This window comes from Pocillopora damicornis, chromosome 4, assembly GCF_964200805.1.
Source record: "Pocillopora damicornis chromosome 4, jaPocDami1.2, whole genome shotgun sequence".
In the NCBI taxonomy this organism is placed as follows: Eukaryota; Metazoa; Cnidaria; class Anthozoa; order Scleractinia; family Pocilloporidae; genus Pocillopora; species Pocillopora damicornis.
The window spans coordinates 10,051,113-10,183,612 of record NC_142673.1 but is presented as its reverse complement, the minus strand read 5'-3'; the positions used below and the strand labels follow the sequence as shown (position 1 = coordinate 10,183,612).

The 132,500-nt window shown below is 38.1% G+C and overlaps 15 protein-coding genes and 1 pseudogene across 26 annotated transcripts; 4 read left to right on the top strand and 12 right to left on the bottom strand.

Moving 5' to 3' along the window:
• Window positions 1-983: 983 nt before the first annotated feature.
• Window positions 984-6,130, bottom strand: LOC113679952 (uncharacterized). Its single transcript, XM_027196936.2, has 3 exons — window positions 5,761-6,130; window positions 3,333-3,645; window positions 984-2,785 (listed from the first exon to the last, which is right to left on the bottom strand). Exons 1-3 carry the CDS (start codon window positions 5,974-5,976, stop codon window positions 2,013-2,015), a joined length of 1,302 nt encoding a protein of 433 aa, XP_027052737.1. The 5' UTR covers window positions 5,977-6,130; the 3' UTR covers window positions 984-2,012.
• A 44-nt stretch (window positions 6,131-6,174) lies between these two features.
• LOC113679954 (superkiller complex protein 2) lies at window positions 6,175-22,152 on the top strand. Of its 2 annotated transcripts, none has more exons than XM_089202818.1 (29): window positions 6,175-6,295; window positions 7,260-7,390; window positions 7,587-7,696; window positions 8,033-8,150; window positions 8,398-8,512; window positions 8,920-8,988; window positions 9,124-9,189; window positions 9,597-9,727; window positions 10,232-10,280; window positions 10,503-10,546; window positions 11,099-11,236; window positions 11,985-12,130; window positions 12,720-12,866; window positions 13,573-13,657; window positions 13,848-13,954; window positions 14,246-14,486; window positions 14,889-15,101; window positions 15,642-15,716; window positions 16,337-16,372; window positions 16,573-16,803; window positions 17,272-17,547; window positions 17,854-18,073; window positions 18,352-18,580; window positions 18,684-18,894; window positions 19,097-19,207; window positions 19,345-19,521; window positions 19,682-19,723; window positions 20,289-20,469; window positions 20,862-22,152. In XM_089202818.1, the coding sequence occupies exons 1-29, from the start codon at window positions 6,283-6,285 to the stop codon at window positions 21,020-21,022; spliced, it is 3,873 nt and encodes a 1,290-aa protein (XP_089058944.1). In that variant the 5' UTR covers window positions 6,175-6,282; the 3' UTR covers window positions 21,023-22,152. The 2 variants fall into 2 exon arrangements, with proteins under 2 accessions (XP_089058944.1, XP_089058945.1); XM_089202819.1 differs by having other exon boundaries at window positions 6,182-6,295; window positions 6,538-7,390.
• Window positions 22,153-22,313: 161 nt separating this feature from the next.
• On the bottom strand, window positions 22,314-26,935 carry LOC149046764 (UDP-glucuronosyltransferase 2B33-like). Its single transcript, XM_089202822.1, has 5 exons — window positions 26,686-26,935; window positions 24,780-25,389; window positions 24,056-24,265; window positions 22,999-23,287; window positions 22,314-22,902 (listed from the first exon to the last, which is right to left on the bottom strand). Exons 1-5 carry the CDS (start codon window positions 26,827-26,829, stop codon window positions 22,623-22,625), a joined length of 1,533 nt encoding a protein of 510 aa, XP_089058948.1. The 5' UTR covers window positions 26,830-26,935; the 3' UTR covers window positions 22,314-22,622.
• A 2,578-nt stretch (window positions 26,936-29,513) lies between these two features.
• On the bottom strand, window positions 29,514-31,462 carry LOC149046763 (uncharacterized; annotated as a pseudogene).
• A 4,531-nt stretch (window positions 31,463-35,993) lies between these two features.
• LOC113679949 (UDP-glucuronosyltransferase 2B33) lies at window positions 35,994-40,543 on the bottom strand. The gene is made up of 5 exons (XM_027196933.2): window positions 40,346-40,543; window positions 38,688-39,297; window positions 37,909-38,118; window positions 37,055-37,343; window positions 35,994-36,958 (listed from the first exon to the last, which is right to left on the bottom strand). The coding sequence occupies exons 1-5, from the start codon at window positions 40,517-40,519 to the stop codon at window positions 36,679-36,681; spliced, it is 1,563 nt and encodes a 520-aa protein (XP_027052734.2). The 5' UTR covers window positions 40,520-40,543; the 3' UTR covers window positions 35,994-36,678.
• An 897-nt stretch (window positions 40,544-41,440) lies between these two features.
• Window positions 41,441-48,186, bottom strand: LOC149046762 (UDP-glycosyltransferase 3A1-like). The gene is made up of 5 exons (XM_089202821.1): window positions 46,940-48,186; window positions 45,034-45,643; window positions 44,139-44,348; window positions 43,079-43,367; window positions 41,441-42,675 (listed from the first exon to the last, which is right to left on the bottom strand). The coding sequence occupies exons 1-5, from the start codon at window positions 47,081-47,083 to the stop codon at window positions 42,396-42,398; spliced, it is 1,533 nt and encodes a 510-aa protein (XP_089058947.1). The 5' UTR covers window positions 47,084-48,186; the 3' UTR covers window positions 41,441-42,395.
• A 7-nt stretch (window positions 48,187-48,193) lies between these two features.
• LOC113679950 (uncharacterized) lies at window positions 48,194-57,617 on the bottom strand. 2 transcript variants are annotated; one of them, XM_027196935.2, is made up of 13 exons: window positions 57,016-57,617; window positions 55,338-55,554; window positions 53,932-54,044; window positions 53,642-53,675; window positions 53,380-53,466; window positions 52,640-52,719; window positions 52,018-52,167; window positions 51,292-51,427; window positions 50,733-50,786; window positions 50,573-50,650; window positions 50,166-50,241; window positions 49,547-49,638; window positions 48,194-49,175 (listed from the first exon to the last, which is right to left on the bottom strand). In XM_027196935.2, the coding sequence occupies exons 1-13, from the start codon at window positions 57,213-57,215 to the stop codon at window positions 49,101-49,103; spliced, it is 1,392 nt and encodes a 463-aa protein (XP_027052736.2). In that variant the 5' UTR covers window positions 57,216-57,617; the 3' UTR covers window positions 48,194-49,100. The 2 variants fall into 2 exon arrangements, 1 of the variants encoding a protein (XP_027052736.2); XR_016185549.1 differs by lacking the exon at window positions 50,166-50,241.
• Window positions 57,618-59,944: 2,327 nt separating this feature from the next.
• LOC149046761 (TNF receptor-associated factor 5-like) lies at window positions 59,945-64,441 on the bottom strand. The gene is made up of 5 exons (XM_089202657.1): window positions 64,386-64,441; window positions 62,970-63,428; window positions 62,245-62,425; window positions 61,627-61,865; window positions 59,945-61,127 (listed from the first exon to the last, which is right to left on the bottom strand). The coding sequence occupies exons 1-5, from the start codon at window positions 64,439-64,441 to the stop codon at window positions 60,950-60,952; spliced, it is 1,113 nt and encodes a 370-aa protein (XP_089058783.1). The 3' UTR covers window positions 59,945-60,949.
• A 277-nt stretch (window positions 64,442-64,718) lies between these two features.
• On the bottom strand, window positions 64,719-70,098 carry LOC149046760 (uncharacterized). The gene is made up of 4 exons (XM_089202809.1): window positions 68,085-70,098; window positions 67,333-67,617; window positions 66,973-67,018; window positions 64,719-66,683 (listed from the first exon to the last, which is right to left on the bottom strand). The coding sequence occupies exons 1-4, from the start codon at window positions 68,365-68,367 to the stop codon at window positions 65,924-65,926; spliced, it is 1,374 nt and encodes a 457-aa protein (XP_089058935.1). The 5' UTR covers window positions 68,368-70,098; the 3' UTR covers window positions 64,719-65,923.
• A 1,148-nt stretch (window positions 70,099-71,246) lies between these two features.
• On the bottom strand, window positions 71,247-84,497 carry LOC113679969 (protein UXT homolog). 8 transcript variants are annotated; one of them, XM_089202813.1, is made up of 4 exons: window positions 79,885-84,497; window positions 79,324-79,481; window positions 74,723-74,850; window positions 71,247-73,226 (listed from the first exon to the last, which is right to left on the bottom strand). In XM_089202813.1, the coding sequence occupies exon 1, from the start codon at window positions 84,463-84,465 to the stop codon at window positions 83,995-83,997; it is 471 nt and encodes a 156-aa protein (XP_089058939.1). In that variant the 5' UTR covers window positions 84,466-84,497; the 3' UTR covers window positions 71,247-73,226; window positions 74,723-74,850; window positions 79,324-79,481; window positions 79,885-83,994. The 8 variants fall into 8 exon arrangements, with proteins under 8 accessions (XP_089058939.1, XP_089058942.1, XP_089058941.1 ...); XM_089202816.1 differs by lacking the exon at window positions 79,324-79,481 and adding an exon at window positions 73,308-74,296 and having other exon boundaries at window positions 71,247-71,895; XM_089202815.1 differs by lacking the exon at window positions 79,324-79,481 and adding an exon at window positions 73,360-74,296 and having other exon boundaries at window positions 71,247-71,895.
• Window positions 73,907-79,116, top strand: LOC149046759 (uncharacterized). Its single transcript, XM_089202655.1, has 7 exons — window positions 73,907-73,995; window positions 74,764-74,868; window positions 75,189-75,320; window positions 75,585-75,629; window positions 77,700-77,766; window positions 78,242-78,315; window positions 79,105-79,116. Exons 1-7 carry the CDS (start codon window positions 73,930-73,932, stop codon window positions 79,114-79,116), a joined length of 501 nt encoding a protein of 166 aa, XP_089058781.1. The 5' UTR covers window positions 73,907-73,929.
• A 51-nt stretch (window positions 84,498-84,548) lies between the features above and the next one.
• On the top strand, window positions 84,549-92,350 carry LOC113679968 (negative elongation factor B). Its single transcript, XM_027196953.2, has 6 exons — window positions 84,549-85,570; window positions 86,622-86,724; window positions 87,203-87,298; window positions 87,951-88,171; window positions 88,662-88,941; window positions 90,548-92,350. The coding sequence occupies exons 1-6, from the start codon at window positions 84,696-84,698 to the stop codon at window positions 90,710-90,712; spliced, it is 1,740 nt and encodes a 579-aa protein (XP_027052754.2). The 5' UTR covers window positions 84,549-84,695; the 3' UTR covers window positions 90,713-92,350.
• A 1,254-nt stretch (window positions 92,351-93,604) lies between these two features.
• On the bottom strand, window positions 93,605-103,342 carry LOC113679987 (carboxyl-terminal PDZ ligand of neuronal nitric oxide synthase protein). The gene is made up of 9 exons (XM_027196980.2): window positions 102,941-103,342; window positions 102,612-102,683; window positions 101,961-102,074; window positions 101,270-101,322; window positions 101,038-101,140; window positions 100,287-100,401; window positions 97,374-97,438; window positions 96,840-97,049; window positions 93,605-96,262 (listed from the first exon to the last, which is right to left on the bottom strand). Exons 1-9 carry the CDS (start codon window positions 103,052-103,054, stop codon window positions 95,597-95,599), a joined length of 1,512 nt encoding a protein of 503 aa, XP_027052781.2. The 5' UTR covers window positions 103,055-103,342; the 3' UTR covers window positions 93,605-95,596.
• A 1,532-nt stretch (window positions 103,343-104,874) lies between these two features.
• Window positions 104,875-117,259, top strand: LOC113679996 (transmembrane channel-like protein 3). Of its 2 annotated transcripts, XM_089202807.1 has the most exons (23): window positions 104,924-105,071; window positions 106,206-106,281; window positions 106,666-106,861; window positions 107,122-107,253; window positions 107,897-107,972; window positions 108,558-108,639; window positions 109,151-109,257; window positions 109,546-109,629; window positions 110,171-110,316; window positions 110,609-110,756; window positions 111,160-111,203; window positions 111,424-111,571; window positions 112,128-112,237; window positions 112,579-112,645; window positions 113,261-113,354; window positions 113,582-113,745; window positions 113,957-114,024; window positions 114,346-114,546; window positions 114,723-114,755; window positions 115,139-115,261; window positions 115,363-115,441; window positions 115,794-115,836; window positions 116,331-117,259. In XM_089202807.1, the coding sequence occupies exons 2-23, from the start codon at window positions 106,242-106,244 to the stop codon at window positions 116,951-116,953; spliced, it is 2,808 nt and encodes a 935-aa protein (XP_089058933.1). In that variant the 5' UTR covers window positions 104,924-105,071; window positions 106,206-106,241; the 3' UTR covers window positions 116,954-117,259. The 2 variants fall into 2 exon arrangements, with proteins under 2 accessions (XP_027052789.2, XP_089058933.1); XM_027196988.2 differs by having other exon boundaries at window positions 104,875-106,281.
• LOC113679997 (high-affinity choline transporter 1) lies at window positions 117,053-125,166 on the bottom strand. 2 transcript variants are annotated; one of them, XM_027196989.2, is made up of 7 exons: window positions 124,856-125,166; window positions 121,609-121,722; window positions 120,399-120,703; window positions 120,056-120,181; window positions 119,670-119,823; window positions 118,467-118,705; window positions 117,053-118,350 (listed from the first exon to the last, which is right to left on the bottom strand). In XM_027196989.2, the coding sequence occupies exons 1-7, from the start codon at window positions 125,019-125,021 to the stop codon at window positions 117,832-117,834; spliced, it is 1,623 nt and encodes a 540-aa protein (XP_027052790.2). In that variant the 5' UTR covers window positions 125,022-125,166; the 3' UTR covers window positions 117,053-117,831. The 2 variants fall into 2 exon arrangements, with proteins under 2 accessions (XP_027052790.2, XP_089058934.1); XM_089202808.1 differs by lacking the exon at window positions 121,609-121,722 and having other exon boundaries at window positions 124,856-125,149.
• A 938-nt stretch (window positions 125,167-126,104) lies between these two features.
• LOC149046758 (high-affinity choline transporter 1-like) lies at window positions 126,105-131,395 on the bottom strand. Its single transcript, XM_089202656.1, has 7 exons — window positions 131,088-131,395; window positions 130,350-130,463; window positions 129,107-129,411; window positions 128,665-128,790; window positions 128,360-128,513; window positions 127,799-128,040; window positions 126,105-127,441 (listed from the first exon to the last, which is right to left on the bottom strand). The coding sequence occupies exons 1-7, from the start codon at window positions 131,248-131,250 to the stop codon at window positions 126,959-126,961; spliced, it is 1,587 nt and encodes a 528-aa protein (XP_089058782.1). The 5' UTR covers window positions 131,251-131,395; the 3' UTR covers window positions 126,105-126,958.
• Window positions 131,396-132,500: the final 1,105 nt, after the last annotated feature.

Genomic DNA, 132,500 nt, shown 5'->3' with positions numbered 1-132,500 from the left:
ATCAACCCTCATGCAAAGAAAGCCTCAGGTCAACTGATTGCGTAAAACCGTGGTTTGGGTTAGACTTCGAGTAAATAGCCGGCCCTAAGTCCTTCCTTCAGTTGTTTCTCTTGAAAGAAACCCGTGTGCTTGGTGGCGCGCACAATCCTGCGAGCTAAGCGCGCTAATTGTCTAATCATTTCTTTTATTAATCACCAAAGAAAAAAAAAAAAAAAGACTTTTTTTCCTGCTATATTTGTTCACCTGTATATTGACCTATATTTGATATGTTAATCCTTAAATGAAAATTAAATTGCCATATATTCAGTATTGCTTGACCTTGGGAAGTATAAAGCCCAAATTTATCGGAGAGTTGGTGCCCTTCGCTAAGCTGCTGAAATTAGGGCTTTATATTGAAGAGAGGGATTTCATACTCATTCTTTACATTCCCTCCACGTCGGCGTGGGGATCTAGTTCTGCAACTCCCGTCAAAGATAAGGACAATGTCAACGGGGAAAGACGTAAATCGGGCTCCATCATTGCAGTTAATTCACTATGGTAAAACTATGTAGTTACCAGCCCCTTCCGCTGGTTTAACAGGCTAGTAATAAATGATTTCCTTATTTCAAAGAAATACTGGCACTCATTAATAACAAGACTAGACATAATTGAAATAATAGTAATAAATTCACTGTCACAACAGAGTTAACTTTAGACATTTGCAAGGTAGACCAGGAAACTAAGGGACGTATTAAACTGTTTTGTATGCTGTCAAGGACAGTTGATCAAAAATCGTGCAGATTGGGCGAATAACGTTGAAGTGAGGTTGTAAACTTTTTCCTAGGCTTCTCTCTCAAGGGAGGAAAAGAGAGGACTCTGGGAAACAGGTAAGTGAGGTTGTAGAATTGTTCTTCTCAATCAGCATAATTCAGAAACATCAGCAAGTGTAGTCAACCAACAAAAAATAAAAAATAAAAAAAATAAGACAAAACAGACAGAGAATCTTTTACCATTGCTGCTTCATGTTTGATTACCGGTAAGTTACAACAGCTGTTCCTTCAATAACCTACCATGAATACCATACCACTAAGTACCATACCTTGTTCAGTGATACTAGATGTTTAATTGAAACTAAATTAATCCATATGTGATATCTACACGTGACTGCCACGGAAAGCAAATTTCTTGTTACCTCTATACGTTACTATCTATCTTAAGCAACAAAAAAAAGGCAGATTAAGTGTTGAAGTTCATATTGTGGAGTAGATTCTACTTGGATATTTGTAGAAATATTATAATATCCTTGCTTTAATTTAAGGGAGATTTTTTCACAACCTTATCCTACAGAATGCGTACAAAATCTATATAGTCCTCTGAGTGTCTTAACAAAGTCTGTTGTTATTAAAACTTTTTTCATGCCATTGGAGTTTTCACTTTACATTGATTTCAGCTATATTCATCTGTTTTCAGTTTTTGGATTCTGACAGAAGGAACTTTACTAAATAAAAGTTATTAAAAATATCCATTAAATTAAATAAAAACACTCTTTGACTAGAGAAAGAACACTTGATTGCTTTCTGAAAGCTGTATATAAGGATATTCCATAACCACATGCTGTGAACTTCACCCTTTCAACAGTGACTAGCATCTAATTTCTAAAGTAATACAGCTGAATATTCCACGAAGATCATGGGAATAACAAAGGTGATTGTGAGCCTAATTCTGTGTAAGAAGCTTTTATTGATAACAAATTACTGAAGGAAATGTATAGAGAGGAGTATCGAGAACATGGACACTGATATTAGGGTGTAAGGGTTAGTGATTACTTTTTATTTCTTCCAAAAATGAGGTGACATCAAAATTTTCAGGTCAGTTATGTTTGTCCTTATGTAAAGAAAACTGACTAAGCCACACCTTGGAGAAAGTAAAATATACAGTGCACAAAATATGTACACCTTCACAACTGCTACTTAGAGGTACAGATATCACAAGATATACATCTATCAAGCAACCCAAGAAACAACAGTTGCAGTCTATTTTAGTAAACTATAAAGTATAACAGCATTTCCCTCAGGATCTTTTCCTTGCCAATGTCCTTCACCAATGTTCCGAAGTCCACCAGGAATTTCTGAACACATTTCGTTCACATCATTCCCTTTCAACATGAAGCAAAGAGCAGCATTTTTCACAGGATGTGATGTAAGGGCTGGATGACAAACAAGTTGCAGTTCCAGTTTGGGTGATAGAGGGAATGTGCGGGTACTAAGGCCTTCTTCGATCTTGTTTAGGTGTAGTGGTTGCTTACCAGTGATCAGGTGGTAAAAGTGCTCTACTTCGTCTATGTCCTTGTTCACAAAAAGTATAATGCGAACTCCAGAACCAGGTGACAGTTTCTTGACTGCAAACACAGGCCCTTCCCTATTTGCAGCTTTGAAATAAACCTCATCACCAGGTCCTTCTGCAATTCCTTGTGGCACATTGACTTGCTCCCATTCTTTAGAGTTACCTCTTACTACACTCAAACAGCTTTCAGAATTTTTTTCTGCTCGCTGTGTAAACATTAGCATCACACCTACAGCAGGTTTTGTTAGACCACCATTATCCACCCGTCTGGTCTTAGATGCTGGAGAATTTGAGGGGCTTGATCCATTGTTAAATTTGTGTTCTGGTTCTCTAACACTTAAGAATGGGAAAGTAGAATGATGTGATACCAACAGTGAGGAAAGGGTTTCCTTGAGATTTGAGCCTTCATCAGTAGGCATGGCTATCTCTATGAAGCATGGTGGGGGAATTATTAGAGACACAGCTGAAAATGATACAAACACATCAAATCAGTGTTATTTTTCTTTCATTTCTAGGGAGTGAATAGCCCCTTATCATGGCAAAAATATGCAGCACTGCTAATATGAATGCCTAATTCTGTAAAATCCTTTTTTCCCTTTTTTTTTTTTAAGCCTGCTAGGAGTAAAGGATGAGCCCATAGCTGAGGTGGTAAACATACATTTTGAGACAAGCTTATGATGACACTTGCATGTATGAAAACATCGCAAAATAAGATAAGACTATATTTCAATCCTACTTCACAAGATTAACTGTTCTCAGTGTAAATATGAATTTATGTAACAACCTTCATGTAACATGGGAGAGTGGGAGCTGTAGGAAAAATATCCTTCAGGGTCCTGTTTTCGGATAAAATGGACTATGTAAAGCCAATAAATAGTTAGAGACTTACCACTAAGAGTTTTGTGCACAAATAAAATCTAAAGTAACAATGGAGACTTATTCAGCATTAGATGCATAATTGCACTCACAATTTTTTGAGAATAAAATTCACTTCCTATATTGAAACAAACCTTGAATCTCAGTGAGTTTTAAATGAGATATTTCCTCAATTTTTCCCTCTAAAAAACATTGCCCCAGTTTGTCGTAAGTGGCAGTACTGGAAAACTTCATTAAGAGCTGAAGAGCACTATGGCGTAGAGGTTCTAGATTGTCATCTCCACTCTTCTGTGATAAAACTTGTCTTACTTTTCTGATGGTTGTTTCATCAAGGCTGGAATTACGAGAACTAGATGTATTTTCAAAGCTTAATAAGGCTACAAGGTCATCTTGATTGGAATAACTATGCCGACCTTTGATTACTTCAGTACCCCACTTGCTGTGAACCTTTCAAGAGAAATAAAAAGTATTGTATTAATGGTATTCCCTTCACAGATATTGTAATTTAGCATTGAGAATGAATCTATGTTAGCTAGTAGCTGAATAATTCAAATACCTGGTATTTATAAAAATCATAATTAAATGATTTATCATAACATTACAATTTCTTCAAATGTTAGAGATACATTAGCTGCTTTATTTTTCACTAATTATTTGTGATTTGACAAATTTAATTCATTAGTTATTGTTGTGACTAGCAAATCCAACTTGTGCTTATCAGTTGTCTTATTTTGTTAATCACTTGTATGATTACAGACCAAGTTGGACTATACTCAGTGCCATTACAATTATTAATAAATATGCCATGCTATTTGGTATTTTTTCCAGACTGTACTGTTGCTATTTTCTCTTTTCACAATTCTTTAAAAGATCTCTGAACCCTCATACTGGTTACACAATATTTTTGATGGAAATATTCTTTTGAGTCAGTTATTATAAAAAAAAACAACAACAACAAAAAAAACAAAATCCTCCACAATAATCCAATGTCTATACTCTTACATGTAGTTGTCACAGAAATAAAGTCAAAAGTGTTAAAAATCTTAACAGTAACACTACTTCCCTGGAACTCATGGTTTCTTCCTATCCAACATCTATACTCTTAGTAATCACAGAAATAAAGTCAAAAGTGTTAAAATAATGGTGAAACTACTTTCCCTGACCTCAAGGTTCTGTTTTAGCCCCCCCCTACCCCATCCCCCTTTTCTAGATTTATGTCACACTAACATCCAGGATTGAATGCAAGTATTGCCTGGTGCATAATAAATACATGTATATATCTTCATATCTTATTGTGAAAGTCACAGTACTTTGGAAATATTTTCAATGATGAAACTGAAGAATGAAACATACTCCTGATTTTCAAGATAAAATTGTTATATCTGATATACTCAACTACTCTAAACAATTTTTCTGATTACTACTATCAGTTTCACTGCTAATTCTTCAAATGAACCTGCTGCATTCATTCCATCTTGATTAGCATACTTACTTTAATGACAATTTTTAAAAATAGTGACTGCTCCCTAGGTATTGCAGGAAAAAATGCCTTTTATAATTAAATAAACAGTACATGTGTGTGTTTAAATAAAAAAGGAAACTGTCAAACACACAATTTGAACAGACTTGTTAATTTCACAGTGTTCCTATTTACTAGATTTAAAGGTGACATTGTCATCTGCAATAATTTCCATAATATTTAAAAGTATGGACAAAACATTGTTTAAATTTTCAAAATTATCCATTTTCCATAGAACACGACATTCAACACGTTTCCGCTGATACTCAATTTATCGCAACTTGACAAGATGTCAATCACTGATAATGCCATTTTTTACAAATGTCATGTCAAATTAATGCGATAAAACAATGCTAATAACAGCAAGCGCTGAATTTGTCTACTTCAAGCTGGCCTACGCCAATCGCTGTATAAAAGAAATACTACAAAATTGACAGCAAATGGGATCACTTTAGGCTTAACAGGCAAACATGTCAGGTTTCTACAAAGATAAAAGATTTAGAGATGTTTATTTCTTTTGGGAAATGGCAGAAGTTATACTGCCTACACACGACTGAGTTCCCGCTCATAAACGATGTCGAACTTTCGCTTTTCTCCTGTTAGAGAAAAAGCCGGAAATACCCTACTAAATACACACCGAGGGGTTAATATCTTCAGTTAAAACATTTATAACATAAAAGACGATATAACCAGACAACCAGCGACAAAAACTGCACCTAGCGCATTACTTGTGGTCAATCATTTCTCCATTTCGCACAAAAACATCGTTCATTTGCTACATGGTCGGCTGACAATTTTGAGAGGAGCCTCAAAAAAAAAAACGGTGATTAGATAACAAAATACAGGGAATTCACTTTGAACTATTTCATTCCAATTTTCCGAAATCTGTTAAACGTAAGCTAAGCTTATCCTGTGGCGTTGACATCTGTGAAATCAAATCTCTCGGGGCATGCTTTTATAATCAACAGACAACCTTTCGGTTTTTGCACAATGTCGCGCGCTTGGTCATAAAAATATAGACGGTGACACAAAACAACTGTTACCTTTTTCCTTCTTTGGGACTCTTCTGCAGCAGGGTGGTAATGAGCTGGCGGCTCCAAATGCGGTGAAAAAATCTTGCGAATCAAATATCGTTTCGGGATTTCCGTATCTTTGTCGAGGTGAATAAGTCGGGTTGAAGCGGCGTCAGGTACATCTACATCGATACCATCTTCGTCCAAAAAGGTGAGATCAAATTCTTCATCTTTTACATCAGCCATAGATTATACAAATGTTATATAAACGTTAAACTCGACTACGAAGATACCGTAAAAAGAAACGTAGACCAGATAGCGTGCTTTCAAAATTGTAAGCCTCTATCAAAACGCTCCCCCTCGGGCAATGTTTTCTAAACAAATAACGCGAGAAAGTCTGGAGCCAAGATTTGTTCTCGAGAGAGATTGAGGAGAGTCCAACCCAGTACTTGCGGCGCAGTCAACATGGCGGCTAGCCGGAGGGGGAGGATTAACCGGCACTGAAAATGACAGCAATTGAGCACAGAAGTTGTCTTTGTTAAAGCCAGAAACATGGAAGAGAAAGGTAAGAGGTGTTGAGCTTTCAGTTAGTCAATGTTTTAGTTTAGATGACGCATATTCCTTGGGGCCGTCAAGGAAAAACCGAAAGCATTGTAACAATGAACCAAAAGTTTTTTTTATGTGCATTAAAGCTTTTGTTGTTCCACTGGTTAATATTATACAGACTGGATGAGGAGGTAAATTTTAGTGAAATAATTAATATCGCCCAGGTAATATTTTGATAGTTTATCCGTGACTCTCACCTAGTATGATGTGACAGATAGCAGAATTAAAGTTACGGTGAAGAACATTTTTTCTTTGAGGGAGACCAAGTTATTATGTGTTTTTAGACCCAAGAACACCCTGGTAAAGGCTTAAGGAAAGTGTCAGTTTTTTCATTTATCCATTTATTGAATCATTCATGTACTTAATCTTTCATCTCATTTTATTTATCCTGAACCTCTTTACTATCTAACATTTTATACCTGTTTAATATTTATTTGCTGGTTAATACTAACTTCAGGCAAACATGATTATGCAATAGAAAAGGGAACTGTTCTTATGTAACTAGTGTTTAAATTTAGGTGGTATACTACTCTAGCATCTAAGTTGTGGAGCCTGACAAAAAAAAAGAGACTTGGCTACAAAATCAGCATAAATTGGTTGACTCAATGAGAAAATTTAATATAACTGGGTCAAACCTTGTGAACTGGTCATCCCAAGAATGCCCTTTTACTTATTTATATATGGGGTGTAGAAAGAGCATGGTTATTTTGCTTTGGAACCAAGTAGTGAAAATTGTCATTGAGCTCTGTGGGTAGTAGTGAAGATTTAAAGTGGTATTCAGTTTTCAATGCATTTAGTAAGTCTGTCTTTACTAGAAAAGGGAATTACATGATTTCAGGGTTGACAATATTAAAAAGAAAGTTAAAGGAATGGTGTAACAGTAAAAGTGGTAATTTCTTATCTGTGAACTTTTTTTTACCCAGATACAGAGTGTGAATCTCATGCATTGGAATATGTTTTTGATCTTCTGGAAGTTGGGTGTACAGGCACAATTGAAATCATACCAGAATCATTCAATAAGTCATCAAAAAAGGAATTAAAACCACTAACAACAGTAAGATGATAAACATATTCTGCCTTTTTTTTATCTGTTGTTATTCAAGCAGCTTAAATGTCCTGTCTAGCCTATTCATGTGGAATGTGTTCACCATGTAAAGTACGGAGAGTGATGTGAAATGAATTTTTTCTCAAAATTTTAGAGTTAGTCAAGCAAAATTTTGTGAAATTTATCAAGTTTTTCCTCTGCACAGCTTCCATGTGGTTTACCACCTTTGTTTGCACCAGATCTAAAGACTGATTTAGAAAAGTATCTTCTGGATCCTACAGTGCTGCCCATCCATGACTTTCAAAGAACACAGAGGTAATAAAAGGAAGTTTGCATAAAGAAGTCAGGGGAAAAAGAACAGCCTGGAAACCATGTTATTTTGTTTTAATCTCTGCCATTGATCGTTTTAGCTTCCTTGAGTGAACAAGACAGATTTTCTCCTTAGAATATTAATACAAAATCATGGAGAAAAGTGATATGAAATTCAATAGAGAAAATAGACTTAAGGGGTTTATTAGCTGACCCAATACCAAATCCACTGAACTAACATTATAAGAATTGTATGGTGCATGGTAAGGGGGAGTAACCAGTGAGATCTTGGGAGTGTAAGCATGAAAGGGTTGAGATATATTTTTTCTTGTCAAATTTTAGATTTTGGCCACGTGAACGAGACCCAGAAAGTCTGTTGTTTTCAGATGTGTGTCCTGTTCCATCAACATTGAAAGTAGAGAGAAATCCAACAACAGGAGAACTTCAAGGCTGTAACGAGGTAAAGAATCATACCCATTTCTCTTTCCAGTTTCTCCAGTTAGACACCTAGTCTTTCTGTGTTTTGCTATGTTAAATTGTAACTTCAATTAGTAATTAATTTGACTACTGGAGAATATGCTGGACTTTGGTTGAAACATACAAGCATACAACAGATAATTTTACACATCCACAAGATAATTTGACTATAAATTATACTTGTCATTAGTGAATAGATATTTGATACTTGTAATTCTTTTTACTTCCAGGTTATGTTGACAGATACAGGATGTACATCAAAAAATTCCATGTCACTTTTAAGACAACCTGGGCCCCTATCAGCATCGGTGAAGGGAGAGTCTACAAATTACCCGTTTTTACCAGGTAACATGAAGTTAGCTTCCAGCAATGTGTTTATCTGTAGCTAACAGTTAAATAGACAAAAAGAGGGATAAATGTAGTTTCATTATACTGGTTTTCTATGGCTGCAACTTTCACAAATGAATAGTAGTAAATGCCAAGCTCATGCAACACATTCCATTCCATTTATTGCAAGTTCTTCTTTTCCTTCTAGAGCTGTAATTTCTGGATTGTCAAAAGAATGACAGAAAATCATCATAAACATTTAGGAGAGCAAAATTACACCAGTCACTGTGTATAAAAAATGTATTTCTATCAAGTTTAAGTGATAAAAACTGTTTTTTAACTCTGGCTATTTTTTTTTTTTTTGTGAACCTTGATAATGTTGCCTCTTCTATTCTGGATAATCTTTTTTCCATTTAATTTTGAAGGTGGTATGGAGACCTTGGAAACTACAAAACCAGGTCTGGTATTTGATGGTGAGCTGAACTTTGAGAAAGGTACATGATACAATCAACCCTGTCTTTGTTTTTACATCACCAGTGATGTGCTTGACAGTATGTACTGTAATTTGCATTTGTAGCAAAGGCTTGAAAACATCCTTACTGTTGTATTTATTCTTTTTACACCTGTAGATCTTCTGTCTGTGCCACCAGGCTTTAAAAAAGGTGCTAGATTCACTGAAGATAAGGAAGACCAAGGTCAGATCACTCACAAAACAACCATAGTATCATATTGCCTCATGGACTCTCCAGCAGTGTTTAATCTCAGGCAATAATCTTTATTTGTGGGAGAACTGGAGGTTGTAACATTCAGCATGCTGGATTCCAGATTGGGAGGTTCTGGTTTAAGACCTGACCGGGTCATTGTGTTGTGTTCTTGGGCAAGGCACTTTCCTCTTACACTGCCTCTCTCCAGTGCCTTTTTCCCACCCAATTGTATGCTAGCAATACTCCTAGTCACTTCATTTTATGGAAATCAGATAAGCTGCAGCAATGTGGGCCACTGTCCTTGAGTGCTGAATTTACAATTTTATTTTAATATCCCTTGTTCACAGTTATGTTCAACAGTTATTTGATACATTTTTTGTATATTTAATTGTCTTCAGAGAGAGATTCCATGGCACCTGTACCTCAAATTGTGGCTATGTCTGACATCATGGCTGGTACCACACTGGAAGACCTAGAGTACAGTGATGATGGTGATGACCTGGAGACAGATGAGGAAGACATAGATAAGGTGCAATGTGACTCTGTTAGTGAAAGCACTAATCAAATTCAGTTTAGTCACTGCTGAAATCAGAAAACTGTCAACAAAATATGATGGTGATATGACATGGAGGTCAAGGAATACATACAAACCATCAAAAGCACCAGCTTATTACTACCATTGTTGTTATCTCACATCTAATCAGCTTTTTCCCTATGGGCACATTGACACTTCAGAAAGATTTCTGGTGGTCATGGTGTCTGAGTGTCCAAGTTATCACACAACATATCTGGTGCTTTCAAAAATTTTGTCGAATCATTTCTTTCATACATTTTCTGCTTTTTTGTATTACTTGTCTCAAGGACAACTCTTAACAGCTCACGTATGAGCCGTTCCTCATACGTTTTGTCCAAAGCCTCCTGTTGTAAGCAAGTTTTCCCAATCAAAAGTCACTCCTTCTGTAGAATAATATTTTGTCTGTTGTATCTTCAGATTGATAACTCACTTGTATTTCTTTGATGTTCCTGTGTTTAGCTTTCTGATAAAAGCGAATCTGTGAGTGATCCAGAGGATGGCACAGAGGGTGAGAACAGTGAATGTACTTTTAAATTCCCTTTTAACTGTCAACACAAAGATCAATGGATTGATCATGGGGAAATAATATCTGAGAAGGAAAAGGAGATTTGAAACTAACCCTAAGCAATTACTGAAGTGACTTTGGAGCACGAGCAAACAAGCCTTAATATAGAAACGGTAAACAAGATTCTTAAAAGGAAATAAAGTTTTTCCTTTTTTCCTTTTACAGGAAGTCTCCAAAGACAGGATAGTCTTGAGAAAGTATTGGTCGAGGTACATAGAGAATATACTTGTGTCTCCTCTCCCTCCACTCCCTCCCCTGCCTCTTCTGCCTTCCCTGTACTTCAAGGACTGGATCTACCACTAGATATTACAGTGTTGCATCATGAAGAACGCAAATGGGGGCTGGATGCTATATAGTTTTAGTTTTCGTCGGTTAACGACAGAGTGTTTTATTCAAACAATAATGAGCTGAACCAAAAGACGTTTGTTTCAAGTGATCTTTAGGTCGAGTCAAATTTATGTATAATAGGTCAATCTGTGAGTGAAGCCCTGAATTGTATTTTTATTTGTAAAAGGACTTGCTTCAGTCCATCTAGTGTCAGGACAAATGAAAAGTTAGAACTCATGCTAGGTCTGGGCACAGGAGGAATATTCATAAAGCAATCAAGTGGCTCTCTCTTTACTTGTTTTAACTGTGTAACAATATGGTCGTTCATTAGCTTGCCTTCAGCACTCTGACAAAGAGGCTTAAACTAGCATGTTGTTTATAGTTTACCTTTGACGCCAAGACATAAGCTTTTCATGTTATCTTAATTTCTTTAGGGAAGCGATTCAGAAAAGACACGTACTTCTTCATCGTTAGTTACAGACAAACCCATCAAAGAGGAGTGGGCTGTTATGGTGAACGTCACAGAACCTGTCAAAGGTTTCCATAAGCGAGTTCCTGATATGGCGCATGAGGTGCACTATCGGTTTGTTCAAAACACGATTAACGCTTATCTTGGATTATCTTTCACATAGGATTAATTTTTCGTAATGTACTTAGTGTTTTTGGCGTTTTTAGAGATGAAAAGAGGAACAATCGGATCCTTACAAATTGAGAAAACGTATGGCTAACTAGGAATTAAAATCAGGATCTCGGCTAACAGTCGTATTACTGACTTTGAAATGACATGAAAATGTAAACGAAAGATGGAAAAGGAAAGATCGCGTGTTTCTTTTCGTTTTTGGAGCGTGTCAACCTTTTCATGAAAGCAGTAAGAACTGATTTTTTTAAGTATTTCGGTTTGAAGGATTTACTTCAGTTCATTCGATATTACAGTAAACAGAAGTTCATCGTTGGTCTTCGGGGTTTTCATCAATAGGGAGGTTAAGCAAGAACATTTTTGGGACGCGGGCGGCAGCCTGAAGTCAAAATTTCTCATTCCTTTTGCTCACTACACCTTTTTGGTAAGCACAATTTCGTTTAAAATGCCGCTAAAACGATGACCTCACGGTCGATACATGGGTGTCAAAGCGCACCAGGATTAGGTATTTTTTTTCTTCCAGTTGCCGTCTGCGCCTCAAAAAACGTCTCCTCTCTATATAGCCTCAACCCAGTTTTCAGTAATCTAACCGCATTTTTTGCGGCGTAGTGGTGTTCGTGCCCGTTGGGTTTTCGTGTATGTTAGCCAAAAAGAAAACCCTTTACTTTCTTTAATGTTTACAGTGGAAGTTTGAACTGGACACGTTTCAAAAGCAGGCCGTGCTTTGTTTAGAAAATAACGAAAGTGTTTTTGTTGCCGCTCATACCTCAGCTGGAAAGACAGTGGTGGCAGAGTATGCCATTGCTTTGGCTAGTAAACACATGACAAGGTACTCGTCTGCGTGGCAGAAGTTTCAATTAAAGCCGGTTCCCAGTCTACCCCCGCCTGTAAGACTTTTTACCGTCGTCTGTTTGGCCTGCAAGCAGGCTCTTTTGCTCGAGTTTCACCTTAAGGATCCTATTCGCGCATAGCTGCCTATAAAACCATCGGCAGGCGCTCATGGAGAAAAGTCATTGAAACCTTTGTCCTAGTGGTGTTTCTTCTAAGTTTATCATTGGCACTTAAAACTTCTGTTTGCCTCTTTTAATTTTTACTTATTCTTGAAAAGCTTTAGTGAACATTCTACTCCTAGTTTTCGCATTGACCATTTTACTGTTAGAATAAAGGAAATGAAATTGCTATGTAAAATGTATTTCGGCAAGCAGGAAAACACAAATGTTACGGCTGTTTTTATTTAGTGAAATATCAGTACCTAAAGGGAAAGGAACTAAGCGATCAAGAGACTTTTCAGTGAGGGTTTTTCCGTTATTGTTTATTTATTTCCAAGTTGTCAGGTTCTCGTTAAAAAAAAACAACAGAGGCCATAGGTACCTTACGTAAACGTTCAAGCCGAAGGTTTCCCTTGTCTTCTCGCGTAGGACAGTATACACGTCACCAATCAAAGCTTTGTCCAATCAGAAGTTCCGCGAGTTCAAGGACACTTTTGAGGATGTAGGTCTGCTGACAGGTGATGTGCAGATCAGACCTGAGGCGTCCTGTTTGATTATGACTACGGAAATATTGCGGTGAGTATCGCATTTTTTTGTTCTTTTAGAGTGGCTAGGGTTTTCTGGGAAATGAGGACTGAGTCCTCATTTCTCAGTTTGGTCTGTGATTGGTTTTTAAACTCCTACCTTTAATTAAACAAACCAGGTGCGAAGTTAACGGGGTTTTTCTGCGCATGGGGCTTTACAATAACCAAGCTTCTGTGATCTCTTGCCCCTGTGCGACAATTTTAATTTTCGTCTGTCTCCAATTTTCAATTAAACTGATCTGGAACACTGGATTGCACGTATTTTTGATGATTTTGCTCAGCTGATGGCAAAAACCACCTAGAAAATCTGATTATTTAATTGACAAATCAAAAGTTACAGCAAACTAGCGAAAGAAAGGGCGCCCAAATGAAGGCACGATTTTTTTATGTAGCGTTCCCCATGTTGGTCGGTAAAACACCGCATAAATTGTCGTTTGGCAACATGATCAGTGAGATGTTGCGCTGTCGTTTTAGAACCCTTCGTAAGATTGTTTATGTACTGTTCTCCCATGTTGGTCGGGGGAACACTTAAATTATCGTTTTCGAACCCTTCGCGGGGTTATATAAGATTCCACTAAAAACGTTTAGTCTCATTTCTTGCAAAACATGAAGTGCTTTGATTTCTTAAGAACAAAAAATTGTTTGGAAAGAGCCCCACGAGGAACTTTCAACACTAAATACTACTTCTGATTTGACAGTTCCATGTTATACAATGGTTCAGACGCCATCAGAGACGTGGAGTGGGTGATTTTTGATGAAGTACATTACATAAACGATGCAGAGGTAAGCGATCGCCTTAGCTTTCCTAAAACCACACGCTAAGTGACTGGCTAAGTGGTCGCGAGGCAGTGATGTTAAACACGTTCATCTTTTTACCTCATTACTGCATGTTACATCTTTTACGTTTGTTACATGTATGTGGGACATCAGTCAGTATCTATGATGTGTTTTCATTTTCTGTTCTTTTGTACAGAGAGGTGTCGTTTGGGAAGAAGTTCTCATTATGTTACCAGCGCAAGTCAAGATCATTCTGTTATCTGCAACTGTACCTAACACGCTGGAATTTGCCGACTGGATTGGGTGAGTAGTTAAATCACTCTATTACTCTGTCTCGGTCATGAAGTTTGCTATACTTAGATGTTTTATTATCTGCCTAGCCAAAATTTGCATCCTCTAATGATCTCTCAGGATTTACTCGAGAATTTTCGTTAATAATCGCTAGCAGGGCTCTTGAAGAGCCTTCGCAAATCATCGCCATACAGTGGAACTGTGGCGGAAATAATCAGTAGATCAGTTGTTTTTCAAGTCAGCGGCGCCCCATCAAACTTGCTGAAATGAGCTCAAATTTTTCTTTTGTTGCTTCTCTCACAGACGCACCAAGAAGAAGAAAATCTACGTGATAAGCACTCCCAAGCGCCCAGTCCCCTTACAGCATTTCCTATACACAGGCAATAGTAACAAGACAAGCAATGAACTGTTTATGATCGTGGATGCTGACGGTAAGTTTCTGACGCGCGGTTACGAAGCAGCTGTGGCGGCCAAGAAAGCGAGAGAGGGGAAAGGAAAGGATGCATATGGCTCCAAAACTCACCAAACAACAAACATTAAGGAGGTGTGCAGCCAAATACTTGAAAATATTTTAATGATTCCTTTACAAAATTCTATATTACTTTAAACGAAACTCGTGCTCGTATGGATGACAGATTTTAATGCTTTAGGATAACAACAAAGAGGTGATAATAAACTTGAAATAAGAAAGAGAATTTCAGTGTAAGATTGGCGAATGTTGAGACGATCAAAAAGGGGACTAAAACGATGACGTTTGGGGTGTTAGGACGTATACTTCAACAAGCACTAACTTTGCTATTCTTCGAACTTCAGTAGGGAGATACTTAACGGCAGATCCTTCATTGAAAGTCGGCCTGCCCGCTATAACTGTATTAGCTGATGAATGAGGGTGGGGTGGTCGGTGTATTATACCCTCCAAACTTACCAAGAGTCTGCGTGTTCGTAGGAACGTAACATCTGGTTGTCTCTGGTTGAAATGCTTCGCAAGAAGGAGAAGCTTCCTGTGGTCGCTTTTACCTTCTCCAGGAAGAGAGTGGATGATAACGCAGACCAACTCAGTAATCTTGATCTCACCACTTCAACCGAGAAGAGTTTGATCCACGTTTTCATTCAAAAGGCAATAGCAAGACTTAAAGGTCCTGACAGACAACTGCCACAAGTGAGATTTTTGCGCATTTATTTTGCAGTTAAAGTTGCGTTTTGCAGTCGGGTCCTCGGGTAGTCAGGTTTTATTTCCCTCTTGTGGCCTTTCAATTTTTTTTGCCACGTAAACTATGGCGAGATATTTTGTCTGAGATAGTTAAATTTTGTCTGAGATAGTGGCGTAGTGTAACACCCCTACTGTTTTGTGTTTAACTTATCTTCAACATTCGGTCGCGAGAGCTGTCACATGTTTATCTGGGTATTCTTACGAGTCATTGTGAGACAAGTTCTAAGAGGGAGTACACTTAGAACCAGAAATGCTTTTTTTTGTGCCGCTTTCTTCACCGAACGAAAATCTTTCCGGCCAGAGGGTTTACATATTTGAAAATTAATTTTTTCACAATGACAACTCATGTCATTGAAGAAGAGTTGCAAGAAAAATTTGCTTGCTGTAGGTGGGAATTATCGCTGATCTTATTGCAAGTGCAAGATTCTCTTTTTGCGGACACAGCCACTCTACAATTAACAAAAGTTCCGCCCTTTTCCTGTCATGTAGGTTTCCAGGATTCAAGAGCTCCTTAAGCGCGGCCTTGGTGTTCACCACAGTGGAGTACTGCCTATAATTAAAGAGGTCTGTGTGGTAATATTATCCTGGGGTAGATTTATTCTTGCGACAATGATTCTACCTGAATAGGTCGAGTAACCTGTCATCTATTTTCCAGTTAGGTAACGTGATTTTCAGTTGTTATTATAGCCAGAATTATCCACTACAACATCATTGTCTTGTCTCCTTAAAGTTGTCACGCAACCCTCACAATCCGCGAACATTCTTATTGGGTTGATAGTGTTGAGCATAAAACTCCTCAACCCTTTAACTCCCAAGATCTGATTGTTAATTCTCCCCTCTAGCTGTTACATTTTCTAGTAAATTAGTTATAAGAATAATGATTGTAGATATATGAAGATCATATATATGCACTGCGGTGAAGAAACGAATATAAGAGATCCTCGCAGCTATAAACACTACTGAACTAGTAGTTTAAATAAGACCTGAAAAAGATTCAGGCCCGTACGGGATTTATAAGAATTTGGTATTAGATCAGGATAAATCCCACCTGATAAGTTGTAGTATTCTTATAACCTGTTTGCTGGATAATGTAAGTATATTATGAGGAGAAGTTTCTTGTCAATCACTTCAGTGAGTTGAAGGGTTAATGTCAGTTTTGCTGAGAGAATTCCTTTATTACGCAGATGGTGGAAATGCTGTTTGGACGAGGCTTGGTAAAGGTGAGTATTTCATGGGTGTTGTGTTTTCGCGCCTCATATATTCGTGGTTGGAGAACTCTAACAGTACCTTGTTGCTGTATTGACCGCGGTGTTGAGGGGCGGGTAGGGGTTGACATGGCTATGATATTCAGTAGTGGTGTGTTTGTTCTTGTTGCGATTTTGACAGCCTGGTGTTGAATGAATATTGCGCATGTTTTCAGATCCTCTTCGCCACTGAAACGTTTGCCATGGGCGTCAACATGCCAGCTCGTACAGTGGTGTTTGATACAACCAGAAAGCACGATGGGACAAGTTTTAGGGATTTGCTGCCTGGTGAATATATTCAGATGGCTGGCCGCGCTGGCCGGAGAGGTCTGGACCCTACTGGGACTGTAATCATACTCTGCAAAGGGAACGTGCCGCTGATGGCGGACTTACACAAGATGATGCTGGTAGGGTGAACTACATTTCAGTGAACACTAAAATTTGTCATTCAGTTGTATTTAGTGGTAATCTTCGCGATCTTCTTCTCTTCTTTCCATATTTATAATTTGGCTTATAATTTGATGAATGATCGTCCAAAATTCAACGTAGTAGAAATAGATGTACATTTTGAAATGTTTTGTCTCACGATGGACGATCGTTGCCAATTGAAGATGGCGACCTTCCGGCTACTTTACTGCAAGTCTTCGTCAGGTGATATGGTCAAATGATCATGTGTTGTTAATGTAGGGCGATTGTAAGCTGCTGTTGGTTCATTTTAGCGCTGTCTCCGGATGCGTTGGGCCTGTTTTGTAACCCGTCAGTAGCTTTTTTCTATATATTAATCCGTCAAATCTATAAGAGTGACTGAAGACTGACCATAGATAGGTGAAACTTCTAGTGACAATATAGTCTTTTCTTTCTCTTTTGTTTAACAGGGTAAACCAACTCAGCTTATTTCTAGGTTTCGTTTGACGTATTCTATGATACTGAATCTGTTGCGAGTCGAGGAATTACGTGTAGAGGACATGTTGAAAAGAAGTTTCGCTGAGTTCCATATGCAGAAAGACGCTCAGGAAAGAAAACGCCAAATGAAGGAAGTGGAGGAAAAACTCCAGCATATAAACGATGTGGATTGTACGTTTTGTTCTGGAGATCTTAAGTCTTACTTCAAGGCTTGTCAAGAGCTGTCGCCACTAACTAACTCTGTCAAGGTAATGATACGAATGTTAGCCATACCGGGTCGTTTGTGTGACGATCAATTATTAGGCTTCCATTTACACAAGCTAGCCAGACGAGTGCAATGAAATTTTTTTTTCACTTGATCTTATTGTATTTCAATTCATTCATGTGTAAAAATGCGTTTCCGTTTTACTTTGAAATCAAACATTTCAGTTCCTTGTAATAGGTTTACCTTGTATTTTAGTGGCGTCTGATAGTCACACTGTCCTGTTTGCATGCAGATTGTATAAATTCAAAGATGAACGAAGTAAAGCAGCGTGATTATTTTCTCCCATAAGGCGGTAATACATTCGTCTCCACATGGTCAGCGGGCCCTCTCTCCAGGGCGCATTGTCACGATAACTACCGCTGAGCACAAGAACGCTTTAGCCGTCATTTTGCAGTCAGGAAACACTTCTTCCAAAGGCCACTTGACCATGCAGTCTCAAGTAGTGTCCAGTCCAACGGAAAGAAAATTTGAAGTGTTAGTAATATGTGACCCAAAGGAAAACAAAGCAGGTAAGAAAATTAGTAGATAGGTTTTTTAAGTCTTTGAGGTCTTGCAATCAGCGAATGAAATTGTTTGACTCCAGATCGTTTAATAGATAACCATTCGACGAAGAAGACAGATTGCGATTGAATAGATGTGCATTTATGTGTGAAATTGAGGGAAAGATTCCTCAGTATTATTGAAAAATTCAACTGGAAGAGTTCATTTGTAATTACAACGTTTTGTCGAAGAATTTGATTGCCAGGCATAATTCCAGGTGAACTTGTCTTTGTGCATTTCGTTACAGAGGACAACGAATTTAATTCATCAAAAGAAAGTAAAGTAGACGCATCAGATATGGACGAGGACGTGCAGCCTTTTATAAAACAAAACTTATTTTTACCCAAGGGACGATGTTCTCACCAAATTTTACAAGTGAATGGAAATGCTATCACTGCTATTTCTGTTCGTCAAATGAAAGTTGATACTGCAAAGATAATAGACGATCATAAAAAGAGAATGCTGCCAAGATTTAGGTGAGTCACAAACGCTCTGATTATATTTTAGTTTGTTTTTCTAGTGAAGGTTTTCTGTGACTTTTAAGTTGAATTAGAATTAACTTTCACGGTTTCTTTAAAGGAATGACTTACCAGGAAAAACTACCATTAGTGCAGAGCAAGAACTGCTTAGATTATCCGAGGCTAATCCCGAGGGACTGAGCATCATGGATCCTATTAAAGACTTTAACATCCGGGACATTGACATGGTGACGACAATAGCGAGAAAACAAAGTCTTGAAGAACAATTGGCAAACTTCGCATGCTTGAACTGCCCCAAGTTTACAGAGCATGTGAGTTTATTTATTAGAGGATAACGTAAACAAACTATAGGGAAATCCGGTTGTTTTCCAAATTCAATAAAGGAGTCTTAACAACTTGCTTGTTCTCTGTTTTACGAAACGTCTGCGTCTTAATAACTCAGTTTTCGTGGTGTATAGGGCACTAGGAAGTGGGAAGATGAAAGATAAAGAAGTATTCTGTTTTCCATTCCAGTTTGAAACAGTCGCCAAACAGATGAAATTACGAGAGCACGTGACCTTCCTAAGATATTTATTGTCCGACGAGAGTCTCCAACATAGAGAGGAACTTCAGCAAAGAGTAGAGGTAAAACTGTTACTTGACAATCAAATTCGTGTGTCGTCGTGAAAATGCTATTTACCCTCAAAACAAGGTCTAAACTTTTCATACCAGGTAACAAATTACAATCCATTTTCTTAGCGCCGTTGCTTTTTATTCTACAGGTTTTACGTAAATTACGTTACGTGGACGCGAATAACGCTGTGCAGTTGAAGGGAAGAGTGGCGTGCGAAATAAGTAACCATGAACTGATGATCACAGAACTCGTGTTTGAAAATGCTTTCACGAATCTTCATCCCACGGAGATTGTGGCTTTGCTGTCTTGCTTTGTATTCCAGCAGGTAAACGTTGCATTCAGTTTGGGACCCTTTTTCACAGACTATATTTAAACACCTGAGAGCCCGGAAATGACTTTAAGAAGACTTATTAACATTTAATCTTTAACGCGATTTTGGTTTTTCTACCAAAGTAGCACTCTTTCTAATTTTCTCTCTTTTCCAGCGTCGATGCAGCAAGCCAAATTTAACCAAGACGTTAGAAGAGGTAGGGAAATAAAAATACACGTATATCTGTGTAGGATGTGCTGTGTATGAGGTGCTGTGTGGCGTGCAGTCTTATCGTTTACTCTTGAATAGAAATAGACTATGAGCAGTCCCTCTTTTTGGCGAAGTCCGTGGCGCAAGTAGAAAAAAATACATGTATGCACGCCGCGCGGAACTCTTGGAGTGACAAGCATGAAAATCCTCACTCCCAGACTTAAGCGGTGCGCTCCCATCAAAGTTTTTTTACTCGCGCGAAGTACCTCTCCAAACATTATGGACTGCTCATGGTCTAACATGGAAAGAATTATAAGGAAGAGACAATAACCTACTCCTCCGTAACGAGTATATTGCGTCCCTTCTCCATGCACGGTTCGAGGCTGCCTCTAGTACCGTGATATGATGTTTGTTTGCACTCGCTTTGCTAACAAATTGATTTTCTAAAGAAAATACAATTTCTAAGGTTTTTGCGCTTTGTGGAGCCCTGATTGTTTCTAGATAAACAAATCTGGAAAATTCGATGAATCGTTTGTCTCTTGTCATCAGGAATTCGGTTTTCATATTTTCAGGGCAAGCAGTTCATATTACAAATGGCAGAACGAATCGCTGACCTGCAGTCTGAATTTGGTCTGTCTACGTCTGTTGAAGAATTTAAAGAGCAGTACAACTTTGGTCTGGTAGAGGCTGTGTTTGAATGGGCAAGAGGAATGCCTTTCTCTGAAATAACCAACTTGACAGATGTGCAGGAAGGTAGGAGAAACCTGCCAACATAACTCAGGTTACGAAACGGAGGACTAACGATTTTTTAGCCTCCTGTTACTTAACGCTCTGCGGAATTCTTACACCAACTGATTGTTAGGACTTTTTTCTCTTGACATGCAATTCATACGTTGTGGTTTTCAGTAATTCTTTTCCACGACCAAAAAAAGATATTGCAGGTGAAGTGTCAGAGGGGTTCCATACTTTGAATTAAGATGGGTTAGAGAAAGATGTTGAACACTTGTTACGAGCATTAGAGTAACACGTGAGGATTCGAACTGCAAATCTATCGATTTTTTGGACTGAACTACAGTTCTGAACTGAGTTTCACCAAGCTGAGATACTTCACTTAAACATGGACTTCTTTCTTTTTCTTTATTCAGGGATCATTGTTCGCTGCATTCAGCGATTAGATGAGACGTGTCGTGATGTTAGAAATGCCGCTCGCATCATCGGAGATCCAAAGCTTGGAGAGAAGTTGGAGGAAGCGTCCGCTATGATCAAAAGAGACATCGTATTCGCTGCAAGTCTGTACACGCAATGAACTAGTGACCGGAAATGGAAAGCATCAGCATCTTATTATGACTCAGCAGCATCTGAGTCAATGAAATGTTATCCCGTAAAGATTAAGTTCGATTTTCATCCATTAGCGAAGAACGACCGTTTTCGCAGAACTGTAGGATTGAGGTCACCCATGTTGCTGGTCAACCTGGTTTTGACCTAGAAAATTTCGTGACTTAAAAAGAGCTCATATAAACCGCCATCAAACGAGTTGTTAAAACTAATTTACTGAAATTCTTTAGGTGCATATTTCGTAAAATTTAAATTAAAAGCTCGAGGCTGAATAGTCCCATCCTGAATCAGGAACTGCTCTTTCAACGTTTTTAGACTTAGCATAGACTAAACTTACAGGATTTAACTAAGTCAGAGTGCACATCTAAATGCCTTTTTTATGACTAAACTTGCTTAACTCGTAACTCTTGGTTTAGAACATGATCTTTTAAGTATTTTTAGACTTTGCTCAAAATAAACATACAAGTGTAAATTAACTTAGTATAAGATTCATATTTTTCCAAATGTCTTTTTTATCACTTAACTCACGCAACTCGAAATGTGGTGAAATTAGGATTCTGGTTGTGTGTTTACTCACTAAGATTTGAATCCAAATCATTCTAAAACCGGTCAAACCGGATGGAACAACTTAACAACGTTCTCCTCACTGTGGTACGTGATTTATATGGTCTTGAATACCCCAGACAACCCTTCCCCCGAGTTACCCTGGTCGAGCTATCTCTTCATTTATTTCTCTGAAATATTCAACCAATGTCTAAATGAAAATGGTGAACTCGTCTCTGGGGCGAGACAGCTCGGGATGGCAAGTTGTCCCGCCTCGGGTCATCCTTTTCCCATCTAAGCACTTCGGCTCGCCTGCCCGAGACGAGGCGGCTCAAATTTTATTTGATATATAACCTGCCCAGCTGTCACCAGAGAGAATAGCGAGGCTACAACTGTTACCACTCACAACTTCCAAATGAACGCTGCTTAAAGTTGTCTTGAAGGGGAGGGTTGTTTTGGGAACTTGAGACCATGTAAATAACGCTTTGGAGTTAGGAATCAAAAAATGAAATTATGATGAATGAGGTATCCAAATAAAATTGATATAATTCAACGAAAGAAGTATTCTTTTGGATACGCGTGCAGCAGCCTTAGAGGTAGAAGATAATTGCCCGAGATTCTTCTTATAGTAAGTGTTTCATCCACAGTTATCACAAGTTTTGACAATCGACAGCGCGGGCTCACCATAAAATGTAACAAATTAGTGAACGCTTTTTAACTTTGACTCAATGCAGTGACAATACTTATTTCAACACAGTTTACATCAAAATGGCGTGAGCGATGACAAAGAATTCGTCCTGAACTGTTGAATCAGATCTTTTCGAAACCTCGTAAACTTCTTTAAATATGCTCGTAATTGTCAATGGTGGAAAGATAATTAAGAGTTGGATGAAAATCAACGTACCTCAAGTAAGAAACTCGGTCTCAATTATTCAAGAGAAGAGTTCGGAAGAGGCTACAAACTGTCACCATACTTCAGAAGTAGTTTACCAGTAAGGATAACGAACGATTCTTAACTCGATCTTGTTTCAATTAACCTTCTCTTTCCTTGAGGACCCTGATAAACACCGTATTACAGATCTAAACATGATAATGATGACAAATAAAACAACAACTGAAACCAAGAGTACAACGGACAAAACATCAAGAAGGAAGAGCTTATAAAGCGGCAGATCCACGCCACGTGGTCTTAGGTACTGTAAATCACCTTGAGCCTGTGTATATTCCACCCAATCAGCGGCTTCCTTGACGGGTGAACGTGGCAACAGTTGAACAGATTTTGATATTCGCTTTGCTTTTTCTCGGTAGCTAAAGGAATAAGATTGCCACTGTCACTATCGGTAAAAGTTTGAAGGAATGTTTCCAAGAACTGATGAAAAAGTATTTGAGTTCTGTGATACTAACCTTGGATCTGTTAAAACCTTCTGTATCAAATTAACAAACTCCTCTGTTGATGTGGCTTCAAGGTCCACCACCTCAGCAAACCCAGCCCGCTTTGCAGCCTGGGCGTTGTGTGGTTGATCTCCGAAGAAAGGTGAACATATCATAGGAACACCATGGTAGGTTGATTCTAGCATTCCATTGATTCCTGCGTGTGCGATAAATAGGCGTGTCTTAGGGTGGCCAAGAATGTCATTCTGGGGTAGCCATGGCAACAGTTTGATGTTGTCGCTGACGGTGATTTTTGAAATGTCTGCAAATTTGAGAGAGAAGATCATGACTTGCGACGTTATCTAAGAGTTATGCGAAAAATGTACACGCAAATACTGTCATCTTCACTAGGTACCCTGTCATATTATCTTCGTTTGATCGTCATGTTCTTTGTCAGTATTGTTTGTGGGAAGAAACTTCAATTAGAAGCTAATTACGGTTGTAGCACCAATACGATAGTTATAAGCAGAAGATTATTTTCTTGTTATAATTATTTTACATTGTACGTCTGTCTTGTTTTTAATGAATACTTCAAGAAGTCAATCGCCCTTTGAACTGTCAGCACTACAGATATATGATGTTTCTTTCATTCAAATTCTCTATTGACCCTTTTTCTCCCATAGGCGACCAAGACAGAATTTCTCCTTACTAAATAAATATAATATCAAACAGACAAGTGATGAGAATAAAGAAAAATGTTACTTAGGGGAAAATATTTGTTGATTCAATACCAGATTCCAGGAACTAACATCATAAGAAGCGAATGGCAGACAGTAAGGAGAATTACTAATGAGATCTTGGGAGTGAAAACCTTAATTGATATAAAGTTGTGGATTCTTCCTACATGGTACATGTGTAACGCCTTGTTTTCCACGAAACTCTTATATAGCCCAGTATGGTGGAATAATTTCAGTTTTGATTGACGGTGTGCACGATTTTGCCCACAAGAAGTTTAGTCCAAAGAAATTCCTTCCTATCGACATTGCTTTGTTAAATCTCATACATGATTTATTTTTTCAGACAGACATACCATTGGGCTTAAGTTTCCATATAATCTTCTGTGGTAGTTTGGAGAAAGTTTCAGCCATAATTTTCAGTGATGAATCACTCAGCGCTCCAACCACTGTACCAAACGACACCAAGATCACGCCCTCGTCCCCAACCTTCTGAAAGTACTGATCTATCTCGTCTGGAAGAGATTTAGCTGGACTAGCAAGGAATGGACCCACAACACGTGTATCTAGAATGAAATGAAGATCTCACGATATACATTTTACACGATTGGTTATAAATCCTGTTTGTCCCCTCGAAGCCCAGAATCTCATCCTATTTGCTGGATTATTTTCTCCAGTAGGCTCACGTAACATGACTCTAGAAAATCTAGAATTGTTCACACTGTCTTAGTATGCGATCCAAGCAAGGAAATAAATAACGGTAAAACATGTAAATTTATCCAAGCCTCAAAATGGAGCATTAAAGTTCTTAAATGCTCATTCCTTGATCATCTGATAAATGAATTTAAGTAAGTAAGGGCCAGCACCTAAAAGGAAAAAACTCCGTGACGTGAACTTTCATTTTTTTTGTTACTCAAATTCATTGAAACCTTGATTTGCAGGTATAAAAGCATTTAGTAGAAATATTCAAGTAACAGCAGCCTTCTTCGAAAAGCACGTAGCCAAGAGATTTAAAGTGACCGTAGTATAGGAATTTAAAAAAAATCAAAGATGCCCATTTTAAACAGTGTTGGTACCTACTCGGATAAAGAGGCCTTGGATGCTCTATAAAGAAATCCATCTGACCGATTATCAAGTCAACTCTGCCAAGTGTTTCTTGTATGCTCTTGCTGGGTGTAATGGCGTACTTTGCCTTGATCTTCTCATAAGGCGGACACATATCGTAAATGTAAGATCCATACAGAATAATCCATTGTAAAAGACTCCATGCTCTTTCTGTAAATGTTAGCTTGTCTGAAAGAGAAACTCCATACTGTGGTATGTAGGAAGGAGGGGCAGGTAAGCCGAAGGCGAATGCTGTGGGAGTATCTAATGTGGCAGCTGATATTAGAACAAGTGGAAGTGAGAATTTATCCGCGACCAAAGACGAGCAGAGGTAAATAAATTCACCAACAATGATATCAGCGTGAGATATCTCTTCCACGACATCTGTATTGCTGAGAAGGTCATCGCAATAAACAGAATGGAACATTAGGAGCCTTTGCCATGTTTGTCTTGGGCTTAGCGATTTGAAGGTTTGAGAACTCTTTGATGCTGACCGGAACGCTGGAGCAAAATTGTTATCGTTGAAGACTCGTACAAGTGAATCATTTACGGCATACATTTGTGTCGCTCCCACATATATCTTTACCTGTGGAAACGTTTACAAGTATTTTTAGGCCTTATCGGGCAATACTTAACCCCCTTTCCCTGTAAGAATAAGCCCCCCTTCTCTCCCGCACCCCTAAAAAAAACAGAAAGCTGAAATAAAAACAAAGGAGAAAGGAACAATGGACATTAGGGATATGACGTAGAATTCGTAATACATTTGATGGTTTCCAGATTTAGTGTAGGCTGTTTGTTTTGTTTCAAAATATACCTGTATCTGAAAGCCTACCTTTGTTGGTTATAAAATATTGAAGTTTTTTCAACCAAAGAAGTGCGAGAGTTCAGAACAAAAACAATCACTCCTACTGTGCCTCTCTTATAAGTTTGTAATAGTCTTTCTCTCTCCAAAACACACCCGGCTGAGAAGTTATGGGAATTAATGAACCCCCGGTGGACGTAATGGTGTGCTTCGGAAAAAGGTAATTAAGTCTCAGATGAAGTTAAAATGTAATCCTTCCGGATATTGATCGAGAGGGTCTAGGCGATATTCTTTCCGTCTGACTCAGCAGTATATGATTGTTTTCATGATTGACCGAATGAGTTAGCAAAGAAAGGAAATTTAATCATTGAGGTTAGTGCAGAAGATCTGATGCTGAACTTAATAGCAACTTGCAGGCCGTACAAATGTTTTGTGCGCATGTTCCCTTAGCGAGTGAATCTTCCTTCTTTCAGCGCGTTGGACAATCTCTTTACAAAATAAACAATACCTCTACATTAGCATTGCATTTCCAAAATTACCAATAGTCTAGTGAAAAATTAGTCGGCTCAGAGTTCGTCACAGCAGTACTTATTTAGTCTGAGTAAATTCACGGTAGGTACAATATTTGCCTAGGATTAGTTAAAAAATAGAAGGTGTAAAGGTTATTGATGGGACGTTTGGTGTCTAATCAAACCATAGTAAAGTATATAAAACTTAATCAGCCTTGTGGCCCAGACTAGAAGATAGCTACAAACTGAAAAGTTAAAGAATAAATTCATTCCAATAATGCTTTGTAAATGAAATGTTTCTATGCGGGCCTCTTTTTCCCATTTGTGCGAGCGAAAAGCTCACAAGGACTGTAGTTAATCATTTTACATAGCGAGGTTGGTGGGGAGGTCACTGTGTCAGCAAATGATATGAAAGCAGTCCATGAAATCGTTTTATTCATATCATGTTCTGCTTTTCTTTATGAAATATGCTCCTCGCCTGAACACGATAGATATCATTCAGCTGCCTTAACGTTGCTCAGTGCAAGAAGCTGACTTAGAATGTTCGAAGTCTCATTTCAAATTTGCATACCTGATGACCTCTCTCCACCAGTTCCTGTCCAAGACGGGAGACAAACATGTAATGGCTTCTCCCAAACATGGGAATCATGACAATATTTGCAGCCAGACAGCTGGAAAGAGTAGCGAGAAACACCGATATTATAAAAGCCGCCATCTTGTGCAATACGTTCAACACAAAATATGATCATATAAGATTCGTGAGCAGTGCCTTTAAGTTGAGTCAGGTCACGCAAGCAGATGGATTGCGTAAGACTTATCTCACGACGACGGAAATTCGTTTGATTGGCAGACTGGCATTGATACTTTCTTCCACGTTCGACAGCTCTGAAGTAATGATGAAGGTCGCGAAGGGTTTGACGTGAAGCGTGTTAAAACTTCAAATTACTACATGACTTGTAACTTTTATTGAAAAGAAATTTTAAAGGAAGTTTGAATTTTTTCCTATAAAATTCGTGACGCATGAAATACTGTTTTAAGTGCAGACTAGGGGCCGCTAAAGTCCCTGACCGCTTTAAAAACAGATTTATCTTGCTTTAATCTGTATATTACCAAACGACTTACTGGCTCAGCTATTCTATTACTTTCTATTTGGTTCGTAGATGATATCTGCGTCTATATGTTTACTCGCTCTAGAAGTCTACTAATAGAAGTCAGACTGCACCGAGAGGCTGTTTCTCTTCCTTTTTTTTTACATTTTGAGATCACATAAGATCACGTCATTATCATGATCATCAAGTCGCGCTTGCTCGGTATTCCATGACACGCTCCTTCCACCTTTCTCTGTCTTCCATTGCAATTGGCAGTTCTTCAAGTCTGCATCCTGTGTCATCCATCAACTGGTCAATGTAGGTCTTTTTTGGGCGTCCTCTCGGCTGATGTCCATGTGTTGGCTTCCAGAGTAATACATCCCCTGCAAGTTCTTCTTTACTGCGCCAACAATGCCCTGCGAATCTCATCCTTTATTGATTTACACATTGGCAGGATGTGGCCGTAGAGCTCTACGTTTGTGGGGTGATCCTTCCACGATCTGTTTAAGGCAGTGCGTAGCATTCTAGCTAGTGAATGCTCCGTCGATTTTCTTTTCCAGATGTGTTGTTAAGGTCCAGGAGACTGAATCATATAAAAGGACAGTCTCCACTGCTGTTCGAAAGAAGTTTCTTTTCAGGTCGTCAGGAAAGTTTGATTTCCATATCTCCTAGCCCTATCTCCTAGCCCTATCTCCTTTGCTGTTCTTTCAATGCTGTGCAGCAGGAATGTTGCATCTTTTAGGACATCAGCCAAGTCTGCTAAGTCGTCAGCATAGTCTGCATTTGTTATTTTCATAGCTGGGTAGCATTTGCTCTTCCGCTTTGCGAGGGTAAAGCCAAGTTCATTGTTCTTGTCCAGAGCTTTACGCAGTATATAGTTAAGACATATAATGAATATGTATGGGGTTAGTGTATCACCTTGGAGGACTCCAGCACTGATATCGGAGAAGTCTGTGTCTCCATCAGGGGAGCGAACCATAGAGCAGATGTCCTGATACAGAATCATGATGGCATCCACCGTTTCCTTGGGTACTCCATAGGCGGATAAGATCTCTTTCATCTTTCCGCGGTGGATCGAATCAAAGGCTTTTGAAAAGTCGATGAATAGGAGAGTAGCTGGAAGGTTTTTAGATTTTATGCCTTCCAAGATACGTCTGATGGTGAGTATTTGTCCCGAGGTTGATCGGTTTGTGCGGAACCCGTTTTGGTTTTTTCTCAAGACTGAGTCGATTTTGGGTCTTATCCTGTTAAGGAGCATCAGGTTGTAAATCTTTGCTGGAATTGCTGTCAATGTTATTCCGCGATAATTCTTGGTGATCGCGAGGTTGCCTTTTTTGGGGATTGGCAGCAGGCATCCTTTTCTCCATCTATCAGTGTCTGGTGATTGTATCACAATGCGTGGATGAGTGGCTGCAGCGTGTTTGGCATGAAGCAGAAGTCTTTTACCGCCTCTTCATGATCCGAACGTAGATTTGGCTCAACAACTGCGGAACCACTAGTTAGACACACTGCTTTTAATCCATCCTTGAATCCTCCACCAAGGACGACCTTCTGCTGAGGGCCTAAATATGCCGGTAAGTTCTTTGTTAACGACTCACAGAGAAAGGCGGCTAAGTTTTGTTTGTTCTTTGGGTTTGAGATATATTTTGACCACTGCTTCGGTACTGGCGTGGATCCACTGTGGATGTTGATTTCAAACGAGCTTGATTCTCCTCTCTTGCTGCGTTCCCCTGCCTTAATTGAGACAGGCCTATATTAGTCGAAAATTAGGTCTACTCTGGTGTGACTGTTCTGATGGAATTTACTAGTGACAATGTCTTGGTATTTCTGCGATAACTGGCTAAATGTCGCAGACCTTGCTGATTTAACCATCTGAATGAGAGCCATCGCATCAATTAGACATGCTGTAGGGTGCTGTGATGAAGGCAGGCTTGATCTACACGTAACATTGTTTTCAAGGACATGCATTAGGGTGCTTTTTGTCGTCTTCTTGAGGCTGCCATCAGAATGTGCAAGTGCGACTGGTACACTGCAAAGCTCATAAGAAAGAGATCAATATCCCTCTTCCTCGCAGCAACCAGAAGGCGACCAAAAAGCTCACGATCAGCATTAACAGTTACAGTCTTATCTTTCTGTTTGCTCACTGCAACTTTCTTTGCCACAGAACTGAATGTTTTAATCTTCAGCCACCGGATTGGATCCCAGAAATTGATTTCATTTCTCTGGATTCGCGGTGAAAGAAAGGTTTCCATGCTTTTTTCTGCCTAACTCTTCTGCGTTGAGAAGAATGCTTCCATCTGCGCCTAGAAGAACAACACCAGTGGTAAGATTACTTAAGGTTAAGGGTATTTCCTCCTCTGAGATTTCTTCTGGAATCTGAAAAGGGTCACTGAGGAGACCACTCTTGAAGGTTTCAAACAACTTCTGTACGTCTCTCTCATCTCTGCTCACTCTTGTGGCTTCAGCCTCCTTGTGTGTCCCAATGCGGTCGCAGTTTTCTAGACCACACATCTCCTTTAGTGCTTGTGTCATGGCTGCTCGCTCGTGAATGTTTAAGACATCGATCTACAGCAGCTTCGTTCGTACTCATTCCAACTATGCCCCCCTTTGTCTTGGTATCAAGGTTAATTGATTGTTCCAGGGCCATATCCGGCCAAACTTGCGCAAACGGTTGGTTAGGGCGGCTTACACTGTGGTTTCCAGCAATACTTGGTGAACTGCGGGGTGAGTTAACTGCAACATGTGCATGTCAGAGAGATAGACTGGAAGCCATCTGGAATAGTTGACCCTGTCCATAGAGAAAAAATGGGGAACCATTTCTGTTGTGGCGGAGAGGTGGAGTTTCCGGTTTCCGGTTCGTTCAGCTTTAACGAACTGCAGAAGCAGCAGCACCATATTAATGTATCCTTCCCAGAAACTAAAAACTTTGGACTTTTCTCTGCCTTCAGATTTGAACCGCTCAAACAGTGCCATGAGAGGATTTACGCAGCCTTGAAATGCTTTCCAGGCATCGTTAACGAAGCAATTCTGTCTCACTGTATTCCGACACTCCCTGCTTTGGTCAGCAACACTTTGTCTGACTCGGTCATCCATACCAACTGCTTGTCTTGACAGCCAGTCTAGGAAGGCTTTCCACAGCAACCTGAAGAGCGCCTCCATGGTTAACTTGTGGGCACGAATACCTCTGTTACATGACTTGCCAAGCATCAAAACGGAGGTAGTACCAGCTGCATAAACCCCTGACTCAATCAGTAAGTCTTCCAAGCCTGACTGTGCATACTTCTTTCCAAGCAGAGAGAGAAAGTTAAGGGCAATGTGGAACCCCCCCATTCTGATCACAGTGTTTTTAAACTCCTCTGGGTATTTCATTTGTAGCTGCTTAGCTTTTGCGTAGAGGGCAAGATCAAAGGTAATTACAGAATCGTGCTGTCCCATTGTGTCGCATATCTTTTGGGCCAGTTTCAGCAGGGTGTAAAGAGTGCTAAAGTTGCTAGACTCTGCATGGATCATTGGGTGATAGCCGATGTTGGTCTTCACAGGAATGGTGGGGTGTGTGATGGCATTGAACCCACTCCAACCAGGTATAGTCTGTTCCTCTGGAGACTGTTGATTAGATGCCATGAGAGGATCAGAAAGACGAAGTAACATCCAGCAAAGGTCATCCATGCGGACAGATAGAAACTGTTGGTCGCACTGAAACCAGGTAATAACATCGTTCCCAACAAAATTAGTTAAAATAGGACGTCTGCCTCCGAAACTAACTTCCTCCATGGCAACTACATTTTGAGCAGAATCTAGTGATCGCTTCTTCTTGGAGTGGTCAGCAAGCACAATCCGTTCTGGCAGAGGACCGTACTGCTTTGGCTGATATATAGTAAGTGTTGTTGCATGCGTTGTGTTCTTGCCGTCCATGGTTTCTTCATTAATATCGTTGTTATCAGCCGTTAACTGAATGAATGCACCAGGTCTTATGTTAGTAGGGATCACAACACCACTGGCATGTGCTCTCGCTAAGCTTTCATTTGCCAAGCTGGTCTCCACTTGTTCGATCTCTTCATAGGAAGAACAGTAACCCATTCTGTTTAAAAGTGTTATCAGTTGTTTGGAACTAGTTAAGTGCTTGACGGTCATAGCGAGACCTATGTGCTTGGGCAGCTTTACTCTGGCATGTGATGCACAATAAATAAGATCCTGCACAGCCATTACAATCTTCCGCTCATCGGTTGTACTCCTTGCACTAGAAGGTGAGTCGTCGCTGTACTGTTCTCCAATCCACCTGATAAGCCAATAAAGGCTCTTGGGAAGAAGAGATTTTGCAGTATCCAAGTGTAAGTCTCGGATGTCAAGTGGGTTGATGTTAATGCCCTCACATCTCAGCATCTCCCGCCTGATAATGGAAGCTATAGTGTAGATGTCTAGGAAACTGAAAGTTTCTGACTTTGGCTTATCTATGCTGATAGAGTTTGTTTCGTCACGTAATGGACAAGTGCTTGCTGCATTTATGATATCAATTAAGGAGATGGAGCTGCTGAAAACAATTTCCGGTCTGGATTGTTGAGGTGACTGATGGAAAACAAGACGTTCCTTAAAATGAGCCATCAATCGTGCTTTCAGCTTCTGCTTTGTGTAGCTACCTGCATCAATTCCTATCTTTTCCAGCTCCTTTTTGAACATTGCCAGCAAAACATTCATGTCGTAGGCTTTTCCTTCCTCAATTTCGAGGGTTATGACCTTCAGTAACTGATTGAAGGCTTGATCAAAAGTGCTCTCCTCTCTTGTGGATGTAGCGACGTTCTGTTTCCGCTTGATATTAACCTTGCTGATATAGCAGGCATGACCCGCTTTGTGGTATTTTCCCTCCGCTGCAATAAAATCATAGCTAACCGACCGAAGTATGGATAACAGTTCATGGTCTCCTCTTGCCTCTGCAGATTCCTTTATACTGTTGCATGCTTTAAAGGTGGCGATGTTTATTAGTTGTCGGTCCTTTTTTCTTGTTGCATTTTTGCAGAAAAGACACTTTGACCAATCAAACACCATGCGTCACTCTATAGATTCTGCTTGAACATCACTTGAGGATTGTACTCCATAATACCGTAAATTCTGTTTGCTGGTATAAGTTTCGTAACACGATGAATGCCACAAAATATCTTTCCCGGCTACATTACGGAGATCGTCAGCTGACAAACGATGCGAGATTTCATCTTGCCGAACTTCAAGAGCAGATATGACTTCCTGTATTGAAGACAGTTTTCCAGAGCGAAGGAAGTCACTGCTACGCTGGCAAAAAATGCGCTTATCGAAAGAAGTTTTCTTTTCTCTCTTTGCTGGCATGGGAAAAAGCTGCCAACCATCCTTTTCCTCCATGTCGTCTACAGTATTTGTGAGACTTATTACCTGTGCAGATAATTCATTTCCAGGCGTTTTCACTTTTAAATCGGCTTTTACAAAAAATACATCAGAATTACGTATCTGGCAGAGTTTTAAAATAAAAAAGAGCTCTGTCTAAAAATCCTGCTGATAACCTCAACACATTGCTAAAACATGTTTTTTAAAGGAAGGAATATGATCGAGCAGGAAAGGAAATACAAATGATAATATTACTAGCAGGTGCAATAGCGATGTTCTAGAGTCTCAGCGCATGAATTTTGAGAAAAAACGAGAGCAAACAAGTCGCCGTAATACAGTTAAGATATCAAACCTTATCTATCTTGAACTCTTTGATGGCCGTTTACATCCACAGTCGGATACAAAACTCCGTTTACAAATCTGATTCTGAGGATCCAAAATGGCGGTCTGAAAATAAGGCCTGGATACTAATTTGCCATGGCTTGAACCATTCCTTATCTTTCAGAGAAGACAAGGCGTTCATTGTTCCTAAAGCAACCATAACCACTAAAGCTCACTACTTTAAACCACACCAGACAGAGCTCACGGATATTTAAGGCGGTATATAGCCTTTATAGAACGTTTTGTTAAAAAAAAATATTAAATATTTCAAAGAACTTTGAAATAACACTGCAGTCTACTGATATTCATAAAATCTGAATATATATAAGAAAAATGTTCATTAAAATTATATTCTTGTGATATTACTTTTTTACATCTTTTTCATACCACTTTTTCAAAGATTTGACCCGTTTTGAGAGTGCTTTTATTCCAGCCTCGTTTCCATGTAAACAGTGACGGAAGAGAGACCAGCACTAACATTGTCGATTTTCTGGAGTTTTACGCTTCCAAATGTTTTTTTTTAAATGTAATTCGAAAGTACACGACTTCTTTGTAGCCTCATATGATGAAAAGCCTGAATAAGTCCTTTACCCTAGTCTTAGCAGGATTTGAAATATGTCAGGATCGACAAAAGAGGCTGCTTTTTGACGAAAAAATAGACATGTGATAATCACGTGACATGCTGTTGTACCATGTGAACACTCATATTGTAGGCAGGTGCATGCTCATCACTTTTCCAGAAAGGTTTGGGGCACTTTAGCGGAAGATGAAATTTGAGGTCAATTTCTGTTTGAGCCTCGTCTCTATGCTGAGTGCTATGTCATGGTATAAAGCCCCATTTATCTCGTCAGGGGTACCACAATTCGGGACTACATAGTATCATATCTTAAAGAGCAGGTATTGGTCTATCAGAATCAGCTGTCAAACCTTTTCTGTCGGGTGGGTTGAACGAAACCATTTTTTGCTGGGTCTGGCTCCTTGACTAATATATATAGAGAATAATACATGGGTGCGCGTAGATATGGAATTTCTCTTCGAGTTTTTAAATCGATAGCTCACGAGTGAGCGCAGTTAACGAGTGGGATGTCGAGTTGAACACGAGAAGAGAAATTCCATATCTACAAGCAACCATGTGTTATTTTGTTTATCATATAAACACAAGAGCTCTTACTGAGAAGAAAAGCCGATCTCGTTAATGAATGAAAATGAATGAATCGACAATCCCCGAATAACAATCGTAGAGTGCGTTGGCGCCGGCTAACTCTATCCTTACCGATGGAAGAAGTCTTTCAGGTAAACGGCCAAAATCGACCGGTGGCAAATCTTCCAATTGTCGATTTTCATTCTCAGCCGAGAGAAATGCTAACACCAAAGCCACTGAATAAGTAACTTTCGGTTTTTCTTTTAGTATACTGGTTTTCTTTCCCTTCTAGGAAAGTTTGAACCTCACTGTATGTCAGCGATACGGATTTTTTAGTGCTTTAGCCGCCATAATTCGAGAACCCTCCGACAAACAACTTGTATTGAGAATCGTGAAGACTTTGCCGTTAATTCATCAACCTGACCGAAGGGCGCCAAAGGCGAGTGACGTGTCAGCAGCTGATTGGCTATATCAACACACGTGGAAAAAATACGATATCTTTTCACGTGTGTTGTTACGACTTTTCCCAGGGCCGGAAATCTCTGTATAACACCGCAGTTTATGTGATAAATTGTGTTTGGAAACTTGTTTGGTAACTGATATCAATTCCTGGTAAAACTTTTTGACTTCTGTTTCATCGCTTATGTTGGTGGGGCTGTAGCAGGAGATAATAGTGGTCTGAGGATTTCCATTGAAGGTAGCTATCATAATTCTAGATGTTATCATTTCAGCACTGGTAAGAGCATTGTAGGCTTGTGGGCTAAATAGTATTCCGGTTCCTCCAGTGGCCGCATTCACAGTATTCTTCCATGTAGAGCAGGTGATCAGTTTCCAGCTGCTAAAGATCTGTTCTTTTGTTGCAAATTCCTAATGTATAAATCTGTGTTCTTGTATACAGATGATGTCATGTTTTGTAGAATCAGCTGAGGCGATTAGTTCAGGTATCTTTCTTTCTTTCTGGAGTGTTTGGACACAATGAAGCTCACAATGAGCTGAGGCGATTAGTTCAGGTATCTTTCTTTCTTTCTGGAGTGTTTGGTCGCAATGAAAATATCTTTCTTTCCCTTCATCGGTCTGGAATTGACTTTTTTTGTTTTGGTCGCTTTGGTTTCCGTAGTTGATTTCGACTGCAACCTGAAACGTCATTACAGGACGCGCTCCTTAGTTGAGCGCGCGGTCGCTACTCCATACAAGTGTGAGTAGTACTCTGTATCAGAACGTTTGTGCCTAGCCAAAACAATCAACATTGGTTGTTGTGAATCGCCTCGCCTCTAGAAGCTTGAACCAACGTTTCAGTATTTCGATCATTCTGCTATCCAACATCCTACCTGGCTGACATGTGTTTCGCCTTGCCAAAGGGCGACCTGTTATTTTGTCCTGCACTGCTAATTGGTTATTCGCAGCTAACTTCTATATCTAGAGGCCGTTCCCCTATTCGCAACCTGGGGAGCCGGTGGATGGGAGTTCCCATCTCCGCATCACTAAGATCACATAACAATACAAATAATGTCATTATCTGGCGACCATACCGCTGACAAGGAGCAAAAGTGAGAAATTTTTCTCGTTTGAAAGCTCTGAACGTAATTATAACTGACGAAACAAATTATTATGCCCTTTGACAGACCTAACGTCAACTCACCCTTGAAATTTATCAGTAGGCTTTAGACGATATAGAGAGGCTGAAAAGAAACGTTTCATTGTTCATCTTTTAGTTCATTTCTTATATTAATTTTTTTACAGTTCGAAAATAAATGACAATATGATCTGACGTGGACTTCAGTTCATCGACAAGTTCTTGTACGATAACCTTAACCTTGGGCAGGTTATATTACTCGTACCAATTAGTTTGCGTAGGTTATGTTGCTCGCAGCAGTCAGATTGCGCAGGATATGTTAGTCGCACTAATCAGATTGCACAGGGTAGGTTTCTCTCAGTCTATGATTATTATGAATAGGAAAACAGACATTACACATCCTTGATACACTTCTGAGTTCTGCATGCTGCATGTAACAGACGAAATTATTGTGGTATAGATTGGCAGTCCCGTAGTTTCTTACATAACCCAAATATAACTCAATCCAAGACGTGTTTATTAAGATACCCGTTCAGCAGCCTAAAAAGCGGAACATGTTTACCAGAGATTCTTTTCAAGTGCGTCATCCTTAGCTACTAGTATCATGACAAGTTCGACACTCGACACCGCGGGCTCACCGAGTAACAATGTCTGTTACACCACAAAATTTTTACTTTAGATACAAAATGCAACGAGAAAAGACGATAGGCAAGTATGTATTGATGTTTTCTACGACCCTGTGTATGAGCACCGGTGATATTGTAGATTTTACGTAAAGGTCAATTTCAACATTTTTTTGCCTCTTCATATTTATTTCAACACAGTCATCAAAGAGAGTAAAGGATAACGAAGAATTCGTTCTCGACTCTTCGGTATGTCAAGATTATTTGGTATCATAAAGTGAGTTGGTAATGTAAACTGGGCACCGTAAAGAGTTTCTAAAGCTGACGTTCCGAGCGTTAGCCCTGTAACTATATTTCAGAAGTCGCCATGTAAACCAAAATAACAATGAATTCCTAACTCGATCTCGTTTTAGTTTACCTTCTCTTTCCTCGAGGACCCTAATAAACACCGTATTACAGATCTAAACATGATAATGATGACAAATAAAACAACAACTGAAACCAAGAGTACAACGGACAAAACATCAAGAAGGAAGAGCTTATAAAGCGGCAGATCCACGCCACGTGGTCTTAGGTACTGTAAATCACCTTGAGCCTGTGTATATTCCACCCAATCAGCGGCTTCCTTGACGGGTGAACGTGGCAACAGTTGAACAGATTTTGATATTCGCTTTGCTTTCTCTCGGTAGCTAAATGAATCAAATTGCAACTGTTAATATCTGTATCAGTTTGAAGAAATGTTTCCAAGAAGTGATGAAAAAGTATTTAAGTTCTGTGATACTAACCTTGGATCTGTTAAAACCTTCTGTATCAAATTAACAAACTCCTCTGTTGATGTGGCTTCAAGGTCCATCACCTCAGCAAACCCGGCCCGCTTTGCGGTCTGGGCGTTGTGTGGTTGATCTCCGAAGAAAGGTGAACATATCATAGGAACACCATGGTAGGTTGATTCCAGCATTCCATTGATTCCTGCGTGTGCGATAAATAGCCGTGTCTTAGGGTGGCCAAGAATGTCATTCTGGGGAAGCCATGGCAGCAGTTTGATGTTGTCGCTAACGGTTATTTTTGAAATGTCTGCAAATTTGAGAAAGAAGATAATGAATTGCGACGTTGTGTAAGAGTTATGCGAAAAATGTACACGCAAATACTGTCATCTTCACTAGGTACCCTGTCATATTATCTTCGTTTGATCGTCATGTTCTTTTTCAGTATTGTTTGTGGGAAGTAACTTCGATTAGAAGCTAATTACGGTTGTAGCACCAATACGATAGTTATAAGCAGAAGATTATTCTCTTGTTATAATTATTTTACATTGAACGTCTGTCTTGTTTTTTAATGAATACTTCAAGAAGTCAATCGCCCTTTGAACTGTCAGCACTACAGATATATGATGTTTCTTTCATTCAAATTCTCTCTTAACCCTTTAACTTCCATAGGCGACCAAGACAGAATTTCTGCTTACTAAATAAATATAATATCAAACAGACAAGTGATGAGAATAAAAAAAATATTACTTAGGGGAAAATATTAGTTGATTCAATACCAGATTCCAGGAACTAACATCATAAGAAGCGAATGGCAGACAGTAAGGAGAATTACTAATGGTCCGACAACCATACGATTTTTCCGACAACCATACCATTGGGCTTAAGTTTCCATATAATCTTCTGTGGTAGTTTGGAGAAAGTTTCAGCCATAATTTTCAGTGATGAATCACTCAGCGCTCCAACCACTGTACCAAACGACACCAAGATCACGCCCTCGTCCCCAGCCTTCTGGAAGAATTGATCTATCTCGTCTGGTAGAGATTTAGCTGGACTAGCAAGGAATGGACCCACAACCCGTGTATCTAGAATGAAATGAAGATCTCACGATATACATTAAGGAAGATGATTGGTTTTAAATCTTGTTTGTCCCCTCGAAGCCCAGAATCTTATCCTATCCGTTGGATTACTTTCTTCAGTAGGCTCTAGAAAGTCTAGAATTAAAGTTCTTAAATGCTCATTCCTTGATCATCTGATCAATGAAGTTAAGAAAGTCAAAAACCCAGCTGGTGAGGGCCTGCACCTAAAAGGATGACAAATATCTCCATGATGTGAACTTTCCTTTTTTTCACTCAAATTCATTGAATCCTTAATTTGCAGTTATAAAAATATTTAGGAATAATGTTCAACTAGCAGTAGCCTTCTCTCTTGCCGCAAATTTTAAGTACTCGAGTTACATAAGACTACGATCATTCCCTCCTTTTCGGCGAAGTCCATCGCGAAGTTTGTCGTGGAGTTCGTCGCTAAGTTCGTCGTACAGCCAAGTGGGAGCGAGGCTCACGAAAAGCAGGTAGTCTCCAGATTTATAGTGACCGTGGTATAGGAATTTTAAAAAAATAAAAAAATGCCCATTCTAAAGAGCGTTGGTACTTACTCGGATAAAGAGGCCTTGAATGATCTATCAAGAAATTCATCTGTGCGATTATCAAGTCAACTCTGCCAAGTGTTTCTTGTATGCTCTTGCTGGGTGTAATGGCGTACTTTGCCTTGATCTTCTCATAAGGCGGACACGTATCGTAAATGTAAGATCCATATAGAATAATCCATTGTAAAAGACTCCATGCTCTTTCCGAAAATGTTAGCTTGTCTGAAAGAGAAACTCCATACTGTGGTATGTAGGAAGGAGGGGCAGGTAAGCCGAAGGCGAATGCTGAGGGAATATCTAATGTGGCAGCTGATATTAGAACAAGTGGAAGTGAGAATTTGTCCGCAATTAAAGTTGAGCAGAGGTAAATAAATTCACCAACAATGATGTCTGCGTGAGATATCTCTTCCATGACATCTGTATTACTAAAAAGGTCATCACAGTAAACGGATTGGAACATTAGGAGCATTTGCCATTCTTGTCTTGGGCTTAGCGATTTGAAGGTTGGAGAACTTGTTGATGCTGACCGCAACACTGGAGCAAAATTGTCATCATTGAAGACTTGTATAAGTGAATTATTTACAGCATACGTTTGTGTCGCTCCCACATATATCTTTACCTGTGGAAATATTTACAAGTATTTTAGGCTTTATCCGGCAATGCTTGCACAATGGATATACACGAGGGGTATAACGTAGAATTCGTAATACATTTGATGGTTTCTAGATTTAGTGTAGGCTGTTTGTTTTGTTTCAAAATATACCTGTATCTGAAAGCCTACCTTTGTTGGTTATAAAATATTGAAGTTTTTTCAACCAAAGAAGTGCGAGAGTTCGGAACAAAAACAATCACTCCTACTGTGCCTCTCTTATAAGTTTGTAATAGTCTTTCTCTCTCCAAAACACACCCGGCTGAGAAGCCATGGGAATTAATGAACCTCCAGTGGAGATATTGGTGTGCATCGGAAAAGGGTAATTAAATCTCAGATGAAGTTAAAATGTATTCTTCCGAATATTGATCAAGAGTGACGAGGCTATATTCTTTCCGTCTGATTCAGCAGTATATGATCGTTTTCAAGATTGACCGAATGAGAGCAAAAATTCGATGCTGAACTCAGTAATAGCAACTCGCAAGCCGTGCAAATGTTTCGTGCACATGTTCTCTTGGCGAGTGAATCTTCCTTTGGACAATCTCTTTACAAAATAAACAATACTTCAACATTAGCATTACATTTCCTAAATTGCCAATAGTCCGGTGAAAAATTAGTCGGTTTAGAATTCGTCACAGCAGTACTTACTTAGTCTGAGTAAATTTACGGTGGGTACGTTATTTGCCAAGGATTAGTTAAAAATAAAGGGTGTTAAGGTTATTGTAACACTTGCGGCGACGAAAATTCTAATTCAGAAGGTTTTCAAGCTCGCAAGGACTGTAGTTAATTATTTTACACGGCGAGGTTGGTGAGGAGGTCGCTGTGTCAGCAAATGACATGAAAGCAGTCCATGAACTCGTTATATTCTTCTCATATTCTGCTTTTCTTTATGAAATATGCTCCTCGCCTAAACACGATTAGATAAGTTTCGTATCTAGATATCATTCAGCTGCCCTAACGTTGCTTACTGCCAGAGGCTGAGTTAGAATGTTCTAAGTCTCATTTCAAATTTGCATACCTGATGACCTCTCTCCGCCAGTTCCTGTCCAAGACGGGAGACAAACATGTAATGGCTCTTCCCAAACATGGGAATCGTGACAATATTTGCAGCCAGAGAGCTGGAAAGAGTAGCGAAAAACACCGATATAATAATAACCGCCATCTTGTGCAATTCACTCAACACTAAATACATGGTTACAAAGTTCGAGATCAGTGACTTTCAGTCGAGTCAGGTCACGCAAGCAGATGGATTGCGTAAGACTTACCACACGACGACAGAAACTCATCTACTTTCTTCTACGTTCGACAGCTCTGAAGGAATGATGAAGGTCGCAAAGGGTTTGACGTGACGCGTGTTAAAACTTAAAATTACTACATGACATGTAACTTTTATTGAAAAGAAATATTAAAGGAAGTTTGAATTTTTCCCATAAAATTCGTGACGCATGAAATACTGTTAAGTGCAGACCAGGGGCCGTCTAAGTCCCTGACCGCCTTGAAAACAGATTTATCCTGCTTTAATCTGTTTATTATCGAACGACAGGGCTTACTGGCTCAGCTATTTTAAACTTTCTATTTGGTTCGTAGATGATATCTGCGTCTATATGTTTACTCGCTCTAGGGGTCTACTAATAGACGTCAGACTGCACCGAGAGGCTGTTTCTCTTCCCTTTTTTACATTTTGAGATCATATAACAGTACAGACTAACATAGATTGCAGTTCATCTACAAGTTGTAGTACAAATAGTGTCATTATCTGGCGACCATACCGCTGACAAGGAGCCAAAATGAGAAATTTTTCTCGTTTGAGAGCTCTGAACGTAATTATAACTGACGATACGAATTATTATGCCCTTTAACAGACCTAACGTCAACTCGCTCTGGAAATTTATGACTAGAGGCTTCAGACAATACCGGGAAGCTTAATTTTCCGAAAAGCAAGGTTTCGTCGTTTATCTTTTAGTTAATTTCTTACAGTCATATTTTTTTACAGTTCGAAAATAGATGACAATATGATCTGACGTGGATTTCACTGAGTCATCGACAAGTTCTTGTACGATAAGCTTATGGGGATATGAGAGGCTTTGAACAAAAGAATACCAACATGACCATGTTTTTCACTTAGCCCAGCAGTGGCTTTTAATTTAATCTGAATGAGCAGTCAACATCCTGGAGGCCGTTCATTTAACTGAGATATCTTTGGCAAAGAAAATTATAATAATCACACCTAAGTCATCGAGAGCAGTGCTGTTCTCACCAATCAGATTGCGCAGGTTATGTTACTCATACCATCAACTTGCGTTGGTTATGTTGCTCGCAGCAGTCAGATTGCGCAGGATATGTTAGTCGCACTGAGCAGATTGCGCAGGGTAGGTTGCTCTCAGTCTATAATGATTATAAACAGGAAAGCAGAGAAATTACACATCCTTGATACACTTCTGAGTTTACAGCAAAGTTCAGACAAGAGTTCTGCATGCAACAGACGAAGTTATTGTGGAATAGATTAGTAGTCCAGTAGTTTCTTCCACAACTCAAATATAACTCAAACCAAGAAGTGTTTATTGAGATACGCGTTCAGCAGCCTAAAATGCATGTTTACCAGAGATTCTTCTCAAGTGCTTCCTCCCTAACTACTAGTATCATGATGAGTTTGACACTCGGCACCGCGGGCTCACCAAGTAACAATGTCTGTTACACCACAAAATTTTGCTTTTGATACAAAATGCAACGACAAAAGACAATAAGCAAGTATGTATTGATGTTTTCTGCGACCCTGTGTATGAGCATCGGTGATATTGCAGATTTTGCGTAAAGGTCAATTTCAACATTTTTTTGCCTCTTCATATTTATTGCAACGCAGTCATCAAATAGAGTAAGGGATAACGAAGAATTCGTTCTCGACTCTTCGGGATGTCAAGATTATTTGGTATCATAAAGTGAGTTGCTAATTTAAACTGGCCACCGTAAGGATTTTCTGAAGCTGACGTTCCGAGCGTTAGCCCTGTAACTATATTTCAGAAGTCGCCATGTAAACCAAAATAACAATGAATTCCTAACTCGATCTCGTTTTAGTTTACCTTCTCTTTCCTCGAGGACCCTAATAAACACCGTATTACAGATCTAAACATGATAATGATGACAAATAAAACAACAACTGAAACCAAGAGTACAACGGACAAAACATCAAGAAGGAAGAGCTTATAAAGCGGCAGATCCACGCCACGTGGTCTTAGGTACTGTAAATCACCTTGAGCCTGTGTATATTCCACCCAATCAGCGGCTTCCTTGACGGGTGAACGTGGCAACAGTTGAACAGATTTTGATATTCGCTTTGCTTTCTCTCGGTAGCTAAATGAATCAAATTGCAACTGTTAATATCGGTATCAGTTTTGAGGTAAGGAGTTAAACTGAGTAGCAATATCAAGTGATGTATGAAGGGCCTTGATCCCAGGGTCTTTCTATTTTCTCACGGTCATGGACCAAGAGGAAACGTTTCCTTGACGGGTTGAGAATTGATCCGCCTTATTTAATATAGCAACTTGTATGTGCTGACGTACGTGACAGAACAAACTTCGCGGCTTCATAGGTTACCAAAATTTGTCTTTGTAGGTATGGAGCTCCGCTGCGCTGTGAGCTACGCTGTATCAAGGAGCTTTCTCTATGAAGTTCACTTTATAAGGATTTTATTTATGATCGTGAAGGAATGTTTTCAAGAAGCGATGAAAAAGTATTTTAACTCTGTGATACTAACCTTGGATCTGTTAAAACCTTCTGTATCAAATTAACAAACTCCTCTGTTGATGTGGCTTCAAGGTCCACCACCTCAGCAAACCCAGCCCGCTTTGCAGCCTGGGCGTTGTGTGGTTGATCTCCGAAGAAAGGTGAACATATCATAGGAACAGCATGGTAGGTTGATTCCAGCATTCCATTGATTCCTGCGTGAGCGATAAATAGGCGTGTCTTAGGGTGGCCAAGAATGTCATTCTGGGGAAGCCATGGCAGCAGTTTGATGTTGTCGCTAACGGTAATTTTTGAAATTTCTACAAAATTTGAGAAAGAAGATCATGACTTGCTACGAAATCCGAGAAAAATCTATACGCAAATACTGTCTCATCTTTATTAGGTACTCTGTCATATTATTCTCGTTGGATCGTCACGTTCTTTGTCAATATTGTTTGAAGGGGGTAACTCCAATCAGAAGCTTATTACGGTTGTAGCACCAATACGATAGTTATAAGCAGAAGATTATTTTCTTGTTATAATTCTTTTACATTGAATGCCTGTCTTGTTTTTAATGAATACTTCAAGAAGTCAATCGCCCTTTGAACTGTCAGCACTACAGATATATGATGTTTCTTTCATTCAAATTCTCTATTAACCCATTAACTCCCATAGGCGACCAAGATAGAATTTCTCCTTACTAAATAAACATAATATCAAACAGACAAGTGATGAGAATAAAGAAAAATATTACTTAGAGGAAAATAAAATGACTCAATACCAGATTCCAGGTACTAACGTCATAAGAAGCGAATGGCAGACAGTAAGGAGAATTACTAATGAGATCTTGGGAGTGAAAGGGTTAATTGATATAAAGTTGTGGGTTCTTCCTACAGAGTACATAACACTACACCCGGTAAAACGCCTTGTGTTCCACGAAACTCCTATAGCCCAGTTTGGTGGAATAATTTCAGTTTTGGTTAAGGATATGCACGATTTCGCCTACAAGACATTCAGTCCAAAGAAATTTCTTCCTATCGACGTTGCTGTGTTAAATCTAATACATGATTTATATTTTCAGACAGACATACCATTAGGCTTAAGTTTCCATATAATCTTCTGTGGTAGTTTGGAGAAAGTTTCAGCCATAATTTTCAGTAATGAATCACTAATTACTTCAACCACGGTACCAAACGACACCAAGATCACGCCCTCGTCCCCAGCCTTCTGAAAGAACTGATCTATCTCGCTTGGTAGAGATTTAGCTGGACTAGCAAGGAATGGACCCACAACACGTGTATCTAGAATGAAATGAAGATCTCACGATATTCACTATGGAAGATGATCCGCTATAAATCTCGTTTCTCTCTTCGAGGCTCAGAATCTCATCCTATCCGCTGGATTGCTTTCTTCAGTAAGCTCGCGTTACATGACTCTAGAAAATCTAGAATTGTTCACACTATCTTAGAGTGCGATTCAAGCAAGGAAATTAATGGCGGTAAAACATACAGATTTATCCAAGCCTCGATAGCATTAAAGTCTTGAAATGCTCATTCCTTGATCGTTTGATCAATGAGGTTAAGAAAGTAAAACTCTGTTGGTGAGGCCCCGCACCTAGATGGATGACTTAAAAAAAATCCATATCGTGAACTTTAATCTTTTTTGGCTCAAATTCATTGAAACCTTAGTTTGCAGGTATAAAAGCAGTTAGGAGTAATATTCAACTTGCTGTATCCTTTCACGCATACTGCCGATTTTAAGTACCCGAGTTACACTGGACTACGACCACTCCCTCCTTTTCGGCAAAAGTCCGTAGCGAAGTCGAAAAAAAAAATCAGCGAAAAAAATTGCGATGTTACTGCGTCGCACAAGCCAGCGGAAGTGAGGCACACGAGAAGCACGTAGTCTATAGGTTTATAAAAGCCGTAGTAAAGGAATTAAAAAAAAAAAAAAAGGATGCCCATTTAAAACAGTGTTGGCACTTACTCGGATAAAGAGGCCTTGGATGCTCAATAAAGAAATCCATCTGACCGATTATCAAGTCAACTCTGCCAAGTGTTTCTTGTATGCTCTTGCTAGGTGTAATGGCGTACTTTGCCTTGATCTTCTCATAAGGCGGACACATATCGTAAATGTAAGATCCATATAGAATAATCCATTGTAAAAGACTCCATGCTCTTTCTGTAAATGTTAGTTTGTCTGAAAGAGAAACTCCAATCTGTGGTATGTAGGAAGGAGGGGCAGGTAAGCCGAAGGCGAATGCTGTGGGAGTATCTAAAGTGGCAGCTGATATTAGAACAAGTGGAAGTGAGAATTTATCCGCGACCAAAGACGAACAGAGGTATATAAATTCACCAACAACGAGGTCTGCGTGAGATATCTCTTCCATGACATCTGTATTACTAAGAAGGTCATCACAGTGAATGGATTGGATCATATAGAGCATTTGCCATGTGTGTCTTGGGCTTTTCGATTTAAAGGTTCGAGAACTCTTTGATGCTGACCGGAACGCTGGAGCAAAATTGTCATCGTTGAAGACTCGTACAAGTGAATCATTTACAGCATACGTTTGTGTCGCTCCCACATATATCTTTACCTGTGGAAACATCATTTTTAGGCCTTATCGGGCAATAGTTAACCCCCTTTCCCTACTAAAATAAGCCCCCCCCCCGCCCCCTAAAAACAGAAAGCTGAAACAAAAACACACGAGAAAGTGACAATGGACATAAGGGACATAACGTAGAATTCGTAATACATTTGATGATTTCCAGATTTGGAGTAGGCTGTTTGTTTTGTTTCAAAATATACCTGTATCTGAAAGCCTACCTTTGTTGGTTATAAAATATTGAAGTTTTTTCAACCAAAGAAGTGCGAGAGTTCGGAACAAAAACAATCACTCCTACTGTGCCTCTCTTATAAGTTTGTAATAGTCTTTCTCTCTCCAAAACACACCCGGCTGAGAAGCCATGGGAATTAATGAACCCCCAGTGGACATATTGGTGTGCTTCGGAAAAGGGTAATTAAATCTCAGATGAAGTTAAAATGTAATCCTTTCGGATATTGATCAAGAGTGACGAGGCTATATTTTTTCCGCCTGACTCAGCAGTATATGATCGTTTTCAAGATTGACCGAATGAGTTAGCAAAGAAAGTAAATTTAATAACTGAGGTCAGTGCAGAAGATTTAATGCTGAACTTCATAGCAACTTGCAGGCCGTACAAATGTTTTGTGCGCATGTTCCCTTAGCGAGTGAATCTTCCTTCTTTAGGCGCGTTGGACAATCTCTTTACAAAATAAACAATACCTCTACATTAGCATTGCATTTCCTAAATTACCAATAGTCCAGACAAAAATTAGTCGTCTCAGGGTTCGTCACATCAGTACTTATTTAGTCTGAGTAAATTTACGGTAGGTACAATAATTTCTTAGGATTAGTTAAAAAAAAAAAGGAGAAAAGGTTATTGATGTCACGTTTGGCGTCTTATCAAACCACAGTAAAGTAAACAAAATTTAATCAGCCTTGTGGCACAGACTAGGAGATACCTAAAAACTGAAAAGTTGAAGAACAAATTCAATCTAACTGTGCTTTGCCCGAGAATTATTCCTATGCCAGTCACTTTTCCCATTTGTTCTAGCGAAAATTTGTATCCTCACAAGGACTGTAACTAATCATCACATAGCGAGGTCAGTAAGTCGCTGTGTCAGCAAATAATATAAAAGCAGTCCATGAACTCGTTATTCATCTTATATTCTGCTTTTCTTTATGAAATATACTCCTCGCCTAAACACGATTATATAAGTTTCGTATCTAGATATCATTCAGCTGCCCTAACGTTGATTAGTGCAAGAAGCTGAGTTAGAATGTTCGAAGTCTCATTTCTAATTTGCATACCTGATGACCTCTCTCCGCCAGTTCTTGTCCAAGACGGGAGACAAACATGTAATGGCTCCTGCCACACATGGGAATCATGACAATATTTGCAGCCAGACAGATGGAGAGAGTAGCGAGAAACACCGATATAAGAAAAGTCGCCATCTTGCGAAATTCATTCAACACAAAGTATGATCATACAAAGGTCGTGATCAGTGCCTTTAAGTTGAGTCAGGTCACGCAAGCATTGCGTAAGACCTGCCTCAGGATGACGGAAACTCGTCTGATTGGCAGAATGACATTTATACTTTCTTCTCAGTTCGACAGCTCTGAAGTAATGATGAAGGTCGCAAATGGTTTGACGTGACGCGTGTAAACTCCAAATTAGTACATGAAACGTAACTCTCATAGTAAGGAAAGGTTGAGGGAAGTTTGAAATTCCTCTTTAAAATTCGTGACACACGAAATACTGTTTAGAGTACAGACCACGGGTCCGCTAAAGTCCCTAACCGCTTTAAGAACAGATTTATGTCTTGCTTTAATTTGTATCTTAACGAATGACAGGGCTTATTGGCTCCGCTATTCTATTACTTTCTAGTTGGTTCGTAGACGACATCTGCGTCTATAAATGTCTACTCGCTCTAGAAGTCTACTAGATATACACCAGAATGTACCGAGCGGCAGTTTCTCTTCCTTTCCTTTTTTCATTTTGAGATTACATAACTATACAAATGAACAGGGATTGCAGTGCATATACAAGCTGTAGTACGATGACTTTATGACGTGTCATAAGCTGCTTTGAGCAAGGCAAAAATATTAGCAACACTGTTTTTTTCACCTGATCTAAGCGAACAGTCAACATATCGGAGTCCATTTCTTTTTGTAGTTTGAAAAAAAAGTTGTAAATTACATCCTAGTCGACAAAAGGCGGTACTACTAGCATCATTGAGAATGGACAGGGGATGTGGCTCCACCAATCAGGTTGCACAGGGTATGTTACTCGTACCAATCAGAATTCTTAGAGTATGTTGCTCACACCAAGTAGATTTGTTGGGATAAGTTGCTTGTATTAATCACATTCGTTTAGGTGTGTTTCTCGTACCCATTATGCTGCACTGAGTATGTTACTTGCACCAATAACACTCGTTAGATTATGTTGCTCGCACGAATCAGATGGTAAAAGTACCAATATAATTCAGTGAAATCAAGATGCTGCGATGACTGATGTGCGTCTGCGTGATAGCACCATGACAGTATTAGCGGCAGAGTTGCGTGTTTGTCATGCACAGCAAATGATTTATTTTACATTGTGGTTTCTAACTCAACAAAGGTTGAAAAGATCCTCAAAATAAATTTAATTTCTGGTTCAACTGCCAGGGTAAAAATCCGTTTCGTTGCTTTAAAAAGTTTTCCATGATTTACTCACTTACTTGTCACTATTGACTAGGCTTTGCCGCATTACAAGACATTTTCCAAAAAACATCTTGAACTACCTTAATGAAAAAATATCGGATAGACGAAATGCTACTGTGACCTCTACTGTGACATCTACTGTGGCCTCTACTGTGGCCTCTACTGTGGCCTCTACTGTGACCTCTACTGTGACCTCTACTGTGACCTCTACTGTTAGCCAATTTTCCAAGCAATTCTCGCGTACTTTGAAATTTTCTACCAATAACTCTATCACTTGTAATTCCTACTACACAACATGAGTTAACCCGATACATGAAGATATCGTGTAAACTTTGAACATGCACTGGTAATAGTTTCGTTGTTCATCATTTCTAATAGTGGAATTTTTAGTTCCGGATTGTAATTCTGTTCATTAACCTTTGATTATCAGTTCATCCCTTATCATTCACAGATCAATTATAATTTATTTCAAATATCACATCCTGTCAAAATTTTACCATAAAACGGGTAACCGACGTTTTTGGTTTCTGTAATCCTGATATTTTATTAAATAAATTAGCATAAGTTAACTAAGAAAATTTGGTTGTGTATTACTCATACAGATCTAATTTTTTGCAAAGATAGCTCTAACCCTTGTGTTTTGATCGTAAAAGTTAAAATCAGTGTTACGTCCGTTTGCGCCTGGGAAACGAATGGGAGTTGAACTAACAGCGAAATGTACAAAGCATGACGGGAAGGTGGTGATGTCACAAGTGATGCTTAGTTCTCGTCAAAAGTTCTTGCTTTTGTTCATTGTTGGATCTTTTCCTTTCCCGTGAATCTTCAGATCTGTCTCGATGTGTCCCTAAAAAATTTAAACGGAGTTAAAAGTCAATAGCTTAATTAAATAAGGGAAAAAAAAACAACAAAAACAACAACAGCCTTAATTCTGCACTGCATAAATCTCAATTCTGCCCTGTATGCGTTACTTGATATGCTAGCTAAGTTTGGTTATAGACAAAACTGCAAACTATTGATGCAGTAGAAACAACGACACTTTTGCATAATTCGACCATTCAATTTTTTTCACTCCAAACAAATATGATAAAATAATTGTACAAGTACAAGCGTACAAGTTTCCTGCAACTTAATAACTTTCCTACTGGATGGTTAAGCAATGAGGTTAAACAAGTTTGAAATACGATCAATTTATAGATATGATATCCTGTGACCTACCTTCACTGCTGCGCCAACAGCGACAACATCCAGGAGAAATGTATCATGACCATATATAGAAGGTAGTTCATAATACGTCACTTTATGATTTTCTGTTTGAGCAAAATGGAATAAGTTCACTTGAATTTAAACGAAATTGTGTGTGAACCTCTTGAGCAAAACATAAGGACCCAGAGTGTGTCGAGACAACCCTGCATAGATGGATAGAGTGTGCTCACCACACTTATGCATTGAAAACGTGCTCCTCCCATTGCATATCTATTCTAGTCCGAGATTTATCATTCCTTGCTCTTATTAAATCTTGAGTAAAGGTATTCAGCCAATTCAGCAATCCGCATAAAATGCCACTTACAATAGCTGTTTAGTCATTTCACCCATTTTGAAGTAAAACAATTTATAAACTTAAATCACATATGCAAAGTCGTTGACAAAAATCTACGATGGAAAAGCAATTGGATTTCAAGGGGGCCTCCCAACGCAATAAGTAACGTTATTAAAATTGATTTTCAAATGTGTACATAGTTTCAATAACACCCAAATGAATACCATAAACTTTGCATCTACTTTCACCATTAGTGGTAGAAAGAAAGGCTCTAAGATAAGTAGACTAAACACATACGAGCTTCCTTCAGAAGTCTCTCAATTTCTCTCTGCTGAGTGACTGGAAAGAGCACGTCTGATTGCACACCTAACACCTGCAAGTGAACCTCACCTATAAATGACTGTTTGACCACGAACAAAAAAAATTGAGTGGAAAAATTCCAATGTTTTGTTATTGAATACATCGTCATTATTGTTAAAATTATTAAGCTAAGTGAAAGATGATGTTAAACAAACAGGCATGTTCTAGTCAACACAAATTCCGAGAGCTCCTAATGGCAGTGGCATCTACGACCTTCTAATTAGTATTTTGAATCCTGTTCCACTGCATTGTAGGAAACTCATGGTGGACTAGGCCAAAGTTGTTTATCACAAAATCTTGTGAGGTTTGTAGTTGTGAAGACCAGGTAGTATACTGTAACTTACAAGGGTGGGGCACTGAACACGTGCAACACCTTCCACAAGCGAACTGAAGCCTTCTCCCAAGTCAAACAGGTCCATTGCCTGAGAGCAGTAAATAAAAACATATGTATGTTAGCAATTTGTTTAAAGGATTACATAATAAAGCATAAACTGGTGAAGTTACCTTTGATATATACAGAAGTGAGTTGGGATCATACTTATAACAAAAGCTGTCTCCCTATTAATAAAACAAAACAATCTATCACTAAAAATATATCACAAGGCTATGTAGGTCATCTTACATCAGTTGATAATAAAATTCTACCCAGAAGTATGTCAATGTGTCTAGAAACAATTAATGAATATAATCAGATTTGTTTTATTCTTATGAAAATTTTTTTTTCATCCACCGAAAAAACTTGTCCAGGGAGGTAAGAGTAAAAACAATTGTCCCAAATTCTACCCTTTCCTCAGTTGAGCTCAAAATCCAACAGTTTCTCTATTCACAAGATCATCGGACACAAGGTATGGTCAAACTTACAAAAACTAACTTAGTTATAGCATCCATAAAACCATTTCTGTGTTGACCATCCCAAATGAGTTCAACTTGATGATGACCGTGTGAAAGGAATAGAAGAAGGGGATGAGCAAACCGTGTAACATTATGAATACTGATAGCAAGCTACAGTAGCTATACTGTTGGTTAATAGCTGGTAAGAGGAGTTATTAACTAAGCTTGGTACCTGATAATCAAGGTAGCTTTCAATCTCAAACTCAGGACAAAGGTTTGGAGACACTTCAGGGGGGTCATCAATGCGTTTTCGCCCAAACCTCTGCTCCCATTCAGGGCCACTGCGGTAAGTGATGGTGGCTACTTCCCTAATAATTGTCAAACAGCAATCAACTGGAGGGTTGTGTTGTGATTCTAGTAAATGTATTGATGCATACATATACTAGTCAAGAATTTAAGCCTAACTTGAGTTGCAACTGTTTTGAATGAAAGAAAACTTCTTTAAAAATGCCAAACAGAACACTAGTTACAAAAAAACCACAGCATAAGGAAAGCTTTTTGTTACAGAAAACATAATGCAAATTTAACCCTTTACACGCTAACATCAGTATCCAAATTCTCCACACTCTTCTCTGTACATTGCCTTTAGTAATTGATAGGAAAATTTGCTTCTTAGGTTGGTGATTATTTCCTGTATTCTCATGATCTTAAATCAATGAATAATTCAGTAGTATTACTTTAAGGATTTAATTACATAATAGATGCTGGATACTCTTAGGGTTAAGGATCAAACTACACATTATACGAAGACACACTGTCATTCTCAATGTTAGAGAACTAACCATGGACTACTGGAAAGCAACCTTCAGCCACACTTTCACTGACTCTAACATTTTATGACTTATGAAAGTATAGGAGGCCCAAATGAATATACACTTGTAATTTACAAGAAACTGACCGAGCATGCTTCATTCCTAGCCTCGGGTATGGTCCATCATAATAGAAGCCTTTGTTCCAGTTAGGATCACTCATAAGTACTCTGCGCTGAACATAACGGAGAGCTATGGATGCTGGGTGAGACTGGGCACAAGCAGAAATTGACACCACCCTATACAAAGAAACAGATATGACTACAATAAAATGCTTGCCCATGACTCAGACTCAGAACCACTAGACTGCACATGTATCAAAAAAGGGTACCCAGTATCTTCAAACATTACACCCTAAATATTTACCATTTCCTCTGGTGCCACTTGATAATGCATATCTCTATGTGTTTCTCATTTCTAGTATTAGATGTTTTTAGGAACTGCTTTAAGCAATTCTACAGATTTGATAGTACAAGCCAGTGAGTGTATCAATACCCTCATATTGTCACAAGAAATTGTTGCCCCTTCATGAAGATTTCAAAATGCTGAGATGTCACCCCTCTTAAGAGTAAAAACAACAACAACAGCAACAACAAACTTTGTTTTGAAGAGATTTAAAAGCATTACAATTAAATTATTTCATTGAAGGGTATCACAACAACAAGAGGTTTAGGCAAATAAGCCAAGTAAAAACAGGAAAAAACCTATTACCTTCCTACTCTGTCTGGGTACAGAGCAGCAGACAAAAGAGAGGACATGCCTCCTAAAGATGAACCAACTACAGCATGAACCTGTTGTCAATAAAATGATAAACTGATATTGAAAGCTTGGACACAACTGTTACCACCTCATTTTGACTAAAGACTTCTCCTAACTTTTTCTTGCACAACATTTTATTGCTTGCAAATGTTTACCTCATTTTTACAAATAATTGAAGATTTTCATTGATGTACAATCAAAATTAGAAGTCAAATGAGTTAATGGAAGGAAAGAATTTGAAGAAACTTTACACTTGATGGCAGTCTATTCTGCTGGAGAGCCATTTATAAAAATGTTTTATGGCAAATTACAAGACTTGTTATTTGTTCCATTCTGAGGGGAAAAAATGTGTAGGTTGAACAACAAGCATTTGATGTTAAAAGAATGATTAATATCCATTACCACATTGACACCTGTGAATATTTACTAACACCTCTTTCAATATTGTGCCGGCCAGAAAATTATGTTCAGTAAATTATTTTGTTTTACATATATGTCATGAATTGTTTCACATACAGTCAAATGTAGATTGAATAAACTCTTGGCTACATTAAAAAAAATTGTATTCATCTAATTTTCCAAAGAATGCTCACCAGAAAGCTCAATTAAACTGGTGGCTGGTAGATTGGCAACAAATAATACAAGAAACAGATACAATGCTCATTTGATTTAACATCATAGTGTTGAGTTACCTTTTGGATACCCAGAGAATCCAGTGCGAGAAAGAATGCATGAACCATGTCATCTACACTGACTATTGGGAATGTTGTGGCATAATGCTGGAATTGAAAACATATATCATTTAATAATAACATGGTATAATTATTAAAGATACAAAAAGTCCCAACAACCATGTTAGAAAAACATACTTCAGATCAAAGGCCAAGCACTACATCATTCAATTAGTTAAATAAATATATTTTAGTTTTAATATTAACATAATTCAATTTTTACCTTTTTAGTCAGTGGATTTATTGATGAAGGCCCACTGTAAAAAAAATACTAATAAATAAAAGAATTATATCCTCTACAAGTAGCACTAAGATATAATGTAAAAGCATTAATAGAGGAATTAGGTTGGAAAATGTCATTTCAAAATTAGTCTTAATGTCTTTTGAGTGAAGATAACAAAAGCACCAAGTTAAATTTTAAGAAAAATTATTATGTACATTCTTAAAAAAAATTAATTATGTAAAAAAAGTAGGAACTTAAAATCTTTAATAATATGAAACATATGTGCAGACCTTGATCCATAACATCCTCCCAGATTATTACAGCAAATGATGAAGAACTTATCAGTGTCCAGAGCACAGCCAGGTCCAACAAAGTTCTCCCACCAGCCAGGTGTTGGATTATCCTGTTACATACAGTAATCCTCACTATATTAAACCACCAAACAAAATATCCCAGGCAACATGAGAACGTGCTTAAACTAACAGATTTTTGGCATGTGTCTTAGTAAAGAAGGGAATTTAACATGGCTCTAAAAATTTCTGGTGAGGTTATACTTTGCCATTGAGAAATACAAAACATTTGGCTCTTAGACAACTCAAAAGCGTCATGTTTTCATGGTTTTGGTGGGTAAAGGGAAGCTGGTTCATGTTCATATACCATGACCCTCAAGTACCAAGAATTGTAAGCTTACTGAAAGAAAAGTATTAATTTGCAAGTAACACAGAAAAGTTGGGGGGGGGGGGAAGCACTAAATTTTCATTGATGAGGGGCACTATAGCATCCCTTAATACTCTACTGTATAAGAATTACAATTGAACTTCCATTGTCTGGATCTTGATTATTTGCATTTTTGATTATCCCAACTCACCTCTCTGTTCCCATTTTTTCACAACTACTAATTTATCATGTACAAGATCCTATACAACTTTTTCCCATCAAACAAAGCAGAGGCACTGAAACAATGCTGATGCTACTCCATTAAAGCAGCTTTGAATAATGATAGAATTAGCAACATTCACATGCTGCAGCAACTTGAAACAAACTGATTTGCACTGTATGTCAGAATTTTAAGTCTTATACCATTAATGTCTACAACATTTTTATAGCTACTTTTTGGCAATTTTGTTGATGATGCAGGGCGTGAAATTAATTTTTTTTTCTGATAGCCACTTGGCTCCTAAATTCTTCAAAGTGGTAACCAATTCAAAAAAAGTTGGTTGCCATTTTCAAAGACAAACAAAACCTTTTTTTACACTGTCAGCGCTCTTGAGAGACCCTCCAAAATTAAGTTAGGGGAAAGATCTTAAACGTGCTACAAAGTGGACACTAGGAGGGATGTCATACAACGCTCAAGCTCACCTAAATTCAAGATGGCATCTAGTTATAATTTTCAGGATTTGGTCACCAAAGGGAAAAATGTAGTCGCATTGGCGCCTGTATTAGGTGCAATTTCACACCCTGTGATGCACAATGCTGTGAGAATATACTTTAATTCTTGCATACTAGTTATTAAATGATAATGACTAAGTTTTATTTTGGTTCATTAATATTTGTATTTTGGATTCTCCGAACTATTTAGCCAAGTTCCTAAGAGTTTGAATAAGTGAGGTTTTCCTGTAATTTCAAAATATTAAATTTACCCATGAATGAATCATTCCTAGCCTAACACATTGTGAAAGCCTAAAAGACAACTTACTGAATGACTTTTAGCATGTGATGAGGCAGACAAGCCAGTACACAACAGAACAACATTGTCCTTAGCCTCATTCAATTCACCCCATGTTTCATATGCCACTTGTAACTGTGGTATGACACCATCATTGTACTTGAAGTGGAATGGTTCATCATTTAAGAATGTCTTATAGCCTGAATTTACTTTTGAATACATTGGTTCTGCACCAAAATGCCTTGATCTGCAAAAAATGGTAGAAATTACACAGCATTGATATGGTTTATTTTTTTCAGCCATTACTCTAAACCATGGGAACATGTTTCCCTGTGCCGACAAACCTTGCATATTATGAGGCATTTTTCGTAAATTAAATTCATGCAAATCACAATTTTGATATGTTGTGGAGCTGAGATATTCAGAGTCATTGCATCTTCACCCATGCTCAGGTAACAAATCAAGAGAGCAACTACAAGTAGTAGAAGACAGGTAGTCAACTTCGCTGACAATATGGGGAGAGACAAGGGACTGCAGCAGGTTAAGGAAAAAGGCAGGATGCTTGAAATTGGAGGAAGCAGTCAACATTAAGTTGCACAGTCCCTTCAACTTAGAAACTAGCACTAATGTAAATTGTTTAGTGTTTTTCATAGCTCCCAATGCCTAACTTTAAATTTAAATTTTGAGTGGCTGTTATGTTGTGAATGCTTACTAATGAATTTACCTGATACCTTACAATACTTCATACATTCATTAATCCATTTATCTTTTTATTTATCTAAAAATAATGGAACTTCAAATGTTTGATTTCAAATAAATTAAAAAAATGCTCAGTCAATTGAATTAATTGTCCTCACAGAAGTTTCACATCAAATCCTTTCATGGGGAGGCCTGTTCTCACTTGTCTAGATTGCCAATAAGTATTGCTTTAGTAATTTTTTGTGCAGAAAAGATCAACCCTTTAGTCTGAATATTACTGATCTTCCTTTCTACAGTTATCTCATCTCTCAAGTGCAAAAAATGATCAATTTTTAAAACAAACATGCATGGTTAATTTTATTAGCCACATCTATTTCCTGAGGTTTAAGTATTGATATGTATAACAATTACTTTGGTCAACTCAGTGGTTAAATACTTAAATTAACATTAATAAGATAAAATATATTCTTTAGTTAAAACACACTTGAACTACATTCAAGCTACCTTCTCCGTATCAAAGTTCCCGGCTGTAAGATGGAAATGAATTGATACGATTAAGGATGTCGCGACAGGAATTTTCCACGAGCGATGGAAAAGTCCCGCCATGGCCTTGACAATAACACAAACTTTCAATCTGATCTCCATTCAATAACGAAAAAAATTTCTTCTCAAATGTTAGATTAGTTTTTTCTAGTAGATCTCTCTGGCTTCAAACATCGATCACACCAACAACGGTATCATAAAAAATGTTCAGGGCGTTAGGCCCTGACATGTGAGCAGAACTCTACAGGCAAGTTCGAGCCACTGGCACAGGATTGAACGGGCCATTGGCTCTTCGCAAAAGAGTGTTTGGCGCCGGTTTTTTTTTTTCAGTTTTTCGGTTACAGCTATGGCTAAGGCTTCTGTATCCTACCAGATCTTACATGTAAATGTACATTTAACTTCACATTTTAAGACTTAAAACGGCTGATTTACACCAATTTAAAACCATAGAATATTGAGAACTTACCGAGGGGATTGCTCCGTCAGGCAAGGGAATGAATTGTCCTGTCCCTTGAATTCTTGTGAAAAGTCAGGCACTTTAACCATCCTTTCGTCGTGTACATATTGATGTTGTAGGAAAGATCCTCCACAAATCCTTGTTCCTCGGGGGGTTTTCTTTGTCGATGGCAAAAACCGTAAGGGTAAACGAGAAATGTTCCGAATCATGATCAAGTTTTCGCCGGATTTTTCAAAGTCCCATTTCTACCCACTTTCTACTCGGCCACTACCATCTTTCCACGCACACAGGCTGTCACCTTGTTCTTTGTATAGGATGATAGAGCATTTTTTGGCAGGTCGTGAGGTCCTGATCGAGATTTTAACAAGTTTTGTTTATTTATATACCCGCTGCATAATGAGGTACGTGATCGACACGTGCTCTACCGATTAAAAAAGTTTTCGTCGTATCATAATCGTCTAGCATCATCCAAAACACATTTCTAGTAAACTTTTCCTCTCTTTTTGTGAACCAGTCAATGTTGAGGTCCTGAAGATTGATATAAATTGAGCAGAACTGCATTTGGACTTTGACCCGTCACTCAGCCCTTTAACAACCCCTTTCCAGCGGTTATCCTTCGGTAGGGAAAATAATCTTTATATATGGCACATACTATGTCCCGGGCTGGACATTTCCTGCGCCCTCTACTTTCTCTCAGCACCTCTTTGCCGTAAAATCCTGGCACTAAGTTTTCAAACATAAAGTCAAAACTTGATGCATTAGACCCTCTCTCCCCTGTACCTATTTTCGTCCAAATGTGCATCTGTGAGGAATGATTCAGTCAAGCAAGAATAGATTCTTATTATTATGATATATGTATTTTTAGGATTCTTTGAAAAAGAAATGCAAAACAAGGAAATGTAAATATATGCCTAATTTGGAGTAACATTTTCTCATTCAAAAAATGGCTGAGGCAACACCAAAATATCATTGAGGGGTGTAAACCACACCGTAAGAAATACCAATACCAATACCAATACCAATAAATACCAATAAATACCAATACGTAACACCAATACGTAAGAAAAAGAACAATAGCCGTATTGTTCTGATGTTAATTTAGGACCCAAACTATTTGAGCACTCTTCTTCCAGTTCAAATCTTGGACTCTGATCACTTTCTTTTTTGGCAAAAGAAGCTTAAGGGAACCTGCATTTACAAGGATGCTAGTCATGGTGTACACCATGTCCTGAACATCCCCTGACCAACAAAATGTTGTTTGGTTTACTTTTGCTGATCAACTGCAAAACAGTGGGAATGCTTTCAAATTTACATTTCAAATGTGTATTTAGGAATTGCTAACATACTGGGATCATGCTATTTAGAAATGAAACTGTAAAGACAAATGAAATGTTTAAGAGTTCAGTATTCCTTTCTAATTTCGGCTTATACTATTTTGCGAAACGAAACGAAACGAAACGAAATCGGGTCAGATGAAACTTGAAAACAAAAGAAATAATGCAGATATATTTTCTAATAAGGTAAAGATAACTTTCACAAGGATTTTGGAGTAATCGTTCATTAACAAGAAGGATTTTTATTCATTTCGCAAAATAGTAATTTTAGGAGAGTTACTATTTTGCGAAATGGACCATTTTCACCCCTGCGGTGACAACGTGACCTCTTTCATGTCACGAGAATACATCTAAACATTACAAATTAGTATATCAACGAACATTTTGGCCTCCTCTTATTTCTTAAACCGTATTAAAATATATTTCGCAAAATAGTAATTTTAGGAGAGTTACTATTTTGCGAAATGGACTATTTTCACCCTGAGGTGACAACGTGACCTTTTTCATGTCACAAAAATACATTTAAACATTACAAATTAGTATATCACCGAACATTTTGGCCTCCTGTTATTTCTTAAACCGTATTAAAATGTATTTCGCAAAATAGTAATTTTAGGAGAGTTACTTTTTTGCGAAATGGACTATTTTCACCCCTGCGGTGACAACGTGACCTCTTTCACGTCACGAAAATACATTTAAACATAACAAATTAGTATATCACCGAACATTTTGGCCTCCTTTTATTTCTTAAACCGTATTAAAATATATTTCGCAAACTAGTAATTTTAGGAGAGTTACTATTTTGCGAAATGGACTATTTTCACCCCTGCGGTGACAACGTGACCTTTTTCATGTCACAAAAATACATTTAAACATTACAAATTAGTATATCACTGAACATCTTGGCCTCCTCTTATTTCTTAAACCGTTTCAAAATTTATTTCGCAAAATAGTAATTTTAGGAGAGTTACTATTTTGCGAAATGGACTATTTTTACCCCTCAATAACTTTCTTTTCGGGTCACAAAAATACGCTTAAACATTTCATTATAGTATATTCTCGAAGGGTTCGGTCACCTCCTCTTTCTCTATCCAGATATAATTAATTTCTCAAAGTAGTAATGTCAGAAAAATTACTGTTTTGCGTAATAGCTAGGCTATTTTCACTCAGCGGTAACGATGTCGTTATTCTCGTGTCACACAATAGGTTTTCGGTAAGTTTCAATTTAAAGCACTATCAAATCTCAAAAGGTCTAAGCTATCTTCACCTATATAAACGTCTTCTAAGTTTATTTCGCGAGGCAGTAATTTTGGAAGAATTACTGTTTTGCAAAATGGACCATAAATGATTTAAATGCCGCCTGAGAGAAAACTGACTCGTGACAGATTGGGTTTACAGGTCTCACCTTTCCTTGTACGTAAGTGTTTTAATTAGTTGTGGTCTGTACTTCTTCACTGCCAAGCAACAAGGCGGTGTTTTCCTTTCCTCAGCTTCAAATGTATAAGTAAGAGCCAATTAATAACTCCATCTCAATAAACATGCAACAAGAGGTTTGGGCTAACAGGTTCATTTAATCAAAATCGACAACTGTGTAGTACCGTATTGCGTGACGACGAAACCAAGTCAAGAGAACCCTGCTGAAGGCCCAAACCGAGGTTGTGTCCAATTAATGACATGGGAGGGAGCGGAAAGTAAGAGGTAAAAGCTGTTTTTACTAGCGACGGAGCTATTCTAGGGGGAAGTTGGCATGTTCTCCTGAGAGATTTGAAAGACTCGTTTCGTGCGTTTTGAAGGGTGTGCACTGTTTCGGTGCAAAACCAACATGACAGTTTTCCAGTGGCGGCTAAACATGTTTAGACTCTCCGTCTCGTATAGAGAACAGAAGCATACCCATGCCTAAATAGTCGTCCAGCAGTTTTATAATCGCAAGTAATACAGTTACTTTGCTTCAAAATTGATCTTCTTGCATTAAATGTATGAGAAAAAGGTAAATAAAAGCTTTTTAAAACGATGCTAATATAAAACCGAAAGGAACTAAATTGAAAAATGCGAACGGATCGGGGAAACGCCCAAAAAAGAATGAAATTATCTGTTACGCCACAGCTATGGTCTTGTCTATCTTATTTATAAGTTTAACACAACGTCAAAAGTCGTCAGCCTATGATTCAAATTTGGCTCAAGCAATTTTAAAAAGGCAATGGAACTCTTTTAGCCTAACGTATAGTTTGACCATCTCAACGAAACTGTCTCTTTATTTATTACAAAAAGAAGAATAACTAAACCATGTTTATGGTTATGATGCAGTGTTTTCACGTGCGCTGTATTTTTTTTTCTTTTCTCGCTAACGTCATACTCGCTTAGCTATAGCTACGTGGAAATATTAAACGTTATCTGAGGATTCTTTGTCGGTCACACAAAAAAGGTTATTCCTAGCTAATTTGAAAATTCACAATATACTATTTCGCTGGTTCAGAAATATTCACTCTAACGATGCGGACAGTCATAGAAAAAGCTTTCATTTTGATGTACATCAGTCTGAGAGAACACTGCATCGCAGTCACTCAACTTAAGGTAACAGTGTGTCATATCTTCACTTCACAACTAAACATTTACAAAGAAAAAGAAAACCTTTCAATAAATATTTCCATAAAACGCCAGCCGGAGTTCTTTTCTGCCTCTCGTTCCAGTTTTGCCAGGGCAACCTCAGTCCCGAAGGTCTCCCCTTCCCGCAGGCGAAGATCTGGCTCCAGCTCAATGACTACTGGGTTTGCCAGCCCGATGACAATTCTAAAACAAATTTTTAAGAGGTTAATTTTTTTTCTTATCTCAACACACGCACAGACAGTGAAAATGAAAGCGAACATCGCAGTAATGAACACTACTTAGGTCTTTTTTTCACTGCTGCTTGAGAAGTATTTATTACTGCGATGTTCTCTTTCGTTTTCATTTCTTTAACCGTAGTTCACATATATGATTTTCATATATTTACAGTCACACACAAACACACACACCCAAAAAAAACATAAAAAAAAAAACCAAAAACACCAACAACACAACAGAAAAGAGGAAAAACAAAGAGAAAGAAGTTTTAGTTATTTCCCTTTACAGATTCTTAGGTTTTTGGAGCTATCTACTCAGATATGACCGATTAGAGTTACTAAGCATGCGTTATTTTGATTCAGTCGATTCATTTTGTAGAAGGTTGATAGCTTGTACAGGTTAACCTTATAGGTATAGGGTTTAGCAAGAGTAACCAATCCGTAATCAAGGGGGTGATATGATTTACCTGAATGAAGCTCGTACAGGATGAACGGCTCGGTGCAACTGCAAGAATAACTTGCACTTTGTGCTACGTACATACAGCAGCATCCTCCAACTACACTCTTCAAATTCGTAAACTCCGCTGGCCATCGGTTCTGCAGTGTTTCCGGCTTGTAGCATATCTGCTGCCATTTGTTTGAAGTTAAAGATGGACCAACAGAAACCTCCGAGTGCCATTTTTGTCTTGGTCAAGTCATTCGTGTCCTGTTGTGTTGGAAATCAAATCAGCGTCATAATGAGTAAAGTGAAAGGAAAATTCACTGGGCGATTATTGTAAGCTGAACAGCGTTAAAAAAATGTTCGACCACTCCCCCTCCCCCGCACTTCATCCCCAAATCTGCCTCAAATAGTATATTTTTATATCATCCTTGTGAGATCGTATTCTAAAGGAAACAAGAGGACCATCTACTCAGTCAACTTTTTCAGTCTCGACTGATGATTTTTAAAGCAGAAATCTGTTCAAAGTTTTGTAGAACTGTTAAAAAATCTGTGGACACGCAGCGACGTGCACACTAGCTATTAAGTAACAATTAAAGATCGGAAGGGGAAAACATTAAGGAGCATTGGCCTCGGTCAGCCTTACCTTTTTAAGTAATACGTCTAAGAGCTTTTCACCCATCTCTGTCAGCAGTGACACGTGCTTTTCTGCTTGGTCCTTGTTATGTTGCTCCATCTCCTTAAAATTGCCAGCAAATTGGCATCCATTGACTCTACATTGTCGCTGCCTCTCCTCGCAGACAAGCAGATGGGTTTGCAACTCCATCCTAAGAGTAAACAAAAGGTTAAAGCTACATGAATGTATCTACTAACGAGGAAAAGAACTCGCATCTGTTCAGCTCAACTCATGTTTTGTATTTGTTTATTTCATTATTTGCTGTTGATTCTTGAAAGTGACAAGGATTATAATAAGACAAGCCAAGTCATGGATATTTTCCCAATAACACTGCGTTTGAGTCGCAAAGTAAACTTTTGGGGCTAATTTTGGATCAATTTTAATCTTGGACGGAGGAGCAAATTGAAGGGAAGCTTTCCAAAGTTCACGAGATTTATATATTTAAAGATGATATTTCTATAAAAATTATATACAGTAAGCTTTGAGTACACTTGGGAAAGATAAAGAAAACCTTGAACTCAGTGACAATTTTCAAAGTCGTACATGCTAGTATGGTCTACATGGGCTTAAAAAATCAAATATAAAAGACCTAATATAAGAAACTGCATACCCACACCAGATGCTTTCTTTTACGCACGTAAAGAGAATTTCATTTTAAGTTTGAAATGATAATGTACAACGCTTTGTGACCACACCTTCTCGGACGCTTCCTGCATTTTAGAGGGCAACGGATTTCTCCCCTTATGCAAGTCTTTTCAAGATGAAGTTCCTTGTTGGCCACGGTGGTATTCTGGTGGCATTGTTCACACGAGATGACTGCGTAGAGGCATTCCTCCTTATGGGTCGGCTCATCCTTTCTTTTAATGCTGCGTTGGCAGCCCCTATTAGAACAGGATACGAGGGCATCGGGGCAGGTGTGCCGTGCTACCACTTCGATGCTCCCCCTCTCGTTGCACGCTGTACATTTTACCTCTATCTTCTCTACAAGCTTTTTGAGGGTGACGTTTGTCTTCAGTTGTGTGGAGCTCCATATAGGCTTTTTACGAAGGGGGCAATGGCTGGTAGTTGGGTTTTGTTGCACCCTACTAATACAAGTTTTGCAGAACGTGTGGCCGCAGTCCGGCAAAATAATTGGCTCCAGCATCAGGGTATCACTAAAGCACAAAGAGAACATGGATTTCGACTGCTCTGAGTTTTCGCAAAAGAGAATCAAAGGAATTCACGAGAGTTAATCAGAGGACGCAAAGAAAAAAATAAAACTACCGGAAACGCGGGAAAATGCGACCGACTCGTGAATAGGTTTAGTTTTGAATAGGGTTGGCTGAGACGATGGTGTGCGTGTCATTTATGAAAATCGCGAAGGGAATTCGGACCCAAAACAATCCCAGATCCCAGATTACTTTTGAAACTCAATCGAAAGATTCCTCAAAAATCTACCTTTACCCGTACGAGGTTTAGGGGAGTGGCTTGAACTGATGGCGTTCTAAATTCCATACATTTAAATTTTTATGGTTTTTTTCCCGCGCTCAAGAGTCCAATCAAAAGACTAAATTTTTTTTCACTGTTTCTATGCTATCGGTTGGTTGGTTGCTGTACTAAAGATAATTTTATGACGCTCTGAGAAACCTGATATATGCATGCATGAGTTCACCCGTAAGCTTGCCTCGCGCAAGCCAACGCCAGCATGTAAACGCGAAACAATCAGCGTGGTCTGTAAGCTGCTATAGTGGGAAATACTCTCACGTTTTTTGAATGAACTGACGTTGTAGGTCGGGCGTGTTGTAAGATGGGGTTAAACCAGTAAAAATCTAATCCTAGGCATGTGGAACATGGAGCGAACTTAAAAATAGTTAACACGGCATGTAGAGAAATAAGCGTAAATCGGTGAGACCTACTGAATTTGTTACAATTTGACTCACAATCAATCGGACTCTTTCTACCGAAAGCTACTACTGCACATAAAGAACGCTTTCTTTGGTGGCATTGTCGCATACTGTTCAGTAGTTTGAGCAATAGGAGATGAAAGACACAACGTATGGTTGGATTTGAGTTTTTCGGAAATTAAATTTTCCATATTTTTGAGAAAAAAAAGAAAGATGAACTATCCTTACCATACTTGACATTCGTAGTCCTTTGGATAGTTAGTTATCGGTGTAATGTTATCCATTTCTTATATCAGGGTTTCTTGAATTTTCTTAAGCACGTCAGGACACTTCAATGCCAACAACTTGCCACTCAGTAACCAGACGCTATTTAGAATGCATGACAAACAATAGCAGCAATCCAGGGAATGTTAAAATCAAGCTCGGCTTCAATAAAGGACAATTCAAACTCAAAGTGCGATCATTATAATTCTCTAGGGACACAAGAAGTCAAAGGGACAGGTGAACTCGCCTACTACAAAGGGAAACTAAAAATATAAATTCAGAGATCTTACGAGACAATGACATAATTTTTTTTTTAATGAACGTGAAACAAAGCCATTTAAGATTAAGTTAAACTTCAGTTCGGCTTCAGTAAAGGCCAATTCATTCAAACCGACCCTCTGTCAGTAGAATACCCCAAGGACACTAAGAATCTACTACTCAGTTCTTGTGGCCTGCTACAAAGAAAGACTGTTGAGTCCCGTGGGGGCACTTTTCCTATCTGTCAAAAATCGAATAAAAGATATATTATTCAAGTGTTATTACGTTTTCTTATATTTTGGCGTCTGGGTTTCAAAATATATCGCACGGCATTATCATAACATGAAATCGATCGCATAAGGCGTACGCGAAAGACAAAACAAATCATGAAAAGGAAAAAAATAATGCGCTTAAAAGTTCGTTGCTTAAAAAGTAGAGCCTAAAATAAAAAATAAATAAATAAAACGCACACACAAACAAAGTTTGGTTGCTCCGCCCTCAGTCCGTATTTCCGCCTTGTTCTCGTGTAAAACTATTGTACACTCTGCCCTAATGTGTTGAAATACCGAAATAAACTGCGGTAAAGGACATTTTTTTTTTTTAAATGAACGTGAAACAAAGCCATTTAAGATTAAGTTAAACTTCAGTTCGGCTTTAGTAAAGGCCAATTCATTCAAACCGACCCTCTGTCAGTAGAATACCCCAAGGACACTAAGAATCTACTTCTCAGTTCGTGTGGCCTGCTACAAAGAAAGACTGTTGAGTCCCGTGGGGGCACTTTTCCTATCTGTCAAAAATCGAATTAAAGATATATTATTCAAGTGTTATTACGTTTTCTTATATTTTGGCGTCTGGGTTTCAAAATATATCGCACGGCATTATCATAACATGAAATCGATCGCATAAGGCGTACGCGAAAGACAAAACAAATCATGAAAAGGAAAAAAATAATGCGCTTAAAAGTTCGTTGCTTAAAAAGTAGAGCCTAAAATAAAAAATAAATAAATAAAACGCACACACAAACAAAGTTTGGTTGCTCCGCCCTCAGTCCGTATTTCCGCCTTGTTCTCGTGTAAAACCATTGCACACTCTGCCCTAATGTGTTGAAATACCGAAATAAACTGCGGTAAAGGACATCATCGAAATCAACATCGTAGACCACATTGCTTGGTCTGCACAACCGGTTTGAAGACTTTTTGCGTGCTTCACCCTCATCAGCGAAAAAAACTCGTGCTCACCGATTGCTAATTTTGCTGCGAGAGGAATTCTTTTGCTCGAATGTAAAGCGAGATGCCGTGGTTGGTGTCCCGCTCCAACGGATTCACTTGTAGCTGCAACTCCTGCAAGCTCGCGTTAGAAAGGTTTTGCATTGTTTCAGGCACCACGACAGCCTCCTCCACCTCTGACGCTGCATCAATGACATCCGGTTCCTCTACGCCGTAATAGTTGGAGTCTATGACGTTGCTTTCGAAGAAGTCCTTTACCGCTGTATATTCTGATCCAAACAAATTAAGCATTCCTAGAATGTACAACTGATTTGGAGTCTTTTGTTTTTCAGTAGATAGCTTATGATTGTTCCAGGACACCTTAAACTTTTCTAGGTTTTCATTAATCCGTGGAATAAATACATAATGTAGAGCTGCCAGATCCAGTTCGTCGTTCGGATTCAGAAGATTGTTCCTCTCTAAGAAATAGAAGAGGAGTCGGAAATACTCCGTGACCATTTTCCGCATGTCTCTCCACAGCCTCTCTATCCTCTGGTTATGGACCGAACTACCTTGCAAAATGCTGCCGCGACCTTCTCCTCGTTTTTCAACCATAAGGTGCGCAACTTCCGCATTCTCTCCACCCTTATCTGTCCTCACCCGTGATGGCCAACAGAATTCAGTTGTGGCGCCTAAGAATAAATTGGCCACTGTTGCTGCCCTATTATTGCTGGAACAGCGGAGGAATACAACAAGCCTCGAATATCCGTCTATTCCTCCGTGCACGACCAACCTCCATCTGAGAAAAGAGTTTTAAAACACCTTTCACACGGTACTCACATTATGAGTGGGGAAGAGTAGAATATGGTGCATTTTTCCTCTACTGAATTCCATAGATACATTAAAAGAAGTAACAGGTATTAATTCCCGAATACAGACGAATTACAGCATGTTAAAAAATGCTGTTGATGAGGAACGTAAATGTCTTCCGCTCTTATCATTTTTAATTTTCCTCAAGCATTATTGTAGAACAGTGCAGGCAATCTAAAAACAATGTATTTATGGTATGTTTTAGGTCTGTTACTTACCGTATCAGCTTGTGATTGCCATCCAAGTGCCACAGGCTGTTTGGGCCTACAATATATATTTCAAACACTAATAAGTCAACGATCCTGGGTTTGATCATTTGTTATTTTATGATGAAAGTAATTGGCTCTATTCGAGAACGAATATCCAAAGTCATACTCAAGATATGGTAATGTTGGACGGACATGAGCTCCTTTTCTGTTAAGGTCGACGTGTAAAAAATGGACATCAAAACCTGCACAATTCTCTTAGCGACACATACTTCATGCGGTGCAATATGGAAATAAGCAGCACACTTGATCACATCTATTCAAATCTATGATTTGCGGTTCAAAGTTTTATAACTCAGAACGTAAAATTACCTGGAACGCTATAAGTAACTCTTGGGGTCAAATTTCTCCACCGCAGGCCTGCACCTATAGGATCATGGCGAACTAATGCCTCTGCGATGGCAGATCTTCTAGCGTAGAGGGATCGAGCCGCTAATTCACCCTCGATCATAATGATGCCCGCATTCACACTTCTGGACTTTATTTCAGCCACTATATCTATCAGCTCTTGCATACCTAGCTTCCTTCTTCCATAATGCTTTCTTCTTTCCATTTCATGATAGATGCGACGTCTCCATATTGTTGAAATCGAGACCCCTGCGAAAAGTATTACAGGAAAAATCGTATGAGACACCCTTTATAGCACGATAACGGCGAATATGAAACATAGATCAACCTGTGGCCAATATAAAGCAGCCATATCGATGTTCAAAAACTTTTTAAAATATGAATTAAAATAAAAGAGAACACATCCATTCTCGAAAAAAGGGGCATGACAAAAAAAAAAAAGAAAAAATACGAATGACCCCTGCGAAAAGTATTACAGGTAAAATCGTATGAGACACCCTTTATAGCACGATAACGGCGAATATGAAACATAGATCAACCTGTGGCCAATATAAAGCAGCCATATCGATGTTCAAAAACTTTTTAAAATATGAATTAAAATAAAAGAGAACACATCCATTCTCGAAAAAAGGGGCATGACAAAAAAAAAAAAAAAGAAAAAATACGAATGACTCCGCGTGAGCATTTTCTTTATTATGAAATTATTTTCGGCTCACCTAGTGCTTTCGCTATTTCTACCCATGACAAACCATAGGAGCGCATCACTTCCAACTGCTCCTTCGTAATTACGTAGGATGGTCTACCAACCCATTCCGTTGAGGTCACAGGTGCCCGGTAACACAACTGCTCCCTTAGAAAAGGAACAAGGCAGCTGTACTGCTCGATAACTTTACCAATCCTTATTTCTATGGTCGACAGACTTTGAACTAATGGGGCCAAAATGTCCTCAGCACAGGGTTTCGTGGTTATAAGATGCCATTGGATTTTTCTTAAATTCATTACAGCGGCTTCCAACTTAGTCCAAAGGCCGGTTAGTCTTTCTGGAGTTGAAGTACTGTCCTCAATGGCAGATCGGGCTGTAAAATAAAGCGCTTGAACGTCCAGCACAAAGTGTTCTATCGCGTCCGGATCGAGACTAACAACTGTAGAAGAAGTATGTCTTTAAATAAGACAACATTGACCGAGGGTCTCAATGGGGTAACCGTTAGCCGTAAAACGGCCACAAAATTTTGCCTTTAGGCGTAAAAATTGACGAATTTTAACCGTTAATCGTATAAAAAAAAAGTTGACCGTACACAAAAAAAATCCTGGGACAGCAATGGAGAGAGATTAACCATTAGCCGTATATGGGAAAAAATTTTAACCGTTAGCCAAAAAATCCAACACCCTTTTGAGATCTTCTTGACCGTTTTGGTAGTCCGGGACCTAGAAGGGGGAACGAGATATATTCTTATTCTAAAACACGAAATTTGCGCAGCAAACGATCATTGACATAGCTGAAAGAGCAGTACTTAATACGGAACACTGCTTTATCAGTTTAAATCGCATCTACAGTCCAGTGATAGCCTTTTTTGGAAAAACTGACACGTAATTTCATTTTGAAAGGACTTGCGAATAAGAAAGCACTGGCGAATAAGAAAGCACTGATAAATCATCAGCGATAACGAAGAACCTGATTTTCCGGCTTAAGGTTAACACTAGCATCTTCATTCGCCCGAAGCTAACAACTGCGGCTAATTCATAAGCAGCCAACCCGGTTTTAAGCTTGTGCGCATCTGCTCGTCTACGATTAATGAAGATGACCTTGCGCCTCTTTTTCTCCCTTCAAAAAGAAGCTTGGGTTGCATGAAGTTGGCGGGCCGCTCAATACATTTTGTCCTTTGTTTTCTCGATCAAAATAATTTGCGCCCCTGTAGATCGCAGAAGAAGCAGTGGAATACGAACACTTTTCACATAATGACCACAATGGCGTTTGAGTAAGTGTTCTTGGAAAGAAGCCTGATACCTACCTGATGCGGGTTGAAGGATGCAAATTACAAGACACCAGGAAAGAAATCTATACCAGGAAAACTTGTTTACATGCATCGTAGCGTTGAAAGAGAGGTTTTCCTTCCACGAGACTGGCAGTTATAGTTCCCTTGAATTTTTCGACAATTTATCGCCAATTGTACTTCGAGCTTTCTATAATTTTAACAGCAAACAGGAACCTTGTGAAAGATTCATAGCACACGTCCCGCAGTGAAATTAAATTAAAACAAAAGGTCTTTCTCTGTTGTGCCTCACCTCTTTGTTAGAAATTAACCGCAAGTGACAACGATTTCCCAGAGTTACAAACTCGTAACTCTGACTTGGCGTACGGAAGCAAATTATATTCATAAAATCCATTCATCGAATAGGAAATGACTGACGTGTAATTTTATAAAATCTCAAGAATGTTAACCAGCTCGTGCAAAGCCTTGGATCCTAAATTCATTTAATTATGAAAAAAGAAAAATTAGAAATGTCACACCTCCAGTAATCATCATTTCGGATATGACGTTGACGTTACATTTGATACCAGCATAGGGGTGTTTCTCTAAGTGGCACTACTTTTCAGATGAACGAGGGAAGTTCTTTTCGCTCCCTACAACAGCTTGTTTCATCTGTACAAACAAATCTTGAAATGTCTGGTGATCACAGCGTAGGAGCCATCGGGCCTATTTTTGACCCCAATGCACAAGTTGGTTCACAGGACTCACAAATTGCAGGCGGGCTACCGGGCGCGAAGCCCTACCGAACATTCGTTTGGGTGGACGACATTGCGCAAGTAACTCAAAACCCAACTCTTGCCCCAGATGGCAAAAAGGTCAAGTTCGACCAGAGGCTTTGCGGAGACGCTATGGTGGCGCACCTAAAACGGGAAATTCCCGAAATCACGGCGACCAGGTGAGCAAGACAGTTTTCCACAAATATGGTCTACATTCTTTCAGCACCGCACCAGCGTGAAAATGGTGACTGAATTCTAGTTTCAGCCACTTTTCTACGCAAAATATTTTTTATTCACTGAATCAGCTGGTTGTTCTGGACTAATGTTCCTGGAGCAGCGCTAATCGCGCGTTTTTATGTTGTGAATTCCACAGGGATTCCACCGCAAATCGATGAGAGGGTTGCGCTAGTAAGATAAAGTCTATTTTAAACTCGTTTATTTCATTTGACAAAACTTAAAACCCTTATTCTACGATAACTTCATTTGACAAGACTTAAAACCCCTATTTTAAGATAACCTGATGGCTAACTTAAAACACTACGAACAAAACAGTCACTAATCAAACACGCCGGCAAAAAATTCAACAATTTCCGGACAATCATCCTAACATAACCACACAAAATTGTAATTCAGTATTATCAACTGAGTTGCATCTCAGTTGATGATACTAAATTACCCTTTTATACTCTCCAGCGACGCAGCACCAAAATTTCTTTAGAATCCTATCCCTTTTATTCACAACCGCACAAAGTTGAGGATTAAATCGAGATTTCTTAAGTCGAGAGATCAATGTGAAGTAGGCTTAATTTTTGTGACTGGCAGTGTCAAGCGGGCAAAATAACGTGTAAATAGCTGACCCGAAGGGTCATTCAAGTGCAGTCCAATTTAGACCGCGGATTTTGATGATCAATGGAATACAAAATTTCGTCTTCTGTGTTTCTTTTTTTAATTAATTCGATCTTCCATTCAGTGCTAAATATAAGCCCTTGTAACAGTTTTTCAAAAACTTGAGTTTTAAGTGATATTTGATCCCTTAGAACACCAGCTCCAATTGTCAACCCCAACCAACTAATTAGACAGCCTCCTTCTATGCATGATTACGCATCAAACTCTCTCTCGTTGCATACTAGGCTTTTTTTGAGAATAGTACAATTTTTAATCAAAAAATCTAATAATACAATAACTACAAAAACAATGCCCTATTAATCTAATAATATTAACTAGATAAGGCATCAATACATTTACTTAGAAAACTTAAAATACTACAATTAATAAAATAAAATCTACAAATAGCTTCTATTAATGTTTAAAGTGCGTGATAAATACTATTTAAAAACTTAACTAGTTGGGTCTCTACGGTCTTCAGGGTTTGATTGTAAGTTCCCTGGTTTGATTTCTTTTACATATTGTTAATAAGTCATCTTGGTACCTGTGCTTTTTATCCGTAGATACCTTGATTATTACAAAGCAAAGCCAAGTGGAAATCATCAACTGTATAAAGTTGGCAGCAATTTGTCTGCAGATTTAATCCGCAAACAATATAAACAGGCCAGCACTAGGGTGTTCCTGTCTGCCACTGTCACAGGGGGGAGCCAAACAGTTAACTCTCCACCTGACTTGGGACAAAGGGAAATCACCACCACAAATCAAGGTAAATACTGAATCACAAGTGATTGCCATAGTAAAAGGAATGAGAAATGTATCTTCTTGATGGCCCTTGAATGCTTGATGTCCTTATTTCCATAATCCTGATTCACATCTGGCAAAAATTTCAGCCATAGCTATAAGTCAAGATAACAAAGAGCCAGTTATTGACCAAACTTCAATATTACAGTGTTTGTAGAAGGATTAGACACATTTATCCAATTGTACTCAGTAGGGTAAATAAAGCACTTGCACTGATTGGATGAGATGTTTGTAGACATGTCTGCTGAGTCAGTAATTGCTGAATGCTGCATACCTAGTTTCAAATTGAATTAATTAGTAATCTGTCTCATGTCCAGGTGTACAAGCTCCTTCAACTTCCACACAGAGTCAGCTGGAGAAAGGTACCATTCTCTTAACCTTTGATTAAGTTCGTAATTATGTAACTTCTCATAACCTTCTATGTTGATATTGGATATGATTGTAAGGTTCTGGCTTTCATATTCCATTTAGGGACAATTGAATTAAAATCAGCAAGATCATGAAAAACATTTGTACATGATTTTAGTTTCCAAATACTGGATTTGAACTCAAACTGACCACCAGTCTTACATCCAATCAGTAGCAACATTACTCCCTTTATTAAACCACTGAATCTCACAATTATCTTGTCAGGTGAACTTGGGCCCCAATATCATGGCGACCAGCATCCAGGTACTTCATGTATATTGTTTGAAATTCGAATCAACAAAAGCTAATTTAAGCCAATGCTTGGTCTGCCTTCTCTTGTTTTAATTTTCTTTCTTCTCTCTTTCATTTGATACTCAATTAATTTGTGTTTTCCCCTTCATTTTGCAGTGGGTTCAGTGACTTTCAAGCTCTCGGACTCTGGACTTAAATACTCAGGTACCATGAAATCAATACATAAAGGGAGGTTTTGGCGTATAAGATAATTTCAGGATACATTTGTAGCCTATCGTTGGTAGTTGTAGCAAGAAAGAAATTTTTTGTTCTACTTTCCCATGACACAACTGTTACCATCTGCATTGTATATATAGCTTATGGCTGCATTTGACTTCATACATATGTCCATTATAAGAACATCACCCATTGTGAACCATTTGATAGTTTCTCTTAAAATCCCTTCAGTTCTAACTTCAATAGTGCCCCTACTTACTATGAGCATAGAAGGGGAAACTGACCTAAATATGGTTGTATGGGGGATGGGGGTTTGGGAGTAAGAGCTATATAATAACACTCTGAGTGGCAGTGGGATTAGATGAGCTCTAAAGTAGACATTAACTTTTACCTTTGCAGGATTGTGTACAGATGGTTTTTACCAAACCGTATTTCATTTAACTACCGCAAATATTTGTCCTGGAGTTTCCTTCATTGGAATCCCATTCAAAGCTGTAAGCTAGTTCACATTATACCATAGCTCTAGTAAATGTAACCGGTTAAACAAAACCTGAAAATAATTATTTTTATAAAGGTGTTTTCAAAATATGCAGTATGCTAGAAGTTTGGATTCATTGTAATCATATATTACTATGTGGTGTGGTAGTCTTGATGTAACTCCAAGGGTTCTGATTGGTTCTTACTTGGTTGGTATTTTTTCTGGTGGAGATTTTCCACGGAAACAGACAAGCTGTGCTGTATTATTTTCTTTTTCTTGAAAACCGCAAAAATTCAAAGTAAACATATATTTTCCAAGAACCATATACTAATCTACTTACTAACATCACTAGCTCAAGCCATACTGAGGAATATTGTCCCTTAGTTGTTTTTGTATGGACCTTGCTGTACCCAGTCTGTACTGCCACAGAGGGTCAGCCTTTTCCTGACTTTTTTCAAGCAGGTATGCTTTACACAGTGAGATATTCTTTCTCCTTTTAGCTTTGTTATCACATTAAAAGAGGCCTTCAGATGGCGGTGATTGTGATTTTAAAGGCTTCACACACTCTCTCTTCTGCAGAGAGAGACATGTTGAGGTAGCTATGATTATCATTTTAACAAGTATCGGGAATGTTTTTCAATATCTCTATTTTCTACATATGTATCCATACCCATACATACTGTTCAGTTACCACATCTCCCACTCTATGTATTCCTTAAGCATTTCAAATTTCTTATTTTTTGGTTATACAGTGACCTGAATAATGCCGTCATAAATGGAGATTTTCCCGAGGATTGCCTCTTCTGGATATCTTGCATTGATTCCATGGATGGAAAAGAAGGTACATACATGATATAGGGCCACTAATGAACTACAGTATTTCCCTGAACAAGTGCCCGGGCGCTTATTTAAAATTATCAGCTAAAAGGGGAGGTGCTTATTTGAAGGAAGGTGCTTAATTGAGATAAGTTTTCCTTTCAACAAACTGTATCTTTATTTCAACTAAATCTTAAACAGAAAATAAAATGCTATACTGTTATTCATGTAGATGTTAAGTCAGTATTAACTGAGCTGTCATTATTTATCAACTGTTTTCTTCAAATGCATCCCAATAACTTTATAATCGATGAAATTACAGGTCTCTGTAGAATAGAGAATAGTGTAGTTGAGCCTGGGAAGGCTAGAGTATTTACCAAGGGCAGGGAAATAGGACAAAAATGAAAAGAACAGATAATGCACAGAAAAGAACTCTGTAAGCACATGATAATGGAAATAAATAGAAGTGAGTAAAGGAAAAGGAAGTAGTACACTTTTCTTTACTGATTCTGCTGAAGTTGAAGGTTAAATAAATTGGCCATAAAAACAGGTTTTCCCTGTATCCCTGCTAATTTAAGAAATTGAGGGGGGGGGGGGGCTTATTTGACATTTAGGCCCAGGGGGTGGCTTTTTATTCAGAGGAGGGGGCATTTATTAGGGCATGGGCACTTATTCAAGGAAATGCAGTAACCAACCACCAAAAATGATATTAAGCTTTTACATAAATTGTGTAGATCCCAAGCTAGTCTTACCATAAGGAGGAAGTTAAATGACTTTTTTTTTCTGTTTCTAGCCATGCAGGCACTCGGTGGCCAAACTCTTGGTGTGCCTCAGATTATTCTGTGTACACCATCCATGGGGGGGTCAAGCCAACCCACACCTGTGGAGAGATATGCAGGTAAAAAATTCAATTGAGTTTTGCTTTACTCTAAGATAACTTCTATTCTGGAAAAGCCTCAGCCATTAACACGCCCAGTGGCTTGTTCAAAAGAACGTTTCACAGAGGAGGTTGCTATCAAGTAAGTATGCATGATAACCTTGAAAGCAAATACAGCTTTAAAATAATGTACACAATAATCCAAATGTTTTGATATTTTAAGAAATTATAAGAGTTATAATAGCACCACAACACGAGAAAGGAGATTTGCTTTTAAAAAGTGCTGCTGCACATCCCCTCATGTAGCTCATATTATGCAATTTTTTATTAACTACTTGTAGGAGGTGTATGACTGGCTTGGGAGTAGCCAGATGCAGCCATTGTTCTTTTCCCTGGAGACACAGGAAAACAGGACAGTATTTCCAACAGAGGCTATTAAACCTCCTGGAGAGGTGCTGCGGCTAGTAGAAAAGGTATTGAATCAATTAACCAATTCAAGTATTGGTGTGTGGTATTTTTAACCCTTGAATTAGGTTCAAACCCCATGTTTCTTTTTTTGCAATCAAAAACTGCAGATTATTTGATAATGCCATTTGGAGAACTTTGTTATCTTGTGAGCAATATTCAGTTTTCATCAATCACTGTATGTTGGGCAACACTCTAAAATGAACTACATGTTTGAACATTCTTTGCCAGTCAGACTAGAACTGAGTTGAAGGTTTTTTCTTTACTTCCAGTCTGAACAGGAAATGGAAAAACTCATGTCAGAGTCCCCAGAAAAAGTAAGTACACATGTTGTACTTACAAGTTGAGGCTTTTTAACACTCTATTTCATCTCTCCTGACTTTTCATACTGCTTCATCCACATGGCCACATTTATCATAACATGTACCAGAACACCGCTATATGTGTGTATCATCTGTTGCCTGCAGATTGCAATTCTTTCTGTCTGTGTAATTTTAGCCAGACTTATTCCAGTTCTTTTTTTTTGTCTGGTTAAATGTTGGGATTAGGTGATATAGGAAACCTTAACTAGGGTTAGATTTGCCAGCAGCTGCTTGGCTACAGATGCTTACACACACAAGCCTGATTAATTTGATGACCATTATCTTGGTTATATTGTTAGTCACTAATTCCATATGTTCTCATCAAGATAATATAATTGAACATCATTATTATAAAATACTATAATAGATTACTTTTACTTTATAAGATCCTTTTAATGCCTATAATGTACATCCCTTGATATTTTGAAAGGTTATAGTGAACATTCATGTTATTAAAGCATCTACAGTTAGTAATGAATTTTCTGAACACCTGTGCTTAAATGACAGAAAACACAAGGGATGTTTTCAGAAAGTGTATAAAAATGTTTAAGTATGAGATTGAACGTAAAGATTTTGCATTTAAGATTAAGTGGATTGGAGAAATTTAGCACGTTTAGTTATTTTAAATGCCCCAGTTTTCTATGTTTTTAACTTTTTTAAGTGCATCTTTTTTTTTCGTCTGGTCATTTTTTCCCCCTTCACACAGTTTTCAAAGTTTACCTGGTTAGTCTTTTCATGCATTTGGTGATTAAAATTTAATTTACTGTTGAGAACATCTACAGTGTTTTCTGTCAATGCCAAATCCAAGAGCAATTTTGCGAGCATTGCTTTAATTATAGGTTCACATGCACACATTTATAGATAACTGAAAAGGAAATAGGGAGGGCATTGACATCTGTCCCTTTACGTACTTTTGCAACTAGAGAAAAACACACCTGAAATTCCTCAACTCAATGTATTTCAGAAAATCTTACAGCTAGATTTAGTGTTGGAAGGTGCTTTTGCACCTGGAACTTGCAACCTGTACTATAGAGGTGGATGGTGTGTTCCTTTGCAAGGTCTCACCTAGAGCTCTATTGCTAGATTTGACAGCGGAAGGTGCTTTTGTACTCTGGAGCTTGCAACTTCTACTATAGAGGCCGAAGGTGTATTTGTCTGTAACGGCACAACTAGGGCAGGGGTTCACCTGGTGTTCTATTACTAGATTTAGCAGTGGAAGGTGCTCAAGTACTCTGGAGCTTGCTATTTCTACTATAGAGGCAGAAGGCGTGTTCCTCTGTGAGGTTTCACCTGGAGTTCTATGACTGGATTTAGCAACGGAAGGTGCTTTTGTACTCTGGAGCTTGCAACTTCTACTATAGAGGCAAAGGTGTGTTCCTCTGCAGCCCTGGGCGAGGACTCACCTGAAGTTCTATAGGTAGATTTTGTGGCAGAAGGTGCATAAGTACTCTGGAGCTTGCAACTTCAACTATAGAGACGGAAGGTGTATTCCTCTGTGGTGCTACAACTAGGGCGAGGTTTTACCTAAAGTTGAATAACTAGATTTGGTGGCCAAAGGTGCTTTTGTACTCTGGAGCTTGCAACTTCTACTATAGAGGCAATAGTGTGACAAGAGCAAGGTCTCACCTGCAGTTCCAAGATTTGGTAGTGAAAGGTGTATTTGTACTCCGGAGCTTGCAACTTCTATTTCAGGGCTGCAAGGTGTTTTCCTTGGTAGGGGCTCTGCCATTGTCACTGTTAGTCCAGATTTACACTTGTTTCATTGAATTAGGAATAAAGGGGTGTTTTTCTCACTTAAGTATCCTTATCAGTTGTAGTATTGTATCATTTCAAAGATATTTTGTTTTAATATTAAAATAGAATTAAGGAACTGAAAGAAATGCTGAGAAGTCTTAACTTCCCATTTGTTAGACAAAACTTGGACATTAAATTCTCCTAGAGAAAGACAAATGAAGATAATCTATTTCTGTAATCAATGATTCTTTGAGCCAGGGATGCTTCCACTCTTCTCCTATTTCCTTCCAGGTGTCATTCAAAGGAACTGGCCCTTTACAAACTGACAAAGATCTTAATTCCACCATTAAGACCAGAGGTATGTTTTGATTGGTTTTTGTTCTAGCCTTGCAAGTGCTTTTCACCTCGTATCTAGCTTGAATGCTTTAGAGTAATGCAAACAACACTATTACTACTGAAAGTAAAGTAACCAGGAAAGTTTGTATACTAAATTAAATTAATAAAATTGTACACTAAAATGGTGTTAATGACCCATTTTTCATCTTGTTTAAAAAGAGTGAAAAATAGATGTGCTCCACAATTATAATTGGATAGTTACAAGTAGATGTACACAGAAAATATTTAGATTTTTTCCCAATATTGGAATATTATTTGACTTTGGTATACATTAAAGAATGTCCTCATCATTTGGAAGTTCAGGTCATCAGTTTTTCAAACTTCTATAATCAGGGTGACCACAAAAATAATGTGGTCAATAGCCAGGACTTGATTGAAGAAATACAAGTAAATAACATTACATATTAGTTTAACAATACTTTAAAAATTCAATTTAGCAGATGATAGTAACAAGAGCATTGGAAAGAAAGTTAAGAAGATGAAGAAGAGAATAAAAGAACTGGACAAAAAGGCAACAAAAGGGGAATCAAAAGACACAGATGACAAAAAGAGGAAAAGAAAGAGAAAACCAGAAGACAACAAAAAGTCAAACTTAAATGCAAAAAAAATGAAAGCCAAAGAAGATGACATTGAAATGAACAAAATAAGTAGACGTCAAATGAGAAGGCTAAGAGCTAAAGAAAAAAAGGAAAGTAAAACTAATAAGTAGGAAAATCTATCTTAGGTTTTATTGCAAGTGACCATCTATATATATGTATTTCCATTAAAACATTTTTTAGCTATTTTTCTCTAAAGTAAACTTGAAAAAAGGAAACTTTTTATGGACCTTAGCTAGTTATACAACACAAATGTGAGAGAACGAGTCGTACTGCGACTTGCTCCCTCACATTTTGGCTACAACATTTAATGAACTGAAATCAAGAGTCTTAACCCTTTAAATCCCAAGATCTGATAGTTAATTCTCCCCTCTAGCTGCTACTCATTTCCTTGCTAATTAGTTATGAGAATTTGCTGCTAGATCAAGATAGCAGCTTCAACCTGACAAGATTGAATATTCACATTATCTGTTTGCTGAATAATGTATGGATATTGTAGGGAGAAGTTTTGTGTTAATCACTTCTAGGAGTTAAAGGGTTAATGCATTGTTTTTATATCTCACTCGCAGGGAATTAATTTATCATCACCTCTCTAAAATACTGAATTTCATTGTATAATTTGTTTAGTTTGATTTCAAAGCACCAGGTGTAAATTAAGATATTTTCACTGATGATGATGTTTAATGTTGTTCTTTTTATTTAAGATTTTTACCTGATGTCTGCTGAATTGTACTCTGTTTGCAAGACAACTTTTTGCTTCAAATACACAACCATTAATACAAAAGAAAGAGAGCCCATAACATGTCATTAACCTTGCTGTTTTAAAATAAAAGATGGGCTTTATACATTGAATTGCGGTTGAGTGGTTACTGATCCCTTGCTTAGTTTGAGCTGGTCAAGTGGTTAACCCTTTACACTCTTACATTGTCAGTCATGTTCTGTACCCTGTCTTCTTTGCATCCCCTTGGATCCCATTTCTTATAGTACAGACAAGGAGAATTTGTTTGACAATCAGGAGCCTCTTAAATTGGAGTTAATTTCCACCATTGTCTTGACTTTTACATTTGATCCAAGGGTGATACTGTAAGCAGAAAGGAGAAGCCAGTCGCAATTTGGGGGTTTTAAGGGTTCACTGATGGAAACAGTGAATGATAACCGAAATTTAGCATTTTCGTAGACCGTGCTTGAGATAGTGCTGTCAAATTACGCATTTACTGAGCAACAGCAAATGCATAATATTTAGTTTGACGTTCATTGAGCCGTACATGGCTAGATTTTTGAAAAATACGACAATTTTTTTGGTTTAAAACTAATGTACAAGCACACAATATTCGTACATTTTATGTGTTTCGGCTTTCAATTATCAGCTTATGTAACCGCGTGTGCCAGGTACACAAAGTTCAAGAGTTTGCTACACAAAGGTATAACATAACTAGTGGCTAGATTCTATGTGCATACTACGATTAGAGATTTCATAACCCTACCTCAACAGTCATAACCTCCAAATCAGTGCTTGCTTCAATACTTGCGAAGAAGTGGTGCTTATCGTTTTTGTAAACTAACTGAACAACTACCCCTAGCCAACGGTGTACCGTGGGAGGTCTGGGACGGAGTCAACCCTGGATAATCCGACTCGTGATTGAGGAATTAATCAAACTCGATCAAACACTCTATTAGTGATGTAGGTTATTATAGGCCTCGATTCTCGATAAGTCTTGTTAGGCTCGGCGATAAGTCGAAATCCATTTAGATAGTAAATACAGACATGGGAAATAATATCAGGCTCGGAAAATAATATCAGACACGGGAAATAGCAGACAATGAGGAGGTCTGAAAGAGGCCAACAGTAACGGACCCTGTTAATTGATTTCCGACACGAAAATTAATTTTTCGATAGGGAAAATACCCAGACTGAATTTTGAACGGTATGTTACGCCATACGGTGATATACTAATTTGTAATGTTTAAATGTATTTTTGTGACATGGAAGAGGTCACGTTGTCACCGCAGGGTGAAAAATTCCATTTCGCAAAATAGTAACGCTCCTAAAATTACTATTTTGCGAAATGAATAAAAATCCTTCTTGTTAATGAACGATTACTCCAAATTCCTTGTGAAAGTTTTCTTTACCTTGTTAGAAAATATATCTGCATTATTCCTTTAGTTTTGTTCTATCTCACCTGATTTCGTTTCGTTTCGTTTCGTTTCGTTTCGTTTCGCAAAATAGTATAAGCCCTAATTTCTACAACATATGACCTGACCTGATTAGTTCGCTGGAGGATTTCAACTGTTACAGCTTGCAAGACACTGACAAATTCATTCATGACCAATGAGTGACTTTGAGGGTATCCAATTTGACCAGTATTGTGCTGTTTTGTTTTCGTCAGCCTGATGAAAAAACTTACATTTTCTCTCTTATGAAATTTCATTCAACGCCTTGGTGGCATTGAATGGAAGTAAAAAAATTTTCAGGGTGCTGGTTTTTGACTGAATGACAAGAAGTAATAAACAACAAACCAGTTCCTTTTTAATTTCTACTGCTGCTTCCCTCATATTGATCCCACTTCCCACCTCCTCTGGCACCCCTGTCCCCCTTCACCATTGTGCAACCTGAACATATTTGTATATTTACGGAGGCTCACTGTGTGAGGTTGAATATCAAGGACAATAAAATATGTATTCTTCTTTTAACATTATCTTCTCCAAACCTGTAAAGGAACTTTCAAACACTGTTACAGCCTTTTTATTGCTTTTTCAGTCTTTTTTTTTTGATGAAGAAAAATACAGGTTCCAAAGGTTCCACTGGTTCCGCAGGTGTTGGAGGTCCCTTGGTCTAATGATCCACAGTTTAGTAAAACCCCTTAGTAACTCCAAATTAAAGAAATAAACTGTTGGAGTCAGTAAAATTTGCCTTAAAATATGAATTAAGTGTTGAAATAAGTTATTACAATTTCAAGCACTTAATAAGCACAGAATATCATTTTAAAACATTATATTATTGTTCTAAGAGCAATTTTAAATTGGTGACAAACTTACTTTGAAATTGTGCAGGTTTTGTTGGTTGCCCTTAACTGCACTGACTTCTCAACCAATCAAAAACCAAAACCAAACAGACCATGACTTGATTGAGTGTTTTCCCATGCCTTTACTGGTCACAAGAATCTGACTGAGTTCTCATTGGTCTTATATATTGCTTCAACGTGAGGGTTTGCTTTAGGTTTAGAAACTTCATTCAAATGGGCTCTACTGGAAAGAAGATAAATAAATACAGTTGGACCTGCTGTCCCTTTCCAAAGTCCATAAATTGTTACCCCTTGGTTACTGAAATTTTCACTTATCTTGAGCAGTAGCCATCACTCTAAACTAAGTCCCAACAGCCTTTTTGTATTGTCCTCCACCTGTACTCTATAGTCACTTAAAGCAGAACCACTCAAACAAAACTAGGAATCATCTTTCAAAAACTTAATCCATTTTTAAAATTATCTGAAATCAATGTTAGTACTATTTTGAGTGAGTTTTTGTACATACATGGTCAGTTATGGGATAAACAGCAATTGTTATTATTTCTTAAGTACCCATACTCTGTGGAACCTGTATTAAGCAGTCACCCCCCCCCCCACCACCCATTCCCTGTAGCTTCATATATATAGATATATAGATACATAATTATTAGTTGAATAGTAAAGGAGAAATTACAACATTGCACTACAGGAATGTTTTGAAAGGACTTGCTGATCATCTCTTGTCAGGTGTGTGGAACAAAAAAAAGAGATACTATTTGACAAGAAAACAAAAGGTGTATATATTTCATATATTTTTTCAAATTGTAATGTTTTTGAAAATATATATTTCATAAATATGATGATCTGATGTAGATCATTTTAAGAACTTCTCCTCATTAACGAGGACCTAGTGGAGACATATTCATTGCCTTTCAAAACTCCACTGAGTGGTCTGAAGTTTTCTAGTTAACCCAGTAAAATTTTTTATTTTTATTTTTGTCCAGTTGTTTTCTTTCTTTTCTGGCATTACAGTTTACAGCTTCTTCTAACTTAAATAAAATGTTTCCACCTAGGAATGTATGGAAACAAATACAACTGTTGACAAACAGTAAAGTGTACCCAGGGTTATTCTAAATCTGCCAAGATCCAATTTGCAACTTTCTCTATTAGTTCTTAATATATATATTGCCAGTATGAATCAGCAAGTCTGGTATAAATGCTTGGCTTTTACATCAAGACAATACATTTAAGGGGATAAGTATGTTTATCCCTCTTCTTGTTTCCTGTGTAATTCAATATTGTAGGTAGAGGTAAGATTTTAATCATTTCTAAGAATTATGGGTTCATACCACCACTGTTGGACCATCTAAATGTGTTCATAGTAACAAAGTGATTATGTGACAAGAAATTTAACCCTAATGGAGATTTCAACTTTTGGGAAACAATTTCACTAAACCAAAGTAATTTAAGAAAATTATAAATAAGATTATTCAGCTGAGTTAAGGAAGAAATTAAAACTACAATATTTGTGACTTTATCTGGATTATCTTCAACCAAGTTTAGTTTCCTTTTTTTTATTCTTGTTATATTCATAATCAAATATAGGGTTTTAAGAAAATAGAAATTGTGATATGTGTTCTTAAGTGGATTTTCAGGATAAAGTAAGAGAGAATACCTCTGTCTGAACATACCGCACACTATAGACACTGTCCAAACTACTAGCCAAAGAAGAAAACTATATTTCCATACCTATCAGTGGGTTGTGATAATACTACTATGCATCTATAAGGTAAGGGATCAAAATCTCTGCACATTTTATAATTTCCATGGGTTCTCACATGGCTACTACACTACTACTACTACACTGGACAAAGAAAACATTCTGAGTCTCCATGAGAATCAGACCTTCAGATTCTGTGCCGCAATGCTCTACCACTGAGCCACAGAACCTACATGGTGAGCAAGGCCCATTATGAAGTTCATATATGACATGCATCCTGCATACCACAAGGATCAGCAATGTCAATAGCATCATGTTTGTAAATAGAATAAGAGAGATGGTAAGTTTTAAGCTCAGTAAAGAAATAAAGAAAGATATTTTACATCTTGTCATAATCGTGGGACAAAGAACATCTATCCATCTATCTTATTCTATTTATAAACATAACACTATTGACATTACTGATCCTTACAGTATGCAGGATGTGTGTCATATGAACTTCATGATAGGCCTTGCTCACCATAGAACGTCTTTGGCTCAGTAATAGAGCATCAAAGTGTCGAATCTGAAGGTTTGAGGTTCAATTCCTCATGGGGATTCAGAGTTTTTTCTTTGTCCCATGCTTGCAACAAGATGTAAAACATCTTTCTCTATTTATTTATCAAGCTTAAAACTAACCATCTATCTTATTCTATTTAAAACTTAATGATAACAATTGCTGGCATCGCATGTTACGAAGTGAGAAGCAGGTTGTTTGGTTTCAGATGGATTTTCTGGAGCCCTTTGATGATCTTTCCTTTATGAGCCAGAGGTACATAGTACCTCACATGTAAAACTCCTAGATATTGCAAATCATCGCGGTAGAGTCTTTTCTACCATAGAGGTCTAGGTTCGTCCCTGTGTGGTCCAATGTCCTGCAGCTCTCTCAGCCCTTCCATAACTAGTTTAATACGAGCCTTTATGTAAGCGGAGTCATTTCCCAACTTCGAGGCATATGCTGTTAGTTGGGCGCATTTTTTCTCAATAAATTCTTGAGCCTCATCCAAAGTGAATTCCACGTAAAATCCATAGCCTACTGAGACTAAAATTTTTGACGGATCTGTAATCTGCGCTTGGCAATAAAAGTTACATCCGAGATCTACTTGTGTCTTCAGCGCTTTCCCGGAACCTCCATCGCGGTTTTTAATGTTTTCTATGACACTTTTTAGCTGCAAATATTCTGCGATCTTGGAGTTTACCTGTCCTTGCGTTTTAAGTACAGTTTCTAAATCCTTTCTCAGTCTTTCATTCAAAAATTCTTCGTATCTTTTTACTTTCTCGTCTATGTGCACTTCGTCCGCCATTTTGCCTCTTTGTAGGTTGCACAGGGTTGTGGGTAAAATGAAATATGGCTTCTATAAAAGTCCCCGCATTCTTTGTGGTGTGTGCACAGATCATGCGCATTCGGCTTCGGCCGATGTCCGCCAACATGGCGAAAAAGTTGTCTCTAGCAAAAACTTAAATTACTTGGGTATTCGAGTGAAATTCACTATTTTGAAAACAGGTGTTGAAGAGTACACACTTCTCTATCGTCATGTCTGGTTTTGACCAAGCAGGACTGCCGGGACCAGAGTTTATCACCCAAGGACTAACTACTGCACAAGATTTCGAAACTGTCAACTTCATAGAGAACTTTCAACAGGAAAACAGTATCATGCTGCCTTCTCTGCAACCTGCTTTGCCCTTTTTAGACCTCCATGACGTCCGCAGGTTACAGTTCAATAGTTTTGTGATGGAAAACTTGCGTGAAAAACTGCTTGATCAAGTGAAGGTTTTGGAAGTGGACAAACTAAAGAGTTTGCTCGATCAGTGCTTTCCGTTTATCCACGTGGCTCATCTCCGGCCAGTCGTGATGGAAGTCATGAAATATCTCCCAAAAGTCCCTGAAGAATGCCTTGAACAACTGGCAAATGATACTCAGTTGTACCAAGATTGCTCAATTGAGGTGAAAAGGCAGATCTGGATCAAGCATCATGCACTGTTTGGGGATGCGGTCGGTCCCCTTTTGAACCAATATGTAGAGGAAAAGTACAATGTTCTTCACTCCACAGAACCTTTAAATTCGCACACATTTTTTTCAGTTCCATCCAAAACAAGGCGACAGAATCCAGTTGTACAAAACTTAGCAAAGATGATAGGAAAATCTCTTGAACTGTATAATCTAGTGCTACAATTCCTGAGAACGTTGTTTTTAAGAACCAAAGAGGTTCATTACTGCACTCTTAGGTCAGAGTTACTGATGGCAGTGCATGATCTTGAAATTAAAGACATAAAGGACATTGATCCATGCCATAAATTTACTTGGTGTCTTGATGCCTGTATTCGAGAAAAAGTGATAGAAGGAAAAAGGACAAAGGAATTACAAGGATTCTTGGATCATGCAAAGCATAGTGAAGAACAGGTTCTTGGGTAAGGAGCTGTGTATATTATAATTAGAATATGAAATTAGAACATTTCTTAACCCAACATCAATACCTACATTATTCACTTTCTTCTCTATACACTTCCTTTGGTACTGACTAGGAGTATTTTTCCATTATCAAAGTCTCTTAGGTTAGGGATCATATCTGTTATCCTCTTGATCTTAATGAATGGTTCAGTGGTAGTACTGTAGTGAGAAATTAGATACTGGTCATGCCAATAGGTTTATGGTTGACAACTGTTTTAATGTCATCTCTACCTAACCCATTAACTCTTAGGAGTAGTAAACACACAGCTTCTCTTTATGATATGAAATTTGTTTTGCTGATAATCTTAGTATGTGGAAATGTGTAGTGGCTGAAAGGTTAAGTTGCAAACTAAATTGTGGGAGTGTTAAGGTTGATTATCCTATATAAGGAAACTTTTCAGCACTTTAACTTTCAGGTTTGATATGTATCTTTATCTCCTGGGTCTTGAAATAATTTGCTGGCTGGCTCTGGTCACAACCCATATTTGTCCAGGCAAACATCAATTATGTCATATCTCAATAACTCCCCCACCTCCCTCATCTAAAAAGTATTTTTAACTTGCTTTCATTGTACATGCAGCCTTAAAACTCAATGCGGACAAAATGATAGAGCTGTATATAAAACTTGACCTTAGCTTGTATCTGAATTTGCCATTATGATTTAAAAATTGGACAAAAGGTCAGGCCATCCAGGGAATTGACCAGGCTAAACCTTGTTTTTGACTGGACTTTTACTATAGAGCTACTGTTATTTCAAGCCCTGTCTCCTGTTAGACAGATTGATGATACTCTCTATTTAGGCAAATTTACCAGTGATATGGGAAGGATAGGAAATTTTTAAGGTAGAGAGGCAATATTCCTCAGAAAACTGGGGGAAGCTGTGGCACCCCTTAGACGTTAAGTTTGTGTTGTATTCTTTTTTTCCAAGTGAGACAACAGTGTAAGTCACCTGCAGGTTTTCCAGTATTTTAGGGCTCAGAGCTAATTGAAAAAAAAATTTTTTCCTCACAGAGATATTGCAATGATCCTTTGTGACCCATTTGCTATCAACACTGTTGCCAAGAGTGTAATCAAGCGTTTGCAAAGACTTGTTAACACTGAATCACTGCCTAAAGTAAGTTGTTTCACTTAAATTCTTGATTTTGCATTTTGAATTGTAAAGCACTTCTATTTGCAGTAGTTCACATGCAGACATAACCTCCACCCATTCTCCATCTGCTATATGGCAAATATGGTGTAAAATTTATGCATCTAGGTAATGTATTTTATTTGTGGTTTTTAATTATAATATCATGTTTGAGTGGTCAGATACCCTCATAAATTGAAGAGAATGTCTAACTTGGACTGGAAACACCAAAGAGATAAGAACACTGTATATATACTTGTGTATTACAGCTAACATTTTCCAGTTAAAAAAAAACAAACAGTAATATGGTTCCTTTTAAACGGACAGGTAACTGTTTTCAGCAGACAATCCTTCTTGTCCTATTGGTTTGAAATGGTATTTAAATATCCCTTTGATAATGAAGAGAAAAGCCATTGCCATTAATATTTTACGCTTATGACTCATAGCAGTCTACTCCATATTTCAGACATGTCAAGATGTGAGTTTTCTTTTACGAGTCTTGAACCTTGGAGTTAGTGCCTGGGAGATGATCAGTAATCAACATTTTACTGAAGTGGCCTTGGTAAGCTTTTATGATACCTTTTTTTATTTCATGTTCTCCCAGTCAAGTGGGAACCTCCATGGCCTAGCACTGGTATTATTCAATTATGCACAATCAATTAAAAGCTTCAACATCCCCCTCCCTTGGGCAATCTATGGGCATATGACCATCATCTTTGCACAGAGGTGGGAAATTTGAACCTTGCCTGGCTGGTTAGGGAATTTGAACTGGAAGTGTCAAGTCTTTGCAGCAGGATATTAGTGTTGTGTCTCTAAATATTAAGGTTTTTAAGGAAAATAGTTCACTTAAGCAAGTGAATGGTTGGGAAGAAAAGGTGTACCAGATCTAGGTATTAAAAGGTGGTCAATGTGTAGAACCTACCTGTCACTGATTTTGCCTTTTACCAAAAAATTGGGTGACACATTTGAACACAATGTTTGCCCCAAGGGGTGGGATTTTGATCAAATGAATCTTCAAAAGTTCAAATACCTGGGAAGTTCCCTGGTGGGTGGGGTGTTGAAGCTTCAAATTGATCAACACATTCCTATCTTTGAATTAATAAACTGTAAAAAAATTCTGATAGTGATTGAATATGTCAAAGAAATTCTTTATGCTTCCATAATGTAAAATGTGGAATTTTCCATAATAATTTTTATTATGGGATAAATTTCAGAGTGGAGAGCTGATTCACAAGTTTCTTCCAATACTTATGTCCCTGATGGTGGATAGCAGCCTCCACTCTTTGCACAGCAAACACCATGTTGATGATGATAATGCTGATGTGGAGGACCCTATCCAGTTCACTGACTACTTTGCTGAAATTACATCAGCCAACTCAGTTGCCTTCACACTTGCTTGGTGTTATCTTCTCCATGTCATTAATCAAAGAGACAGGTAATAAAAAACAGAGTTTTATTTGTAGAATTTTCATGAACCTTACAAAGCTTTGCCATATGAAAAAAAGAGTATTTGAGGATAATAAATCACCAAAAAAAAAATCATGCGTCACTCTCATTGAATTTTTAGATGCAATAGTTTGAAAAGTAGATGTTTATAGTGTAATTCTGGTCCAGGTGCAAGCCCAACTAGAAGAAGGAAAACAAGTGCATTATTTGAAAGTTAAGTGAATGAGAGCAGACCTCAATTAAGGACCTTCACTCACAATGTTACAAAGAGATTGTAAATAGTTAATAAAGCCCCTTCAAAAAAGGGGTTTTGACACTATTATGGGAAAGAAGTACAAAGAAACTTAGGGCCAGATAAACTACTGTTCCTCACAGCATGGAGCAAATCAATTTTCAAGACAGCCATGTCACAAAGTTTGCCATCAATGGTTGAAACTGATTATTTTCCTATAATGTGTGTTGTATCCATGTGACTGCAGACATACCCTTGTTGCCATCTTGCCTTGGTTTGTCAACACATGTCAAGAGCGAGCTTTGGATGAGGTCTCCCTTCACACTCTGACCAGTTCCCTAGCTGCTTGGCAGGAAGAGTTTACACATCCTGATTTTTGTGATGTGGTGTTTGACCAATTTCTTCTTCCCTTGGTGTCACACACAAGTGTAATGCGACACACCCTAAGATTGCTATCGTACATTTTTCCTAAATTGGATCCTCAAAAGGTGTTGCACATTCTGACCATTGCACAGCCATCAAGTGAGGTATGTACAATGTATAGTTGGTTTTGTGTTGTTTTTTTAATTTATGCACTCTCTTGAGAAGTAACAAAACACAAGGTTCTCAAGAGAAAACTTTATTATATTTGCCAGCCACTCTACCTGACAACTCTTTAAAAGAGGTGGAATTTTTTAAACAATAGCCTCAGAATGGTAAGGAACCATCTTCTAGTAAGTACTAATACATGCATGAGTGGTTTGTAAAGCCTATAGGAAACCTCAATTTACTGCACTTTGCATTTTATCAAAATCAAAAAGTAGAAAAGATTAAAAAATGTTTCAAATGAACTCAAACTCATCTCAATTACCAGTTTAAATTACTTACAGTTTATTGAACTTTGATGGGGTTGACTCAAAATTGAATGACCAAACTTATTGTCTTCATTCTGTAGAACATCTTAAGGCCTATTTACACAGCACGACTTTGTCGCATGCGACAAGCTTACGACAGGCCTACGACATGACTTAAGAGTCGTAAGCGAGTTGTAGGTTTGATTTACACGAAACAATTCGTGTCGTAAGCCTGTCATAAGCTTGTCGCATGCGGCAAAGTCGTACCGTGTAAACAGGCCCTTACAATTCCATTTTAACTTTCTGTAATTTGAGCCGGAAAAATAATTAAGAGTGGTGAAAATAGAATCTCAGAACATCTAGAAAGAAAATATACAGTATTGGTAGGGCCAGCCCCAAGCCGTCCCTCCCTTCCCCCACCCCCAAAGAATAAAACTTTTGTACTCAGGGTCCCAACTGCCTCCTTTCAGGGCACCAGTAATTCTTTTTCACTGGTGTAGTCTACTCATAATCTCTCTGAAAACCCTAAACCTTTATAGTAATGAATGATTATATGCATCCACATCCAACTTTTGCAGTCTTAAGATGGGTATTGTGACTTACTCTTGATTGTGATTGTATAAATGCTTTAACATTCACAGTTTACTTACCCTCCAGTTCAAATTTGGCAGAAAATTATAGCCTTTAATTAAGTCTCTTTGTAAATATGAGCACTATGGGTGGTCAATTTAGCACGCCATATTTCACTGTATGGCCTGCTAAATTCAAAAGTTTGATTGAACTGAAATCTTTCTTTGCCCCAATTTGAACCCAGCAATACAATTAATATATAGCTAACATTTTTTTTTAGTTGGTACTGGAAGTTATGTGTTACTAATTCCTATTTTTGGTTTGGATGTATGGTCCAATGGGCCACACACTTTGTGCTTGGATCATGAATCCAAGTGGAAAAAACATGGTCTGTAACTTACCATATAACTTACCATATAAATCTTGCCATCAGTCAGCACTTGAGGTGTGCACAGCAAAGTTCCATGTGAAAGTTGCCTAAAGTCTAGTTTTCAAAATGGGACAAGATATATGTGAACATTAATTAGAGGAATTTTATAAAAGTTTACGAAGCTGGACATGGATGGTTGTCAGTCCAAATGAGTGGGTGTAGTGTCAATGACATTTCCCCATTACTGTGTTGGTTATTTAATCACCCACACTTTTGTTATTTTTGCAAAAATTATTAACATAATTGTTACTAATAGTGGTCAAATGGTAATAGTATTTATTATTCAATTTATAACTACAGCACAATGAAGCTGTCCATGATCTTCATGCCATGGTAGTTGAACGCATTTCCAATTACAGTGCCCTTACACCTGGTTCATCATCTGTGGAGCAGCCATCTTCAGCATCGTCTTTGTCATCGTCGTCACACAGTCCACTGGAGTACATTCAGCCTGCCAGTAGCTAATCACGACCACAAAATAGAAAGTGAATTCCAATGATCACCTTTAAACTCCAAAATTATAGGTTTAGTTTGGCTGTTAAGTATTAATTAGTGGTGAAGACTTGCTCTGCTGTCTGGTCAAAACGGATGTGATCACATGTTTACATGGGATTGTGGGGCTTCAGAATCTTCTCATACTTATAAACCCAATGGTCATAGTGAAGGAGAGTTTTGATTTGTACTGAAGGGCATAGTTGAGTAGTGTGCTCTGCCATGGATAAGCAGAGCAGTTATTTACCAAACTGAAGGGTGTAGGGGAAAAATGGTGATGTTGATTTATGATAGTTTGAAATAGCAGACTCAAAAAAATGATTTCTTGCTCAATTTGCAGAGTGTGTTTTTCAATTATCTTTTAAAATTACTTTGTGGTAACTTAGGGAAGTGGTTGTTTTATTTTTCTTGGGGGTGGCCACAACTTTGCATTATTTGTATGCAATTATCTGTGGGTCATGTGGTGGGCTCAGCCTTAAAAGGGAAGAAAAATACTTTAAATGTTATTTAATTATTGTTATTTCTTAGCTCTGCTGTTGTAGTTTGTGTGGCTTGTCATTTACTAATTATAGTATTTAAGGCACCAGTATTTATAGAACTGGTAGATGGATACAAGGTACATCTTATTTTAATCTAAGAGGGTTCATTGTACCATTTAATGTAATGTAAATTATATAAATATTTCAATTTATAAAATAATTCAAATAGTACGCATGCTCTGATTGGCCATTTTACATGAGTGTATGTAAACACGGTTTTCGTTCCTCTTTCATTAGAAATTTTATAAAAGAAATGTAAAATGGTTTCTGTGTTTACATAGCCTGATGTAAACATGCGGGAGGTTGGGAGAACACTCAATAAGCTGGTAACTGCTCCGCTTCGCATCATGGTTTCCAACGCTTATCTCATGTTCTCTCAACCTCCCATGTGTTTACATCAGGCTATGTAAACATGGAAACCATTTTACATTTCTTCATTCTCACACAAAACTTCATGGAATCTCTGTGATGAAAGCATCCAGTGCCTAGGTGAAGTTACGTGTACTTGGATTTATAGTGACTGTTTAATTGAATTGAAGTCAAAACCAAATAAATTCAATAAACGAGGATGTGTGTTTTTAGAAATAAAATTTAACCAGAAACATTCAATTAAACAAGAAATGAAGATTGTTTTCCTCTATAATTGCAAGATACATTTACTACATCCTTCAGGCTGACAGAAGTCATTCATAGGTGAAATGTTTTCACCCATTTGATGTTATCCATAACATCTTTGAAACAATGTCATGCTTTACTTCTGATTTTTAAGTATTGAATGTACTTCTTTTTTTTCTGGCATTCTGGATAATTTCATATAGTTGTCTTGATGTTATGTGTTTTTGTGTTAAAAAGATACATTCTTGAATTCAGATTAGGAAGAATTTGATAAGTAAGATGTGGCAGTAGTGTAGTCTATGTTTAAAAAAATAAATTTTATGGTTGCAAAAATGAAAAAACCTTACAGATTTAGTTAACTGTGCCTATTTATCTAGCTGGTTCAGTTAGTCATGTATTAAAAAGTACCTTTTTTACAAACAAATGCAATAAATACTTTCAATGATGTTCTCAGAAATGTACAGCTAGATAATTTTTTTTAGTTTCCCTTACCAATGGGATAATCACTCTATCACTCTCATGGATAAGAACCCATTTGGAGACTTTCCTTGTCAACATGGTCACACCACTTCACGTAGATGATCAGACTACCTTGCCGACATAGTTACTAGCTCAACCAGGTTTTTGTCCTATCACCCTTAGATAGTCACACTACCTCACTGACATAGTTACCCTTCCACCCCCCACAGTCATAGTATGCTACTTGATTTACACCGCTCAGGGTAGCCCCTTCAGATGCAGAAAGCTGTCTGTTATCAATGGGAGCCCTGAACACAATAACGTACTAAAACTATGGTATACATATGCATTACACTGATACTGATAGTAATATAGATAGAAAACTATGTACAAATAAAAAAAAATTGTCATATTACCTCACTACATAGTTACCCTGCCACTAGTACATGGTTACACTACCTCACCTACATAGTTACCCCACCACCAGTACATGGTTACACTACCTAACCTACATAGTTACCCTTTCACCCCCACATAGTCATACTACGTTACTTGAATGGTCACACTACCTCAACCATATTGTTGCATTATCTCACTGCATAGTTACCTCATCAATTCTCCTGCTTTCTAAATCTGAAAATTACAAGCAACTTGACAGACTGAATCTTGATACTATTTAAATGACTGCCTTGCCATGATGATGGTGACTAACCCATGGATGCAAAATGTTATTGCTGGTATCACTATGATGTACATAGTGAAAAGTACTATCAGCATTTGCAAGATTGACTAGCTTGTTCAGAAGGCAAGAGAATTTACTGTCATAGCATAAGAACTCCAAACTGTGTTGACTTTCCAAGGGGAAGTTACTCATTAGTTAACCCTCTAACTTCCATGAGTGACCAAGACAGAGTTTCTCCTTACATCATCAATTCCATGTCAAACAGATTAGCAAAGAGAGGATAGAAAAATATCAATTAGGGAATAATATTATTTGTTGATCCAATACCAAATTCTCCAAACTACCACAATGAGAGTTGTATGGCATACTGAAAGGAGAATTATCAATGAGATCCTGGGAGTGCAAGGGTTAAAGGGATACTCAACCAATACAGATCACAATGCAAGATACTAAGGTCCAAAATAATAAAATTTCGCCATGGTAGGTAGAAGGGGATTAGAGATGTAATAAATTCTCTGCTCTTCTGGTGTCTTTACCATCCATTTCAACTAGTAAAAGTAACTGAACACATTTGAAATTCATGTTTATTGCATTTTATTTTCTATATATTACTCAGTGCTCTCATTCATTGCAATATCTGCCACCTTAACTAGTGATCCCTCACTCTAGAAAATTTTAAGTTTCAAATATCCAAATAGTTGAAAAAATGTATCAAGTAATATTGTGACATGTAATCAAAGATTAAATATTAATGTGCCATTAGTAATGTCATGATTAAATGCAATTTTTCTTATGTGATAAAAATGAAAAACCATTCAAATTACAATAAGCTGGGAATAATTTGTTAATAGCATGAATTGGAATACAAAATTAACAGTGCCTCCTGACACTAACCATGTGCCATTTAATTACAAGGCTGCTTGAATTAAGTGTAAATGACTTTTAAATGATAATAATTTTATAATACCAAAATTGTAGTAAACCAAGCCCTAGAACAAGGGCATTTCTACACAATCATGAAATTTTAATAAATTGAGTTTTCGAGAAGAGATCGTCAATTAAATTTGAGCATTACTGGAGCTATGGTAGGGTGTGTTTGATTGATGTCTTGATAAGTTTAGTCTCCTATACATTAAAATCCTTTATTGCTTACAGTATCAAAATCTAATGCTGTACTGAAAACCTAAAATGTCTTAAGTTTCAGCAAGACTGTAAATAACAGAAGAGTTACCAGTGAGGAGACATGAATCAAAATGATCACCAGCATATGAAAGCACTATCCATACCCAACAGCTTGTTGCTTCATCTACTTTGACTAACTATGGTCAGCCTTTGGAATAAAAATTAATTGAAATCCTTAAAAAGCATAATCCCAAAAAATGTTTGCATCCTCAGTTTTTTTTTCAGGGTCATTGCCCGCATATTTTACAAGTACCTTTTTGGAAAAATAGTGCTCATATTTGCATCTGCATGTACAAAATGTTTATGATTCAAATAAGGTAAGAAATTTGAGGTATATTTTTTCAACAATATAAAATATTGATAAAAACTGTGACATTATGTTAAAAGCTGTATAAATACACAAATGCATAAATTCAGAGCATAAAAATAAAGGATATACTGTACATTGCAAAAAATTTAAGCTTCTGTGACTCTGTATGTGATATATACAATTCATTTGAAAATATTAATTCAAAACTTGATGTGTGAAAAATCATGCTACTTGCATTCTAACTCCTACATTTGACTGTCAGTGGCCCACAGATGTCTTTTGAGTGCACCCTTATCACTACACTGGGCAAACATTTAACCATAGAAAGCAGCTGTACCTGACAACCTTCAACTTGTTGTCTTGCAAATGACTACCAGGCCACCAATCTACTCAATGTTTTCACATGATGGGTTAAATATGACAACAGACCTCAATTTTTATTTTTTCAAGACAGTCCCACCCTCTGCTCTGTCATCATCCCTACTCAAGAAAAATTCTCATAATCATTACTCAGACTTAACCCTGACAAAAAATTATATTCCCCAGAGCACTATGTAATTATTAAAATATTTTTGTCAACAACAGATAATTCTTTGTATGCATATAACCAGGAACAACACAAGGAAAATCAGTGGTCAGAGATTTCCCCTGCACATAAAATTAACCCTCCACCCTAATTATGATTATAGTGTTTAAGTTTTTTTTAAGAGAATATTGCTGACTAGTTTTACACCCTCAAAAAATTATGTGCAGTCCTTCCTTTTTCAGGAAAGTCTGTTGCATGAGTAAAATAAAAAGGGTAGTGAAAAAAAAAATTGATGTAAGTGCATCACTTGGAACTATGGAAGTGAGGCGCATGAAAGTACATTAACCTTACAGCTAGTACTTTTTGTGCACCTCAATTCTCAATTCTCCTTTAAGTATTATCCTCCATTCTATGAGCATTTGAATTAATGTTTCATTCTAGTCAAAATAAAGACAATTTAAAAAGCCATCTCAAAAAATCTTACAATAACTGTGACAAGATAGGTGATGCAAAGGACTACCAAGACTACCTGTCAGAATTGATGTTAAAAGGTGCCATTCAAAACAGGAGATGTTCCACTGCTGTTTTGAGGTAAAGAGGTGTTGGCTTTGCTGCCTACTCCATTAAACTGCGTTAAACTACCATTACTGGCTGAATTAACTTTACCAGGTTCAAAATTTGTAGAACTGTCAAATGTAAACTGTAGAAACTGCTGAGGAAAAGGTTCATGTCTTGGTTCAACCATTTCAAGATCAGATGAGCCCAAATCCACAAGGGTAGGAAGAGGGCCACTTTCAGGAACTGTGTTTCGGATAAAAGATTCTGCACTTGCAACTTTGCTGCTTGACTGTAGGGAAGTAACACTACCATCAAGAGGATCCATTACACTTCGATGTGACATCACAGGGCTTGGAGTCATAGCTGGAGGAGGAATAGTGGGAAATACAGGATCACCAAGCATTCTTCGTTTCTGTGCGGCTGTTGCTGCTGATAACAACCCATCCTTGACTGGAGAGGAGCCCACAGATGATGAAACTTGTGAGTGTAATGCTGATCCTGAAGATATCTTTCCATCCATATCCAGACTAAGGCTTACACCAGAATCACCTCGACCACGCATTTGATTCTGCATAGTCTGAACTTGATCAACCAATTGTGTTATTGTTGTTATCAAGTCCTTATTTTGCTTGAGCACTTGGTCCAGTTGATTCTGTTAAATATAATATGCATTGAGTTAACCATCTTATATAATCTTTAGGGAGTCAGCACTGAAGTCTATTTGGGGAACACAAGATATGGGGATTGAACATACAATTCTCTGTCAAACAGTTTTGAACACTAAGAGTTCAGGCAGATTAGCTAACACAAATAACATACTAGACAACATTTCATCTTTCACCATAAGAGACACTGATGACAAAGTTACTGATACTTAAACCCTTTGACCCTTAAAGTGACCAGCATCTAATTTCTCCCTACAGTATAACCCCTGAATCACACTTAACGATCACAAGATTCTTTTCAACACCTTAAAGTTTATGGAAATCAGTTTGGAGAATAAGCACACTAATGTTAGAATTTAAATGGTTGATACTGGCCCTTATTTGATCTACTTATTTTCTAACAGTTCAACATATAAGCATAAATTGTGTATTATTATGTTCAGTGCTGCTATATACAAGGTGAAATTCCAATTGACAAAGATTAGGAAAAGGCAATAACACAAACAAGAAATGGTAATGAAAAAAAAACTTGAAAATGGTAGATCAGATATATGTGCACAGTACCTGAAGAACCTGTCTTGCAGCTGCCTCGTCATCAAGATGTTGTGACAAAAGCTTTATCTTTGCCTGGGCTGCCTGTGTCTCTTGCCTTTGATGATCCAGCTGCTGTTGATATATGTGACGCAGCTGTTGAATTGTTAAGGGTGCAATACCAGCTTCTGCCTCCGGCGGGTAATCCTTGGCAGCCCACACTGAGTCTGATGAGAAATCAATCTGAAAAGGCCAGAAGGACAACTGAAATTAAATTCAAGCAATCCCTACATGCATAACATCCAAAAATGTGTTTTAAAACACAAAATGTTTGCAAATCCCTTCCTTTTTTGATGAAAACAAAAAAATTCAATCTCTTTTCCTGATAACAAAAATTGCTCCTTGACTAAACTTTAGGGCAGCACACTGTATATTGGCTCACAAGCAACTGTGTAGATGTTTCCATTTACAATATCAAACCAAAATTTCACAGATAAGTGTTGATAACCTCTTACATATTACATGCAATATCATTCACTCATTGTGTGGGACTAGAAAAACACCCACCTGTCCACCAGCAGAATTTGTCCCTTCTGTTGCTGTGGGTACATCACTTGTAGGCCCATCAGTTTCTGAGGAAATGAGAATAGAAGCAATCACAAAGTATTTCTTTAATAGTAAATTATATCAAGTCTAGATATCAAAATACTGCAAGGCTTTCTGTGCACTATCCCCTCCATACGTTATGCTGATTGTTGAAAGACAAATTACTGTAGTTTTCCTTTCAGAAACACTTAAATCATTATAAAAGTTAAAAAATTTTTTCCAAACTCGGAGCTAAAAATTAAAACTTATGAAATATTTCGTCTGTATTTCGACCGGACTTCATCAGTCAATGATATGAATGTTAAAAAAGATGAATTTTAAAAAGGTTTTTTAACGCCTCTTGGGGGTTAGAATTGTGTCATAGATCGCTGCTAATTCGTAACCATTGTCTCTGTTTAACGCCGGTTTCGTAAGTTTAATTTGAATAGCTTCTTTTATCCTGCGTTTAAAGGTGTTAACTTCGGTTGATAGTACTTTTGTCTTATTTGGGTCCACCGAGTGGCCCTCTAGGCGACAATGCTCGTGAACCGCTGATGAACTTCTTGATTGGTGTTCTTTCACCCTGATTTCCAGAGCGCGGGCCGTTTCACCAACGTACTCCTTGTTACACTTCTCACAATGGATCTGGTACACAGTACCGCATTTCTTGAGATTGACAGTCGTGTCCTTGACACGTACCAATTGTGATCTTAAAGAATTGACGGGTTTATGAATAAGTGTAACATTGTGTGACTTGAATGCTCTTTGCAGGCGTTCCGAGATACCTTTGATGTATGGCGTTGATGCATAGATTTTCTTCTCGTTTTGAGGCTCTTCGGTATCTTCTGTTGTAGATTTTGGACGTGGTATTGTTAGCATCCATTCTGGATAGTTATTCATTTTTAGAGCTTGCTTGACATGCTGTGTTTCTCTAGTTCTGTCCTCGTTTTCCGTAACCAAGGTCTGAGCTCTCAACATCAGGGTGTTAACCACAGCTCTTTTGTGTTGTAGATGATGGTTTGACTGGAAGTTTAGGTACTGGTCCGTGTGCGTAGGTTTGCGGTACACTGAGATCTTGGTAGAACCATCTTGGTTAATACTCACACAGGTATCAAGGAAAGGAATCCTGCCATCCTTTTCTTGTTCCGAAGTGAACTGGATGTGTTGGTCAGTGGAGTTTAGATGTTCTGAGAAGGAATCGACGGCGTTTTCTTGAATCTTGGCCATCGTGTCATCAACATATCGATACCACATAGTTGGAGGGGTGGGGGCGGTGTCCAGAGCTTTGCTCTCGAACTGTTCCATGTAGAGATTGGCCACTACAGGGGAAATTGGAGACCCCATTGCGGCTCCTTTCTTTTGTTTATAGAATTCGTCCTGGAATGTTAAGTATGTGCTCGAGAGGCACATCTCTAGTAGAACAGATAATTGGGCGATATCTAACGGGCATCTGTCCGGTAAGCTCTGGTCACTTCCCAGTTTGGCTCTGACAACTGGAATGGCTTCATTGATCGGAATGCTGGTAAACAGTGAGGAAACATCGTATGAAACGAGTTTCTGTCCAGGGGGTACTTCAAGTTCTGCAATCTTGTTGACAAAGTCTTCACTGTTAACGATGTGATGACTGTTGAGGCCAACAAGAGGTTTCATAATCTTAGCAAGGAACTTGGCAGTGTCGTACATCACGCTACCAATGCTCGAAACTATTGGCCGTAGCGGTACGTCTTTCTTGTGAATCTTGGGTAGCCCGTAGAACTTTGGGACATTCTCTGCTGTGGGGTACAGTTGATTGTAAAGATAATTAGGGATTCTCTCTTCTTTGCACCACTCCTTCAAGGTTTGAATAAGTTTGTTTTTGATGGCTCTGGTTGGGTCGGATGTTAATTTTTCATACGTATTGGTATCGTCTAGGAGAGCCTTCCTACGCACACGGACCAGTACCTAAACTTCCAGTCAAACCATCATCTACAACACAAAAGAGCTGTGGTTAACACCCTGATGTTGAGAGCTCAGACCTTGGTTACGGAAAACGAGGACAGAACTAGAGAAACACAGCATGTCAAGCAAGCTCTAAAAATGAATAACTATCCAGAATGGATGCTAACAATACCACGTCCAAAATCTACAACAGAAGATACCGAAGAGCCTCAAAACGAGAAGAAAATCTATGCATCAACGCCATACATCAAAGGTATCTCGGAACGCCTGCAAAGAGCATTCAAGTCACACAATGTTACACTTATTCATAAACCCGTCAATTCTTTAAGATCACAATTGGTACGTGTCAAGGACACGACTGTCAATCTCAAGAAATGCGGTACTGTGTACCAGATCCATTGTGAGAAGTGTAACAAGGAGTACGTTGGTGAAACGGCCCGCGCTCTGGAAATCAGGGTGAAAGAACACCAATCAAGAAGTTCATCAGCGGTTCACGAGCATTGTCGCCTAGAGGGCCACTCGGTGGACCCAAATAAGACAAAAGTACTATCAACCGAAGTTAACACCTTTAAACGCAGGATAAAAGAAGCTATTCAAATTAAACTTACGAAACCGGCGTTAAACAGAGACAATGGTTACGAATTAGCAGCGATCTATGACACAATTCTAACCCCCAAGAGGCGTTAAAAAACCTTTTTAAAATTCATCTTTTTTAACATTCATATCATTGACTGATGAAGTCCGGTCGAAATACAGACGAAATATTTCATAAGTTTTAATTTTTAGCTCCGAGTTTGGAAAAAATTTTTTTAACTTTTATTATGCTTCCGGAGCAGGAAATTAACGTTTTTGATTGTACTTAAATCATTGATCATTACAAAGGAGATGGGAGAGAAATGTTTTGCACCCTAAATCAAAGCCTTCATTACTGGTAATACTTTCTAATGCCTGACTCACCAAGTTTATCCTGTTCATTCTTTATATTATTTTCTTGGGCCACTTGACTGAGTGTTCTCCTGTGACACACCTCAAAAGCTTGGCCTACTGTCCTCACAATGTGTATAGCATCCGCCTAATGAGAGAGTCAGACAACATACTAGGTCAGTTTCAGAAAATTTTACACAAAAACTTACGGGAATATTTTATAAAAAAAAAATCAATTACTGTACTTCCTTAAATAATCAAGTGCATGGGGCATAATCAAATTGTACTTTTACTAAGCACTTAATAAGTCTTTCTTTAAACAAAATTTGGTGGATAAATCTTTAGATAACAATAAAAGTATGGCATTCTACATGTAAACACAGGGATACAGAAGTAATTGCGAGTGGCTTAGCAGAGAAGAAACTTTACTCCAGACCTACATGTACTGGTGCCATTGTAGTTGAAGCTCAATATATTTAAAACATGGTGACAGTAGAAACTTGATTATTTGTATCTGTACATCTGAAGAAGATGAAAGAGAGAGAGAGAGGAAGGGAATGGAAGTCCTTCTTCAAGGAGTGCTTATTTCATCATTTGGCCAAGGCCATAGATGCTTATTCAGGGAAGATCATGCATTAGAATGCACCAAATGTTGAAGTTGAAGATTCCTTCAGCAATCTTAATACTGGTATAATCCCTTGATAAAACAGCCTATGCTTGTAGGTTGCTCTGTTAACAATGCATACACTTCTAAGTACTGCACATCAGAGATTACTACTTTTACCTTGTTACTTGCTTTAAATACACTGCATTTAAAAAGATCATCATCCTTTGAAATAAAACTAAAGATCTGCAGATCTTGGGAATCATGTGAGACATAGAAGATTCTGAAATGTCAGAAAAAATGTCAACCACTTAGATCTGAAATAAACTGGAAATGTTATGTTAAAATGCAATATGTATTTCTTATAAAGCTTGAACCATGTATAATGATGAGCCAGTTGTCATTTATTTACCTGTTAATAGGGTATTGCATAACTTCTGTTTCGACATAGGAGTTTTTCTTTTTCTGAAACAAATTAGAAATATGGTTTCAGCATAATGCGTATCTCTCCTCCCAGGAGTATAAATGGGTGAGGTGAAACTGACTGGCAAACCTGACAAAATGTTGTAGGATGATCTAATCCCTTCACACTACAGAAACTGGGCATGAGCTACAGCCATTTAGCCACTTGGATAGATTACTTACTTTACCTCTACTGTTAAATTTTCTCCACATTTGTGTCGTGCATTAAAAATGTCTGCAAACTGACACAAGGGTGCTAGACCAAAAGTCTAACAAGATCTAACCTTAGCCAACATCCATCTCCATCTGAGTTTTATTACAAACTAGTCCACAATGAAAATATTTTACATTGAATTGGGTGGAAAAACTTTTAGAGTGAACTTCAAGTGACAATCTAAGCTATGAATCCTTTTTAGTCTAGAAAACACTTCTGGAGTGTCTTAAAAATGTTGCAGCAATTTTTGACAAAGAAATCTTCCAGTCATGTGTATGGAACATTATGCAACAGTATTTTTCTACGTTTGACCTGCAGTCAACATCTTTTAAGCCAAAAACAACAGGAAGCCGCTAGACATCTAAATATAGGTCAGCCAGTTAAGAAAAACTGTTGCAAAATATGCATGGCAAAAAAAAAAGTTTACATGTTGTGTGATCCAGCTGCGCTTGCCTTCCTCCCTTCGAACGACTTTAATTCCACTCACAGCAACAGAGAGTTCTGTCCTTTCCTTCTTGGTACCATAGACTTTGTATTCATACTGGAAAATACATCATTAAGAAATCAGACAAAAATTCTGCTACAGCAACACATTTTTAAGAGAAACATGCTGGGTAAAGAAAAATATTTAATTTACTAATAGGACCTTCAAAATTTTTGGCTTAAAATGTCATTGTTAACCATTAAAGAATTATGTCTACTACAAAAAGGAATAAACTGATAATGTCAAACATTCTAATTAATTATTTTTTGATACTGTGAAACTTAAATCACATTTTTTTAAATTAAATATTTGGAGTTCATTGAGAAATTTATGGCGATGAAAACCTGAAGGGGCAGTGTCAAGGGCTAATTTAGCCTCGGGTGAGAATTGCGTATTCCTGAGACTTCTTTATTAGATTCAATTTAATTTAGTCATAATAAATCGATTACAGAATCTGCATCGGATAAGACCGCCTTAAACAACATCATCATAAAAGACAGCCTACTGAACACAATATTTTGGGAATACGTGCAAATAATTTTTAAAATAGTATCAAACGATATCATACAAAACTTATAAGTTTTGCCTCTTTACCCGTATTCGTCGCATAGCAGTGACTATTTCAGCTCTGCTGCTAGGTTTATGAATTTCTTTCGTCCCAATATACTGCGAGAAAGATTAAAAGAAGACAAATATGTATTATTCACACCTTCAACACAGTTCTCAAGCGTAAACAACTGTTTTATCACGAACCAATTTATAATTGCCGCAATTGAAATAAATAATGTCAGGTAACATTCAAAAGCTACCGGAAAACAATTTAAGAACCCTTAAGAAAACTCTTTTTAGATGATTTCCTCGAGTGACAAGTATTTCATTGGTTACGTGTTTAGATAAATTAAAAAATGCAAAAGCTGCACCACCTTAACTTTGAAGGCAATTCCATGTTCGAACGCGTCTTCGTTGTGCACTGGGGACTTACTATCATAGGCTTCTTCGACGAGGTCGTAATCATGTCTTCGCAATTTACCTGGCATTATTGGTAAAAACTGATTTATCAAATATTCGTCATTCTATTCATGAGCAACCACAAATCTAAGAACACCACTCTACTGCAACAATAAGGTATACGCAACGACAACATTAGCGCTCGAATGCATATGATGAGATTCTTCAGCGTTCGTAAAATGTTCGGAACAAAGCGTCGTCGTCCGGAAAATCCCGAGGTGCAAGGACGTGTCGGATCGCGGAAATTTTCCGCAGTTTAAGGAAATAATTTGAAAATTTAGAAAAGAATTCCAGAAAGCTCTACCCGGTTGTCATCCAAATTTCAAGTGTTTTTCTAGAAAAGTAATGAATTTACTTAGAGAGGGCATGCTGCGAATCTCCTCGTAGGCTCTCGTCTCAAATATCACAGAATCCTACACGATTACTATTCATGAGACTTAAATGATCTATCAACAAATAGTCTCTTTGCTCGTAGGCCATCGTTCGGAGCACGAGTGAAAAAGGCACCGCTTAAGATCAGCTAAAGAAAACTACTATGTACAAAATAAGATTCCAAAAATGAAGAACATAACATTCTGCTCAGACGCAACCGTAAACACTTGCAAAGCTCATCATATAAAGAAAAGATAATTATGATTTAAGATTCAGTCTTTCGGGGCCATTGGCGTGGGAGTTTTTGGAGGTCTTTTCTCTGGGCTATTGATGCAATCGTTTATTTATGGAGCTTAATTCTATTTTTGTCAAGTAAATGACGACAGTGGTGGACTTCAGGTATTGCATCAGCAGGGGCAGAGAAGATAGGCAAGTTCTTCGGAGAGACTTTTGTCTTATGCATGACGTGAACTCAAGTCATCATTATCACATCCGACATTTGTCTTCATTCTTAACTTGATTTTTTTTAAACTACCATTTCAGTTCCTCATTCAGTTAGATGCAAAGTCATTCATTCTGATCTATTTCAATTATCATTTCGGTCCTTCATTCAGTTAAAGGCAAAGTCATTCATTCTCATTTGTTTTAATTATCATGTCAGTTATTTACTTAGGTGGATGCGAAGTCAATGATAACATCTGTTCGCTCACCCCTTGAATCTGGGTTTGCGTTTTTGTTTTAGGCTTACTACATGCATGGCTAACACTATGCTAGCACTTTCATACGAGTGTTTAAAATTAGATCAAGGCGTAAAAGCTGGAAACGCCCATTTCTATAATTATATGAAGTTTGATTTGTTTTGTTCATTTTATAGACTGCATGCTAAGCACAGAATAGATATGATGATGAATTTCCTTCTCAGCACATAGTTTGCCTGGTGAATCAAGTTTAGGTTTCTCCCGATTATGATTTGATCGCTTTTGCCCATAGATATGAAAAGATAAGTCGGGTTTACTTGAAGCTCTATCGAGACCTGTTTCGAACCGGCCGATCTGGTTTCAACGCAAGACTCGTTGATTTGGTGGTACCTGTGCAAAACAGAGAATTTGAAGGACCACAGAACAAACAACTTTTTTTCTTACCTCCTTTTTATCTCAAATTGTAATATACATAAAAAAATATCACACTTAGAGAGCATTCAAAATCTGTTCGCAACAACACAAAACGCAAACAGAAAAGATGTGATTTTTTAGCGCTGTTCAATCAATTTCATCTGAGTAAAAAAAACAATGTTCCCTAGAGCTCAAAATATTTTCTTGACCTACCCACGCTTCAATGACCATTCCTTAAATATCACAGAAACACCTCGAAACAGTGCGCTCCTTGAATATCATCAATTATTAATTCACCGATGGATTTTATTCTTGTCTTTAAAGCCACGCTTCTTTTTAATTCGTTCTCGGAACAATTCATTGACAAAATAAAACAAAATCATTTCAATAAACGTATGTAGTCATGAAAGCTATACTTCAAAAGAAAGCAAGCAAAATGTTTATGAATTCAACGCCAGGCACTGTACATATCTGTATTCAAGTGTTTGCACAGATTCAGACACGGAATTGAGTTGTATAAAAAAAACGAATATCAAGATCTAAATGATATCCTAAACAAAAGGTAGGAATAGATATATACACATTAATGCATACATATCGAAGACTAGCGCTTCATTTAGAAAGTACAATTTATTTTGAATCATAATATTCCGATCCTCCTATTACACTAACGACATGCTGCTTATATATACTTTCCAGATAACATAATCTCGCAAACTGGGTCCGTTCACCTCCGCCGGTTTTTCAAATCACAATCGGTTCAGTCTTGTTGAAGACTTATGAGAGCTTTAGGGTTGGTTTAAGGTTGTTTTAAGGTTACTATGAGTTTTTACAAAACTAGTGCTGTGTCTAAATATGCCGACGCGACTAAACCTCATAAATTTGCGATTATGCTTCACTTTGAAGCGAGCCATAATCTGCGCATAATTAACTAAATCCAAAATTTGTCACTATATCGATAATGATATCTTGGTATCGAGTTCATTAATCTGAGCAGTACAAGGCCCCGTAAAGTACTTAAACTTGAGGCCATCTGAGATGCGTAGAGTTTGACCATTCTTCAAGGAAACTACTGAGGGAATACATTGTTTGGGTAGAAGAACAAACTATCGAACCGCATGTGGTTAGAATTCTTATTTCTGGTCATTAACGAGTTTTTTTTATGTTTTTCACATGCACAAGATGTTCAGTAATATAATGGTGGAATTTTGTCTAAAAAACTGCTGTCGGTGTCAGTCAAAGATTTTGACCGACTGTCCGGGTAGATTGAATAACCTTCATCTTTTCTAGTAATATTGGGAACAAGATGGCCAGGAGCTGAAATTATGTAACTTCAGTAGATATAAATACAGCAGGTCACAACAGCTTAAGTAAGAGACTAGTAAACACAACCACTTATGTGCAAGCTTAAAAGTTTTTAAATACTCTAAAAGGTTTGCTAGAACCATGATGTTCTGGAGTTACAATGTTTCTCGAGAGCGGAGAGTATGTTCATAAGACAAACAGTAAATTTATACAGAGTTACAGAACTGGACTGGTGACTGACGGAATAGAAACAGAAAGTCAATCAAATGTATCAAAATGTTTACCCGAACAAAGAACGTTTCATTTGAGCCAGTTCCATAGATTGGTGGTGTACCGGAATTTTGACGTCGACAAACATCGATCATAATCTGCTCTATTTATTTTCCTGAAGTCTATAAAGAATAAAACAGGCCAAGGAAAGTCGGATATGTCGACAAGTGGCAACAGAACCTCCGGAGAAATAAAAGGTAAAGTTATTATCTTATACATGACAAATATAAAAAACATAAATTGCCAACTGACGAAGTTAATTTGATTTCTGGGTGGCGCCCTTTAGTTTCACGTGAATCGTCCCTCCATTAGCCCCAGATTCGACTACTTACAACTCACTAATGCTTTGTATTTTCTGTCAATAATAACTAATGAAGAGGACCATGATAAATGTGATGGTGAAGATGCAAATTGTTATAGTCAACAATTTCTAGTTTTGTTTGTGAACGACTCTGACATTTCTAAAACTGTGATGATTTTCTAAAACAGTCGTAAAGCTCTGTGGTAAATAAAACCACACAGTCAAGTAGACAACCATGGCTAAATAATTCGTTCATGACAGTGATATTCTATCCCAAAAGGTCTCGAGGAAGATGCAAGGTTAGAAATGGGTGAAATGAATGCTAGGAGTTTACTGACAAATACCCCTGAGGAGAACAAAGAAAAAAAATCTCCGTCGAGATTCAACTGGCTTAGAAAACGATCTCCAAATTCAACGGCCGACGAAAATTCAAAACCGACCAAGAATGCCTGCGAGCCCTCAGTATCAACATCAAGGTGAGAAACGTTATCTAGTTTTAGTTTTTAACTGGTCCTGAACGGGAATTTGATTACTGCCTCTTCCTTTCAAATAGGAGGTTTTTTCGGTTTCTACAATTTCTTTTTATTCTTTTCTTCTCAAATTCTCGTACACTTTATGGCAGAGTACAAGCCACCTCTACCCCTCCTACCCCTCCCCCTCTCCACCTCTTCTGTTCACCGACAAAGACAAGGAAAGCGCTTCATCTTTAGTTTAACCTGTAGTTCACTATTTACAGTGAGTCGCCGAATAAGACGCAAACAGAGGAGGTGTTTACAGATGTATTTGAGAACATTCAACTACAATTAGAAGTTATTAAGGGTGTAAAGGAAAAGCCATGGACTATGGACAGGAAATTACAAATTATCAGGTGAACACAGGAGACAAATCTTCACAGCCACTGATAACTTTACAGCAAGATGAGATTCAGTCAAGCACAGCCTAATAGATATGAAATCTATCTTTCAGTCAAGATTCTCCAACAAAGGCCGCCTCATACGTGCTTGATGATCTTTTTATTTACTAAAAATGGTCAAGGCCGGAATATTCTCTCGCCATGTAATAGCACTGCGCGCTTTACCTTTACCTTCCGGCATCGTTTTCATAAAAGTTATCATGATATTCTTGTCATTTTCTCGGTGTTTTCATGTGGTCATCTTTTGATTTAAGTGTTTTTGGAATACTTTCCTATTACAATGCCCCAGTGCACACCCTAGAAGAACCTAGAGGGTCCCCACTAGAGGCATGTGGTAAAATTAGGTATTCCAACGTAAACATGCCCATTTTGGCCGCGTGCCAAATATAACAGGGACATGAGGTGTAAAGATCTTTGGTACAGCTAATGTAGACCAATCTGGGCTAGTTGTATTTAATTCGTTTGGCAAATCTGCACCCCAGAGCCAACAATTTCTCTCAGCCAAAAGCGATTGAAATTTTATGTCTATAAGAATTCTTATGATCAACTCGTTTGTATTATATGCTTGTTCTTCTTCCTCTAACACTTATTTGAACAGAAACGCCAAAAACTACGTGGAACAGCATTCAGGTGATCTGAACAGACTGCAGCATTTAAAGGAGTCTCGGATAAGGGTATGTAATAGACATTGTGTGGAATAGGTCAGTTATGATTGGTCAATAAGTAAAATACTTGATTCTTACCATCAGTCATCTATCCTGATCGGACTGCTGCTACGATTCCAAACCGGCTCAGCGACTCAAAATTAACCTGAAAAGTTTTTTTTTAAAATTTCAATTACGCAGTTATAGATTAAGTGGTAAGACACTACGGATTTTCTGTTTCAACCGCAGCCAGGTTTGCGTATCAGTGTTCACGAACCATTGCATCCTGTTCCGGCTCTCAGCCAATGACGACGAAAGGAGGGATGGGCGAATGACAATCGGTGGTTGTGGTTGTGGTTGTCAGGGGAACGGCTCTTTATCTAGTATATTTTTCTCTTTGAGTGTTCCCCCTTGTTTTTTTGCCCAATTTTTCCAGACTGGGACAACTGCAAACCACCTCAAAGACTTTATTTAGCGCTCCTCTCAAGCGTTTTTATCTTTTTATTCTTGTTTTGTTTTTATGTTGATTTGTTCGCATGTCTTGTCCATCATCATTCTCCATGAAGCTATTGCTGTTGTCACTGAGTAATGAACTTCTTTTCTTATTGACTTCAGCTTTTTCGACAAATTAAAAGACAGTTCCAAAACTTCATCGTGTTCTTCATTCCTTGGGAAAAGAGGATTAAAAATATTCAAGGTTTGTAGCCACAAAATTTTTATGATTAACTAAAATAACGAACTACACATTTTGGGTTTAGTGTGATCCTGTAGAGCGGTTATCAACGACAAGGACGTACTTACAGCTTCCTAATCGATGAATTGTTGGGAAATCATCAGCATTGCTTTCAGAGTGTCCCTGAACCATAGAAGAGTTGATGCATTGGTGGAAAAAAACTAATGAATAAGCATGAAGTACAATTCCTTTTTATCCTTTTTGTTACCTTGGAATGTTTCAATATGCAAAAGAAGGGTCGCAACATTTCTTACCCTCTTACAGTCATAAAGGTTCTACACATTCCATAAAGATTCCTTAGATGATGGAAAAAATGAACTTTGAAGAAATAAGAAAGGTGGAGATTGTCTCCAATACTGTGGTCTCCTATTGTTTTCCTTGAGTGAATAATCTCGAGAAAACTAGTAATCAAATAACACGCCACTAGGAAGAAGTTTTTGTTACTTTCTCAAACAATAGCGTGTTTTTCCTTCAGGACATTTTGGGGCTGGCATCGGTTCTTTTTTTCTTTTTTTACGTTCTTTGGCGTGGATCAACTTCATTTTGTTAACCTTTATAACGATCTTCGTTATAGTTCCACAGGTAAGCTTCAGAGTACATTACCTTCTTTGTAAATTTTAACTTAGAAAATTATACTACCTCTGTAAACATTCACCATCATGTTAAAAGAAATCTCCATTTCCTCTGACTGAAATTTGCAATCTTGCTACGCTTTCTTATCAGCGTTTCTAATCGTAACATTCCACCGTTAATGTTCTGATCGAGTTAATTTCTCTCGCGGATATTGGTAAAATTATTAATTCTTGTAAGCGTGAATCACGAATTTGTTCCCAGATAATGAATGATAATCTTCTTGAGTTTGTTTTTCAGCTCATGAGTCCTTCGACAGCTCTGAGTATTCCTGAGAGTGAGAGACACACAGCACAGCGTCTTACAGCAGTTCTTGATGCCAAGGTAAAGTCTTAAACCAAGTCTCTTGATGCGAAGGTAAAGTCTTAACCCAAGTCTCTTGGTGCTGTTTTTACTAATCTCGGCGTTGGTTGTAGCAGTTTTATTTAGCGATCAACTGTTGAATCTTTAGTCAACCCTCTGACCGCTAAAAGTGACTAGCATCTAATTTCTCCTTACAATATCGGCCCCGAATCACACAATAAGGTCACGAGAATATAGAAAAAACCAGCAACGAAAGAAGCCCTCGATTGCTAAACAAATTCTCCTGGTCAGCACCTCAGGAAATGTATAGAAAACAGTATGGAGAATATGCCTGGTGATGTTAGCCTGTAAGGAGCTAAGACTTCAGGATTATGGATCACTGAAAGAAATGAATGAGGTGACGATTGACTATGTTAGGTCATCACCTTTGAAATTTTACATTCAATTCATTCTGGAGTGTACACATAATACGTTATAGAAAAAAAACAGGAGATGTTAATTAGACTTAAAAATCAAGCATTTTTCTAACAAAGTACCATCATTACAATTTTTATCCCCACAGGGATATCTGGAATATTCCTTTTTGTTTTACGGCTATTATGGAAATGAGAACATCCAGGTGGGCGTGGTCGAGTATCCCTTGCCGGTGGCCTACTTCGCGGTTTTCATGGTCATTTATCTCTTCAGTATCATTACTGTGCTCCGAGCGTAAGTATTGTGTACTAATTAATGTCCAGCTGATAAGCAGGCTACTCATAGTTATCAAGATACACGAGAGATGGAACTGATCTGGATCCGAGGAGGATTTTGGGCTTGGTTTTCCCAATTGTTCTCTTTCACCCGCCGTTGGTAACAATTTTCCCGACGTTTACCACTCCTGACACGAACTTCGGATCTTGTCAAGGACAAGACAAATTTGTTACAGGGGTGGAGTTATAGAAGAACTCATATCTCTAAAAACAAAAATACAGTTTACATAACCTTGATTTTTACCTTGCAGTATCACTCACGAACAGAGTCTAGTGAAGTCTTCAGGTCAAAATGATCAATATCCATTCGGCTGGCGTGTGTTTTCAGCTTGGGATTTTCTTATCACAGAGCGAGAGACTGCGGAGAATAAATTAGCCTCCCTTACTACTGCTATTAAAGTAAGCCTGTCGTCTAATCTTTTGGTAAAACTGAACTCCTTTTTGACTAAGTCACGTTATAAATCGTATCTTTGTTTGAAAACATAGAAATTAGCAGCAATGTTGGATGAAATATCGCAGACAACATTTCTCGAAATATAGGCTTTACCGAATGACTGTCAAATATATCCAAGGAATTTTTTTGTACTACGGGTATATGGCGTCTTCTGTAAACTTTATAGTTGCAAATGTGCAGGTTCACCAATGAGGAGTGAACTAGCTTTGACTTTCTACGGGAACGTTTCAATTCCTCACCATCTTGTTACAAAGGTAATCAATACTTTCCGATGGTGTCGACGATTCATGCCATTCGTAATCTCATTTAACTCGTATCTTTTTATTGTTTATTTTTAATTTCCCACAGGAACAAATGGTTGAGGCAGTGGAAAAAGGGAAAACGATAAATAAGTAAGTTTTATATATAACACGTAACGCTACACGAGTTTCATATGGACCAAAATGTAGCTGTTATTCATTACAGTCCGGCTGCTTTTGTTCCCTTGACCCTAATATCAATACTTCAGGTGCCATATCACTAAGCTACAAGAGATTCGTGATAGCTTTAATCAGCGGCAAAAGTTATTAGATCATTCAATAAATGAACGCATTGCCACGCACTCTATTTCAGGAAAACCCTCATCACCCTCCGTGTATGTGCAAATGTGCTGGTTCTGGGCGTTTTAAGCGCAAGTGCGTACTTGATATACTTGGTGGTTAAGCGTTCAGATGAAAGAGACAAGGAAGGAAGACCACCCACTGTGTTAGAGCAGTATGAGGTAACTTAACACTATACTCCCTAACATCAGTCTGTATATTCTCCCTGCTGTTCTCTATACATTTCCCAGGGTGCTGACAAGGAGAATTTGTTCAACAATCAGGAGCTTCTTTAGACATCATTTCCTTTATTCTCCACACCTTAATGTTTGATTCAGGGCTGACAAATTTAGATACTATTCACTCATAGGGTCAAAAGGTTAAAACGAACATATCCGCCAAAAACTTAGCCCACTTGCATGGCACTGTTTACAACTATGGCCCAGTATTCCGAGATAGCATTGGTTTTGCTTTACTTTGCTCTATGATTGGTCCAGAAAACTCATGCCACTCTCTAGACCAATCAAATGCGAAACTAAAAGCAATCACGACTTGGTCGCCCGCGTGTTCCGCACTTTAAGCAGTTTGTTTTTTTTCTACTTTAAGTATATTCAGTTCCTCTGATTTTACAGTTATGATCACGTTAGTCTTGCAATTGCGAAACTCAATTAAAAAGCACTCTATTCAACGTTAATGATATTAGCCCGTTTTCACGCGTGTTTTCGTTTGTTTTTTCAGATCTCTCTCGCAATTACCGGCATGAATGCTGTGTGTCCAGTATTCTTCAAATTGATTTCCATGATGGAGCAGTATCATCCAAGAGTCGCTCTCTACTGGGAGCTAACAAGGTATTAGGAGAATGTCACGAATCCAGCGCCTCTCGATTAGAACTTCATCAGGGATGCGTTGTTAACTCTGCTCACGAAATATCACTCGTCGCATCGAACCTGTTTGTAATTCATCAGAGCTGCGAGTTAAAATAACTTTAAAAAATCTCCCTCAATAAGAGTACTAAGACATTGTCAACTCTGTTTACGAAATACCAGTCCTCGTATTTACACCTTTTTGCAATTCAGTAACTTTAGTTGCGCAGGGAGGTTCTTGGAGCAGTCCGTCAGGAAAACCAAGCAAAACTCTGGCCGCTTTATTTTGTTCTTTTCGCGAAGAATCCGTTTCATTCTCTTTTTAGAATAATGTTCATGTATCTTGGAAATATGTACGTATTGGTCATATCACTCCTTAACAAAATAAATCAGGTAAGAAATTTAAAATTTTGTTTAAGAGAACTGTTATATAAATTATGCAATAGATAAACCAGTCAAATGGTTAGTAATTCATTGGCCTTTCACTCGAAATAGGCGCATAGAGTCTAAGTAAGTTAATCAATCGGAAGACAGTCAGTTATTCAGAGTTAATCAATAGGAAGACAGTCGGTCAGTCGGAGATACTTAATCGAAAGACAGTCGGTTAGTCAGACACCCATTTTGTATCCTGTGAGTCATTCGAATAACGTTCGTTCGATCACTTTTTCTTTTATTCATTCAGTCAGCGGGTAAGCTCAGTCATTCCATAACTCATTTATTAACCCTCTCAGTCAAACAGTCAGTAAGGTGAGCTATCAATCTCGTTCTTGGGCTCTCAATTTTTCATGTCCTCCGGACCGCGAGAGAGGGTGAGGGGACAGAGTAACCGAGTGCTAGTGTGGGAAAGTGTCTCTAGCTCCACTGAAGGGGCGAGAAGAACAGAGGTCCTGAGGACTTGAAGGAGAAGATTCGATTAAGTTAAGGCTAAGAATCAGTCGAGGGAGTGTTTCGTGTCAATCTTCTATATCCCATTTTAACTGTCGTGATTTTTGCTTATTTTCTTTGCAGTCAAAAGTAACTGCCTTGGACGTCTCATCAACAAGTGATGTGATAAACTCGACTGTTATTCCTGTTACCACAGTCACAAAAAACACCACAGATGGTAAGGTGGTGATCATTAACTGATCTTTATTCCCCGAGAGTATAGCTTTGTTTTTCAACAATGATCGCACAATTCTATTTTTCTTCGCGACCGCATCATTCTGAGAAGCGAAACAGTTCAATCAACAGAAGGAGAAAGATATTTGTTGATCATTTGTGAAAGAACCCCTTTTTTTGGACTAAGACATCCGAAGTGATGCGTCTATTATTTTTTTTGGTTTCTTTCAGGCTCACTGTGTTGGGAAACCACAGTTGGTCAGGAGCTGTTTAAATTAACAATTATTGACCTAGTAGCCCTGGTGTTTAGTGTGTTGACCGGTGACTTGTGCGTATCCCTCACCGTCAGATTTCTTAACTGTTTTCAAGGCCGACTCTTGGATCTTGAAAAAATCGTGAGTGGATAACATTTTAATTTTTTGTTGTGTTCATATGAGAGTCATCCTTGTCAAAAGAGGTAAGGTTTTCTTGATTAACGCAAGGGAGACGTATGAATAAATTCCAAAGCTTTCCAAGTTTTATAAGAAAGAAACTTGTTTTTGTTGTATCCTCCTTTGCTGCAGACAAGGGAACTCAAACAAATTGCTCCTTTCTTTCTTTCCTCAGTTAGGTTATCCCGAGTTCAAACTTGCGGAAAATGTATTGCAGCTTATTAACAGCCAGGGACTCATCTGGTAAGTTAAAGAGAGCAAGTTATTTGATTGCCTTTAATAGAGAGCGCCTTATCGCCGCACCACATGAGTTACAGTGAATTGTTGGAGAGAGTACAAAGGGTTATGGTGATGATGATGATATCTTATCAAGAAGCCTAGCGCACTCCCTCTATCTGGCAGCATAATGGTTCGGAAATTGTCTAAAATTCGGCTTTGTAAGACAATTTGTCATGATGGCTTTCGCTTCAACTTCAAGGTGCGATTGCCGTTATCAAACGACGTACGCGCATACGTATTTTCTTCTATTAGCTCTATACTTAGAATCATCTTCTTTTTTTTCAGGATGGGTCTCGTGTTCTCTCCAGGGCTCATTATGCTAAACATCCTGAAGCTAGTTATTATCATGTACCTTAGGAGCTGGGCAGTGATGGTCACTAATGTCCCTCCCAAGAGAATTTTCAAGGCCTCTCACCGGTTCTACTTGGTCCTCCTTCTTGTCATGTTGTTTCTGTGTATGCTGGCTGTAGGATATGCTGCTGTGGAGTAAGTAGAATTCCACAGACTGTAATATAAACTGCTTCTCTGTTTTGTCGTGATTTTTATCACACAATTTCAGTTGTTATCTAAGTTGCCTGAGTTTTTCTTCCATTTCAAGCTCTCCCTTGGTAAGCTGTTTGCAATTCTCGAGTGATTAACTAACTTTTGTTTCTTTTCTGTAGGATAGAACCTTCAAAATGGTGCGGCCCTTTCAGGTGTGAATCTGTCAGCACAATAATTGTTGTAAAATGTTTGTATGGCCAAATAAAATATCGTACCTTGTTGATCAGTTGAATGCCAAAACGAAGACGTACTGTTGTTCGAGAAAAGCTAAACCCTTTCTTTACCGGAAATGAGTTGATACAATCAAAGGATACAGTTTTCTCAAGGGGGAAATTTCTAGCCAAAAAGCATGGTTTTCGTTCTCAATGCAAATCTACCGTTATCTATCTATAACAATCAATGAAACTATGTTGTTGATCAGCATTCCTTTGTTTATCAGTTTTTTATAAATTGCGAGAATTTTAAAGCTATTTCAAGGCATATTTAGTGCAATAGAGTTAATTCAAGGTTTGTTCTAATTTTTATTGACCCTTAGGGGCAAACCCAACATGTACCGGGTACTTACAGAATCCATCGACAATGGCCCCGCTCTGCTAGACACTATAGTTGACTATCTGAGTGGCCCGAGTGTCGTTATCCCAGTGTTCATATTGATGTCGTAAGTACATACGTTGTCGTTAAAAAGGAACCAATCGTTCTTTGCTACTCTCTATATAAATGTCTTCTAAATACAAATATATTCTATTCTTTTTCTGCAAGGATTGCCATCTACTACTATAGGTCGGAAGCAAATTACTTGAGGAGATCCAATCGTGAGCTTGGGTTGCAGTTACAATACGTAAGTGTTTCACATGTGTGCATGATATTTATGAACTAATCGAGCAGGAGAAGACGATAGTGTTTGAGGCCACAGGGAACCCGTGATAGAACTCTACTACATTTAAAACTATGTAAGCATTTCCCGGACAGTCGATCTCAAACATAAGCATGTGCACGATATTTCGCTGCGGAAAGAAGGTGCAGACATTAAAAAAGACGTTGTTGTCAGCTCGAACCTTGATCTGTTATTTTTATCTCCTTTAGCTTTTACACCTTTACTCTTCGTTTTCTATTCATGAAAATTATTACGAAAATTTAGAATTGTTCCCTTATTTTCAATTGGTGAAAAAGTTGTTTTTCCTTTGGCATAGGAGAGGGCAGAGGACAGAAAGAAAACATTCAAACGTGCTTCTGGTAAGAGTCTACATGTTTTGGGGCTTCCATTAATAATCGTTTGCACCCTTATAAAGAGAAAATTAACCGCGACACCGTAAAAAGTAGTTGAACCTTGACGTTATCATTGCTGAATTTATCTCGTTATCAGTTTAATTTCAACCGAGCGTCGAAAAGAATCCTGGATTGCTTTGATTTTGCTCTAATTCGGTCTGTGGTTGTTCTAGAAACTCGTTCGTGCATTAGACCAATCGTGAAAACCAATCGTGACTTGACGTTTCCCCACGCTTTTGATAGTTTGCCTGTTTTTGCATTGAGTCCTCATTGGCTAAGGATGATGTCGACTTTTGCTCCGATTGGCTGCTGGGATTACCATAGTTTTGGTTTTTGGAAACTCAAATAAATAGTGCACTAAAGAAGTAAATAAATAAATGTGGTGGCATGTCACCTCTGTTGACTTTGCGTAATTGCTCTTTTACTTTTTCTTCATCGCCTGCGTCTCCGTGGAAATTCAGAACGCTACAGTAATAATTCTGATGACGACAATGTCCCTTCTCTTCCAAGTGGCCAAACGCGTCATTCAAAAACAAAAAGTAGAAACAAATCTCGTCAGATTTCTGATAACGGAACAAATGATATTAAGGAGCATGAGCCTCCTCGAACAGTAGCGAAGAAATCGTCCCAGATGAAACAATTGCGGCCGCGCGAAGATATGATCCCTATTGTCACATACGATGGAGTTATGGAGGAGACTAGTACCGAAAGTGTCTTAAATAGTACCCAGGACCACCGGCAGGTAAAAGTGATAATTCACCGGACGAGCAGTTCCAGTTCATCAACTGTCTCAAGTGTTAGATCCGTTGATCAGCGGATCACAATTCCAAAGAAGAAACACTTGCGGTCACGTGATCACGTTCATGAGAGTCAAAGATGTCAGAATAACATCGAAAACACCGAAAGTGAAATACAAAATACTGAGAAGAATAGTAGTGGCTCTTCTGTTGAGGAAAGCTCGCATTGTGAAGAATCAATAGCGCTACAAGTTACAGATGAGGTGAAGAACTATAATCAGGGCTGCAAAACTGGCCAACAGACTATTTTAGAAGGTGGTTCATTGGCAGCCATGTTTGATTCTTAGATACAAATTTTGTAAATACATATCATACTTAAAATTGTAGTCAGTTCAAACCAGCTTGTTTTTTGTGTTCCGCTTCATCCACACAAGTAAACTATCCAGTAAACAGAGAAGAATTATATTTATTGATTGCGCAGAGGACGTCAGGACCTCGATTTCCATTCCGGTTTCAACGTCTGAAAAATCGAATTAAATCAATACACATGCTGGGTAATGATAATACTCTGATATTAGTGTTATCCATAACGTTCGAGTAAGTTACTTAACCAGCTGTAAATAAATGCGAATAAAATTTTTCATGAATGAAAACCACACTTTTTGTTATGTCTAATATATAAAAAAACCTTTCTAAGTTTTTAATCGAATGAAATGAACAAGCTCTATCTGAAATCATATAAAGCTTTATTTATGTCGCAGCGATAAACTCTCAAGAAAACAACACATTAAAAGGATAACTCTGTGAAGCTTCCATGTTGAAAATAAACTACCGCCATGCCTTGATTCCATAATTATTTTCTGACACTAAATACACGGGTATGAAACTTGATAAAAGAGTCTTATTGAAAAACGATGACCTATACCCAACCAAAGATTCTGGATACTAAATTTGATTAATAAAGAGTCACTCCTGTCAAAGAAAAGCTGAATCACTTGAATTACAAAGGGTAATAGTACATAGTACTTTAAGGAAGTAAATAGTATATAGTACTATTTATAGTATACTATACGCCGCATATAATTAAAAGAAACATAACACAAAGCAAAAGAGAGTGTAACCACACCCTACGTCCGCCAAAATTTTGGATCCAAAAATCTTAAAGTATTTTATAAAAGATGAAAAAGGCACAAAGAGGGTACAACAACACACAGGTAAAATTTCGTCATATTTCAGAATTTCCACGCTCCTTCATAACGTATTTATCCTCGATTGGCCCATGACCTGTTTCATTCGCTTTTCCTATGTTGTAAGTTTTGAACTCGTTCAAGAAATCATACTTCAGGGGTATAATGTCCCCTTCAAACAAGTATTTTGTTAAAAAAGACACCACAATGAGAATGACAAAAGTAACGATCATAGCGAACGTACGGAATGGAAACAACTGACCCTTAACCTCATCATAAAACGGGTATTTAATGAAGGCGGGGAAACCAATTTTGTCTTCCCCTCCCCCCACGCGTAGCAGGAGCCCTACTATGTAACCCACAACGGAGCCGTAAGTGTTGACGTCTTTCCAAAAGAAACATAAACACCACGGAGGAAACAGGACCACATAGATCAGGTCACTGCACAGATGAAACAAGGCGTAGATGGATTCAACTGACAGAGCCATTCCAGTAGCAGCTGCGCCAACTATTACGACAGCGACTCGCATGGCCCACACGACTTCCTTCTCAGACGCCTAAGAGAATTGAAAGGACTCAAAATTAAAATCTAATTGGGACAGGTTCTATTTCACTCTTTGACTACAAAAATTGATAGGGAGGGCAAACACCAAAATGATGGAAGGTATCTGACCTTTTTTCTGAAGATGGGCCTGTATATGTTATGAGCCAGGATGGTGCTAACAGATAGGAAACTGGAATCGGTAGAAGACATGACTGCAGCAGACACAGCACCCAGGCCAATGAATGAGACAACAGGTGGTGTGAGGTACTGAAGCACCATGGGAAGGATCAATGTTTTATCAAGCTCTACAGAGGCTGTTTGGTTGGTGGTAACACCCTCAAATGGTCTATATGACGTTTGGGTCCAATCTGGATGAAAACAATAAAGCCAATTTAATGTGCAGAAAACTAAGATTGTATTTTAAAAGCATTTATGGAGGATGCCCAGTTGGCTTGCATCTGTTCAAGAGTTTCCAGTTGTACATAAATTTTTCTTAGGTTTCAAAATTGAAAATTAAAAACAAAACGTTTTCAACACGAAGTCATTGTCATAATTTTTACCCGAAGATGATCTAGAGTGGAAAACGTTTGGTTTTTGCTTTTAAATGTATTTTTTAGCGTTGTAAATAACTCACTTTCCAATCTAGTTTTTTGGGGAAATAGCTTAAATTGGTCGACTTGTCGTTGTTCAACAATGCACCTGTGTCGAAACGTTGATTTGAAGCGTATTCCTTATTCAGACTCTGACAAATATGCCATAATAACAACAGGAACCTAGATAAAAAAAAAAGCTTTTGTAGAGACGCAGCAGCCTGGCTGTGAGGGGACTGGACCTCAGATTCAAAGGTGCGGGTTTAACTCTCTTCTAGGATCATTTACGTTGTTTTCTCAATCTGCAAACTTTACTCTCACAATACCTCTCATACAGGGGATCACCTAGCTTTGACCAGGTTCCCTAATCAGGAAGGAAGACATGCGTTTTAGCTGCTCTATGCTACGGTAAGAGCGTTAGGCTCTTGTAGTTATGGGGCAGTTGACCTATGTTTGGCGTAAGTTCTTATCAATGCATTTAAGAGAAGAGGAAGGGGGAAGAAACAGCGGTAGGTGGGGGTAAGTGAGCTCGAGGAAAATCAGAGGGCTCATCCTAGCTGAACTTATCCTGGTCTCCTCAGCATGAACCGACTTAGAGAATTTTACTCCACCCTGGTAGGGTCACCCCCCCCCCCCTTCCTCTTCGCATCTAAGCTCTGGTTAGTATGGTCAGCTTTGTATTTGCTTTCAATTATGGGAATATTGAAGGGGGGAATGGTAGGGATTTTCATAATGCTTCTACCTGTCGAGGCACCAATGGCCCCGATAAGCACTGCAGGGATGGCCATAAGCAGACATCCAATGGAAGCGGTGTAAGAGACTGTTCTAGACGTAGATGGTGATTTGCACGACAAGGCGCGCTGAAAGTAAATTTGCCATGGAAGGCCGCCCCATATCTGCACATTGCAAATGGAAGAAAACGAAAAATTAATCATATATGATTATCAATAACGGAACACGAACGAAAGACTCCTTCTCAAGTTTTTACGGAGCAGAAATGTTCTTGGCCAGTACGTCTTTTCCCTAATCTCAATTGATCTCGTCAGTTAACGTGATCTCAGTGCTTCAAAGAAAACACGAAATATTGTCCTCCTGATACCGCGTACGGTCAGAGATCGAGAAGCTTACCAGTAACAGCGCATAATCCAACCACACTCCGATCTGATCAGTAGGAATCTCTCCAAGCCATTTCCCAGAATCTTCAGATATGCTACTCACTGCTTTGTGTGTCATGGCGAAAGGAATACTGAGCCACTAGTAAGTGAAGTGGAAGAAGTTTCAACAGACAGTCTTCCTAACATGTTCACAGATATCAAGACCTTTATCACAAGTAACAGAGACTACAGGTTTTTAGTGGAGGACCCTTCCAGCTATCTGTTTTCTGGATTACAGCGGGCAAACCAGCCTAAAACCTGATCATAGTGTGAGTGATGCGAATATCAAAAAAAGTGAAACTGCTGGCTGTACTTACCAATCCGATAAAGATGCAGAAGAGTTGAATTACATCAGTATAAACCACTGAGTAAAGTCCGCCAATCAGAGTATAGAAAATGGCGATACACGAAGACACAATAACGGAGGTAAAGCGATCCAAGCCAATAACAACACTCACAGTGGCACCAAGAGCTGACAAGATGGCGCCAGACCAAAATATCTCTCCCAGCAGGGCGGGTATGTATAACAACCCACCCATTATTGCACCATACTTCTCTTGAACAGGGTCAATCATGGTAACGTACTTTCTTTCTCGCATGACTTTTGCAAACAGAAGTCCACCTATAAGATAAAAATAAGAAAATAGTCGCCATTTGTTCCGATTGCACCACAACTGAACAGGAAGGGTGGTGTTTACGGTGTCTTGGCAATGACCTTAGTTGAAGACAAGCCTGATCAGGTAAGATATCCAGCCCTTGGACCCGTTTTTCGGCTCCCCTAGTAGTGAAGATCCCAGAAAAATATTTTCTGGTCGCCGTTTTAACATTTAAGATCGAAATATGAATAGTTTTAAAATTCGAACCATATTGGGAAACGAAACAGAATGAATTGGTTTTAAGCTACGAGCGGCACCTATCTAGAGAGAAAGAGAGATACTTTATTAACCACCATTGCAGCCATAGGCTGAATTACGGGGTATTTACAAATACTGATGATAACAAAAGAGAGAATAAGAAAAATTTTCTACATCTTATAGACATGGCTAAAAATAAAACTGTTCTTCAAACGCTCGGTTTTACATAGGGGGAGAGTGAAATCACTTTTGCGTCTCAGTGCATATTTACAACTCGTCCTTTGGGGGAGGAGGCTAGGGAGATTGTGGGTGGGGTTACAGACGATCTCGTCAAACAGATCGATTGAAATCTTTTCTCTCCTCTCATGAAGTTTCGGTAGGCCAACTGTTTCTAGTGCTACACTATATGAAAGGTCAGGATGGATGATTCTGAATGCCCTTCTTTGGATCCCTAGATTTAGATCAATATTACTTCGGAGTCCTTAAATTTAAAAAATTTTGAGATACAGACCCCAGATCCCCATGCCCATGAAAGCTGTAACAACCGATCGGAAACTAAGGAATAATTTCACGGAAAGCATTAATTTCCGGCGACATAAGCTTTAATGAATTTGGTCGGTGAAATTTGCGAAATGTTTCAATCACGTGGTAAAATCTCTGTTTTGTTACTCACCAAGCCCCAGGCTGATAGCATAGCACCAAGGAGCCTGGGCCCAGACTAGTCCCAGGCTTTTATCATAGAGCACCTCGGCTGTGCCATTGATGTATCCTCCACCGACCCATGTTGCTATGGAAACAAGAAGCTTGTAAGCTTTTGTAAAAACTTAAAGCAATTGAAATTCGGAAATACAACCTCAACAGATCGTTCTGCCAGGCACGTGACGGAAATTGAAACGGTTATTTGTGAAACAGGAAAATAATAAGGTCAACCTTTGGTAAACGATCAACCGTGTCAAAGAGGTTGACTTAAATGAAGTGAAAAAACGTGATCACGAAATTAAAATTGACGACACAATTTATGTCTTAGGGCTTACAACTAAAACAACGCGAAATATATGAGAAGTTTTTGAAGTTCATGTCTGGCCAACAGATGTTGGTGAGCTCAGTGTCTTTCATGACGAATATTCCACGACAAAGTATTAAAATAAGTTTTAATCGATTGGAATTTAAGGTTTCGTAGCTCGATGTAGCAATTTACCGAGTTTCCTGCCTATGCAAAAGCGAGAGTTGAAGTAACCACAAAGGAATTAACACAGACCGGTCGTTTTTCTCGGTGAAGGTGGCGTTTGGAAATTTGACGATTGACCGCTTCATAAATGGTGACCGTTTTCAAAATGAAGTGCCGCTTAATCGGGGTTTGACTGTACAAACAAAGATATTGTCCTAAAATTAAACGGTAGTCTGGACTCTTGATAGTAGACTCATGACTGGAAGTAGTCATACTCAGGTATCCGCACAATTTTGCAAAGTCCATTCAACAACCCAGCTTTGTTTGAAATTGTAGAGGTATTGAGGCATTATGTAGGATATGTATGACATGACACGATGGGCCTGCGAACGGACTTTGGATCCTGGCGCACACATCTGAAAATTGTCCTAAGAGAGGCATTGTCATAATACACTGAAAACTTGCACTTTTTTTTACTAAAACTATTCTTTTATGCTCGGTAAGAGATAAAGCTTGATAAGACATTTTTCTCAAGTTTTCTCTGTTAGTTACCAAGGTTACAGTGGTTCAAAATTTCTGAATTAATAAAAGTGGTAAATACTCTCATGGTATATGTATTTGGTGCGGGGTATTTGCGTATTAGGTAAGAGTATTTATCGTAAGAGTACTCTAAGAACATTCATCGATATGGGTTTCTTCAATCAGTTCTCTTTACGTTTCGCATGAACAAGAAGCACTGTTTTGATTTGATTCTTAGAATAACAAAATAGGTGTACTGTGTTGATCAAAAGTAACAGTCTTTCTATATATTCCACGGCTCTGTAAACTTGCGAACAAAATTTATGTCCACACTTCTAATGGAGACGAATTACGTTTACTAGTAACGTTTTCTTTGAGAAAACTATTTTAATTTTTTCAACACAGCAAAGAAGCTTAAGGCTATTAAGGAATACAACTGTGTATGGAATAGGTAAGTTATCTTTCTTTTTTAGAGAGAAAAGAACATTCTCTCATGACGATGCATCTTCTTACCAAGCCTCATTTTTGTGTAAAATGGACTACAAACATGATTACGTGCCTACACAGGATGCGAAGGGAAAAAGTTGGGAATCACCGTGATTTTTACTCTTCATACGGAAAAACATTGAAATCATTAAAGATTAGAATAAATTTAAACAAGGTATTTGCAACAACAATTATTTTTACGTTAATTTTTGAGGCAGTTGAATAACGAATCAGATATGCTTCTCACAGGTGACGACTGCAATCTTATTGACCTTACGCTCTGCGTTTTATTAACAAATTGCACAATTTTTTACCTGAATTACCTCATTTTGCGTTTTCTCTTTTATTCCTTTTATTCGCTTCAGGATCAATTAAAGAAAATGATGATCAAAATCTTGTAACAACGCAATTAAATTAAGTGATGAAAAATTAAGTGTTACGAAGTGGCTATGAAAATTTCTGCTTTTAATTAAGTCACGCGTACGATTTCAAATCAATTCAGGCCTCTTTGGTCAATAAATTCGTGAAAGAGAATACGTTTCTACGCGTTTTTGCAATAAGCGTTCAGTTCTCACGGGATTTGTTTTAAGTTAATTCGAAAGTACATGGGGTAGTATCTCACATTTGGTGACCGGAATTCAGTTATATTTGCGTGTTTAGAGCTTTGTCACATGATAATTAAATGAACCTGGTTTTCACGCAAGGCTTCACAAAGATAGATAGAGCCTCTCTATGGGTACCCACGGTTTCGTTTTCTTCACGACTTCTTTGCAAATATTCATTTTTTTTATGAAGATCTTCGATTTTCGGATGTTGTTTCGCGGCAGCGACTGTAAACCTCTGTTGACACCTTTGTCAAATCGCAGTGAAATGTGGTCAAATGTCAAAATTCAGAAATAACAGATATTTTCTGTAGTGTTTACCAGTTTTGACAGTTTTATATCTAAGAGTTCAATTTGATCACGCAAATTTTGGTCAATTTTCAGATCTTCGCTTCAATCTTGAGATCTTCGTTTTTTCCGTGATCTTCGCGTCTTTGATTTCTTCGGAAATACCCAAAGAGAGGTTCCACCTTCGCATTACAGAAGCATATGACCTACAATCTTGTGTTCGTGATAATATGTTTAAAAAGCAGGTCATGTCTTAGGTAATATTTTGCGAATGATAAGGTCGCGCTATGACCTTGAGGTGCCTCTGACTCTAAACTTATTTCCTTCGTGTAAAAAAAAATCGAAAAAAAAAAAGCATTTCAAGCAGAAGACTTTAATAAGGTGAAACACCAGATCTCCTTTCTTTCTACAAAACAAAAAGAATAAACTTTGCTTGGCAAAAGTTTGTTCGTTTGTTACAATCGTCACATGTGACTACATCGTGAGACAAACGAAAAACTTAACTTTTAATCAATTGTAATTTGCCTTTTGTCACATTTAAATCTGATGCATCTTTGGGGAAATTTTGGGGTCCATTGCTTTCTTTAGCCATCATGTTGTACTAGAACGAAGATCTCCTTTTTTCAGAAAAGGATTTACCTGTTAGAACATGTGCCTGTAAGGATCGAGTATACCGGTAGAATTCTACACTCTCTAACACTGGAATCATTAAACCTTTTTTTTTTCCTCGCCTTTTTACCATGAAATAATAAGTTTCGACAGTAAGTTTTCTTTTAAGTTGTGGAAAATTGCTTGTTACCTATTCGACCCTCACCATAATCCATAACAACTTACAAAAGACTACAACATTTCAGTACCTGTCAAAGTGAGAGTCCCTATTACCAATCCTAGACTTCTCCCTGCCAACATTGCCTCTTCTTCATTGTCTCTTCGTCTACCACGAACAGCCCACAGGCCAATGCCAAGAATTACCAGATAAAAGAGCACGATTGCAATCGCGCCGGCAATATTAATTTCCGCCATTGGTGCTGAGACTCTGAGGTTGTTCAGTTACCATAAATACGGAAAAGAGAATTAACCTTTGTATAAATATTTGAGTATACGTTTTTCGTCATTGTTACGCAAACGGTAGTGCATATCTGTTTACATTGTTTACATGACAGAAAACACAGCAGTTGCGCATTATGCCGTATTATGTATCATATACGGTTACCTTTTAAAATAACAACACATTCTCATTACAGAAGCACATGACCTACAATCTTCTGTTCGTGATAATATGTTTAAAAAGCAGGTTATGTCTTAGGTAATATTTTATGAATGATAAGGTCGTGCTTTGACCTTGAGGTACCTCTGACTCTACACTTATTTCTTCGTGAAAAAAAAAAAATATCCAAAAAAAAAAAGCATTTCAAGTAGAGGACTTTGATAAGGTGAAACACTAGACCTCCCTTCTTTCAGCAAAACAAAAAGAATAAACTTTGCTTGGAGAAAGTTTGTTTGTTTGTTTGTTACAATCGTCGACAAATTATAATACAAACGTGAAGATTTTATTGAACAGACAAAACTCTAAACCATGCATAAACTATGGGAAATTTTGGTGAGTTTTTCTCCAATATTGAAGTTTTCATCTTTTCAAGAGGCGTGCAAAGCTTGCGCCAGCGGTATGTTGCGCGTTTCTTCTATCGTGCATGGCGCAAAGAAAGGAAGTACATTTGTTCACGATCAGACGAGCAAACAAACGGGGAAAGCAAATATATTAATGATAAGTTTGAATACAACTGGTAAAAACGTTGGCTGTAAGAAGGCTTATACTGAAGAAGTACAATTATTTCTGTTTAAAAACACATGCGATCTAGAGAGCACCGCTTGATAGACAGTGCATACACCTCAATCATGCTGAACCTAAACACGTGTTCTGATGACAGCTTCTTCACGAAAGTTGCTCAAACTGGTTTCCTGTTTTTGCTTGTCATTTAGTTAAACCTGGTCTAACCAAACATGGGGTTTTTGGTAGACAAAGGTTTTTGAAACTGGGGGCATTTGCAAAAATTCCCTTTGAAAATTGTAAACTGCCAAATTCAGTCAAAAGTCCCACGTCATCACTTCTTCTCACACTATTTTTTATTACAAGTGTTACAAACAGACTAAGGCAAACCGACCACCGTGCATGAAGGTTCAAGTAAAGCAGTGAGTCCACGCTACGCATTCCTCGCTGTGTTATTTGGTGTACAGCATGAAATAAACGTTCTCTATGTTCCGTTTTACATGTTCCAGTCAACAAACCTATAATGTCTAATATAATATTTACCATCGTTATAAAGTATGTTTAAAAAGATGTCGAGAGTTCCAGGTCATTCCTTTGAAATTGAACCTGTACACATGAACTCATAATTTTCATCAAACGTCACATAATGATTTTTTTCCTTTGTTTTTTTTCGTAAGAGCACGCGTGATGACCCCATCTTGTTTAGGAGCATCAGGATTTTGCCTGTTCATTATAATTCCTTGACATGAAATGATCACGATTATAAACATTACTCCCGCTGAAATCACGTTTCCCAAAGACCTTTGTTCCCGGCTTATTCCGCACTCGAAATCAACCCCTCTATATCTGTCTTGAGTTGATGGTTAATTTTTGTTTGATAGTTCAAAATTCTAAAAACCTGACAGGTCACTACTCTTGTTTAAGCCCAGAAAATGGCGATTGGCGTCTCTAGAGAGCTGTAGCCAAAAGGAAAAAGTTGCCATGTTTGTGTGTGCACGTGATAATCACTCACAAAATGATATTCACTAAGGATATGAAAGTCAAAATGAAGGAACGACCTACATTCTACGAAACAAAATTTTAGCGAAGACAAACCATGTTTTACCCATGTATACGTGTAACAGGACAAATTACATCACCCATATCAGTCGGCATCTGTAACCCCCGTTAGGAATCTCCCCATGAAAGAGAATCACATTTTTGATTCCTCCATGTATTTTTCTTTCTCCTCCTGGATCTCATGTTTCATGAAGGCGTGCAGGAAATCATACTTCAATGGTATAATCTCCCGTTCAAACAAATACTTTGCTAAGAACGACACCGACACGATCGTAGAAAAAGAAACAATCATGGACAGAGTACGGAACGGAAACAGCTGGCCCTTTACCTCGTCATAAAATGGGTATTTAATGAAGGCGGGAAAACCAATTTTATCTTCCCCTCCACCCACACGCAGAAAAAGCCCAAATATATAGCCTGCAATGGAGCCATAAGTATTGGAGACTTTGAAATAGATAACACAACACAACTGTGGGAACAATATCACAAACACGAGATCACTGCACAGATGGAATAACACGTAGATGGAATCAACAGCCAGAGACATGGCTGTAGCGGCCGCGCCAACTCCAAATATGGCAAAACGCATCACCCACACAACTTCTTTCTCGGAGGCCTGAAAGAAGGGAAATATCGAGAGAAAGATGTTTCATGTTTGTTCGCGCCGTTATTTTGTCTATACATGGGGACATTCCTGAAGAGAGGAACTTAAAATTAGCTTTTTCAAAAAGAACATAAATGCAAGGCCAAAATATTTTCAAATGCGGGGTACTTGCAATATCGTCTTTTCATATTTCCTAAGTCACAGTATAAATATGAACAGCATCCGTCTGCGTTACAGTTAGGACCGAGCTCAACTCTCCAAACCAGTGACAAGTAGTTCATACTATATATCCCGCATCTAAGCCGGTGAGGATTCCTCGAGTTTCTGGAAATCTGGTTTGAGAACCGTGCCTTGTTACGCAATGCTTACCTTCTGTCTAAAGATGAGTTTGTAAATGTTATGGGCAAACATAGAGCTGGCTGAGAGCATACTGGAATCAGTGGACGACATGACGGCAGCAGACACAGCACCCAGACCAATGAATGACACAGCTGTTGGTGTGAGGTACTGAAGCACCATGGGAAGGATCAGAGTTTTATCGACATATACCAAGGCTGTTTGGTTGGTAATGTTCCCCTCAGGTGGTTTGTAGAACAAAGTCTGGGTCCAGTCTGCAGAGAAAAATATCGCAGTTATTTTGAATGTACCATCCCTCCTTGTTATCAGACTAACACCTTTTCTGTCAGCCTCAGTGGCTTTTTACCTGTGAAAAAAAGGCATATTTCATAGTTCATGTTTAATGAAAAATTTGAAAATACTTTTTTCTCATTTTCTTTCTGTAAGATATAGTTTGTTAGCTGTCTCATATTAAAAAAAACAAAAAACAAAAACAACTGTTATATAGAAGAGCCTTTCCTTGATTCCCCTTCGGCTACAATGAACCGATCTGATTACTTAACAGTAAGAGTAAAATGTACATCATCAGATCACCTGTTGAAGCACCGATGGCTCCAATGAGTACTGCAGGAACAGCCATGATCATACATCCCAGAGAAGCGTTTAGAGACAATATACGAGCCTTTACGGGTGTCTTGCACGACAACACACGCTGAAAGTAGACTTGCCATGGAAGGCCACCGCAAATCTGGACACAAAAAATGTAGCATCAAAATGAAATATACGAAACCATGTCCAAGCATAGTTTGTTTCGCTGCTTCAATCTAACCTCTAAACAAATACCTAACGTTAGTTCGCTACGGTGGCTACAGTGTAAGGTAGGAAAAGGAGAAGCTTACCAGCAACATAGCATAGTCCAGCCACACTCCAATCATTGCAGTAGGTATCTCACCAACCCATTTGCCGGAATCTTCTGCAATGCTGCTCACTGCTTTATGAGTCATGGCGAATGGAACACTAAGCCACTAGTGAGTGAAGAGGACGGAGTGAGACTGGGGCCAGAGCAAACACTGTATCAACACATAAATGACAAACTTCTGATGCAAAAATATGTTTTTGTTTTTACACAGTTTAATTTGTTAACAACGCACCATCAGTCAAATAGCCTAAAGCTTAGGCCAGTTACAGTAAAATTGAGACCATAGACATCCTTCGGTACAATCTCAGGTTTTGATTGACAGTTCATAAGAAAATACTTGGAACAAGGCATATTATAATAAAAACACCCAGTTGGGATGTGGTACACATGTCACAGAACAGTCGACTGCTGACCACACTCACCAATCCAACAAAGATGCAGATGAGTTGTATAACGTCAGTGTAAGCCACAGAGTACAATCCACCCATCAACGTGTAGAAAATAGCAATACATGCAGAAACAACGACAGAAGTGAAGCGATCCAAGCCGATAACGACACTGACAGTGGCACCAAGAGCTGACAAGATGGCACCAGACCAAAATACCTCGCCCAACAGTGCGGGGATATATAGCAATCCACCCATACGCGGACCGTACCTTTCTTGGAAAGGGTCAATCATGGTAATGTATTCTCTTTGGCGCATGATCTTGGCAAAAAGAAGCCCACCTTCCCGTAAAAAATATCGTCAAATTTGTGTAGGTAATCGCGAGTGGGTTGATAAAAATTAGGGTTTATATCACCTGTGTTTTCGGAAGAGACAGAAATTGCAGAAATACTATATGTTTAACACTCGAATTAGGGATTTATTATTCCACTGTTATATCACCCTTAAGTATTTTTTTATTTTAACTCGCGGAGTACATCTTACGACCTTATCTGAGCATCATATCGATCACATAAGGAGTAAGCGAAAAACAAAACCTTTAAGGCTTGAGGAGTTATGCCACTGACAAAACCATTAAAGCTCTCTTTGTGACCAACAAAAAAAGCTATCGCGCTTTAAAGTTCGTTACTTTAAAAGTCAAGCCTAAAAAAAACCAAAAAAAATCAAAATTTGGATCGTTTATTGTAGCGTATTTGTTGCTCCGTATTTTTGTCCTGTTCTACAGTGTAATACCGTGGCATATTTTTCGCATTCTCTTGACCTCATTTAATAGAATGACAGAGTAGTGGAATAATATAGTGCAATAACCTCCTTGATCTTGAAGAATTAGTACTTCTTTTACACACACGAACAGAATTGGGAAGTGGTAAATCCACGAAATGGATCTCCATCCGAAGTGTTCGTACGAAATTCGCATCAATAGCTTATCCTCGGAGGGAGGAAAACCGACCAACCTGGATAAATACCTCTGGAATAAGGACGAACACCAACAGAAAACTCAAACCACAAGTGACGCAAGGCTCTGAATTCTAACTCAGGCCACAACGGTGAAAAAAAAGCCTTGGTAAGGTGTATGCTACATTCAGTCTTATCATTGTTTATGTTGCTTTCTCGTTATTAGTTTGAAAACCATTCGCAATGCCACAAACAGTATTGTGGACACTCGGAAAACGTTCTAACTTTCAGAAGAAAAACCTTAAGTATTGGTCTTCGCACTCACCCAACCCCAGGCTAAGTGCATAACCCCAGGGAGCCTGGGCCCAGACGAGACCTTGGTCTTTATCAAAGAGTACCTCCGCTGTACCATTGATGTATCCTCCGCCAACCCATGTCGCTGTAGAAACAAGGTAACGGGTTTGCAAAATTAACAAAAGTGGAAATGGAGATGGGAAATGGAAATTGGGAATAGGAAATGGAGAATGGGAAGTGGAAAACGAGAAATGTGGAGTAGGAAATGGGGTCTCTATTTCCTATTCCCTATTCCCTATTCCCTATACCTATACCTCACTCTCCATTCCCCGTTCTTCATTCCCTCTTTTGGTAACGTCCAGTAGAGGACTTTGAGACTTTATCTAGTTGAATTAGTAGCTTTGTTATCTATTTCCCCAAATTCCCCTTAATTCCCTAATACACGTAAATGATTCTTTGTTTCGTTCTCAACTGTGTTTTATCATTAGATGTCAATGAAATGAGTTTTTTTCCAGAAAATCTATCTTGAATTTAACGGTATAAAAAGTACAAAACTTTATTATCACCTTTGGCAACTGATTTCAGAGAGGAACTGATAATAGCCCTTTCCGCTATACATGAAATTAATTTTTATAAAGTTTATGAATGATACCGGCTCGTGGATCAAATTTGGCTAAATGCACAAATCTATTGCAAGAGTTATCCCCGTCCACTGTGAATGACAAAAAATTGCATTTGTGGTGGGAAATTAGGAATTCCTACTGATTACCTGTTAAAGTGAAGGTACCCGCAACCATCCCAATACTTCGTCCTGCCAACATAGTTTCTTCCTCGTTGTCCTTTCGCCGGCGAGCGGCCCACAAACCAATGGCGAGAATGAGCAGATAAAACAAAACAATCGCCACGACACCGACAACGTTTATGTCTGCCATTTCTGGAAAGTGTGATACTTCTTAGGAAAAAATAATGAAATATACTTTCTTAGAAATTAAAATTCGATAACTCTTCTGACGAATTCTGCTGAGAATCTTTTCGCAGGTTTGTTTTTATGAGTTTGCCCTTTGGCTGCGCTCTATTCAGAGTTAAGTGTCACATGGTTATCACACATGAAAACACTTTCTTCCTGCTAATTAAAGAGAGATTTATTCAATTAATCGCTCTCACCATGATCACAGTGCTTATGTCGCGACCTGGCGACGACTCTAATTCAGTGAAACAGCCACTTTCCACAAATAATATCAGAACTTACTGTGGTTAGGGAAAGTCTGTTTGTTAGAAAACTTAACAAATTGCAATACAAAATTAAATGTATGTGGACTGAATAGACAATATGGGAATTATATGCAGCATACTCTATATAAAAAGTTTGTGCTAACATGTCTGTTGTTAGACGTGCGAAACAACAGTGATTTCTTTGCTAGAGTGTGATTTAAATCCATTGACGATAAACGGCCACTGTTAAGCGCAAGTTCTTTTTCTGACCGGCGAAACTAACTTTGGAGATTAGAGGAGCCTTCTCTGAAGGGAAGAGTTAAGACGACTGACTTAAATTCGACCCAGACAGTATTAAATCCACTTAACCATATCTAAAGGTTTTATCTTCGCGGGAGTAGATAGATTGCCCATAATCATTTTTCCAACCACGTATAGGACTAGCACTGGTTGCCCAAGGATTTTCAGGTATCCCCTACAAATTGCATGAAAAACATCGGCTGGAAAAGTTCGTGCAGATCCAAATAACTTGTTTCAAAGCCGAATTAAACTTAAGTATCGCTTTCAGTTTGCTGTAAATTCAATTTTTCGCGTTACTCTACTTATAAAAGAGAATAATCACTTGATGAAGGTATTAATTTATATTATCCAGTAATGGTTTTCAACATCAAAAACCACTCGTAGCATTAATCAAGTTAAAATTGAAATGAAAAACTAATGGATAACAGTTGTGAGAAACAGCCAAAATTGAGGGCAAAGTAAAATTTGTAACACAAAAAACAACGAATTTAACTGAAGTCAGGAATTTTACATGATTTCTTGCACTTTGATCTAAATGAAAGCTACAGTATGATTACTTTAAGAAGTCTGATCAATGTTCACATGGCATGATAAGTGCCGCTGGATACATTTAACTGGATAAAGTACACGAAGCTTTCGCGCTACACTAGATAAAGAAATAGCAGTTAAT

Excerpts from the sequence above, each read along its gene's own strand:
- LOC113679997 (XM_027196989.2), bottom strand. The coding sequence starts at position 125,021 with ATGGCGGAAATTAATATTGCCGGCGCGATTGCAATCGTGCTCTTTTAT. Across the intron at positions 120,704-121,608 it reads TGCTATCAGCCTGGGGCTTG|GTGGACTTCTGTTTGCAAAA; the intron begins GTGAGTAACAAA and ends TTTATCTTATAG. Across the intron at positions 119,824-120,055 it reads TGGATTATGCGCTGTTACTG|ATATGGGGCGGCCTTCCATG; the intron begins GTAAGCTTCTCG and ends TGCAATGTGCAG.
- LOC113679969 (XM_089202813.1), bottom strand. The coding sequence starts at position 84,465 with ATGGCGGACGAAGTGCACATAGACGAGAAAGTAAAAAGATACGAAGAA.
- LOC149046760 (XM_089202809.1), bottom strand. The coding sequence starts at position 68,367 with ATGAATTTAAGAAAAATCCAATGGCATCTTATAACCACGAAACCCTGT. Across the intron at positions 67,618-68,084 it reads AGAAATAGCGAAAGCACTAG|GGGTCTCGATTTCAACAATA; the intron begins GTGAGCCGAAAA and ends TACTTTTCGCAG. Across the intron at positions 67,019-67,332 it reads AGTTACTTATAGCGTTCCAG|GCCCAAACAGCCTGTGGCAC; the intron begins GTAATTTTACGT and ends TATATATTGTAG.
- LOC113679987 (XM_027196980.2), bottom strand. The coding sequence starts at position 103,054 with ATGCCAGGTAAATTGCGAAGACATGATTACGACCTCGTCGAAGAAGCC. Across the intron at positions 101,141-101,269 it reads ATGCAATACCCTATTAACAG|AATCTTCTATGTCTCACATG; the intron begins GTAAATAAATGA and ends CTGACATTTCAG. Across the intron at positions 97,439-100,286 it reads GAATGAACAGGATAAACTTG|AAACTGATGGGCCTACAAGT; the intron begins GTGAGTCAGGCA and ends TCATTTCCTCAG.
- LOC149046758 (XM_089202656.1), bottom strand. The coding sequence starts at position 131,250 with ATGGCAGACATAAACGTTGTCGGTGTCGTGGCGATTGTTTTGTTTTAT. Across the intron at positions 128,514-128,664 it reads TGGACTATGCTATGTTGCTG|ATTTGCGGTGGCCTTCCATG; the intron begins GTAAGCTTCTCC and ends TTTTGTGTCCAG. Across the intron at positions 128,041-128,359 it reads AGCCATCGGTGCTTCAACAG|ACTGGACCCAGACTTTGTTC; the intron begins GTGATCTGATGA and ends TTTTCTCTGCAG.
- LOC149046759 (XM_089202655.1), top strand. The coding sequence starts at position 73,930 with ATGGAGATTTTCCCGAGGATTGCCTCTTCTGGATATCTTGCATTGATT. Across the intron at positions 73,996-74,763 it reads TTCCATGGATGGAAAAGAAG|CCATGCAGGCACTCGGTGGC; the intron begins GTACATACATGA and ends TTCTGTTTCTAG. Across the intron at positions 75,630-77,699 it reads TGTCAGAGTCCCCAGAAAAA|GTGTCATTCAAAGGAACTGG; the intron begins GTAAGTACACAT and ends ATTTCCTTCCAG.
- LOC149046764 (XM_089202822.1), bottom strand. The coding sequence starts at position 26,829 with ATGGCGGCTTTTATAATATCGGTGTTTCTCGCTACTCTTTCCAGCTGT. Across the intron at positions 25,390-26,685 it reads TGGTGGAGAGAGGTCATCAG|GTAAAGATATATGTGGGAGC; the intron begins GTATGCAAATTT and ends ACGTTTCCACAG. Across the intron at positions 22,903-22,998 it reads AAGGTTTTAACAGATCCAAG|CTACCGAGAAAAAGCAAAGC; the intron begins GTTAGTATCACA and ends TTATTCCTTTAG.
- LOC113679968 (XM_027196953.2), top strand. The coding sequence starts at position 84,696 with ATGTCTGGTTTTGACCAAGCAGGACTGCCGGGACCAGAGTTTATCACC. Across the intron at positions 87,299-87,950 it reads ATTTTACTGAAGTGGCCTTG|AGTGGAGAGCTGATTCACAA; the intron begins GTAAGCTTTTAT and ends GATAAATTTCAG. Across the intron at positions 88,172-88,661 it reads GTCATTAATCAAAGAGACAG|ACATACCCTTGTTGCCATCT; the intron begins GTAATAAAAAAC and ends ATGTGACTGCAG.
- LOC113679950 (XM_027196935.2), bottom strand. The coding sequence starts at position 57,215 with ATGATTCGGAACATTTCTCGTTTACCCTTACGGTTTTTGCCATCGACA. Across the intron at positions 54,045-55,337 it reads CACATGCTAAAAGTCATTCA|GATAATCCAACACCTGGCTG; the intron begins GTAAGTTGTCTT and ends TGTATGTAACAG. Across the intron at positions 51,428-52,017 it reads CTAGGAATGAAGCATGCTCG|GGAAGTAGCCACCATCACTT; the intron begins GTCAGTTTCTTG and ends GACAATTATTAG.
- LOC113679952 (XM_027196936.2), bottom strand. The coding sequence starts at position 5,976 with ATGGCTGATGTAAAAGATGAAGAATTTGATCTCACCTTTTTGGACGAA. Across the intron at positions 3,646-5,760 it reads AGTCCCAAAGAAGGAAAAAG|GTTCACAGCAAGTGGGGTAC; the intron begins GTAACAGTTGTT and ends TTCTCTTGAAAG. Across the intron at positions 2,786-3,332 it reads AAAACTCACTGAGATTCAAG|CTGTGTCTCTAATAATTCCC; the intron begins GTTTGTTTCAAT and ends TATCATTTTCAG.
- LOC149046761 (XM_089202657.1), bottom strand. The coding sequence starts at position 64,441 with ATGGATAACATTACACCGATAACTAACTATCCAAAGGACTACGAATGT. Across the intron at positions 63,429-64,385 it reads GACTACGAATGTCAAGTATG|TGATACCCTGATGCTGGAGC; the intron begins GTAAGGATAGTT and ends TTTGTGCTTTAG. Across the intron at positions 61,128-61,626 it reads CCTGTACGAGCTTCATTCAG|AATTGTCATCGGGCTGGCAA; the intron begins GTAAATCATATC and ends AATTTGTTTTAG.
- LOC113679996 (XM_027196988.2), top strand. The coding sequence starts at position 106,242 with ATGTCGACAAGTGGCAACAGAACCTCCGGAGAAATAAAAG. Across the intron at positions 107,254-107,896 it reads AGGAAATTACAAATTATCAG|AAACGCCAAAAACTACGTGG; the intron begins GTGAACACAGGA and ends TTATTTGAACAG. Across the intron at positions 112,238-112,578 it reads CTCTACTGGGAGCTAACAAG|AATAATGTTCATGTATCTTG; the intron begins GTATTAGGAGAA and ends TTCTCTTTTTAG.
- LOC113679949 (XM_027196933.2), bottom strand. The coding sequence starts at position 40,519 with ATGTATTTAGTGTTGAGTGAATTGCACAAGATGGCGGTTATTATTATA. Across the intron at positions 38,119-38,687 it reads TTCAAGGCCTCTTTATCCGA|ATACACGGGTTGTGGGTCCA; the intron begins GTAAGTACCAAC and ends ATTTCATTCTAG. Across the intron at positions 37,344-37,908 it reads ATGGAAACTTAAGCCCAATG|ACATTTCAAAAATAACCGTT; the intron begins GTATGGTTGTCG and ends TCAAATTTGCAG.
- LOC113679954 (XM_089202818.1), top strand. Across the intron at positions 14,487-14,888 it reads AAACAACAAACATTAAGGAG|GAACGTAACATCTGGTTGTC; the intron begins GTGTGCAGCCAA and ends GCGTGTTCGTAG. Across the intron at positions 19,208-19,344 it reads AACTTCAGCAAAGAGTAGAG|GTTTTACGTAAATTACGTTA; the intron begins GTAAAACTGTTA and ends TTTATTCTACAG.
- LOC149046762 (XM_089202821.1), bottom strand. The coding sequence starts at position 47,083 with ATGGCGACTTTTCTTATATCGGTGTTTCTCGCTACTCTCTCCATCTGT. Across the intron at positions 45,644-46,939 it reads TGGCGGAGAGAGGTCATCAG|GTAAAGATATATGTGGGAGC; the intron begins GTATGCAAATTA and ends ATGTTTCCACAG. Across the intron at positions 42,676-43,078 it reads AAGGTTTTAACAGATCCAAG|CTACCGAGAGAAAGCAAAGC; the intron begins GTTAGTATCACA and ends TGATTCATTTAG.